This window comes from Budorcas taxicolor, chromosome 15 (genome assembly GCF_023091745.1).
Source record: "Budorcas taxicolor isolate Tak-1 chromosome 15, Takin1.1, whole genome shotgun sequence".
In the NCBI taxonomy this organism is placed as follows: domain Eukaryota; kingdom Metazoa; phylum Chordata; class Mammalia; order Artiodactyla; family Bovidae; genus Budorcas; species Budorcas taxicolor.
In genome coordinates, this window is record NC_068924.1 from 32,974,469 (window position 1) to 33,118,647 (window position 144,179).

Here is a 144,179-nt window from a genome sequence, read left to right on the forward strand (position 1 = left end):
TTCACCAACACCACAGTTCAAAAGCATCAATTCTTTGGTGCTCAGCTTTCTTTATAGTTCAACTCTCACATCCATACATGACTCCTGGAAGAACCACAGCTTTGACTAGACAGACCTTTGCTGGCAAAATAATGTCTCTGCTTTTTAATATGCTGTCTAGGTTGGTCATAACTTTTCTTCTGCAGTCACCATCTGCAGTGATTGGGGAAATATTACAATTAAATTAACTATTTTATTGTTGATGAATATTTCAGTTATTTCCAGTTTGGGTGCACATAAGCATACGCAGGTGGGAGGTAAACACCTAAAAAGTGAAATTGCTGAATCACAGGGTGTACACATCCGAGCTAATGTGAAGCCATTTTCCAAAGTATCTGCATGAACTCACACTCCCATCTGCAGTATATGAGGGATCTTTGCCCTACCATCCTCCCCAACCCTGGGCGCTGTCAAGTATTTTAATGTTTGCCCACATGGTGAGTGTGGCCGGTATGCACAGTGGCTTTACTTCATCCTCTTCTGATTATTAACCTTTTCCATCCACAACACATAGTTATTGGCCACTGGATTTCTTCTGTGAAATTTCTGTTCAAATCATCTGTCCATTTTTAAATTGGATTCTTTGCTCTCTTAATTTGTAGGAGTTCTTTACATAATCCCTTCCCACTCGGTGGCCTGTCTTTCCTTGCTTTTCAACTTTGGAAAAGCCAGTATGGGCTGCGAGCGGCTTCATTGGGAGCTCCCGGGATCCTGGGAGCTGTGCCCTGGACGCGGTCATCACAACCCGTCCCACCCTCTCCACCTGGACTGGCTAGCCGGCACTGTGTAATGGGGGATGCCGGGATGGCACAGGCCCCGCCCTCTCGCTGAGGCCCCGCCCACAGCCGGCGGCCAGAGTCGCGCGGGGCTGGCTCTGTTGGCCGCGGTCTCCAGGGCAGCACTGGGAGACGCAGGGCGGGACCGGGAGGCGCCAGCACTGAGGATGCGGGGCCTCCAGGGTCGCGGCAGCCAGGAACGCCCGGCAAGGTGACAGGCGGTTGCCTCCCAAACAGGGTGTGCGGTGCGCCCGAGCAGGGGTTGGGGGTGGGCGGTGGGACCGTGGATGGGGACAGGAAAAAACCTCTCGAGGAAAGTGATCCAGGTGGGGAGAAAAGGGAGCCCACAAGCGGGAGCCCTTGGGACCCAGATGGGAAGAACAGACGGTGGCCGAGGCAGGGACGGAGCCCAGGGGCCGGTGGTCAGGATCTGGAAAGACTGGCGCCCAGACTCCCAGAACAGCCCTAGTCTGCGTTGATCAGGCCGGTCCGGGGCATCAGACCCACCGGATCACCCATCACTTCCTGGGCCTTAAAGCGCTGCTGTCCATCAGAGAATAGGTGGAGGGAGGAAATAAGTGCCACACCCCTTTGGGCAGCTTAGGACTTGTTCCAAAACAGGGTAACTTTTCCTCTGCACTCGTCTTGGTGGATGAACCCTTAAAGCAGAGCTACATTTCACCTACAGAAGGAAGTGTGTTCCTCCCAGTACTAATGTAATGGGCTGGGCCCAAGGATCTTGATGGCACCCCTTGGGAACGAGGGGTTTCTTGGTGCCACTGGTTTATCCCTGTCTGTCTTGTTTACTTAGGAGATGTGTCAGCCGGTCTTTGTCTGAAATTTCAGTGAAAAACTTTGTCCAGTAGGGAGCCACATTCACTGCATTTAGAAGTCCCACTTTCTAATTTATTTCAGCCATCAGCTTTTCCTTTTTTAATCCCATGCTTTTATAAAATCACACCTCCACAGATGACCCAACTTGGATGGTATCTGGCTTTGCTCTCTTCATCAGCTCCCAAACATCAACAGCAAAAATCGCATCTTTTCCTACGAACATTTTTAACTGATTAACTCCAAGAAACCCTAGTCTATTTAAGAAACGAAGAGAAATTGAAGGGACTGAATTATTTCATGAAGGGGCAGTTCCAAATTGAAATACAATAATTATTTCAAGCTTTTTTAAGATCCCAAGTACAGTGACTTGAACTCTTAAAGATGTATTATTACAAACTGCTTTGGTTAAAATGTGTTAGTATTTGAGGGATTTGCTGCTTTCTAAAAATATCCTAAAAGCAAAGGTTGATCCATTTCTCAAAATTAAAATAATATGGTAAAATGAAATATATATTTTTAAAATAAGGCAATTAATACAAACAGTTTGACAAATAATATGTTAGTCTACCAAGAGGGGGGAACTTTAAGTTAAAAAGAAAACATAGATATTTAAATATCATATGTACTTCAATATGAATGTTACCTTTGGTCTCTTTTGTTTGTTAAGGTGCTTTCCTCAAAGGAGTTGAGGATGTTCCATAGAAACGTTAGCAACAAGTCAACTAGGACTAAAAACAAGGTCATGTCATTTAATTAAAGAAAGGATTTGCCAAAAGAATAGGAGTAAACCATTAAAAGAAATTTTACAGTAATCTCTGATCAGAAAGGTTGTTTCTGTTATCTGACCTACAGGAGAAAAAAATGGCATAAAGGCAGTGAGACAGAAGACAGAGAAAACAGAAATGCCAGCTAGAGATGAAAGGAAACACAATCCAAAAACATCATTTCCTTTCAATCGTATCTGAACTCAAAGCACCCTTTCCGTAAACCATCTCATGGGTCTTTATGACAGCCCTTTGAGACAGGGAGGGCTCACTTGGAATCATACCCTTAAGCGAGTCAGAAGGGACCCCAGCTGTATTCAGGCCAATCTTCCACCCAGCCAACATTCCCCAGGACAGCATCCCTTTCAGGTCCATGTGGATACCCAGCCTCTGCTGTGAATCACTGAATGGCAGAATTCACAAGGCCATCAAATCTTCTGTTGAACAGTTTTGATCATTATCATGGGGTTTTTATTAACACTGAGCGGAAGTTGATCTCCATGTTACATCCACTTAAATTATGTATTCCTACCTGGTAGCAACCTGGATATCAAAAAGTCTTTCAAATGAAAAGTCAGCCAGTATATGTCTAGGAACAAACTAGCTTCCATCATCTTTTCAGTTCCAACTGTGGAAACCATACTGTCTCCCCCTCCTTTATTTTCCAAAAGGCAGACCGTGAACCTGTTTTACTCTGTCCGTAAATACTACTGAACACGGCATATATATATCAGTGCCCTGGGTATTGGAAATAAGGCATTGAAGTACTATCCATAATAACCCATTTGGTTTTGTCCAGTCTTATCTGTAACAGGCTCTTGGAAGCTAGAAAAAGGATTCCAGTCACTTGATTTCCTCAATAAAGCTGCATTTGATTATTCAGACTGTTTATGAGCTCTGCAGCAGAAATGTTCCTGTAAATGGAAAAACACAAGTTTTTCCAATAGACCTTTCTCATACTTACAAAAAGGTGCATACAAAAGCCTGCAGATAATATAATGAGGTTCTCTTACTTATTTAAGTTTTTGATTAATATTAGAATTAGAGATTTTAATTGTCACAGAATAACATAAATATAACTTTTTTAGGCAAATGCTCTTATGAACCACAACTTTAAATATCCCGCCAGCTGCTGCCATCCACCAGAGAGAATCCCTGTTCATTTTTGTATTTTTCTCAAGATGAGTCATAGTAAATTCATTCCCAAGCTGTCTATTCAATCTCCTGTACATCACACCAACTTAAAGGTCCAGTCCACAGAGCCATCTTTTAAGAAAGAAGACTTACATTTGATTTCAAAAGACTCTTTGGAATCTGACTCAGAAAGCCCCACTCAAAAGATCAAGTCCCGGTCTGACCTTGAAGACCAAATTCAGGACAATGACATGGAGCCTGACAGCCTAGAGGAGGAGAGCTTGAGTGAGATGGAAGAGGAAGCAAGCAGAAAAGCAGCTCAGAGGGCCGGCAAGGAAAACCTCCACACCCAAGACGCTGGTGCAATTAACAGGTAAGGAATTGGCTTGTGAAAGAAACAGTGGGTTCTGAGATGCACTGTTACATAATTATTGGTACTGTCCCAAGTGAAAGTAAGGATGGGCTCTTGTTTGGGGATTATTTTTATAGTGGATATAATTGATTTACAATGTTGTATTACTTTCAGGTATGCAAAGTGATTCAGTTATAGGTATACATATGTCTAATTCTTTTTTCATTCTTTTCCCGTTCTTTTCTTTTTTCAGTATTACCAAATATTGAGTAGAACTCCCTGTACTATACAGTAGGTCCCTGTTGATTATCTGTTTTATTTATAGTAGTGTGTACATGTTAATTGCAAACTCTTCGTTTATCCCTCTCCCTCAACAACCTTTCCCCTTTGAGTCTGTTTCTGAACAGGCTCTTGTAACGAGCTCCTTTGTAATGTGTGTGAGACAGATCTCCAAGCAGTTAAGGACAGCTTGGAGCCAAGATTTTTGATGAGAATAGTTATTAATGATAAGGACATTTGTATTTCTTATGCTTCTTTCTTCCTGTCCATATTCCAAGTGTCCATATTCCAAGGTGCTAGGACCTCACCTTGGAGAAATCCCAGAGAGGCTCATCTAGAAAAATGCCATGACTTTGGACTCAGGTGTTCTTGAGTTGGTCAAGGCAATGGTGTTTAGTGTATAATTTGAAATAAGTCCCTTTTAGTCTTTTGCAGCTCATTTTTTCTCTCCTGTGAAATGAGCCAGCCTGCTTCTCTCACTAGACTGCCATCACGTCAGTGAAGTACATTGTTGGGGGGAACTTGAGACCTCTACCTGAGCCAGGAGAGGTCTACCTTCCTGGGCTTATATAATCACAGAGATTTGATTTCTATAACCATCAGTATTTAGGGTGTATTCATTTTATGCTAGAAGCTACCAAAACATCTAAGAAGATATAAATGAGTGCAATATTATTCAGTTTTAATGAAAATATAAATGACACACTAGAGTATTGAAGTTCAAAGCCACTGATTAGGAAGGGATCTTGGGATGGTGGTAAGTTACAAAGCATCTGAAGCAGACCAAGTGGTTTCAAATTCTGCCACTGACTAGTTGTGTGACCTTGGCTAAGGCCATTTAAACTCTCTGTGCCTCAGCTCATCAGTAAAAATGGGATAATAATAGTAGTTATCTCACAGTTTATTGTGAGGCTAAAATCAGTGTGTGTGTGCGTGTGTGTGTATGTTTCATACATATATATGTATGTATGTGTGTGTGTGTATATATATATATATATATTAAGTGCTTTAAACAGTGACTCTTAATAAGTTATGTATGCGTTAGATTAAAAAAAACCACTCTTCTACCATGGTTTTTTTTTTTTTTTTCATAAAACCAAAGCTGAAGGGTTGAGGAGGAGCAATGATATAAAGTCAGAAGTAGGGCTTAATTTTGTTAGCCAAGTAATAAGGGTGCATGGGAATTGTAGAAAATAATGCCTTACCTTATTCTCTTAAGTTTAAGGAAACAATTTTTACAAATGTGCAGTATAAACTGCTTTTATTTTTTTGAATTGGAATATAGCTGCGTTACCATGTTGTATTAGTTTCTGCTGTACAACAAAGTGAATCAGCTATGTATACATATATCCCCTCCCTCCTGGACCTTCTTTGTGTTAGATGATTTTTAACTTAGGGCTAAAATAAATTGAGGAAAGTTTATTGGAAGGCTTAGAACCTGGGCAGGCAGGGTTTTGGAAACTAGGCACGATTTGGGGAAAAAAGAACAGAATTAACATGAGTGTGTGTGGCCCATTGAGCCCCATTTAAATGACAGAGGATGTTTTTTGAAGGTAGGGAAATTAGAGGAGGAGCCTGCTTTCAAGGGCCTTTGTGGACACCACATCCCATGCCACGGATGCGACATTGAACACAGAACCCAGATGATGTTTCCCAAGAGTACACTCCTGGCGCAGTCTTTCATGGGAGCCAGAATGAGAGGCTAGCCCTACTTATTTCCCCCCTTTCTTCGTTCCTTCTTTCACTGAAGATACCAAGTTGAATCAAGCTCGTCTGCATCTTAGGGGCTGTCATAGTAGAGTAAGTCCCCTACATACGAACCTTCTAGTCATGAACTTTCAAAGATATGAACATATTATAAACCCTAACAGTACAATGCTATAAAGGCAATTTTGTTAGTTGGGTACCGAGGGTAGCTTTGTTAGACTTGCAAATAAATCGGACTTAACTAACTGATCTTACATTATCTTAACTGACTTAACCATCTTGGAATGGAACTCATTCGTATATAGGAGACTTACTGACAAGTGATAAATGCTATAATGAGGTGCAGCCACAGAGTTAGGGGGTGAAAGAGGCTTAGGAAGGCTTTAACCAGCTCGCCACCCCTGACTGAATGGGGTTGGGTATACCCAGAGGAGAAAATTCAGGTTCTTGGGGAGGACAATAAGATGAAGCAATATTCAAGGAAGATTATTCTGCAAGCTGGTGCATTATGAATTAGACGGTAAAAACACAGCAGAGACCACCAGATGGTAGTAATTATAATGACAACAGTAATAGTAACGTCATCTCTTTTGAAAGGCCATTGTAACTTCACTCAATTCTTCATTGCAATCCCACAAGAAAGTGCTGCTATTCCCATTTTACAGGTCAGGAAAATGAAGCTGACAGAGATGAAGTCACCTAACATCAGAGTGCTTTGTTACTGATGTTGAGGGTTTCTTTTTTTTTTTTTTTTAATATTCATTTATTTACTTTGGCCATGCCGTGCAGCCTGCAGGATCTTAGTTCCCCAACCAGGGATTGAACCCAGGCCACAGTAGTGAAAGCGCCAAGTCCTAACCACTGGACCACTAGGGAATTCCCTGAGGTTTTAAATTAAGAAAACATTCTAACCCACAGAAAAGTACAGAGAAAAATACCATCTCACCCTTATTGCCATATTTGTTTCAGATATATTTTTTAAAACATAAAATGTTGCAGATAGTTTCCTTGTTCCTCTTCTCACAGCCCCCATCCTCCTCAGAGATAACCAACTCATACTTTTATTCTGGCCTTCCTGCGCAGCCTGTGGGATCTCAGTTTCCCGATCAGGGACAAGACCCTCATGGTGGAAGCGTGGAGTCTTAACCGCTAGACCACCAGGGACGTTCCAACCAATACATACTCTTATATGAGTGTATTTCCCTCATAGCAATTTTTAATTCATTTCCTTCACAGCTAATGAGTGGAGACATATGTATATCAAGAATTGCTAGGACTTGTTTAGAACTGGGGTTGGAAAGAACAAGAGAAGGCAAAGATTACTTTAAGGTTCTGACAACAAAAGCATTGACAGAATACTTGTCCTGAGCCTAATTCCTGTGCCAGACACTTGACATATATCATCTTATTTAATCCTTTTGGCAGCCCCAACAGGTGGACACTATCATGATCCCATCTTAGAGACTGCAAACGAGGCTTACAGAAGCTGGTTATTTATTTCACCAGGGGCGCGGTAGAGCAGCAAACTCCTGCAGTCTGACTCTATGCTTTAAACCATGTTTTTATTGTAGCACTAATCTAAGAGAGTCATAGTCTCCTAGGTAATAAATGGCAGTTTTATTTATAGAAACAGGGCATCGGAAAGGATGGGTATTCTTGTCTGTACTTTTACGAGGAAGAAACCAAGGCAAGGATCCATTATGTGACCTCATTTCCCCGATGTTGAGTTTTTCCTCTTTGAACAGTGCTCAGAGACCTGACTTTAACCTTGCTTTTTACCAAAGGACAATGTAAATACTATTCAATGTATTTTTAAAATTTATTTCTTTATTGAAGGATAATTGCCTTATAGAATTTTGTTTTCTGTCAGACCTCAACATGAATCAGCCACAGGTATACGTATAATCCCCTCCCTTTTGAACCTCCCTCCCGTTTCCCTCCCCATCCCATCCCTCTAGGTGGATACAGAGCCCCTGTTTGAGTTTCCTGAGTCATACAGCAAACTCCCATTGACTATCTATTTTACATATGGTGATGTTACTCTTTCCATACATCTCACCCTCCCCTCCTCTCTCCTCATGTCCATAAACTGCTGCCCTATAAATTCCTCAGTACCATTTTTCTAGATTATGTATATATGCATTAGAATACAACATTTATCTTTCTCTTTCTGACTCACTTCACCCTGTATAATAGGTTCTAGGTTCATCCACCTTATCAGAACTGACTCAAATGCATTCCTTTTTATGGCTGAGTAATATTCCATTGTGTATTTGTACCACAACTTCTTTACCCATTCATCTGTCAATGGACATCTAGGTTGCTTCCAGGTTGCTTCCATGTTATAGCTATAGTAAATGGTGTTGCAGTGAACAATGGGATACATGTGTCTGTTTCAATTTTGGTTTCCTCAGGGTATATGCCTAGGAGTGGGATTGCTGGGTCATATGGTGGCTTTATTCCTAGTTTTTTAAGGAATCTCCATACCATCTTCCATAGTGGCTGTATCAATTTACATTCCCACCAACAGTGCAAGAGCGTTCCCTTTTCTCCACACCCTCTCCAGCATTAATTGTTTGTAGACTTTTTGATGATGGCCATTCAGACTGGTGTGAGGTGGTATCTCACTGTAGTTTTGATTTGCATTTCTCTAATAATGAGCGATGTTGAGCATCTTTTCATGTGTTTGTTAGCCATATGTATGTCTTCTTTGGAGAAATGTCTGTTTAGGTCTTTTCCCCCACTTTTTGATTGGGTTGTTTGTTTTTCTGGCATTGAGTTGTATGAGCTGCTTGTATATTTTGGAAATTAATCCTTTGTCAGTTGTTTCATTTGCTATTATTTTCTCCCATTCTGAGGGTTGTCTTTTTCACCTTGCTTACAGTTCTCTTTGCTGTGCAAAAGCTTTAAGTTTAATCAAATCCCACTTGTTTACTTTTGTTTTTATTTCCATTACTCTAGGAGGTGGGTCATAGAGGATCTTGCTTAGATTTATGTCATCAAATGTTCTGCCTATGTTTTCTTCTAAGAGTTTTATAGTTTCTGGTCTTACATTTAGGTCTTTAATCCATTTTGAGTTTATCTTTGTGTATGGTGTTAGGAAGTGTTCTAATTTCATTCTTTTACATGTAGCTGTCCAGTTTTCCCAGAACCATTTATTGAAGATGCTATCTGTGCCCCATTGTATATTCTTGCCTCCTGTGTCAAAAATAAGGTACCCATAGGTGCATGGGTTTATTTCTGGGCTTTCTATCTTGTTCCATTGGTCTATATTTCTGTTTTTGCACCAGAACCATACTGTCTTGATGACTGTAGCTTTGTAGTATAATCTGAAGTCAGGAAGGTTGAGTCCTCCAGCTCAATGCTTCTTTCTCAAGACTGCTTTGGCTATTTGGGGTCTTTTGTGTTTCCATATGAACCGTGAAATATTTTGTTCTAGTTCTGTGGAAAATGTCATTGGTAATTTGATAGGGATTGCACTGAATCTGTAGATTGGATTTGGTAGTATAGTCATTTTCACAATATTGATTCTTCCTACCCAGAAACATGGAATATGTTTATGTCATCTTTGTTTATGTCCATCTGTTTATGGCATCTTTGCTTTCTTTCATTAGTGTCTTATAATTTTCTGTATACAGTCCTTTTGTCTCCTTAGGTAAGTTTATTCCTAGATATTTAATTCTTTTTGTTGCAATGGTGAATGGGATTGATTCCTTAATTTCTCTATCTGATTTTTCATTGTTAGTAAATAGAAATGCAAGTGATTTCTGTGTATTGATTTTGTATCCTGCAACTTTGCTAAATTCACTGATTAGCTCTAGTAATTTTCTGATAATTATCGTTAGGGTTTTCTATGTATAGTATCATGTCACCTGCAAACAGTGAGAGCTTTACTTCTTTTCTGATCTGGATTCCTTTTATTTCTTTTTCTTCTCTGATTGCTGTAGCTGGGACTTCCAGAACTATGTTGAATAATAGTGGGGAAAGTGGACACCCTTGTCTTGTTCCTGATCTTAGGGGGAATGCTTTCAGTTTTTCCCCATTGAGAATAATGTTTGCTGTAGGCTTATCATATATAGCCTTTACTATATTGAGGTAGATTCCTTATATGCCCATTTTTTGAAGAGTTTTAATCATAAATGGGTGCTGAATTTTGTCAAAGGCTTTTTCTACATCTATTAAGATGATCATATGGTTTTTCTTTCAGTTTGTTAATATGGTGTATCACATTGATTGATTTGCGTATATTGAAGAATCCTTGCATCCCTGGAATAAACCCAACTTGATCATGGTGTATGAGCTTTTTGATGTGTTGCTGAATTCTGTTTGCTAAAATTTTTGTTGAGGATTTTTGCATCTAGTTCATCAGTGATGTTGGCCTGTAGTTTTCATTTTTTATGTTGTCTTTGTCTGCTTTTGTTATCAGGGTGATGGTGGCCTCGTAGAATGAGTTTGGAAGTATTCCTTCCTTAGCAATTTTTTGAAAGAGTTCTAGAAGGATCGGCATTAGCTCTTCTCTAAATGTTTGATAGAATTCTCCTGTGAGGCCATATGGTCCTGGGCTTTTGTTTTTGGGGAGATTTTTGATCACAGCTTCAATTTCAGTGCTTATAACTGGGTTGTTCATAGTTTCTATTTCTTCCTAGTTCAGTCTTGGAAGATTGAACTTTTCTAAGAATCTGTTCATTTCTTCCATGTTATCCATTTTATTGCCATAGAGTTGTTCATAACAGTCTCTTATAATCCTTTGTATTTCTTCATTGTCTATTATAACCTCTCCTTTTTCATTTTTAATCTTGTTGACTTGATTCTTTTCTCTTTTTTCTTGATGAGTCTGGCTAAAGGCTTGTCAATTTTGTTTATCTTCTGAAAGAACCAGCTTTTAGTTTTATTAATCTCTACTATTGCTTCTTTCATTTCTTTTTCATCTATTTCTTCTCAGATCTTTATGATTTCTTTCCTTCTACTAATTTGGGGGGGGGGGGGTTGTCCTTCTTTTTCCAGTTGTTTTCGGTGTAAAGTTAGGTTGTCTATTTGATGTTTTTCTTATTTCTTGAGGTAAGATTGTATTGCTATAAACTTCCTTCTTAGAACTGCTTTTGCTGCATCCCATTGGTTTTGAGTTGTCGGGTTTTCATTGTCATTTATTTCTAGAAATTTTCTGATTTCCCTTTTGAGGTCTTCAGTAACCTGTTGGTTATTTAGGAACATGTTGTTTAATCTCCATGTCTTTGTGCTTCTTAGTTTTTTTCTTGTAATTCATATCTAGTCTCATACCGTTGTGGTTGGAGAAGATGCTTGATATGATTTCAGTTTTCTTAAATTTACTGAGGTTTGATTTGTGACCCAAGATGTGGTCTATCATGGAGAATGTCCCATGTACACTTGAGAAGAAGGTGTATTCTGCATTTGGATGGAATGTCCTGAAGATATTCTTCTCATCTAACGTACCATTTAAGACTTGTGTTTCCTTATTTTCTGTTTTGATGATCTGTCCATTGGTGTGAGCGGGGTGTTAAAGTCTCCTACTATTATTGTGTTACTGTCAATTTCTCCTTTTATGTCTGTTAGTGTTTATCTTATGTATTGAGGTGCTCCTATGTTGGGTGCATAGATATTTATAATTGTTATGTCTTCCTCTTGGATTGATCCCTTGATCATTATGTAGTGTCCTTCCTTATCTCTTATAATATTCTTTATTTTAAGGTCTATTTTGTCTGATATGAGAATTGCTACTCCAGCTTTCTTTTCGTCACTATCTGCATGGAATATATTTTTCCATACTCTCACTTTCAGCCTATATGTGTCTTTAGGTCTGAAGTGGGTTTCTTGTAGACAGCATATATATGGGTCTTGTTTTTGTATCCATTCAGCCAGTCTGTGTCTTTTGGTTGGAGCATTTAGTCCATTTACATTTAAAGTAATTATTGATATATATGTTCCTATTGCCATTTTCTTAATTGTTTGGGGTTGATTTTGTAGATCTTTTTCCTCCTCTGTATTTCTTGACTGTATAAGTCCTTTTAACATTGTTGTAAAGCTGGTTTGGTGGTACTGAATTCTCTTAACTTTTGCATGTCTGAAAACCTTTTTATTTCTCCATCAGTTTTGAATGAGATCCTTGCCGGGTACAGTAATCTTGATTGTAGATTTTTCCCTTTCAGTACTTTAAGTATATCCTGCCATTCCCTTATGGTGAGAAGAGTTTCTGCTGAAAGATCAGCTGTTAAGCGTATGGGGTTTCCCTTGTATGGGGTTCTCCCTTGCTGCTTTTAATATTCTTTCTTTGTGTTTAGTCTTTGTTAGTTTAATTAGTATTTGTCTTGGTGTTTCTCCTTGGGTTTATCCTCTATGGGACTCTTTGTGCCTCTTAGACTTGATTGACTACTTCCTTTTCCATGTTGGGGGAATTTTCAGCTATAATCTCTTCAAAAATCTTTCTCATACTCTTTTTCTCTTTTTTTTTCTGGGACCCCTATAATTTGAATGTTGGTGCATTTGATATTGTCCCAGAGGTCTCTGAGACTGTCCTTGGTTCTTTTCATTCTTTTTACTTTATTCTGCTCTTCAGAAGTTATTTACACCATTTTAGCTTCCAGCTCACTGATTCTTTCTTCTGCTTCAGATATTCTGCTACTGATTCCTTCCGGAGTATTTTTGATTTCAGTAATTGTGTTGTTTGTCTCTGTATGTTTATTCTTTAATTCTTCTAGGTCTTTGTTAATTGATTCTTGCATTTTCTCCATTTTGTTTTCAAGGTTTTTGACTATCTCTACTATCATTATTCTGAATTCTTTTTCAGGTAGTTTGCCTATTCCTTCTTCATTTATTTGGACTTCTGTATTTCCAGTTTGTTTCTTCATTTGTGTAGTATTTCTCTGCCTTTTCATTATTTTTTTTAACTTATTGTGTTTGAGGTCTCCTTTTCCCAGGCTTCAAGGTTGAATTCTTTCTTCCTTTTGATTTCTGCCCTCCTAAGGTTGCTCCAATGGTTTGTGCAAGCTTCATATAGGGTGAGATTTGTGCTGAGTTTTTGTTTGTTTGTTTGTTTGTTTTTCCTCTGATGGGTGAGGATGAGTGAGGTGGTAATCCTGTCTGCTGATGACTGGATTTGTGTTTTTGTTTTGTTTGTTGTTTAGATGAGGCATCCTGCATAGAGTACTACTGGTGGTTGAGTGATGCTGGGTCTTGTATTCAAGCGGTTTCCTTTGTGTGAATTCTCACTATTTGATACTCCCTAGGGTTAGTTCTCTGGTAGTCTAGGGTCTTGGAGTCAGTATTCCCACTGTAAAGGCTCAGAGCTTGATCTCCTGTGTCACAAAGTAATTTAGTGGAAGAGATGAAATGGGCACCCAGCTCTCAATTTTCAATCCAGGGATCGTTTTCACTACACAGGATCCCCTTAGAAGAGCCGTTGGTTCTCTGTCTTTTTCAGAGCACTGGAGGAAGAGACAGTCAACACTCAGGAGTAAGAAGAAAAGTAACAATTTCACAAATCCATAGTAGCCGGAAGAATGTGACACTTTAGACTCCAAGGGAGCCCCCAAAACATCAATGTATTTTTAAATAAAGAATAATACAAAGTCAAAAGCATGGTTAGGGCATTGGTCTTCTGATTCACAGATCCTAAAACGATGGTATTTTCCTTAGACTGATTTGTCTTGGAAACATTAATGAAAGACTATAATCCCCAGGATTAGAGTGGGTTATGGCCCTAGTAATTGTTTGGCTGTGCAATGCTTCATACATTGACTGGAGAACCAGTTCTCCACTATAAAGGAAAACACAATCAAAGCATTTAGTCAAGTAGTGCCTCAAAAATATCATCCAGAGACTTCCCTTATAATCCGGTGGCTAAGATTTTGCACTCCAATGCAGGGGGCCCAGATTCAATCCCTGATCAGGGAGCTAGATCCAGCATGCCACAACTGAAAGATCCTGCAACCAAGGCCCCAGCATAACCAAATAAAAGCAACTTTTAAAGCCTTAAAAAAATGTCATCCAGCTGAGCATTTCCTTACTGGCCCCTTTCTCTGTTCATCTTGGAAACTTTTCCTTGGTGTATCGTTGCTTGGATCTGAGTAGTTTATGAGTCAAGAAACAGACAAATTGATCACAGGCTCTCAATATGAAATTCAAGAGTGCTTTCATTTCTGTCAGGTAGATAGCATTCTGGGAACTGTAGTTCAAAATAATTAGTCAAAGCCTTGCCTTAAAACCAAGCAAAATCTCTTTCTTCTTGCTTTTGTGGGCAACCATGTTAAAAGCTGCCTGCCAAGTCACTTGAGCTCTACTCTTGTGTTTTGATGTTACTAGAACCTCCTCAAAGCAATTACTCCCTTGTACCTCAGCAAAGTCAAGCCTCAGCTCAATGTATATGGATTAGAAAAACCTTTTACTTAATAGAAATTGGAGCAGCATTGACTGCAGTGAATGAATCAAGAGTAGAAAGAGGATCTTCAGGTGATAATCCTTAAACCCCACTCCAGAACTAGCCTTATGACACTCGGCACTCAGGGAAAAGGAGATCAATGTAATTCCTAGAGCATTAGAAATAACCTCTTCAGCCCTGTGGCCCTCTGAAGCCTCATATGTTAAAAAAAAAAAAAAATCAGAAAGCAGCAATACAGTAACTGGTATATGTGTTTGATAAGGTTTTATTTACAAAAATACCTCAATATAATTAGCTACTATTTGGAGGACCATTTGCTTGATATATACTATCTCATTTATCACAACAAGAGGTTCTTAGACAAATTTTGCAGATGGGGAACCAAGGCTCTGAAAGTTTTGTTAGGTGTATGTAGCTACTAAGTGGCCGAGCCAGAAATTGAACTGAATGAACTGTCTTCTGACTCCAAAGTCTGTGTCTCGAGTTGTATGTATCTGGATAGGTGATCAAGGACTGATCTAGTCAAGAACTCAGTTTTGCTCTCTATCAGAAATTAAAGCTATAACAGCTTCAATATGGACCGAACTGAGGCCAGATGAAATATGCATGTAAAATGATAAATTTTAGTTAAGTAATACAAATCTGTAATGGATCCTGTGTCCTCAGAACACAATAAACATTGATGGTGTTTTACTTTTGTTGGAGGATCATTTGTTGTTGTTTAGTCACTCAGTCATGTCCAACTCTTTGTGACCCCACGGACTGCAGCACACCAGGCTTCCCTGTCCTTCACCACCTCCCAGAGCTTGCGCAGATTCACATTCATCAGAATCACAGTAGCCTGTATTCCCCAGCAACTCTCCTGGAAAACAGAATGTTTTCCTTCAGTGAAGGCTCTCTCATCACCTAGGAAGCAGAGCCCTCACCAGATATCTCCCATTCTGTCTAACAGACCACCTTGTGCCAGAAATTACTGGGTGGAAGACAGGTGCAGGAAGGTATTCTTAGTTAACTTGAATATTCAGAATTGACTGAAAGTAAGAAAAGGACTCAGAAAACGAAGATCATGGCATCCGGTCCCATCACTTCATGGGAAATAGATGGGGAAACAGTGGAAACAGTGTCAGAGTTTTTTGGGGGGGGGCTCCAAAATCACTGTAGATGGTGACTGCAGCCATGAAACTAAAAGACGCTTACTCCTTAGAAGAAAAGTTATGACCAACCTAGATAGCATATTCAAAAGCAGAGACATTACTTTGCCGACTAAGGTCCATCTAGTCAAGGCTATGGTTTTTCCTGTGGTCATGTATGGATACGAGAGTTGGACTGTGAAGAAGGCTGAGCACCGAAGAATTGATGCTTCTGAACTGTGGTGTTGGAGAAGACTCTTGAGAGTCCCTTGGACTGCAAGGAGATCCAACCAGCCCATTCTGAAGGAGATCAGCCCTGGGATTTCTTTGGAAGGAATGATGCTAAAGCTGAAACTCCAGTACTTTGGCCATCTCATGTGAAGAGTTGACTCATTGGAAAAGACTCTGATGCTGGGAGGGATTGGGGGCAGGAGGAGAAGGGGACGACAGAGGATGAGATGGCAGGATGGCATCACTGATTCGATGGACGTGAGTCTGAGTGAACTCCAGGAGTTGGTGATGGACAGGGAGGCCTGGCGTGCTGCGATTCATGGGGTAGCGAAGAGTCGGACATGACTGAGCGACTGAACTGAACTGAAGAAAAGGACTCAGGAATAATCATCTGCATTTTTGTGGTAGTATATAATTTTTCCTCTCAAAAGCTTTCACATATATATATGAAATATGTAGTATTTATACATAAATATGTTGTGTGTGTGTATATATATATATATATAGTTGACCCTTGAACAAAATGAATTTGAACTGAATGGGTTCACTCACATGAAGATTTTTTGTTAATAAATAGTACTACAGTAGTACAAAACCCACAGTTGGTTGAATTACTGGATGTGGTACCGTGGATACAGAGGGTGGGTCGTGCCACTTGAGCATCCACAGAATTTGGTATTCTCGGCATGTCCTGGAACCAATCCCTCACACATACCAGGGATGACTGGATGTTGTCTCCGATTAACAATACAAGAATCAAGTGAAGTACTGAATGGTGATTTCTAGGACTTAAATATTAGTATGGGATAAGCAAAACCAAAAGTAGGTAGAGAGACTTAGTAAAAACCCAAACTCAGAATTTTAACTTTCCCCTCCAATTTCGCACATAAGATATATTTGAGCTGATGAGAGATTACTTCCTCTCATAAGTGTCATAGAGAGATTAATTTTTCTCCCTCTGGTTGGGAGAGTAAAGAAACTTGAGGCTAGGTGTAATATTCTAGTTTTATCAAGAACATTCTGAGAGCTTCCAGGCATCAACTTTCATTCCTGTTGGTTTCTAGCAACATTCATCCATGTTAATTTATGTTGTCTTGATGAGATTTTCCATTTAAGGTCATTGGCTGGCCAGCCTCTTCAAATGCATTCTACTCTATACCCAAGGGCTTCCCAGGTGGCTCAGTGGTAAAGAACCTGCCTGCCCGTGCAGGAGATGCAAGAGACACAGGTTTGATCGCTGAGTGGGGAAGATCCTCCTGGAAAAGGAATTGGCAACCCACTCCAGTATTGTTGCCTGGGAAATCCCATGCACAGAGGAGCCTGGCAGGCTACAGTCCATAATGTTGCAGAGAGTCATGAGCATGCGTGCACATGTACCCAATCCTATGGGGTTCACACAGTATTTGGCGATAGCTTCTAGCATGTTGGTTATTTATTTCTGATCACATGGGTATCATCATATCAAAGAAGAGACCTGCTGTCATAGGTACTGGCCACTGCTGTCTTATGTTCACTTGCTCACTAACTAGGCAGCTGTGAAACCCTGACACGCTCCTCAGAGCAGGCATTGTGCCATCATGACAGACGAGCAGTCAGAGGAGGAAGTGAAGTGTGTGCGTGGGCATGAATTATGTCTATTAGAGGCACAGGCGCCGCCAGAAATGCTAATGCTACCGTGACTCCTGGGGTTTTATTGCCCTCGGAGACGACCATGAGTTCCTTTCCAGCTTATTTCCAAATGGGGATGCATTAGTGTGTTAAAATAAGTAAATAAACAGTGAGGTCGAAACCTCACAATGTGTTATTGAAATTTATATCACTACAGTCCTGCCAGTTTATCAAGAGGAAGACTGTAACCAAGTAACTAAGGAGATAAGTTTAATTGACAACCTTCACTGTATTCATGTTTCTACTCCCTGACAAATTTGGAAATGTGGAAATCTTTGGTTACTATAATTTTTTAATGGATGGAATTTAAAGTTTTTCCCCAACCCCTATATATATTGGTGAGTTTCCCATGATAGGCCCAATTCAGTTTTTAAAATGGTGGATTCTTAGAGCTGTTTGGTCTTTCAAAGGTCAGCCTATCACTTACTGTATTAATAAAAGGTGGAACCTGAGGCCTAGAGTGGATAAGAAACTTACCCAAGTTCACATAACTGCTCAGTGGCAAAATCTGGACTAGGGCTCAGGTGTCAAGGCCTCTCCAGTGCTCTTCCCATGACATCACAGCTACCTTGCAATTCCAATGCCATTAGTATCTGGCAGTTAAAATATAAGAGAGGACTTCCCTGGTTGTCCAGTGGTTAATATCTTGCCTTCCAATGCAAGGGATGCAGGTTCCATCTCTGGTCAGGGAGCTAAGATCCTACATGCCTCTTGGCAAAAAAAAAAAAAAATATATATATATATATATATATATATAACAGAAAAAATATTGTAACAAATTCAATCTAGACTTTAAAAATGGTATGTGTGTGCTCAGTTGTATGACTCTCTACAATCCCATGGACTGTACCACACCAGGCTCCTCTGTCCATGGAATTTTCCAGGCAAGAATACTGGAGTGGATTTTCTTAAAAATGGTCCACATCAAAAAAAAAATATCTTAAAAAAGTACAAGAAACTAGCACCTGGAAGTGCTGTCAATCTAGGTCTCTGCCTTTTAGCCGCTGTTTCTGGAGAATGAAAAGAACTCCCGAGCTTTCCACAGAAAATGTCTGGCAGGAGCATTGTAAACTGTCACTGAAGGAGGGGAATTCTGTTTCTAAATATGTTCTGTGTCATACAGCATTTCCCTTGTGAGGATGCAGCCTTTGTTTCACGTTAAGATAATCTTAATGGAAACGAGGTACTGGAATTTCACATTGCAATTACTAGCATGCCCTCTTAAGATAATTTAACTCAGAGATTGTCCATGAATCAACACTGGTACTATAAGAACCTGGTGCAAATATTTGGTTATTTTGCAGCCAAAAGCTGTTGTCAAAAAAGGGAGACTTTGATTGGAATTATCCAAACTGTATGGCTGCAGTCAACAAAATTCACCAGATAACATAACAATCCAACCCCTTTACTTGTGGATAGTCTTTGGCCTTTGGTTCATTAAACTACTTTTCTTCTATTAAAATGTTTAATTTTTTTAGCAGAATAAATACCTGCATTAGATGAAATTTTCTGGGTTGTAAATAGCCTTCCCAAAGGATTTCAATATACTTGTGGAACCTTTTTGTTTCATACTTGCAAAAGTGATTTTTTTGATCCTTTGGATTTATTTCATTTTATTTACTTAAAAGCTGTTGATAAAAAGATTAAGACGAGCACAAAATTCAGAAATCCTTGGAAGCAATTGTCAGATTTATTGCTCCTTAAAGAAGCATTAAAAACTGTACACTTAAACAGAAATTGAATTTGCTGTTCATATCCATAAAAGATTTAATGGCATATAAATTGGGAATAATTGTTCTGTTTAAAAGGATTAAATTAAACCTAAATCAATAATAACATGTGCAGTTTCGATTTAACTGCCTACTTAAAATAAAGTGGCAAAGAAATAACTGCTAAATGATTAATAGCAATGCTTTTATTCACCTCCTTGACAGGCAAAATGGCCAGTTATTGAATATTTTATTATGAGTGCAAAGGATGTTAATTGTACGAGAAACATGCTCTAATTTTAGTAATTTTTTGATTGAATACTAAACTGAACATGAAGCTCTTCGTCAAATGGAGATTTGATTTTATTTGGACTGAAGTTGTCACAGTCAGTGCTCAAATGTGGTCCATTAGAGACAGCAAATAGGATGGCATATGCCTAGGAGACCACCCTCCCCTTCCTCTCTGCATCCATCTCTAACCTGGGCATCGGAAGGGCAGACCTAGCATCTGTTGTCTGAATGGCAACAAAAGCATTGTGTACTCATTGTCTAACCTCCCTATCCAATGGGGAGAAAACAAGGTGTGTGTTTTGTGTGCACATGATTATCGATGAAGGAGCACTTCACACTCATTTTGTTCCAGTGTGTTGACCTGGACCACACAACACAATGGAGCATCTCAGCACACAAGCTCAGAACAATGGACTTCTTTAGTATCATGTTCTATTTCAACCATTAGATTTGCTTCCGTGAAGTATTACAGCTTTTCACGCTCCTGAGTTTGCAAAACATAACCTCCCATTTGTCCCTACATATGGTTTCCATCAAAAGGAAGAGAAGGGGGCATGTTTTAAGATAGTCATTGTAGCTGTACACGGTACAGTGTAATTAAAGCTCTTAGAAGAGCCACATTTTCTGATTCTAATCTTGTAAATACACATTATTAGAGTGTCTCTTCAAACGACTGGTTCAAAAATATCTTTCACAGCCCAAGCAACTCAGTATGTCTGATTTGTTTCAAAGCCTTCTGAATTTTCCAGGTTTCACTCAAAACACCCGTCTTTTCCAGGGTGTGTGATGCTGCTTGGCAGTGTCTGATGGCAGTTTGTTGAGGCTAGAAATTATATCTCCTTCTGAAAGTCTAAAATAATTGAATTCTCCCAGTTTTATCTTCCTCATCATCTCTCAGCAGTGCCTAAAATTTCTCATCGTGTGGAAACACAGACATTTCTTAATCCCATTTTCCTAAATCACAGTTCATGATGCCTAGTTCTTTGGAAAAAATTTTAATCTTTTTTTTTTAAGAGAGTGTATTCATTCTTTCAGGCTACTAAGGTGCCACTTAGTGCATCACAAGACAACACTGTGTCCTGGAAATAACTTAGGCCTTAGGGAGAAAAAAATCCCTTGAGATCCAATCAGCAGGAAGCACAAGACACATCAGTGTCGTGTCACGTGACAGAACGCAACATACAGCAACAGACTCCAGTGACGGAGCCTGTTGGCACGTGCTTTCATAGCAGACCCTTCCTGGGGCCTTCCTTACTCTGTGCCAAGAACATAGTTCTAGGGACTCCCCCAGTGGTCCAGTGATTAAGAATCTGCCTTGCAATGCAGGGATGCAGGTTTGATCCCTAGTCAAGGAACTAAGATCCCACATGCACGGGGCAACTAAGCCCTCAAGCCACAGCTAGAGAGAAGCCTGCGAGCCACAATGAAGATCCCGTGTGCCGCAAGTATGACCCAACACAACCAAATAAATATTTTTTAAAAAGCAAACACAGATAATAAGAAAATTATATCTTAAAAAAGAACATAGTTCTCAGCATATATATGTATACAAATGTGCTTAATACTCTTAATGACTATGAAGTAGGTACTATTATCTTTTTTTAGGTAGGTACTATTTGCATCCTCATTTTATTGATGAAGAAACTGAAGCACAGAGAACTACAATAACTTGCCCACACTCCCACGCTAACTGGCAGCACAAGAAATTCAGTGCAGGCAATCTGATCCTCACTCTCCAAACCTCAGTTTCTTCATCTATTAAATGGGCATAATAGTAACACCTCCCCATAGGGTTGCTCTGAGGTTAAAAAAGGAGATTCATTATAAGCATTCGCTAGATCAGCACAGCATAATATGTTCTATCTTCCCAAAGCCAGCACTCTACAACCCAGCCTAGGAAAGCGGTGGGCCAGTGGGCCCCAATAAGATGCGTCACTTTAAAAGAATTTGTCTTTTAATTTATTTTTGAGTCTTCATTGCTGCGCGGGCTTCTCTCTGGTTGTGGATAGCAGGGACTACGCTCTAGCTGCGGTGCTTATGCTTCTCTTTGCATTGGCTTCTCTGGTTGTGAAACACAAGCTCTAGGCTCACGTGCCTCAGTGGTTGCAGCCCATGGGCTCAGTAGTTGCTGCTCCCAGGCTCTAGAGCACAGGCTCAATAGTTGCGGTGCACAGGCTTAGTTGCTCCACAGCACGTGGGATCTTCCTGGGCTAGAGACTGAACCCTTATCTCCTGCACTGACAGGCTGATTCTTTAGCACTGAGCCACCAGGGAGGCCCAGATGTATCACTTTTAAGGTTGCCAAGCCCTGCTTTAAACAGCGCAAAGAAGAAGGCTACTTGTTCTAAAACTTTCCCCCCAAAACTGTATATAAGCCGTAGATAACCGTAGATAGGCCCTTTGAACACCACATCACTGTGCCTATCCAAATATATCTGTCTTACTTTATTCTTTAATTGAGTGATTTTGCTAAATTAAATCCAAACTTTCAAGTTAATGGAGTTAAGCCATACCCTTCACGGAATTTACAAAGCCCTACAAAATTTCACCTCGGCTTAACCCTGAGCTTCACTCCTCAACCGTCCCCACTCCTAGCCTCCACTTTATCCTGCAAAATTTGTCCTTTGAAAGCCCCATGTTCTCTCGCTCCTCTGTCCCTTTTTACAAGTTGCTTCCTCAGCCTGGCTTAGACTCTCTGCCCTTCTCAGCCTTCGGTATCAGCTGAGCCATCAGTGCCTTCAGAAAGCTTCCCTTTCTCCCAGGCTGGGACTCGGTATCCCTCCGTTCTCCTGCTCGCTGCACTCATGACTCCAGCTATAAATCGCTCATTTCCTGGTCTGTATCCCCAGCTGAGCTCACCACCGTCTCCCCCTAACTTGTGTGGGGATGTGCAGTCGTGTCTGATTCTTTGTAAACCCATGGACTGTAGACCACCAGGCTCCTCTGTCCGTGGAATTTTCCAGGCAAGAATACTAGAGTGACTTGCCATTTCCTATCCCAGGGGATCTTCCCGACCCAGGGATCGAACATCTCCTGCGTTGACAGGCGTGTTCTTGACCACTAGCACCACCTCCCCCTAACTTAGTACGTGCTCAATAAACATCTGTAGAATCACTGAACAAGCAAATGCATGAGGAAAGTTAAATTCTGTCAAATCAAGTGAATGAATGAATGAGGAGAGTTAAACTCACACTTTCCTTTGAATATATCATAGATATGGGAAAATGGCACATTTCTTCATTTAAAAAAAAATACTTTCTATCTTTATTTACTTGACTCTTTTCATCTTTTCTTCCATTGCTGAAACTTTTACTTGATGCAGCGCAAAATAAGCCCTAAAGTCATTCACCGGTTTGGTCCAAAGAAAACAGCTTTTCTGCCTGTTTAAATACTAATTTACTACTGTTGGGTTTTTAAAAAAATATAAATATCTAATGCTCAGTTATTGATTCAAGCATCACATTTTACCTCTTCTGTCCATAGCACAGGGCAGAGGTTAGGGAAAGGAAGGCCAGCCCTCAGTCCCTGCTGCCCAGGACCTGACCTAGGTGAGGAGATACAGTTGCCATGGTGAACAGTGAACTAAGCACAAATACAGCACATGAATTTAGCTACATTGTCTCATCTGGCTTTTATGCAATCTTGAGAAATAAACAGAACAAATATAACTGATCCCTAACTTAAGGATGAGAGAAACCGGCTCAGAGATGACATGGTCTACCAACCAAGGCACAGATAGGTAGTGATGGACCCAGGACTTGAGCCCAGGTCTGTCTACTCCCAAATCCAGACTATGCCCTGCTGGACCAACCCCTGCTCCTGGGACAGTAGGGGCCATTGCACAGAGAGACCTCCTCAAAGCCCCAGAGGCAGGTTGCCCTGTGGAGTTTCAGCAGTGACGAGTCACACGGTTTGATGTCAGTTTCCTGACAATCATGGACCATCCATCCAGGCGCTTTGCTGGAGGAGGATATCATTTTTCTTCCCTCAGTGGAAAAGGAAGAGCAGTCCATCCCAACAAGTTTTCCATCTTAACATGTGAACTACGGATTCACAGTGACAAGGGGAACTCCCCGGCAGTCCAGTGGGTTAGGACTCGGGACTTACACCATTGTGACCCAGGTTCAGTCCTGGATCGGGGAACTGACATCCCATCCAGCAAGCCTTGCATCATGGTTAAAAAAAAGGACACTAAAAATTCAAAGTGACAATTTAGCAAGATATGGAAGTTGGGGCTTTCTGCTCTAGTTTCTGCTTTACATCAAATCAAAGAAATCTAGGTTCACATTAAGAAGACTAAATTAGCATTAGGGCACCATTAGTTTGTTTACCCAGCATAAAATTATGTCCTCTGTAAACGGGAATATCAAATAGCATAAAAAGCCCAGATGATTTACATTTTCTTTTTGATTAGAGGATTGCATCTACTGTACTCAAGGAAAATCTCTCCCATTTAGCTTTTGAAGATCAAAGAGGCCATTAAATATGCCCATATTACCAGCATTTTTTTTTCCTTTTTTGATTAAGACTAGGAGGTGCTTTACAAATTGAGATCGTCATAGGGAAAAAGGGAGGACTTGATTTGGGGTCATATGTACTGATTATGGACCCATTCATATGGACCAGGCAGGACCCTATGCTTAACCTTTTATTCATATAGGGCTTTTCTACACCTTAAAACACATGCTGACCTGTCTACTGAGTTTTGTGTACACAGACCTGACCCAGAGAATACGAGCTGAGAGCTTTCAGAGGCATTGTCTGATCCCAAATGTGAGGGATCTTCCCGTAGCATATTTGAAAAAAAAGACAAAATGAAGTGATGAATAAAAATCACTGATACAGGAGGATGAACCTGTGTAGGTGTTCAGTTGGCATAAATCCTGCTTTTCTCCCACAAAAGATGCAGACTGAGTCGTTGTCCAGGCAACAGTCGAATTTCCCTTCCTTGATAAACAGCTAAATGTGTATATCACCAGCTAAGTGTGAAATCCATTTTATCCTCAGCAGCTTATTACTTATGCAACTTATGGTGTGTCTAAGTAATAGCATTCCTCGCACCAAGATGATTCCACTGGTTTAACGTTACAGACATTGGTTTTCCAGCATTTAGAAATGAACCATCCCCCTTTTTTATTCCATATTTCAGTGAACTTAGATAATGACGACTTTCTGCCCTTATGTGTAGTGTGTAGGCCTAGTCTGAGCCTGAGATGTGTCTTTCCCATGTTATATAGTAAAAAGGAAAATTGTAAGAGAAAGATGGAGATTGATGTCGAGTAAGATGGTCAGCTGAAGAGAATGAGTAATCTGTTTGGATGAAGGCCTTGACATTTCTTTTCTGCTCTGGGCAGCCAACAACCCACAGAAGACAAATACTCACACCTCCGATACGATCCAAACTGGAAGAGTAAGAAAGAGGAGGGGAAGTTGTTGCCTGTGGAAGCGTTGCCAGAGTCCGTGGACAGCTCTACAGAAAATCTGACTCTGGACCCACTCTACCCTTCCAAGGAGCCTTCGATGGACCTCTCAGGGAGCAAAGGTGAACAGACGCGCCCACGGAGCACAGCCTCCTTACTCGGGAGTGAATTCGTAAGCCCGAACTACGAGCTCAGCACCCACCGCTCTGAGCCGTTTTCCGTGCTGAGTGACAGTGATCCTGAGGAGAAGTCCAGCAACCTCTCTCAGTACTTGAAGAGTTCAAGTTCACGCAGAGGGCCATTCCTGCCAGGATCACGCGGCCCTCGGCGAAGGAAGTCCAAACAGTATTTTGTGGAAAAGAACAAGCTGACTTTGGGATTACCCACTCCAAGAATGGACTCTTATCTTCAACTTCACAATAAAAAAAGGGGGGAAGGTCGCCTAGAACAGGTATGTAGCAACTTCTTAAAAATCTCTTCCGGGCACTAGACTGGAATCTGCCTCTGTTTGAAATAGCTGGGTATCACTTCCTTTGGGGTGGTGATGTCATTGTAAGCACCCGGCTGAGTAAAACAAACACCCTGTACCTTGCCCCTCTTTGAGAACTGGGGGGATTATTCCACAAATTCTTAAAAGCAAAATAGAAGTCATTAATGGCTTACAGTGCTGTAATTCAATTATTAGACCCAAAATGTTTCCATCCAAGGAACCATAGGTTGTTTTTTTTTTTTTAACTATAAACTCCATTAGATAAATTACAGAGCTGAGGGTTTGATCCTCTGTGTTGGCTGCCTTTTTTCCCACAAAAGCACTGGACTTCAATCCTATTAAATCCCTCTAGTACATTGGAGGTGACATGACACACTCATATCAGTAACAGCAACTGACAGAAGTGATTCTCAGCTCAGATTCTGTGTGTGTGTGTGTGTGTGTGTGTGTATGTATGTATGTATGTGTGGAGAAGGAAATGGCAACCCACTCCAGTATTCTTGCCTAGAAAATCCTGTGGACAGAGGAGCCTGGTGGGTTGCTGTCCATAGGGTCGCACAGAGTCAGACACAACTGAAGCAACTTCACATGCGTGCATTGGAGAAGGAAATGGCATCCCACTCCAGTGTTCTTGCCTGGAGAATCCCAGGGATGGAGGAGCCTGGTGGTCTGCCGTCTATGGGGTCACACAGAGTCAGCCACAACTGAAGCGACTTCAGTTCAGTCGCTCAGTCGTGTCGACTCTTTGCGATCCCATGAACCACAGCACTCCAGGCCTCCCTGTCCATCACCAACTCCTGCAGTCCACCCAAACCCATGACCATTGAGTCGGTGATGCCATCCAGCCATCTCATCCTCTGTCGCCCCCTTCTCCTCCTGCCATCAATCATTCCCAGCATCAGGGTCTTTTCAAATGGGTCAGCTCTTCGCATGAGGTGGCCAAAGTATTGGAGAAGAGTACTGGAGTGGTCCGCCATTGCCTTCTCCAGAGGATCTTCCCAACCTAGGGATAGAACCTGGGTCTCCCGCATTGCAGGCAGACGCTTTACTGTCTGAGCCACCAGGGAAGCTTTTATATATATGTGTGTATATATATATAGGGTGGTAGCACAAGGACGGCAGGGTACAACATGGGGATTTTTTTTATTATTATTATCCAGGTGATTCTATTATCTTTCCAGCTCCCATTGATAATCACTGTACTGTCTTTTAACCTGTGCAAATGATGTGATATGATTATAAACTTTAGTCTCTCTGTCTATAAAATTGGAATAATAGTATGTCCCCTCCCTTTCTCGTCTGATCATTTTGAGGGTTTATTCTACCCCAGATGATGGATTCAAGACCTGCTGGAGCCAGTAAACTTAGCTCTATTTCATGGACACACATAAAGCTCACATCAACCCACCTCCTAGGGGACATGTTTGTGGACATGGAGAATAGAATGGCTGGATCAGTGCATCCACCACCCTTATTGGAGAAACAGATTGAAATTCATCACCCAACAATGTGGGATCATTTTCAAACATGAAGGAGAGGTTGTTAATATTAACTAGGGATGCCCTTGGGGCTTTCTAGGTGGTGCTAGTGGTAAAGAATCTGCCTGCAAATGCAGGAGACTCGGGTTCGATCCCTGGGTGAGGAAATTCCCATGGAATAGTAAATGACAACCCACTCCAGTATTCTTGCCTGGAAAATTCCATAGACAGAGGAGCCTGGAGGTCCACTGGGCCAAGGGGAGTCAGACATGACTCAGCCACTAAGCGTGTGCACACACACAGGGATGCTTTTAGACCTATTCAAATTCAAACTGGTATTATTTAGGGTACTTTGACCTGTTCTAACCTGTGAGTATTTTCTGAAGAAACAAGAGAAAGTGAACATTTGTGATTTTTTTCTTAACTCAGGAAACTCTATGGTCTTAAAAGATTATGTCACATCCTTGCCTTCATAACTGAAAATAAAACAAAGGAGTGGATATGTATTTTTAGTTGATTATCAAAACAAATACTTAGCTGACCTCAAACAGAATTTTCAACATTTTTTACTCAGTTCCAGTTGTGAATGTACTTTTCCATGAAACTTATGTGACATTTAAAATTTTGCTTGGTCACTCATTTTAAAATACAAATAAATTCTGTGAAAGCTGTTTATGGTCAATAATTTCTCCTAGACTAAGGCAATATTTTTCCTTTATTTTTAAATGTATTCTCAAAAGAGAAGAGGCAAATAGTGAAGCAAAAAATAGTTATATCTCCAATAATAAAACTGAAAAAAGGTTTATTATAAGCTCCTTAATTGACTTAATTGCTAATTTTTCTTAATAGTTATAGCTTAATTTACAAACAATAGCAGGGTGTGTTGATTGTCACTGATTCCATAGCATAATTTTGTTTCATTATGCCCAGGAGGAAACTTTAAAGCAGTTCAGGTTTGTCCAGTCTTTAAGCTCTTGACTTATTCTGTGAAATGGCCATGGATCTTTTCCTCCACTTTCTCCAGATTCAAATGTCTAAAGGCTGATTGCTAATTGTATTCAAAATTGTTTCTTCATCATTTTCTAACATACATTTCCTTCATTTTACTCCAATTCCTTAAAAAAAAAAAGATGCAAACTAGTTTGGCCTAATAGTGATATACAATAATAGGTGTAACTTGTTTTTGAATTATAGTCAGTAGCATAGAATGATGTGTTCACAAGTCATTATTTATGTATGAAGTATGTGCAAGTCTTTCTGCCAGTACAGATTATATATTCCCTGATGGGCAGGAACTATGCTTTGTACTTTTTAAGATTTTTTTTTCTTTTTTTGGATGTAGATCGTTTTTTAAGTCTTCACTGAATTTGTTATAGTACCGTTTTTGTTTTATGCTTTGGTTTTTTGCCCACAAAGCATGTGGTTCTTAGCTCACCAACCAGGGTTCAAACCTGCACCTGCAGCATTGGAAGGTAAAGTCTTCACCCCTGGACCAACAGGGAAGTCCCTGTACTTCTTTAAATCTTCTAGCCTAACATACTATCAGGGCTCAGTACATATATGGGAAACAAAATATGTCCATCTTCTGTCACCTCCAAACTTTATTCTCTTTACTGTGATTTGAAGTTTATGTGTGAGAAATGGTATTTCTAGAACAGTGGTTTGAAATCCTGGCTGGATTCAATTGGGGGGGCGGGGCGGTGAAGAGAATGTGATCCTCACTACCCAGACCAGTTTACATCTCTGGATGAGATCCTGAGCATCAATATTTTTTAAAAAGACCCTCAGTGGTTCTAATATGAAGCCAGGTTTGAGCAGCATTGTTCCACACTAGAGCAGTGGTTCTCATCCTTGGCTTCACATTGCAATCACCTGGAAAATGACAAGTGTCTTGGTTTCTGAGCCTGCAGCAACTGAAATTCTAATTTCACTTTTCTAATTTCACAGTTCTAGTTCTAAATTCTAATGCTTCACTTTGGAAGCACTGTGGAGCTTCCAACGCTTGCCAGGTGACCCTAGTATCTCACCAAGACTGAGTCGATGATCTAGAGCAGGGATTCACAAATGTTAGGTGTATCACAATCATCCAGTTGTTGTTGTTCAGTTGCTCAACTGTGTCCAGCTCTTTGTGACCCCAGGGACTGCAGCATGCCAGGCTTCCCTGTCCTTCACTATTTCCCAGAGTTTGCTCAAACTCATGTCCACTGAGTTGGTGACGCCACCCAAACATCTCATCCTCTGTCGTCCCCTTGTCCTCTTCTTGTCCTTCCTTTCCTCCTCTAGAATCCTCTAGAGAGCTTGTTAAAGCAGCTTGCGGGACCTAACCCAGGGATTTCTGACCCATTAGGGGTAGGGTGGGGCCCAAGGGTTTGGATTTTTCTACATAGTTGCCAAGTCCACCATTCTGCTACCAAGCCCACACTTTAAGAACCACTGATCTTCTTTCCTTCAAACCTCAAGGTATTTATGAACCCCCGTAGGGCATGTTTAAATATAGATTTTGATCCAGTAGGTCTAGGGTGAGATTCAAGAGTCTGCATTCCCATCAAACTCCCAGGTGATGCCAAGGGTGCTGGTCCCTGGATGACACAGAAAGAACATAAAGGGTTTTCCAGAAATCTACAGTAACAATTGTGTAAGCCCCTACTCATTGGCCCTTGATGTTTGCAGTGGCGGAGGATGTGAGGTAAGAAGTTGGGGTGGCAGGTTTGGAGGCTGTTTTAAATTAAGCAGCATCTGTTTGGAAGGTTTTCTTTTTGGAAATCTGTTTTTCCCTATTCATTTCTTTGAAAGAGATGATAAACATCTTACAACTAGAGATATTGAAAGGATAAATGAACTCTGTTGTTTAGTGAATGAATAAATGTCAATTACCACTACACAGTCAAGAAAACCCATCATTTTGTTGCAAATCTCTATGCCCAGTAAATCAGACAGGATCTTAAGCAGTGCATTGTTCTTTGGGAAGATTTAAAATTAAGTCTAAGAAGTTCACAACACAACATCTCAGTAAAAATGTCAACCCATTAAAAAAAAAAAAAGGTTGAAAAGGTAATTATTAAGTTCACATAAGAAACAGGCAAGAATAATAATAACACAAGCTCTGGAAATTAAGAGTCATGAAAGATACGGCAGAAGCCATCACAATATTGTAAAGTAATTATACAATTAAAATAAACAAATTTTTTAAAAAAGAGTCATGAAAGAATGTAGCCCCACTAGATAACAGAGTATACTTAAACTCTCAATAATTAAACAATAAAGTTTTGTTTAATGCATTTACAGACACATAGAACAGAGAGTCTAGAATTAGGACCAAATTAGTGTGGCAATATATGATCTGACATAATTATTTGATAAAGGCAAGACCTCAAATCTGTGACGAAATGATGAGTTCTCCAAGAAGACAACTGGATAGACATTTGGGAAAAAATTAAGTTGTATACATACCCCATATCATATAACAAGATAAATCCCAAGTGGGTCAAATATTTAATTTTTAGAAATTAAACCACTGTATACATATGGCTGATTTATACTGTAGTACAGCAGAAACTAACACAGCATTGTAAAGAAAGTATACTCTAAAAAAAAAATTAAACCATAAAATACTAGAGGGAAAACAAGAAAATTCTCATGTAACTTTGAAATTATTCAAAATCCAGAATCTGCAAAACATAGATTAATTTGACTACACTTCCCCCTTGAGCAACATGGGTTTGATCGCACAGGTCCACTTACTTGTGGTTTTTTAAAAATAAATAAATACTACAGTACTACACAATGTTTAGTTGGTTGAATTCAGAGCTACAGAACTGAAGATATGGAGGGCTGACTGTAAAGTTATACATGGATTTTCAACTGTATGGAGGGTCAGTGCCCCTAACCCTCACTTTGTACAAGAGTAAACTGTATATAAATATCAAAAGCTTCTGCAAGAAAGAAAAGCATAAGAAAATCAAGATACAAAGAACTAGAAAAATATGTCTAATTCATATGACAAAGTAATAGCTCTAATATGTAAAAAGCTCCTAGAAGTCAATAAGAAAGAGACCAATAGACAGTATCTTTTGTGAATATAAAAATTCACAAAATATAGGAATATATAGTTCACAGAAAAATTAATACATGTGGCTATTAAACATATGAAAACATATCCAACTTTGGTCATTTAGGAGAAATGCAAATTAATACTATATTGGGATTCCATTTTTCATCTATAATTAAACCAATAAAATTCCCAACTTTTTATTAACCTCTGGGCAAAAAAAAAGTACAATCAAGCTGGTGAGAGAATAAATTGAACTAACGAGTATGGAGGACAAGTCGCTAATATCCGCTTAAAATACAAATACTACACACACTCCTGAGAAAGCAAAGCATAATGGCCAAGAATATAGGCTTTCAAGCCACGTTGGGTAACACTGCCACCTGCTAGCTGTCTGACCTTGGGCAGGCTGTGCAGCCTCTCTATGCCTTAGTTTTCCTCATCGTTACAATGGAGATGATAATAGTACCTTCTTTCCTCAAAGGATTATTAAAAAGATTAAGTGAATTAATATATGGAGAGTGCTTAACCTGATGCCTGGCTTATAGTGAATGCTATATAAGTGTTAGTAATTATTATTTTTTAAATTTGACCCAACATCTTCCTCTCCCAGGACTGTATCCTTGTTATATGTGTGAAGTTTTGAAATAACCTTGTTCAAAATCATTCATTTCATCCTTATTTCTAATAGCAAAAGATTAGAAGGTACCCAGATGTCTATCATTTGGGAAATCTGTAATAAATTATGGTACGTCCATATACCAGAGCATCCTATAGCTTAAAAAAAAAAAAAATGTTCCCCATGAACCATTATGGACAACCTCTCAGGATTTATTGTTACTAAGACAGAAGTTAAAGTTGTAGAAAAGTGTATATAGTGCAAAAAAAGTGGGAGGAATAAAAAGATATATATTTTCTTGATATGCTTTTAAAATAGTGAGAAAGAATACATAGGTGGTTAATTGTAGAGGATGGGGCAGAAAGAGTGGGAGCACAATTCTACACTTCATGCCTTTACATATGTCTTACTTTTGAACCATGCTTACGTGTTTGCAATATCTAGTGTTTTGTGGGAACCCTGGTAACTTTATACTCCCTGATTTCTCAGGGTCACCTAAATTGCACTTCTGCTTGAAAATAATGGCTCAGAGTAGAACCACTGATTTTTTAAAGTTGATTTCTCCATGATCTTTTCACCATTTTTCATAGATCTGTTTATCTTACATTAAAATGCACTGGAAAAATCACCTTTAGAATGCATTATGAGATCTCAGACACATGATGTGCAAGGCAAGGAATTGATATAAAAACCAACACACACTAGAGGGCACCTAAGTATCACAGTCAGCCAATACTTAGCTAGTGACTATTCAGTGCTTGCTTTTATTCAAGACTTGTTTAGTAGCCAGAGGTATTTGTCTGAAACTCACTAGAATTAAGTCAATTTATGATCTACCGTTAAAGGAAATTGTCTCTTGAAAACTGAGCTACCTTTCTATCTTGATTCTAAAGTGTGACTTTGAAGACTGATGAAGGTGAAATTTATTATGGGCTCAGAAAACAGCAGGAAGTGCTTTATACATGTTATTCTGTCTTTCCCTTGTAATTTCTTCAAGAAATTACAGATACTTTGCAGCGCGCATATAGAAAGGTTATTCCATTACCTATGGCCTTCAAAACAATATAAGGTCCTTACATAGAGTCCACTACCCGTTCTGAGCATCAGCACATCTTTGAGGCTGTTGCTGAGGCAGCAGGTCACTCATCGAAACGTATCTTTATGGAGCACCAGCTGTATGCTAAGTAAGTGCTAGTGATATCACAGGAAATAAGAGATGTAGAGGCCAGTCTTCAGGAAACTTACATCCAATCACCTGATGAGAAACATCTAACAAAATAATTTTGGATAGGGATCAATACCTCAAAGGATATTGAGTCAACTTTCTTTAATAAAGGTATAACTGGGATGTTTAACGAGGTGCTTAGGGAAGCTTTCACTTTCTGAGAAGATATGATTTGAGACGTGAATGGGTAAGAAAGAGAAGACTATGTAAGCCCTGGGCAAAGAGCTTTGGTTGGTCCCAGCTTTGGAAGGGGCTACACAATATAGTGGGAGAAGAGATGAAACCAAAGCAGAACACTGGTTTGGGAGTCAGACTGTCACAGGTTAGATGCTGGCTCTTCAGCGTACTAGGTCGTATCATTAACTAGATATTTGAGCAAGTCACTCTTTAAACCTTAGCTTCTTCATCTGTTATAGGGGGTTCATTTCTGCCTTGGAGGGCTATTGGAAGAATTTATACAAAGCTCCTGACACGTGGCAGACACTGGGAAGCTGTTATTAAACGGGTCGTTCCTTAAGTCATGAGAAAGGAATCCACCCTGAAAACAGGTCCCCCCAAACGGCTGTTTTTTTTCAGGCTACAGTGTCTGAAAATGAAAAGCATATGACTTCAGGTAGAGTAAGAACAAAATGTTACCAAAAGAATAACATCTGTAGACCCTAGCTTCCCAAGTGGCGCTAGTGGTAAAAAGAACCCACCTGCCAATGCAGAGACCAGTGAGGGTTCTATCCCTGGGTCGGGAAGATCTCCTGGAGAAGGAAAAGGCAATCTACTCCAGTACTCTTGCCTGGAGAATCAGGTCAGAGGAGCCTGGCAAGCAACAGTCCACAGAATCACAGAGAGTCAGACACGACTGAATGGATTTAGCACACACACTAGACTCTAGCAGCTCATTCTATGATGTGACTCCCAAAAGACTGTCCACTGAGCAAGTTGTCTCCTGAAGGTCCCCTCATCAATCAAACACTGCCCCGGGGATTACAGGACCCTATAGTCTTGTACTCATTGGCAATATTTCTTTGAGAAGTTGCATTTGGCCTCAGTTAATGTTTCAAACATTTATACTTGGTGACAAGGAACTTAGTGAATATTTGACACTTTGGTCTCGAAGTGCAATTTCGTATCACAGCTTTTGCAAATCTAACTTCTCCACTGCAGTCACAAGTGTTCTTCTTGGATACAAATCTGATCATATCAACCAGCTGCGTAATGAGGGTCCCTGTTAATTTCAAGAGAAGAGTCGAACCCTCAGAGTGGTACTCGAGGCCCCCTGTGAGCTGGCCCCTTCTGCCAGTTTAGCCTCGTCCTTTGTCACTCCTGCAGGCTATGCTCCAGCCGTACTCTGGGAACTCACGGCTCCCTGAACCCAGCATTTCCCCTGGCCCTCTGTCCGGGCTGATGAATTACCCTTCCCTGTCCTGTTTCCTTGGGAAAAATCTCACCCTCCATTTTGAGATGCAGCCCAAACCCTCTGCCTTTAAGACACTCTGAGTTCCTCACGCATCCTTGAACACCCACCATAAAACCCATGACACCACGCTGCACTATTTAATGTTTGTGTCTGTATGTCTTTTCATGACTCTGAGCTCCTGAAGGCAAGGAATGGCTCATCTCTGAATTCCTAGAGCATGGCATACAGTAAGCATTTTCGACATCTTTTATGAAGGAATGTAATTTTTAACTACTTGAGGGGAGGTGGTTCAAGTTTTTATCACTCTCAAGTGAAAAAAATTTTCAGAACTGAGGAGTTCATGCTCCTGAGTTAAATAATAGAATTTGGCATTGAAAGACCAGATTTGAGCCCCATTATTATTAGAGCCAGTTATTACCTTTGGTAAATTAAGTCTTGAATGTTTACCTTCTTCTGCAGATCCAGTTATTTAGATGGCCAAAAAATATGTTATATGTGAATGCTCTGCATAATCATATAGCCTTGTATAAACGTTACATTTATTACTGAATGTTTGATCTGAATTTAGTCTCTTATTGGATATGATTAATATCTAAGTGATATAATGCTCTCCTTTTCTGTGGTTTTGAATATCATGGTTTAAGAAACCTTTGGTTGTCTATAAAATTAAACTTCTTTTATTTAAATTATGATCATCTTTTTCTAATTATATTTGGTCAGAATCACAGAATGCTTTTTTATAGAATTCTTCCAGTTTGGTGGTATTTTTGAGTCCCACGTCTCATAGTGACAAAAAAATATTCTTCTATAGAGTAGGTACTTTGTGTATGTTCATTGATAGATTTTTTTTTAATTTTGCCCTATGCAACCACAACAAGAGCACTTACTTATAACAGCATAATTTAAATTGAACTTTATGGTTTTTCAATACAAGACATTTCTTAAGGCATCTTTCTTGTATGCGCTAGTCAGCACTTATTTGTCTGATCTATAGAGCGACACTTCATTAATTCAGCATTACTGAGGAGGGACCCGTGAAGAGACAACTTTCCTCATAACTGAAGCATGCCCTTTCAAAAACCAGAACTTTAACAGAATAAATCATGTCTAAGGATAACTTTGAAAAAACATGTCTGGACTATTTGCAGGAACAGAGATGCAGACACAGAAAACAGGCATGTGCACACAGAAGGGGCAGGAGGGGGGCGGGAAGAGCTGAGAAAGCAGCGCTGACATATATATACTACCATGTGTAACACGGCCAGCGCGTGGGGAGCTGCTGCATAGCACAGGGGGCTCATCGAAGTACTCTGATGACCCAGAGGAGGGGAACGGGGTGGTGGGTTCAAGAGAGAGGAGGTATGTGCACACATATAGCTGACTCGCTTTGCTGTACAACAGAAATTGAAACAATAGTGTGAAGCAGTTGTCCTCCAATTAAAAAAACATAATGATAATGTGCCTGGAGAATGTGATAATTCTGTGCTCTCTTACCCAGGCCACAGTGCCCTGTTCTGCAGTAAAGTCAAGAGCCATGGTGATGGGCACAATCCTTTGCCTCTTTACCAGATGCCACGTTTCTGTGGTCATTTTTGTCGCTGTCAGAGTACATGCTCTTTAGGAGCTTCTGGCCAAGCAGGAAACAGACATGTAAACAGGACCAAGTGGTAACTGCTGTCCTAGAGACACATGCGGCCCCAAAAGAACCCAGAAAAAAAAATGCCCAGGTCTGTCTGGGGAAGTCAGAGGGGGCTTCATGGAAGAGGCAGTCATTGAACTGAGTCTTTAGGGAGAAGTAGAAGGTAACACGGAGAAGGCAATGGCACCCCACTCCAGTGCTCTTGCCTGGAAAGTCCCATGGACGGAGGAGCCTGGGAGGCTGCAATCCATGGGGTCGCTAAGAGTCAGACACGATTGAGTGGCTTCACTTTCACTTTTCACTTTCATGCATTGGAGAAGGAAATGGCAACCCACTTCAGTGTTCTTGCCTGGAGAATCCCAGGGACGGGGGAGCCTGGTGGGCTGCCATCTATGGGGTTGCACAGAGTCGGACACGACTGATGCTACTTAGCAGCAGCAGAAGGTAACAGGTGGAGGCAGGCAGCAAAGAGACCTCAGGCAAAGGGAGCACATGGGGTGCTAAGAGGGTGCGAGAGAACACTGCTAAGTGGAGACCTGCGAGTCTAGGAGGAACCACTATGGTCCTGGTCAGGAACTGGCAGCCAGTCAATCAAGTCAAGTGGTTAAAGCAGTATGACAAACGACGTTAAATATCTTACTTTCACTCTAAGTATATAAATATACGTTAATTCACGAATTTTTTTTTTCCACTAAGGGGACTGGCCTTCCTGTCAGTGAATATTCTGTGGACTGGAGTTTTGCGACATCTTTCTCACATCAGTTTGTAAGATCTATGGTTTCCACTTCCGATTTCTTGAAAGCAAAGTATTAATAAAAACTTAGCAAGTGCTGGGAAACAATCTAAGAACATAACCTTTCTAGATTTTTGTGAGTGTCCCCTAGTCTCTTACACACACAGACACAGACCTCACCCAGTTGTGATATTGCCATTTGCTTGACTGGGTCATTCTAAATTATTCAACTCAGTTTTTGTGAAAACAACTCTCTGTTCACACTCAGATTTCTCCAAATTATCTGATCTTTAAATAAAATTCATAATTTGAACCATATATACAATAGGAATAAACAAGTAAAAGATTCTTGGTAAACATGTAACTCAACTAGTAGAAACAGACATATCAAGGCATAATATGAGTGTCTGCCTATGGGCTTAAGTTAGGCTATCTTAAGAAAGGACTGGAGAGTGTTACTTAGTCAAGTGAGTTAGTGAAGGAGGAGGCCTAGATCGTATTGTGGATGACTGGACTGTGAGAGAAATGGGCATGGGCCTTTCACATGGGCCCTTACGTGTCATTTTAAAGGAAGAACTCTCAGAATATGGTCCCTGACCAGCAGCATCAGGACCATTAGAACTGCAAACTGGGAACTCATTAGAAATGCAAACTCTCGGGCCCCAGCCCAGATCTCCCAAACTGGAAACACCAGGGTGAGGCCTTTACATCAGTGTCTTTGTTTTGGTTTAGGGGCTGTTTTGGCTGTGCTGTGAGATCCATGGGATCTTAGTTCCCTGATCAGGGATCGAACCTGTACCCTGGCCGTGAAGGTACTGGGTTGTAACCACTGGACCACCAGGGAATTCCCTACATCTGTGTGTTTTTTTTTTTTAAAAAGGTTTATTTATTTGGCTGCATCAGGTCTTTGTTGTGGCAGGCTGGCTTAGATGCTCTGTATCATGTGGGGTCGTAGTTCCCTGACAAGGGATCAAACCCAAGTCCTCCGCTTTGCAAGGAAGATTCCTAACCACTGCACCACTAGGGAAGTCCCTACATCTGTGTTTTAACAAGCCCTCCAAGTGATTCTGACACGTGCTCAAGTTTTAGAACTACTGTGCTGAAGAGTTAGGCCTCTCCTTTATGTGACATGGAATCACCGAAGGGTTTTAGTCATGGAGGAGTTTGAATCCTCTGACCGTCCAGAGGTCACACTTACATATCCTTAGCTGCGTTATAGGGAGTTCAGGTTGCTCATCAACCCTCGCTTACGTTTCATGCCACATTCCTAAAAATCTCTTTCACCTTCTTGAAAATGGTTGTTGGCTTCATTCATTTGCATACAATTATTAAGAGCTTCATATGTGCCAGGCTTTGTCCCAAGTGCTTGGAATATATCAGTGAACAAAACTGACAAAAATAAGGGCCAGCTTCCTATTAGGAGGAGGCAGACAATAGACAAAATAGACCATCAGCGTATTAGCAGGTGATGCAAGTGGTGAGGAGAGAAAGGAAGCAGAGCAGGGACAGGGAATCCTGGGGGTGGGGTTACCACTGTAGACAGGTCACAAAGGTAGGAGAGAAGAGCTTTCTTGGGAGAGGAAACAGCAAATGCAAAGGGCTGAAGAGAGGAAGAGCTAATGGGCCTGGAGCCAAGCCAGCAAGGGAAAGAACAGACATGGAATCCTAGCTTCTACCTTGTATCGCTGACAGTCCGCCACCTGGCTTTAATCGAAAACCACAAATCTAGGCAGAGAAACAATAGATTAGATGTGTTCTGATGTCAATGGAGCAACCAGTGAGCAATGTAGATCAATCTTCTCACTTAGTAATGTTTACTGAGCACGTATGTGCCAGGCACGTCGAGAGTCACCACCCAGCTCATGGGAGTAGTGCCCCTGCAGCCCTACAGCCCGGCACAGAGTCCCTCCTTTTCTTGCCCTAGTGGGGCTTAACATCTAGAGGCAAGACAAACATAACGACCAGGGTGAAACTCGTCACACACAGAAAAGGACAGAACACTAAGGTGGTGAGCTCAGGTACATCTGTTATAACCTCCTAGGGGTATCAGGGAAGGCTTCCTGGAGGAAGTTATATTTTGGCCAAGAGTAGACCAGTGAATGGGACTGATCAGAGTAGGTAAGGTGAAAAGTTACCATGCAAAGAATGGCATGTGCATGGACCCAGAGCATGTGGCCCAACAACAGACCTGAAAACATACAGTCTAATGAGAGCAGGAGGAAGAGGCAGAAAACAAAGAGGAAGTAAAGAGCCTCTGATGAGGGTGAAAGAGGAGAATGAAAACGCTAGCTTAAAACTCAACATTCAAAAAACGAAGATCATGGTTCCATCACTTCATGGCAAATAGAAGGGAGAAAAGTGGAAGCAGTGACAAATTTTTATTTTCTTGGGCTCCAAAATCACTGCAGATGGTGACTGCAGCCATGAAATTAAAAGATGATTGCTCCTTGGAAAGAAAGCTATGACAAACATAGACAGCATGTTAATAAGCAGGGATATCACTTTGCTGACAAAAGTCTGTATAGTTAAAGCTATGGTTTTTCCAGTAGTCATGTATGGATGTGAGAGTTGGACCATAAAGAAGGCTGAGCACTGAAGAATTGATGCTTTTGAACTGTGGTGTTGGAGAAAACTCCTGAGTGTCCCTTGGACAGCAAGGAGATCAAACCAGTCAATCCTAAAGGAAATCAATCCTTAATATTCATTGGAAGGACTGATCCTGAAACTGAAGCTCCAATACTCTGGCCACCTGATGCAAAGACCTGACTCATTGGAAAAGATCCTGATGCTGGGAAAGATTGAGGGCAGGAGGAGAAGAGGACGACCGAGGATGAGATGGTTGGATGGCATTACCGACTCGATAGACATGAGTTTGAGCAACCTCTGGGAGATAGTGAAGGACAGGGAAGCCTGGTATGCTGCAGTCTATTGGGTCACAGAGTCGGACACAACTTAGTGACTAAACAACAACAGTGAGAGCAAGGAGGAGAGGCTGAGTGTAGAGGATATGGGACCTTGTAAACCTTTTAAAGGTTAAGGGCAAAGGAAGTGCACTGAAGGGTCTTTAAGTAGGTGACTGGCATAACTCATATAGGGTTGTAAAAAGCTCAAGAGTCTTATACAGAAATTGAATGTGAAAATAATATGTTCAGAGATCTCAGTGTCATCGGTTTCTGAGTAGATGCATGCTAAAAACATTATGAAGTGATCTATAGCAGCAGTCCCCAACCTTTTTGGCACGAGGGATTGGTTTCGTGGAAGACAATTTTTCCAGAGACCGAGGGTGGTAGATGATTTCAGGATGATGCAAGCATTACATTTATTGTGCACTTTATGTCTATTAATGTTACATCAGCTCTACCACAGATCCCGGAGGCTGGGGACTCCCTGTCCTATAGGATAGAGAAAGTAGCCAGCGGCAGAGCCAAAACATTTCAGGTGTTTTGTCTCTAAACAGCTGAATAATTATTACAATTGCCCAGATAATTCAAACTTGAAACAACTGTACTAAATACCCTTGTCGGAGCCCTGCCAGCCACAGAAGAAGATATGTAATACAGGCAGCAGCAGTGCTGACCTTAGCAGGTCCAAACCGACACAGAGCAATATGGATTAGAAACAGGACAAGTTAACACTGCACATCACTCATCAGCCAAGTTTACAAAGAGACGCACACTGAGTCCACTGATTATGCTCCTAAGCGAGGATTCAATAACAGATGTGCTGGAATGATGATAAGCAAACAGCAACTTCGGAAAAATAGGACCCTCTGGCCGATTTTAGTCTGGATATATGCTTGTCACATATCATAAATACCATCAAGGAATGAGAATAACAGGGAACCTAATAAATTCACACGAGACTCTCCCACAACAATTAAACAGGAGGTTATTAATAGAATATAACGGAAAGGGGGAAAAAGGACCCAAACCTTCAGCGACTGCAGGATCTCACAGTGATACTGTATTTAAACATGTTTCAATGTGTATGTCTATGGGTACACGCGGATCCACATAGGGCTCTTGGTAAAGCATCAACTTGTTTTGTGGTGCCGATTCCCTAAGAACCTGATGAGTTTCTTTGAGACAGAAGTAGCCAGCCCAATCTAGCTCAGCTGTACTCAATCTGAGTTGCTCTCCTACATACAAACCCTCACTTCAAAGCCAGGAACATAATGTACAATTTTTTAATGGCTCTAGACCCAGGCACTCAGGCGCTCTGCTCTGCGCCTTACCTCAGTGTAAACACCTAATCAAGATTGCCTGAGCTTCAACAATAGCAGCCAAATGCAATTCGAGAACCACAGGCCTTTGAAGTCCTCCCAGCAAAGGCCGGTTTTCTAGTCTGGGATAATGACATGGCATGATTGCTGTCTTTGTTGTATCTTTTCAGTAGAGAAGCAATTATAGGTCCCAATTTAACAGAATAGACATTACACAGCTTATGATGCTCAAAATGCAATTTCATTTGATCATTTTCTCGATTTGATTGGTATTAATAGAATGGCTCACCAAGGGGAAAAAAAAAGAAATAGCTAGCAGAGGTTGTGTCCCATTCCACTTTCAAAGAGATAATGTAGAAGTATGCTTTATCCACCCGGAGACTCACTGGGGGGCTTCACACACCGAGTTCTACCAAAACAGCCTGTGGATGGAAATACTGTACATCTTACATTATCTGGGGAAGGCAGTGTAGGGCAATGCCTTTATATTTTTTCATCTATAAACTTTTTATCAGAGCTCCATTAAGGGACCCCATGGTTGTTTATCAAATAATATCACCAGTGAAAAACCAAATTAATGAAGTCCCCTTTACAAAAGCTAGGGCATCAAATCTCCTCGTGGCAGATCTAGGAATAAACCCAGCTTCTCCCAGGCTCCAGCTTGTCCAAGACATTGCGTGTTTGAGATTGAAAACAGGATTATTTCCTCGCCTGCTTAGGCAGCCTATTTAGATTGCTTTTTTTCTTTTTCCCTGTCCTGACTGTCATTTCTCCTCCAGGACAGAGGTGATCTCTCTTTCAAATGAGTTATGTTTCTGTTTCACATCACGGCAGTAAGGGATTGAAGCCTTTCAGAAAACAATGACGAAAGTTGCAAAATCTTAACACTTTTATTGTCATCCCAGGTTTCTGCAAACAGTGAAGGGCTAAGAGATGCAAACACGAGAAAGCGGCTCCTGACCTTGAGCTCTATTATAGTATTATAACTCCAAACTTCCCATCTCAGTGCAAGTTCAACTGTTGCATGGTATCATGAAGTTTTCCACTTGCAGAGTAGGTAATTACTCAAAACCTATTGATTACTTCCATTTGTAATAAAAAAAAAACAAAAACTCCATGATCCAACAGTACATTGTGTTCCTGTAGTAGCAGTGAGAATTCAAACATGAAAAAAGTTTTGCTTTCATTTTTTTCCCTTTTTACAGATCAACCTTTTAAACATTGAAACTTTCACACTATTTGAGTTGGGCAGTTGTGATCAGGAGGCATTCAGATAGAGGGCTGCACCCCAAACAAACGAACAAAAAACAAATTGTTTTTCTTGTGCCAGAGAAGCTACCTTGAATAAGGAGTGAGGTTATCATCACTGTCAAATGCTTTGTCGTTCAGTAGCTCAGTCATGTCTGACTCTGCGACCCCATGGACTGCAGCACACCAGGCTCTCCTGTCCTTCACCATCTCCCAGTGTTTGCTCAAACTCATGTCCATTGAGTCAATGATGCCTGCTTACTAGTTAGTATTTAACAAGTATTTTTGCCTTTCTGCACCGACTAGTCTGCATGCGTAAGTATGAAGTAAAAATCAGCCACACGGGGAGAACTTAAATGCAACCATGCAGATCCTAAACCCCAATGCATGTTCTGAAAGACGGATTGACTTATTCTGTGTTGTTTCAAAGGGCAGAGGGATAGAAATTACAAACATATCACTGCTCTTATAAGGAACAGCCTAGTAGAATTTGGGCTTCCCTGGTGGCTCAGACAGTAAAGAATCTGCCGGCAATTTGGGAGACCCAGGTTCAACCCCTGGATTGAGATGATCCCCTGGAGAAGGAAATGGCTTCCCACTCCAGTATCCTTACCTAGGGAATTCCATGGACAGGGGAGCCTGCCGGCCTACAGTCCATGGGGTGGCAAAGGGCCAGACAGGACTGAGCGACTAACACTCATTCATAGCAGTTAGGTTTCTCGAAGATGGAAAAGAATCTTCATCATTAATGAAACAGAGATTCAGAGATCTAACACTTTATTACTCCAGCGGGTGATTGGAAGGACTGGATCTCCCACAGCGAGGAACTATTCACAAGCCACCTTGCTCTGCCTTCCTCTATCCATCTATACAAATACTGACAAGCAGATTCTCCTGCCTGGAGAAGGGGCATGTGATTAGGCAGTGAGGGGAGGAAGGTCGACCAGGGATGCACGGAAACACCAGAGGGTATGCTGGATTATCTTCAGAATCTCTGCCACCTTTAAGATTGTGGAACTTTAAGTCTGTTCTCTGAAATGCTACCTGGTGGCTAGAATTCCATATAGCGTAAAGACAACCTAATCTCTCAACTTAAAACAGGTAGGTAGGGGCTGTCCCTGGTGGCTCAGTGGTAAGGAATCTGCCTGCAATTCAAGAGCCACAGGAGACCTGGGTTCAATCCCTGGGTCGGGAAGATCCCCTGGAAGAGGGCATGGCAACCCACTCCAGTGTTGTTTTTGTTTTTCTTTTTATGGTTTTCCTTTTTATTTAATCAAAGACAGTGGATAAATACAAATATAGCTCAATTACTTCAGATCATTCTTCATATTGTATACACACAGGCCGATGAACATAATCTTCAAAGAAACCTGCAGTCAGCAATGAAATGCGTATAGCTTTTCTTTCCCTCGCTCAAAAAAATTAAAAAACACACAAACTTAGAATTGCATCCCTGGTGGCTCAGATGGTAAAGCGTCTGCCTGCAATGCAGGAGACCTGAGTTAAATCCCTGGGTTGGGAAGATCCCCTGGAGAAGGAAATGCCAACCCACTCCAGTATTCCTGCCTGGAAAATTCCATGGATGGAGGAGCCTGGTAGGCTACAGTCCATGGGATCTCAAAGAGTCAGACACAACTGAGCAACTTCACTAAAATTGTATCAACACACGCTCTCCTGTGACAAATGATCCAGACATAAATAGTAGGTGCAAAGAAACTATATGCTAACATATGTATAACCTTTGTCAGTGAAAATCAGAAGCAGCCATAATGATTAATATATATTCAGTTACTGATAACTAGCTGTGCCCTAAAGGGCATTATCAAGACAGAAATTGTGCTGCAGAGAAAAGCTATACACAATGAGAAAATAAACTGCAAGATTAAAGCATGCATGTTTAATACTGGGAAAAATCACAGCCCTCCAAAATTTCTCCACGTTTCTTATAAAAGCCCTCTGCACTCAACTAAAATTAAAATGATCTTAAAAGGATAATACTTGCAGAGTTTACTTAAGTCTTTTCAGCCACAGAAACTGCATTGGAAATAAATGTTCAGAGTAATTTTCAAAACAAAAACAAAAATCTATTCTTTGATGACATTCATGATTAAAGGTCTATGCAAGATACATTGCTTTACGTTCCCAAGGACTAGGGGTAAAAAACCTCATCAGTTTTTAGTTTGCAGATAACCAAAGGATTTTGTATTCCAGCAGATCAAATCTTCTGGATCTTTTCACCAACAACTACTGGATTTTCTTTTCTGATTTTCTCAGCAGCCATCAGTCTTGTAATTTTAAGAGCAGTTGTGTACATCTGAGTAACGGTGTACACTGCAGTAAACATTTCCACGCTGGCATTCAAACCCAGTAAGTCCCACTTTCTTCCTGCACATGAAAGAGATTCTCTTTCTGTTTTGGCTTTTCAAGAGACTTGGTTTTGCTCTTCAGACGGCTGCTATGCCATTTCTGATACTGAAGTTTGCAGGTCTTCTCTTTCCAGTATTGCTTTGTCCATAGATGTACTGTCCACTTGGGGAAGACACTACAGATTCTGATAAAAGTGACTGATGTGATACAGGGCTCGGTTACATAGACAAAGATGTAGAGTCTAGCAGTGACTGAGCTTCTGGGACACTGCCATCTGTGCTCTGGGCTGGTAAAGACTCAGACAGACTAGTGACAGAAGGTACAGGGGGGCTTATTCTACCTTCACTATTCTGAACTACTATTTGAAAATGTTCTTTATTGCACACTGAACACATGCCATTCGTACCAGGGTTTCCATAAAACCTGCAGCCAGCAGAACAAAGCGCAGGCACTTGGCTGTGATTAGTTTCTTAAGCCACGTTCCCCTGTTGTGCACCTGGTGACGGCTCGGTCTGCCTGACACGCTGCCCACTGCCACCAATAGCCACCGATGAATGGAGACAGGTGAGGCCGCCGAACCCTGCTCGCTCCAGGCCCACTGCCACTGGCCCTCCCCACTCCAGTGCTCTTGCCTGGAGAATTCCATGGACAGAGGAGCCTAGTGGGCTCCAGTCCATAGGGTGGCAGAAGAGTAGGACATGACTTGGCGGCTAAACAACAACAACAAAATTTGACTTCAAAACACCAATTCTCACATCATCCCTGCAAGAGAAACCATTGTTTATTCCTACTTTCCTTGGGAATAATCCGGGTACCCAAGGTACCTGAGCTGAATGGTTGAAATGAACCATAGGTACAACGTAACTCTGCAGGACCTCTTTCTAGAGTACAGACTAAAATGAATCCAGTTAACATGCTGTCTATGTTTTACCCCCGTAGATCTCCTACCCCGGCAGAGTAACTGACAAGACGTCTATTCAGAATGCCAGAGAGACTGGAAATGTCGCTATAGACCCTGAAGACAAATGGCATCAAAGAGTCCAACAGCTAAAGGTCACTGGCTAGATTGAATTTTAAGTGTGTTTCAAGAGTTACTGCTGGATCTAAGTGATGGTCTGTGGCTGACATCTTATCACTTAAGGGTTTATTCTTATGCCTGAGAATAGTTACCCACTTTCTGATGGGTAAGAAGACTTCTGCCCAGATGGGCCATTACTTGCTCAGCCAGCCAGCCCTCCCCACTTTCCCGAAGTTCTCTTTCCTAGAGGAAAATCATTACATCACTCTGCAGATATTCAGAGGAATGGCCTGGAAACAATACAGGCAGGTCCAAAACACTGTCCAATCCCATACTGTTCCCAAGTCTGTTTCCTGGGGACTTCCCTGGCAGTCTAGTGATTAAGACTCCATGCTTCCATTGCAGGGGCCTGGGTTTGATCCCTGATCAGGAAATAAGGTCCCACATGCCACACAGCATGGCAAGATTAAAAAAAAAAAAATCTATTTCCTTTTGGAGTTATCAGTCACATAGTATCCCTATGTGATGGTGGGGGGCACAGTCCTTAAAAATGGATGGGAAACCCCAGAGCCTCAATAAACCCTCACTGGCATAACATGAAAGCCTATTACCTAGTAATTTAGCATGATGACATCCCTTTGGGGGCCATGGGTTTACTACTTTGAAATCACAACGTTGTTTCAGGGAAGATTTTCACGAAACTGTCCTCACTGACTGTTTTTCTAGAAGAATCCAGAAAAGGTCTAGCAGCTGATTTCTTCTTGAACCAGTATATATCGTTATGTGTAGTAGTGATTCTTGACTTCCCTGGTAGCTCAGACAGTAAAGAAGCCACCTACAATGCAGGAGAGCCCAGTTCGACCCCTGGGTTGGGAAGAGCCCCTGGAGAAGGGAATGGCAACCCACTCTAGTATTCTTGCCTGGGAAACCTGATGGACAGAGGAGCCTGGCAGGTTACAGTCCACAGGGTTGCAAAGAGTCAGACACGACTAAGCAACAAACACTTTCAGAAGGAGAAGCCCTTTGAAATCACCCAACCTACAGAGCCTGTTGACATCATTAGTTAGAACTATGTTCAATGGAAAAGCAATAATAAGAATAAAGCTCATTCCAGGGACTTCCTTGGTGATACAGTGGTTAAGACTCTGTGCTTTCAATGCAGGGGACATGGGTTTAATCCCTGGTCAGGGAACTATGATCCCATGTGTTAGGTAATGCAGGGGTGGCGGGGCAGGGGGTGGGGGGTGGAGAACAAGAAAAAAGCTCATTCCAGTTTCAGAAACATTAGAGAAGAGGGACAGCTCAAATCATCTTTTTTTTTTTTTTTTTTCCCCACCAGTGGCCTCCAGGCTACTTTCAGAGTTGCAGAAAAAGAAATGAACTACAAGGGCCATCCCAGCTGCAAATGCTATGAATCTAAGATTCTTTATCTCTAGTTAACTTAAATTACTATGGGAAACACACTTGAAGCATGTAAGTCTCACAACCTCTAGTTTTCACACTTGTCAGTATGAGAAATCGTAGGCATCTCAGCCAATGATAAAAGAATCAGGTAAAACTGGGATGCTTGATGCATGGCATGGCCCTAGGCAGAGGCAAGGAAAAACTTTGTAAAGAAAAGAATCAGAAGAAGGCTGTTTCATCTGAGTGTCCTGGACTCACTTGGTTCTAACCCACTCCTGAGTGAAGATGGTAAGAAGCAAAACAGCTAAAGACTGTTGGACCTAGAAAGATGGCTACACAGAGCAGCCCAAGGAATGTTTCCCTTTATTCAGAAAGGATTTCCTAGCTGCCCGCTGCACCCAGCACACTGACTGGATACTCAATGTGCAAACCTCCAGGCTGCCTTCCTTATTTTTTACCCTTTGGCCCCACATTGTGTGGGATCTTAGTACCTCGACCAGGGACTGGACCCATGCCCCATGAATTGAAACTGCAGTGTCCTAACCACTGGACTGCCAGGAAGGTCCCCGGGATGCCTTTGTTTCTTCTCCTCAATTACCCAGCTCCATTGCCTTTGCTCTGGTTCCCCTCCTCCTCCTGCCTCTCCCACCGCATCCTGTCTTGCGTGTGGTCAGGACCACTCCTCCAGGGCTCACCCTGTTTGACCTTTGTCCCATTAGCTGCTGTGTTTCTTTTGTACCAGCTACTCTCTAAGTTCCTTGATAATTCCCATAATTTTGTATGAATTTTTCTCTCCACTCCTAAGACACTGCTTTGCCCAAAGCTGATGCTCAGTATTTAATGGTGTACTCAATCACGCAGTCGTGTATCACTCTTCGCCAGCCTGTGGACTGTAGCCCACCAGGCTCCCCTGTCCATGGCATTTTCCAGGCAAGAATACCGGAGTGGGTTGCCATTTCCTTCTCCAGGGAATCTTCCTGACTCAGTAATCAAACCCACGTTGCTTGTGTCTCCTGCATTGGCAGGTGGATTTCTTACCACTGCGCCACTCAGGAAGCCCAGTGATGGATTAGAAAACCATTTATAGGTCATTTAGTGAATCTTAAGTGAAAATGGGCCTCATTTGAAATCTTGTTCTTAAAAGGTGACTTTCAAAGAATCTACACATCCTTTAGTAAACATACTCTAACCATGAGTAACTCCTACTAACATAGAGATACCTCTATGTGAAATCAAAATAATTCAGACAATAAATAATTATTGAATGCCTACTATGTTCCAACCACCAGCTTTTAGGTGTCTGGCCCCAAAGACATGGACTTTTAAAAACTCTTCAGAAAAAAAATAGAAATAAAACTTAACAAAAGACCCTTTTAAAAATGGTTCCTACCCTTAAGGAGCTCAAAACAGTTATGTAGTCATCAGAATGCAGTGACATGAAAGTCGGCATAAAATGCCATGTAACTAAAAGAGCACCTAATTCTGCCCTAAAAAGATGGGAAAAGCCTCTTGAAAAGGCAGGGCATCTAAGCTGACCCTGGAAGGATGAGTGCCAAAACATGCCAAGCAGACACACATGAGAGCAGAGGGATGAAAGTGGGGGGAGTCTAGTCTGCCCTGAGAGTTTTGCTGGAGTTCAGTGACTAAAGGGGAAAGTATGAGGAGGGGACAGAGGTTGGGCAGGCTAGCTGGGGGCCAGGAAAGGCTCTCTATGTCAATTAAAAGATTTTTGGCAACTAAACACTTGTGCCGCAACTACTGAGCCTGTGCTCCTGAGCCCGGGAGCTGCAGCTACTGAGCCTGTGCTTCTCAGCAAGAGAAGCCACCACAATGAGAAGCCTGCATACCTGTGCTACGAAAAGGGAGGAATGTATCCAACTCATTGATGCAAGTCTCAAATGATTCAGACCAACTAAGTGATGATGGGACCAGCAATAACAGTTTCAATGACAGAATGTATATTTGTGTGTCTGTCTACACATGGACAGTGAGTGATCTACAGAGAGAATGATGAAACGTGGCAAAATGTTACAAAGTGAATCAGTGAGGATATCTGGGAGTTCTCTGTGCTATTCTTGCCTTTTTTTTTTTCTGTAAGTCTGAAATAACAGTGTAAGTGTGAAAAAACAGAAAGTTAAAGAAAGCGGTACCATAGAATTTAGCAACTAAGAGGTGGTTGGTGGCCTGAGCAGAGCAGTTTCACTGGGGTGGTGAGAGTAAGGGCTCACCTGCAGAGTACAGGGGTCAGGATGAGAGCGGGGAAGATGAAGACCAACCTGCATTTTAAGATGCTTGACGATGGATTACGAGATGAGATGTTTGGAGATTTTTTGTTTGCTTTTTAATTTTTACTGGAGTAGTTGCTTTTTTTAATATATAGTATAGACAACTTTGCTGACAAAGGTCTGTATAGTCAAAGCTCTGGCTTTTCTAATAGTCATGTACAGATGTGAGACTTGGAACATAAAGAAGGCCTGGTGCCGAAGAATTGATTCTTTTGAATTGTGGTACTGGAGAAGACTCTTGAGAGTCCCTTGGACTGCAAGATCAAACCAGTCAATCCTAAAAGAATCAACCCTGAATATTCATTGGTAGGACTGATGCTGAAGCTCCAGTACTCTGGCCACCTGTTACGAAGAGCTGACTCATTGGAAAAGACACTGATGCTGGGAAAGACTGAAGGCAAAAGGAGAATAGGGCAGCAGAGAATGAAATATCACCAACTCAATGGACATGAGTCTGAGCAAACTCCGGGAGATAGTGAAGGACAAGGAAGCTTGGCGTGCTACAGTACATGGGGTCACAGAGTCGGGCTTGACTTACGACTGACCAACAACAATAGTTACTATACAATGTTGTGTTAGTTTCTACTGTACAGCAAAGTGAATCAGCTATTGTATACATATATCCCCTTTTGGGGGGATTTCCTTCCCATTTAGGTCACCCTAGAGCATTGAGTGGGAGAAGGCAGTGGCACCCCTCTCCAGTAATCTTGCCTGGAAAATCCCATGGATGGAGGAGCCTGGTGGGCTGCCGTCTATGGAGTCACACAGAGTCGGACACGACTGAAGTGACTTAGCAGCAGCAGCAGCAGAGCATTGAGTAGAGTTCCCTGTGCTATATGGTAGGTTCTCAAAAAGAAACATCTGTTTTCTAGACAGTAGTATATGTGTCAATCCCAATTTATCCCACCACCCCTACTGAAGAGATGAAGTTTAACCAGAGAATGAGGTCAAGTAAAGAATTCTTTTTTTTTTCTTTAATAGAAGAGCTTTAAACATTTACTTTTCCTCTATTTCTTTGCATTGATCACTGAGGAAGGCTTTCTTATCTCTTCTTGCTATTCTCTGGAACTCTGCATTCAGATGCTTATATCTTTCCTTTTCTCCTTTGCTTTTCGCCTCTCTTCTTTTCACAGCTATTTGGAAGGCCTCCCCAGACAGCCATTTTGCTTTTTGGCATTTCTTTTCCATGGGGATGGTGTTGATCCCTATCTCCTGTACAATGTCACGAACCTCATTCCATAGTTCATCAGGCACTCTATCAGATCTAGTCCCTTAAATCTATTTCTCACTTCCACTGTATAATCATAAGGGATTTGATTTAGGTCATACCTGAATGGTCTAGTGGTTTTCCATACTTTCTTCAATTTGAGTCTGAATTTGGTAATAAGGGGTTCATGATCTGAGCCACAGTCAGCTCCTGGTCTTGTTTTTGCTGACTGTATAGAGCTTCTCCATCTTTGGCTGCAAAGAATATAATCAATCTGATTTCGGTGTTGACCATCTGGTGATGTCCATGTGGAGAGTCTTCTCTTGTGTTGTTGGAAGAGGGTGTTTGCTATGACCAGTGTATTTTCTTGGCAAAACTCTATTAGTCTTTGCCCTGCTTCATTCTGCATTCCAAGGCCAAATTTGCCTGTTACTCCAGGTGTTTCTTGACTTCCTACTTTTGCATTGAAAAGGACATCTTTTTTGGGTGTTAGTTCTAAAAGGTCTTGTAGGTCTTCATAAAATCGTTCAACTTCAGCTTCTTCAGCGTTACTCACTGGGGCATAGACTTGGATAACTGTGATATTGAATGGTTTGCCTTGGAAACGAACAGAGATCATTCTGTCATTTTTGAGATTGCATCCAAGTACTGCATTTTGGACTCTTCTGTTGACCATGATGGCTACTCCATTTCTTCTGAGGGATTCCTGCCCGCAGTAGTAGATATAATGCTCATCTGAGTTAAATTCACCCATTCCAGTCCATTTTAGTTCACTGATTCCTAGAATGTCGACGTTCACTCTTGCCATCTCTTGTTTGACCACTTCCAATTTGCCTTGATTCATGGACCTGACATTCCAGGTTCCTATGCAATATTGCTCTTTACAACATCGGACCTTGCTTCTGTCACCAGTCACATCCACAGCTGGGTATTGTTTTTGCTTTGGCTCCATCCCTTCATTCTTTCTGGAGTTATTTCTCCACTGATCTCCAGTAGCATATTGGGCACCTACTGACCTGGGGAGTTCCTCTTTCAGTATCCTATCATGTTGCCTTTTCATACTGTTCATGGGGTTCTCAAGGCAAGAATACTGAAGTGGTTTGCTATTCCCTTCTCCAGTGGACCACATTCTGTCAGACCTCTCCACCATGACCCGCCCATCTTGGGTTTCATGCAAAGATGGGCTCGATAAAGGACAGAAATGGTATGGACCTAACAGAAGCAGAAGATATTATGAAAAGGTGGCAAAAATACACAGAAGAACTGTACACAAAAGATCTTCATGACCCAGATAATCATGATGGTGTGATCACTCATCTAGAGCCAGACAACCTGGAATGTGAAGTCAAGTGGGCCTTAGAAAGCATCACTACAAACAAAGCTAGTGGAGGTGATAGAATTCCTATTGAGCTATTTCAAATCCTGAAAGATGATGCTGTGAAAGTGCTGCACTCAATATGCCAGCAAATTTGGAAAACTCAGCAGTGGCCACAGGACTGGAAAAGGTCAGTTTTCATTCCAATCCCAAAGAAAGGCAATGCCAAAGAATGCTCAAACTACCGCACAATTGCACTCATCTCACATGCTAGTAAAGTCATGCTCAAAATTCTCCAAGCCAGGCTTCAGCAATATGTGAACCGTGAACTTCCAGATGTTCAAGCTGGTTTTAGAAAAGGCAGAGGAACCAGAGATCAAATTGCCAACATCCACTGGATCATGGAAAAAGCAAGAGAGTTCCAGAAAAACATCTATTTCTGCTTTATTAACTATGCCAAAGCCTTTGACTGTGTGGAAACTTTGACTGTGGAAAATTTTGAAAGAGATGGCAATACCAGACCACCTGACCTGCCTCTTGAGAAATCTGTATGCAGGTCAGGAAGCAGCAGTTAGAACTGGACATGGAACAGACTGGTTCCAAATAGGAAAAGGAGTATGTCAAGGCTGTATATTGTCACCCTGCTTATTTAACTTATATGCAGAGTACATCATGAGAAACGCTGGACTGGAAGAAACACAAGCTGGAATCAAGATTGCCGGGAGAAATATCAATAACCTCAGATATGCAGATGACACCACCCTTATGGCAGAAAGTGAAGAGGAACTAAAAAGCCTCTTGATGAAAGTGAAAGAGGAGAGCGAAAAAGTTGGCTTAAAGCTCAACATTCAGAAAACGAAGATCATGGCATCTGGTCCTATCACTTCATGGGAAATAGATGGGGAAACAGTGGAAACAGTGTCAGACTTTATTTTTGGGGGCTCCAAAATCACTGCAGGTGGTGACTGCAGCCATGAAATTCAAAGACGCTTACTCCTTGGAAGAAAAGTTATGACCAACCTAGATAGTATATTCAAAAGCAGGGACATTACTTTGCCGACTAAGGTCCGTCTAGTCAAGGCTATGGTTTTTCCTCCGGTCAGGTATGGATATGAGAGTTGGACTGTGAAGAAGGCAGAGTGCCGAAGAATTGATGCTTTTGAACTGTGGTGTTGGAGAAAACTCTTGAGAGTCCCTTGGACTGCAAGGAGATCCAACCAGTCCATTCTGAAGGAGATCAGCCCTGGGATTTCTTTGGAAGGAATGATGCTGAAGCCGAAACTCCAGTACTCTGGCCACCTCATGCGAAGAGTTGACTCATTGGAAAAGACTCTGATGCTGGGAGGGATTGGGGGCAGGAGGAGAAGGGGATGACCGAGGATGAGATGGCTGGATGGCATCACTGACTCGATGGGCGTGAGTCTGAGTGAACTCCGGGAGTTGGTGATGGACAGGGAGGCCTAGCGTGCTGCGATTCATGGGGTAGCAAAGAGTCGGACACGACTGAGCAACTGAACTGAACGGAAACATTTTCTTGCTTGCTTCCCTGGTGGCTTTACCAGGTCTTTACCAGACAGTAAAGAATACGCCCACAATTCAGGAGACCTGGGTTTGATTCCTGGGTCAGGTAGATCCCCGGAAGAAGGGAATGGCTACCGACTCCAGTATTCTTGCCTGGAGAATTCCATGGACAGAGGAGCGTGGCAGGCTATTGTCCGTGGGGTTCAAAAGAGCGGGACACGACTGAGTGACTAACACTTTCACATGCCAGAAAGGATAAGAACCAAGAGATATAGGACCAGAAAAAGAAAGGTGATATGCTGGGAACAAGGTCCCTAAGGCCATTTAAGATTGTGTATTTTCACTTTAAAAATACCAAGAACTGATGGTCATTTTCATTATTTTCTGTGTAAGGCCTTACCCATGCTTGGCATCTTTATCTCGGTAATCCATCATCCTTTACCTGTCCATGAGGTCCTATCATCATGAATTGTTTTGTGTGCTCCTGTGAATCTTTTCCAGATCCCATTTCTATTGTGTACTCAGAAGTGTACAGAATACTTAGCTTAGAGTCGGAGCCCAGGGGTCCAGTGTAAGAGGGCACACTTTCACCTGCAGAAGATCCTTCCCAGGAGAGAAGCCTGTGGTCAAAAGGAAAAGTCGAACATTCCCCGGTTAAGGAAGGCTTCAAAAGGATCAAATAGGATGTTTTCCTTCTTCTCTCTAAAATAAAATAACTCTTGCCTCTCTAGATAAGAAATGATAGTGTGAAAGATACGTAGCATCTTTGACTTATTAACGTCAAAGTTCTCGTAATCCCATCCTAAGTTATCTTTCCACCTTTCCAAAGAGCTATTCATTGGGTTTTGCCTCCAGTGCTTTCAACAGAACTATGATGCATTTATTCATCCAGACACAAATAATTAGAGCCAGTTAATGTCTTCTCTAAATTTTATTAATATTATTGGATGGAACGTATAACCCAGACTCAAAGAATGTGTGTTCTGTTGTTAAGAAAGAGCACAATCAGAGAACAGATGTAGAGAATAGACCTGTGGCCACAGTGGGGGAAGGAGAGGGTGGAACAAATTGAGAAAGTAGCATTGACATTTACAGACCACCCTGTGTAAAATAGATAGCTAGTGGGAAGCCACTACAGAGCACAGGGAGCCCAGCCTGGTGCTCCGTGATGACCGAGAGGGGCAGGATGAGGGGTGGGTGGGACGGGGGCGACATGCATATGTATAGTTATGATTGATTTGCAATATTGTACAGCAGAAACCAACACGACGTTGTAAAGCAACTATCCTCCAATTAAAAATAAAATAATAAAAAAGACAACACAAACTTCAGAGCTAATCTTGGAGTCCAGGAACAACCCTCAGGACTCTAGAGTTGATCAGGGTGGTTGAGAATAAGAATGGCTTTTGTTTTAAAGCAGATGAACATTTTGCTTTTGCTGAGATCAAAGCGTGCGTTCTCCCCTCTGCTTATGTCATGTAAACAGGAAAGTCATGAAAGAGATAGTCAGCTGCTGCCCTTCTCAGGGTGGGGGGCAAACTTCCCTTGGATGGGACAATACGGAGGAGCATTAAAAACTGAGGACACATCTTACTAAGAAACTACCATCCTAGCATTAGGCATCAGGAGACTCTGGTGCTAATGCCCCAGCCACAGGACTCTGCTCTGTGTGTGCTGGAAAAACCTACTGCCATTAAGCAGTTATTCTGAGTGCATGTAGTCTGGACTGATTGTGAGTGTTGATGACAAAAGAATCCCAGGGAGAGGGGGATGCAATAGAGGATTTCAGTGCTGATGGAGATTAAATAGCCTGAGAATGGCTTTGTATATTAACTTCAGGGAACTCAGGTCTTGCCCTAAAGAGTGACACCTGATGCCTCAATTGTAGGTAATACATCTTTAGTAAACCTCAGATTTCAAGTAGGCTGCTCGGAAGGTGAGACAAATCACATCCAGCCCATAAATGTCTTTCTTTCCGGAGACTGAAATGCCATCCCTGGGCACTCACATTTACCTGAATAGCAGATTTAACACTTGAGACAATTGAAGTTTCTCACGAAATGATGAGTCCTTGGCCTTGTTGATAAAGCACCCTGTGAAGAGCACTATTGTCGTCTGAATTGTCAGCAGAAAAGGTATAATATGATTAAGACCAAGTGGTAAGCCAAGACTTCAGGTCTGGTACTCATTGGTGGAATGACTTTGGGTCATTTCTCATTGGTGGAAATGAGAGAGAAATCTGGACCAAGTACAGTCAGATGGTAGCAGAAAAAGAACTCCTGGTCACTTATTTTTCCAGCAGTTAAAAAGCTGAACAAACATGGATGGACCTAGAGATTAGCATACTAAGTGAAGTCAGTCAGGAAGACAGATACCATCTGATACCACTCACATGTGGAATTTAAAATATGTCACAAATGAACTTATCTATAAAACAGAAACAGACTCACAAACATAGAATAGACTTGTGGTTGCCAAGAGGGAGGGGGAGTGGAGGAGGAATGGCTTGGGAATTTTGGATTAGCAGATGCAAACTATTATATATAGGATGGACTACATATAGGTGTTACACTATATAGTACAGGTAACTGTATTCTTGTGATAAACCAAAATGGAAAAGGATATTTAAAAGAATGTATATATGCATATGAGTCATTTTGCTGTACAGCAGAAATTGACACAACATTAAAAGTCAACAAAAAAGGCTAAACAAATACTGAAAAGAATAACATCAGCATCAGTAAATATCTATGCTGCTGCTGCTGCTGCTGCTAAGTCGCTTCAGTCGTGTCCGACTCTGTGCGACCCCATAGACGGCAGCCCACCAGGATGGGATTCTCCAGGCAAGAACACTGGAGTGGGTTGCCATTTCCTTCTCCAATGCATGAAAGTGAAAAGTGAAAGTGAAGTCACTCAGTCGTGTCCAACTCTTAGCAACCCCATGGACTGCAGCCTACCAGGCTCCTCCGTCCATGGGATTTTCCAGGCAAGAGTGCTGGAGTGGAGTGTCATCGCCTTCTCTGAGTAAATATCTATAGATCATAGCAAAAGTGGATCTTTTTGACCTTCAGAACAGTGACGACAGCCATAAAAAGGCCACTGTGTTTCATGAACACACCTATAAGGTGTGTTCATAATTTTCTTCTGGATGCATTACAAGCAAGGATGTTCTTAGGCTGTGTACTGGCAAAGCCTTCTTGCCCACATTTTGTCCATGCAGCTCAGTATACTGCATGGAAGGAAGGACCCTTTCAATTGAAATACAGAGAAGGAAGTTTTTCTTTTTTGGATACTGCAGGTAAAAACTTTAAGGAGCTAATCAGAACCTGGCCAATCTTCCAGAAAATCCAAAATCTAAGGAGAACTTACTCTAAATTTCAAATTATAAGTCATTCTTACATGAAAATCTGATACAAGTAGTAATATTGTATATTACTATTTTAAATTCAACAATCTCGACCTTTTTATAATGAGATATCATGAGAAATAGAATGGCATGAAATGATATTATACAAGAGTAGTATTATACAGTAGTAGTATATTATACAGGAGTCTTAGCAATTATATCAAAAAAGTGAAATATCCCTAAAGCAAACAATTTGAGCAAAAACTTGATTTATTCATTTCAAGGTTTTTTTTTTTCTCGAATGATCTGTATAACTTGCGCTTTTTCGATTAACCTTGCATAAATACAGGCCACAGAGGCTTTTTATATGTGTGTTCAGAGAGGAAGAAATATGTTGCAGTTACACAGCACATGGAGGCATATGGCCCTCTGACTGTTTTCAGTAAGCATATAATCATTCTTTCCAAAGGCCTCTTAACTCAGCTAGTTTTTCACAAAGTAATGAGTGCTTTATTCCTTGGGAAATATGTCTAAATGGCTTAGTGCAATATAGTTACATAGTGTATCTATTATACCAGGAGTACATTGTGTTGTTACAAGACTTTGGAAAGCATAAAGACTGCTCTGAAATTGAAATATTTCCCCCAGATGTTTGATTGCCTAAGTACAGGCTATATTAAGGAACAGAAGCAAAACAACCCTTGTGGTTTCACAGATGTCCCATCACCATGCAGACTCTTTTATAATCCTCTGAATAAAATCTAATTTGTTTCATCTGGTGAAGAGGTCATTTCTGGCTTCTGACCTATATGACTAAGATCCGATAATGTGAATTGTATTTCATACTAAACTTGTATTTAGTGGGTAAAGCAAATCGTTGATGTTCTTTCTGGTTAAGATTTTTAATATTTATCTTAGTTAAGACAAATGTGTGTATTTTGATGCTGATTTGCACTTCCTCTGCAGCTCTTTAGGGAAAAAGCTGCTCTATGTGGTAATACTTCATTTTACAACATTTTAAGTCAAAGGCTTGCCCTTAATATAATGCCCCTTCTAAGCTATTTTTTTTTTCTAGAAAATTCATAATCAGAAATTGCCAAGAGGAAGCACTCAGCTAATCAGCCTCTCGTTGCCTGAAATGAGGAAAGCCCCCTGTGTTCTTTATCTCCTTTCAATCCCATGATCACCTTCCTAGAAGTCTCAAAACTCCCAGTTTGAGAAACACTAAAATTTTTGTCTTTTAACTTTAAATTCAGTCTTTCAACTTTACATTAACAAAAAAATATCTTTTTAGAATTACCAGGAACACTGGTCTCAATATGAACATGAAAAGTCAAGCAGTGGACCCAGAGATCAATCCTCGGAAACAACCAATGGCCAGCAACCTTCCAAAAGACCAGCCAAGCACAAGATTCGAAAACAGCATAAACACCAGCATGGCCCGAAGTCTTTGGTGACTGAAGGGCTGGTTGTCAGTCAAGGAAACCAGAATAACACTCCCAGACATCAGCAAAACCCAAATAAGCCTATTGATACTGAAGTAACACAGGACACAGTTGTGATTATGAATGCCACGAATGATGATTTACAATACTCAAGTGTACTGAGAAGCCAGGATCCCAAAGTAACCTCCAATCAATTTGCTCCACCACACCAGGTTTCTGACAAAGTATTATATAAAAATCCTGCCGGATATTACCCGGTGATGAACGCTAATAGAGAAAGAGGACACAACGACCAAGAAGAGAGAAGGTTTTCCTACCAGCAGCTACACACCGACACTCAATCTGATATGCACTTGAACTACCTTCATGAACTTACCAAGAAATACGCATCCCGTAGCCAGAAAGGCTCTCAGTCTAACATAAACATGCAAGCATCAACCGAAAAGAAGAAGCAACCCAAATTGGATTATACAGAAACAAAGTATAAGAACTTAGAAATATTATGGTAAGAATTCCCTGTTCTCAGGTGGTTTTCTGGAGAAATGAGAGGCTAGAAGAGGGAGGATGGGATGCTGGACAGAGGGGTGGGTTCATGACAGGGGTCAGGCAAGAGGAGAAATTCACCTAACGGTGTCTGTCTTTCTACCTAAAATAGTCCACTTTTCATGTATTTCTTTTCTTCTTCCGTGTCTCTAGCTTTTCCACTGTAGTTAAACCAGAGACTAGCGGGGAGAAGGACAGAGGGAACCTATCAATGAAGATACAGTTAAAAAAAAAAAGATACAGTATATATTGAGAACTACAAGTAATATTTGGAGGAAACAAATTATCTCCAACCCTGTAATGGTCAATCTTAAGAAAATAATCCAAAATGCAGAAAAAATTGTGTATGTGCAAAAATATCACCATTTACAGAAAGGACAATAATTGAATAAAGAAATGTTTAAGTAAATTATAATATTAGATATGGAATTATTTAAATGGGCTTCCTTGGTAGCTCAGACTGTAAAGATTTCACCTTCATTATCCTCTGGGGAAGGGAATAGCTATCCACTCCAGTACTCTTGCCTGGAGAATCCCATGCACAGAGGAGCCTCTCATGCTACAGTCCATGGGGTTGCAAAAAAAACAACTTAGTGACTGAAAAACAACACACCCTTTAAAATTATGCTTCTACAGGGAGAAAATGTTGTTATTGTTATTTAGCTGCTAAGTCATGTCTGACTCTTGGCGACCCCCATGGACTGTAGCCCGCCAGGCTCCTCTGTTCATGGGATTCCCCAGGCAAGAATACTGGAGTGGGCAGCCATTTCCTCCTCCAGGGTATCTTCCCCACTCAGGGATCAAACCCTTATCTCCTGCATTGCCAGGTGGATTCTTTACCACTGAGTCACCTGGGAAGTCCTTATAGAGAGAAAATAGTGAGGTACAAAATGTTACCTAAAAGAGTATGAGCTTCACCTACGTGTTAAAATGTACACAGAAGATGGAAAATGCACCAAAACATCAGTAATGTTTACCTCTGGCAAAAAAGTTTGGGATTATTTTTAATTTCTTCTTTATATATTCTGAGCTGTCCAAATTCCCTACAATGTATATGCATTACTTCTGTAATTAGAAAAATGAAAAGTTATTTTTAAAATCAAGGGGGATTTCTTGATGTCACTCAATCAAATGTATTTATTACACACCTGATACAACTGAATATAGGACTAAACTGTTATAGAAGATACAAAAGTAGTATGATGCATAGGAACCCTCGAGGAGCTTATTTTCAAAGTAGAGACACAATTTTAACACGTATGAATTAATCAGAAGACATTTCAGTGCTCCACTTGGAGGTGTGGAATGTACATTTAACAAGATTTAGAATTCACTTCCTAGAAGAGATAGTGATAGATAGATAGTAGGCATTTTTGTCTTTTTTTTCCCCTGACTTTAGAGGGAGTGCTTCTAACATTTTGCCATTAAAAATATTTAATTTTTAGTACTTAGGGAGAAATAGAGGAAACGTACTCCTATTTCTATTTTTTTGCAAAGATCTATCATAAATAGATGCTTAATGTTATCAAATACTTTTTCTGCATCAATTGAAAATTTTTCTCCTTTAATTCTTTAATGTGGCTAAATGTATTAACAGATTTTCTAACATTCCACCAACCTTTTACTCCTAGGACAATCCCAACTTGTCATACTATTTTAATAAACTGCTTGATTTGATTTGTTAATGTTATTTATGATTTAACATTCACATGTAGGAAGTGAGACTGGCTTAAAATTCTCCAATCTGTTACTGGCCTTGTCTGGATGTGTTATCAATTATACCAAGATTATACCAGCCTTAGAATAATTCCCTTATTTCACATCCTCTGGGATATACAATTGGAACTGTTACTCGAAAGTTACATAGAACTTTTCAGTAAATCTGTTTAGTTCACATGTGTTTTTTTGTTTGGCCTTTCTTTTGTTGCTGTTTATGGGCAGATTTTAAACTTGAGACTACTTACATTTTTTGTGATACTCAAATCTTGAGTTTATTTCCCCTATCTTAATTTGTCCTAACCACCCTACTTTTTTCTAATATCTTTTAAAAAAATTTATCTATTGAACTGATAGAACTTTGTTACCTTTCCCCTCTACTAATTTGGAAATGCATATTTTCTTTCTATTATCTTTTTTTAAACTTACATACTTAACTAGACTAGGGTTAAATTAATATTTCTGTTATCCTGCAGACACATTCAAAATCACTGGATTGTTCTAATCCAGTCACCCCTTGTGTCATACATATTCTTTTCATTCAGCATCTTATATCTCCTAATTGCTATTTTATTATTGCTAGATAGAGTCCATGCTGTTTTAGATTTAACCGATTGCTTATTAATGTCTTGCTTTCCATCTTTCTTCCATTTCACTCTTCCTTCCTCAAGTAGATCCTTTAGAAGTTCTTTCAGCAAGTACATTTCACTGGTAAACTTACCTGAAATTACTTTATTCTCTTAAATTACTGTTTAACTTGGTAAAGAATTAAACTCTTCGAAAACACTGTTTTTCTATTTCCTGGCTTCTGTGTTGCTTTGAAAAGACTTTTATCAATGTAATTATCATTCTTTTTGTCTTTTATTCTCTTGTTGGTTTTGAGGTCTCTCCTTTGTTTTTTGTGTTTTCAAGCTTCACTATGACGTATTTAGTTTACATTTTATAATCTTGCTTGTGACTTTTCTGGGCTTCCTAAATCTGAAGGTTCGTCTTTTTCATAAATTCTGGAAGATCATCACACATTTTCCCTTTGAATACTATGTCTCCCAAATTTGCTCTATTTTCCCTTCAGGAACACACAATAGATATATATTTGATCCTCTTATTCTAGACTCCATGTCTTTTTAACTGTTTCTTACTTCCTTATCTCATATCTCTCTGTGCTTCTTTCTGAGAAATTTCCTGTTTATGAGTCTCTGACTGTGTCCAATATGGTGTTTAATGTGTCCACTGAGTTGTAAATTTCAGTGATGGTGCTTTTCATGTCTAGAATTTCTGTATGGTTCTGATTAAAACCTTCCTGTTCCTTTTTCAGAATATATTTCTCAGAGTTTTTATTTCTTACTTCATGTCTTTAATTATTATACACACTTCTTTACAAATGCTTTCTAATATTCAGTTATCCTAAATTCTTAGAAATCTACTACTGTTTGGTATGTGAGTGTGCATGTGTGTCTGGACTCTTATTTGGTAGGTTATTTCCTTACATGTTCTAAAATTTTGGATTGTGAACTTATGTGTAGCCACCTTATCTGTAGACACCTAGGCAGGTTTGGGTGGGGATGTATCTTTCCAGAGAACTTTTATTTCATACTCTTTTCCACTGTAATTTATTACAGGATACTGAATATAGTTACCTATGATATACAATGTTGTTTATACATTCTGTATACAATAGTTTGGGCCTTCCCTAGTGGCTTAGGTGGTAAAGAATCTGCCTGGAATACAGGAGACCCGGGTTCAATCCCTGTGTTGGGAAGATCCCCTGGAGAAGGAAATGGCAAGAACGCTGGAGAATGCTATGGACAGAGGAGCCTGGCTGGCTACAGTTCATGGGGTTGCAAAGAGTCAGACATGACTGAGTGCAACTTACACGTATAATAGTTTGCATCTGCTAGTCCCAAACTCCCAATCCAAGCCTCCCCCAACCCCTTGGCAACCACAAGTCTGTTCTCTATGTCTGTGAGTCTGTCCTGTTTCATAGATAAGTGCATTTGTGTCATATTTTAGATTCCACATATTAAGTGATATGGTATTTCTGACCTACTTCATTTAGTGCGATAATCTCCAGGTCCATCCATGTAGCTGCAAATGGCACTATTCCATTCTTTTCTATGGCTGAGTAATACTCCATTGTGTACATGTACCACATCTTCTTTATCCGTTCATCTGTTGATGGACATTTAGGTTGTTTCCATGTCTTGGCTACTGTAAATACTGCTTCTATAAACATAGGGATGCCTAGTATCTTTTCAAATTATACTTTTGTCTGGAGATATGCCCAGGAGTGGGATTGCTGTGTCATATGGCAACTTTATATTGAGTTTTTTGAGCAATCTCTGTATTGTTCTCCATAGTGGCTGTACCAATGTACATTCCCACCAACAATGTAGGAGGCTTCCCTTTTCTCCACACCCTCTCCAGCATTTCTTATTTGTAGGCTTTTTAATGAAGGCCTTTCTGACTGATACAAGGTAGTAGCTCATTGTCATTTTGATTTGCATTTTTCCAGAGAACTGTTGTATCTGCTTCTGCCACCTACAGAGGTATCCTTCCTCCAGTATCATTTTTATGTTAATTTCTTGGTGTTGGAGTTCCATGATTATGTAGGAAATGTAAATTTGAACCCCAAATATTGCCCCAAATTCCCAGGGAATTTTTTTTTTTTCTAGTTCAGAGCCTAGACAAAGATGGTGTCGCTCTGTTGTTTCTCAAGGCTAGTGAATGAGTTTTTTACTAATCTGCCTTTTTATTGAGGCTGTATCTCTTCAGGGCTTCCATGGTGGCTCAGATAGTAAAGAATCTGCCTGCAATGCAGGAGATTCTGGGTTCGATCCCTTGGTCGGAAAGATCCCCTGGAGTATGGGATCTTCAAGGGTGAGAGCCTTAGTGTAGGTATCTCACTTCTGATTCCCTGCCCCACACAAGGCCAAGGTCTGACATATCTAATACCAGTGTTAAATGGTAAAATGCAAGCACTTAGGTTCAAAATTCCCTCAAAAAAAGCTATAGCTTCAGCTCATCCAAAATCTGCTTTAGTTTTAGTTCCTGTTTAGTTGGTTGTCTTTGAAGATTCCCCATCTCTCTTACAAATTCATTTATATAATTAAAAGGATATTTGTTTAATTTAATCCACCATATTCAGGTATTTTGTGGTGGAAAGGCCTTTGATTTTTCAGAATGGCGTTTTTTCTATTCTGAATGCAGTAAATGAAAGTTCTAAGTAAGAGCTAGAATATCCTAAAGAAAAAACTAGGATATTATGAATAATAATATAATTATGAAAAGATTAAAGGACATTAATTTGATTGTCATGCATGTTAAGTCACTTCAGTCAAGTCCAACTCTTTGCAACCCCATGGACTATAGCCCACCAGGCTCCTCTGTCCATGGGGTTCTCCAAGCAAGAATACTGGAGTGGGTTGCTACTTCCTCCTCCAGGGGATCTTCCCAATCCAAGGATGGAACCTGCGTCTCTTATGTCTCCTGCATTGGCGGTGGGTTCTTTGGAAGTAGTAGATACAGTAAATCAATGGTTCATGAAGACTTTTATGCTAAGTCTTATGTATCTACATTTTAACAGATTTGTGCTTTTTTTGTTTTTCCTTTAAGGAAATTTCATTCTTCCTCTGAGGAACAACCTGCTAAGGCTTCCCCAGATTCCCGGCTCTCCCAGATAATGGAGCAGCATCAGCAAGCCCTGCTGCAGCTGACAGAGGTGCAGCCCCACGAAGGGGCCTCACCCGGGCTCACCCTTCCACCCATACTCTCAAGGGTGGAGAGTGAATCCCAACTCAGTTCAGAGAAAAGCCAAAGAAACCAAGTGAAAATCAGCCGCAGCAATTCTGAAAGCTATCTGTTTCAATTGGAAAAGGAGAAAAAGCATAGGAAAAGAAGCAGCATTAAGGTAATAACAGCATCTTACTTAACGTTCCATGTTGATAATATTCATGGTCCTTGATTTTCATTCCCCTTATCATAGGCCTGGAATAGGGATGCTCCTCTTCCTCCTCTTTCTCTTCTTCCTGCCCCCGTCCCCTAAGAACTCTTCCTTGACTCTCATCTCAACCTCAGCTCCTGCAGTAAAACACCCAGGACAGCCAATGACTGCAGTTTTCTTCTGAAATGTTTGCTTTACTGAGTTCTGTGTTTACTATAACTTAATACTATACTATAAGATTCACCATGGGTTGGGGGGTGGGGTGGGAGGGAGGTTCAAGAGAGAGGGGACATATGTATACCTTTGGCTGATTCATGTTGATATATGGCAGAAACCAATAAAACACTGTAAAGCAATTATCCTTCAATGAAAATATTTTTAAAACAACAACAAAAAGATTCACCATCATTAGCACCTTTGTGCACTGAAGTCTTTCCCATCAGGTCTGCTTTGCTAAATAAAGGAAATGGGGGTGGGAGGCAAAAAAGGAAGGTTTCCAGGAAGAAATGAAGGAGTCTTTTTATGTCCTTTGTGTTTCTCCACTGTTCCAAACAATAAAAACTCCTCAGGAGAGACACTCGTTTCCAGTGTCAGATACTAAGGGAAAAGCTGGAAAATGCTTTAAGGGGCAACAGGTAAAGACTTGCTTGGAAGCAATAGGCCTGTAGTGGATGGGCCCTCCCAGGAACAGACTCTGAAATGGAGATTTGTGAGCTGGAGCCCTCCTCCTCCAGAACCACCCCTGGGAGGGAGGGAGCAGGCAGGGCGGGGCGAGGGAAAGGCGGCAGCTTTGAGGCTCAAAGCGAACGCTTCAGCCAAGCCCCCGAGGGTTCTGAAGTTGGTATGGCCCTTTAGAGGCAAGGCACCAGCTGTTCCCTGACACGGATCAGCCACTGGCTGTTTGTTGCCTGTCTGTGGGGAAGGGTAGTAACTTTGGGCACGGCTACTTTGGGCTGCTGCCGCTGCTGCTGCTGCTAAGTCGCTTCAGTCCTGTCCGACTCTGTGCGACCCCATAGACGGCAGCCCACCAGGCTCCCCTGTCCCTGGGATTCTCCAGGCAAGAACACTGGAGTGGGTTGCCGTTTCCTTCTCCAATGCATGAAAGTGAAAAGTGAAAGTGAAGTCGCTCAGTCGTGTCCGACTGTTAGCGACCCCATAGACCGCAACATACCAGACTCCTCTGTCCATGGGATTTTCCAGGCAAGAGTACTGGAGTGGGGTGCCATTGCTACTACTTTGTTAATCTGGTAGTAACTGTGGGCTACTCCATCTGAGTGAGGGCAGTTCTCAGGGAGGGACTCGACTGTGAGCCACGGAAGACGACACTCAGCAGCTGGGGGCACAAGAGTCTGGATCCAGGGGAGCGTCCACTCTCAGGCAGATTTAGGAAGCCATCCTCAGTTCAACTCAACACATATGTGTTGAATTCCTTCCAGGACCCGGTGTCAGGTGCTGGGGGATGTATAGTGAACGAGTGGCAGGAGTGGACAATTACCCGGAACTGGGAAAGGCTCGCAGGCACGTGGCTTCAGTATCATATTGAAATATGAGAGGCAGGGTGGACACAGAGGAGCACAGAGCGGGCACACATCCCCACCTGGGGGTCAAGCAGAGTTTCAGGGGTGATCGTGAGGTGTCTGAGAGGACGTTCACGAATTAACAGAAGACGAAAGACTGAAAGCATTTCAGGCAGAGGGACCAGTGTGAGCAAATGTTCTGAAGTGCGTGAGAACACAAAGCATGCTGGGAACTGAAGCAATTCAAGGCTGCTGTCACTCAAATGGGCTTCCCTGGTGGCTCAGACGGTAAAGAAGTGGGCATGGCAACTCATTCCAGAATTGTTGTCTGGAGAATCCCATGGACAGAGGAGCCTGGCAGGCTACAGTCCATGGGGTTGCAAAGAGTTGGACACAACTGAGCGACTAAGCACAGCACAGTCGCTCAAACTGGGAGGCTTGAGTGTTGAGAGATGACAGTGAAGAAATAGGTCAGGGAGTTGAGGGGGTTGGGTAGGTCTGCCAGTATCTTGCTTGTCATTGGTGGAATGAGGGCTCTAATCTCTAGGCTGGAGGGTAGAGGTGCCGGTCAGCGGAGGCACTGAAGAATCTTAACCACAATTAGCTTAGTCTTTTTATTTTATTTTATGGGATTAACATTGACCTTTATTTTCTGTTCGTAACTGTTCATAGTTTCTGTTTTGTTTTTTTTTTTTTTGAACTGAGCATGCATTACTTTTATAACCAGAAGGTTAATAAAACAACTGAAAAGAAGAGATGAGACAAAAAGGACTAGGGTGAAAAATTGGGGTATAGTCACAAGACATCAAAAGATACTAATGAAAAGTTTCACGTCAAAGACATTCAAATAAGGTGACAGTTTTAATTATAATGGTCAAATCCTTAGCACTTCTTGAGTTCAGAGGGAAGAAATACTTTTCAATGAAAATAAAGGTCTGTAAAAAACGAGGCTTTCATTTATTCTTTCCTATTGTTTATGTTTTTCTGTCCTCCATTTATTATTAACCAGTTATATTTCCTGAGCAACTATTCTATTACTAGTCCTGCTTCAGATACTTTATCAGATTCAGTATCAGGAACAGGGATAATATGCTTTACAGTTAAATATGAAGAATTTCAGTCATGGGTGGTTAATTGAGGGCTTTATTTCTCTTCTGTTTTATTGTGCTTTTGATCATGTTATTGCTCATTAGTCTGTTTTCTGGTGTGTGGATAAGTGAAAAGATACAGACACAAAATTAACTGTCAGTTCAGTCACATACTGATCAAATGAGGGTCTTGCAAAGAAATTACAGTAAGTCCCCTGACACGTTTCCTGCTCATTTTTGGCCAGAATGTGTATGTGTTCATCGGATGATTTATGGATTAACAGATAACTAGTGGTTTAAATGGCTCTTTCCCCTTAGTCAGCAGTTTACATGGAAACACTAAAGCATGTGATGCCAGAACTGACGGTGGTTTTCTGGTTAGCAGTCATCAGATTTAGAACCTTATTCTTAGCCTCTGTAGTAGAGAGCTAGATCCTACTAACATTCCTTTTTATTGCTTTTTTAAAAATTTAATTGGAGGCTAATTACTTTCCAGTATTGTGGTGGTTTTTGCCATATATTCACATGAATCAGCCATGGGTGTACATGTGTTCCCCATCCTGAACCCCACTCCCACCTCCCTCCCCATCCCATCACTCAGGGTCATCCCAGTGCACCAGCCCTGAGCACCCTGCCTCATGAATCGAACCTGGACTGGTGATCTGTTTCACATATGATAATATACATGTTTCAATACTATTCTCTCAAATCATCCCACCCTCGCCTTCTCCCACAGAGTCCAAAGTCTGTTTTTTACATCTGTGTCTCTTTTACTGTCTCACATATAGGATCATCGTTACCATCCTTCTAAATGCCATATATATGCATTAATACTGTATTGGTGTTTTTCTTTCTGACCTACTTCACTCTGTATAATAGGCCCCAGTTTCATCCACCTCATTAGAACTGATTTAAATGCATTCTTTTTAATAGCTGAGTAATATTCCATTGTGTATATGTACCACAGCTTTCTTATCCATTCGTCTGCCAGTGAACATCTAGGTTGCTTCCCTGTCCTGGCTATTATAAACAGTGCTGCGATGAACATTGGGGGTACACATGTCTCTTTCAATTCTGGCTTCCTCGGTGTGTATGCCCAGTAGTGGGATTGTTGGGTCATAAGGCACTTCTATTTCCAGTTTTTTAAGCACTCTCCACACTGTTCTCCATAGTGGCTGTACTAGTTTGCATTCCCACCAACAGTATAAGAGGGTTCCCTTTTCTCCACACCCTCTCCAGCATTTATTGTTTGTAGACTTTTTGATAACAGCCATTCTGACCAATGTGAGATGGTACCTCATTGTGGTTTTGATCTGCATTTCTCTGATAATAAGTGATGTTGAGCATCTTTTCATGTGTTTGTTAGCCATCTGTATGTCTTCTTTGGAGAAATGTCTGTTTAGTTTTTTGGCCAATTTTTTGATTGGGTCATTTATTTTTCTGGACTTGAGCTGCAGGAGTTGCTTGTATATTTTTGAGATTAATTCTTTGTCAGTTGCTTCATATGCTATTATTTTCTCCCATTCTGAAGGCTGTCTTTTCACCTTGCTTAGAGTTTCCTTTGTTGTGCAAAAGCTTTTAAGTTTAATTAGGTCTCATTTGTTTATTTTTGTTTTTATTTCCATTACTCTGGGAGGAGGGTCATAGAGCATCCTGATATGATTTATGTCCAAAAGTGTTTTGCCTATGTTTTCCTCTAGGAGTTTTATAGTTTCTGGTCTTACGTTTAGATCTTTAATCCATTTTGAGTTTATTTTTGTGTATGGTGTTAGAAAGTGTTCTAGTTTCATTCTTTTACAAGTGGTTGACCAGTTTTCCCAGCACCACTTGTTAAAGAGATTGTCTTTTCTCCATGGTATATTCTTGCCTCCTTTGTCAAAGATAAGGGGTCTATAGGTGCGTGGATTTCTCTCTGGGCTTTCTGTTTTGTTCCATTGATCTATGTTTCTATCTTTGTGCCAGTACCATACTGTCTTGATGACTGTAGTTTTGTAGTATAGCCTAAAGTCACACAGGTTGATTCCTCCAGTTCCATTCTTCTTTCTCAAGATTGCTTTGGCTATTCAAGGTTTTCTGTATTTCCATACAAATTGTGAAATTATTTGTTCTAGTTCTCTGAAAAATACTGTTGGTAGCTTGATAGGGATTGCATTGAATCTATAGATTGCTTTAGGTAGTATACTCATTTTCACTATATTGATTCTTCCAATCCATCCATGAACATGGTATATTTCTCCATCTATTTGTGTCCTCTTTGATTTCTTTCATCAGTGTTTTAATAGTTTTCTATATATAGGTCTTTTGTTTCTTTAGGTAGCTTTATTCCTAAGTATTTTATTCTTTTCATTGCAATGGTGAATGAAATTGTTTCCTTAATTTCTCTTTCTGTTTTCTCATTGTTAGTATATAGGAATGCAAGGGATTTCTGTGTGTTAATTTTATATGCTGCAACTTTACTATATTCAGCTTAGCCTTTTTAGAAAGACTGTTCTGGCTATGTCATACAGAGTAGATAGATGCAGAGCACACCAGGAATAGGGGGTTGTGAGCTAAAAGCTCATGTGGGAGGCTCAGAAAAAAAAGGAAAGGGTGGCCTTAAAGAGAACAAGGGAAAGTGGACTAGAATGACAGTTCTAATATTAGAGAGAAGGAAAGGAGGACCAGCTTACTGTGTCCTCCTAAGAGAAGACCTCAGAGGTTGATGGACATGAAACACCTCAGCCCACTGCCACAGCCCCCACCCAAGAGCCCACACAGCCCAGGTCTTCAACTCACTCACAACCTGGGGTCCTTACCACCACCCATTCCCATACCCCCACCCAGGCTCCTTGAGCTCTTTGTCTGACCTTCCCTCACATCCTCTGTCCTAATTCTTGCCCAGGCCATGGAGACCACTATCAGCTGTTTGGAGCTGGGATAATCCCCAGTTTTACAGTATTAAGAAGAAATGTGTTCCTGGGATCATAAGTAACTTATTTTTCCACCAAAACATCATTATATGCTTAGGTTACATTACAGTTAGTTTCTGAGGTACAATTAGTACTGTTTTCAAGTACTTCATAAACAGAATAGTTTGTACACCGGACTAGGAAGCCAGACACCATGTGTATTATTACTTCTATGGGGAAATGTATTCAGAGCTTAGGAACCAGCACATTCTCAAGATGAGGATGTCCCGTCCCTCTAGAACTTATGAGTTATCAGGGCCTAAGAAAGAGTTCAAACACACCACTTTGGATGAGAACCTTCTGGGTTAGGGTTCCTACCAACTGTGGATTATTTTAGCTCAATCTCTAGTGAGCAGGGATCAGTGGAAGTTGCACACTTGGCCATTTCTAAATTTCCATCACCTAATCTCTGCATAACTTGGCAAGTTATTAATTCACCTGAGCCCCTAGTTCCCCATTTGAGCAATTAAGAGTTGTTCTTTTGGTGGATTTCATTTGACAGTTAAATGAAATACCATTTTAAAACCTTAGATTGTTGTTGTTTTAGTCACTAAGTCATGTTCGACTCTTTTCAACCTCATAGACTGTAGCCTGCCAGGCTCCTCTGTCCATGGGATTCTCCAGGCAAGAATACTGGAGTAGGTTGCCATTTCTTCCTCCAAGGGATCCTCCTGACCCAGGGATCAAACCCCTGTCTCCTGCATCTCCTACACTTGCAGATGGATTCTTTACCACTGAGCCACCAAGGAAACCCCAAAACCTTAGCTTAGTACCTAGTGAAGAATAGATGCAACTAGATGTTCATTTCCCTTCCCTTCCTTCTCCTCCTGTAGTCTGAATTTGCATTTTACCTGGGAGGGTAGAGGAGAGGCCCAGGTGATGGTGGGTATCACCAGACATCTAAGATCTGGAAGAGAGGGAAGAGGAAGAAAGAGAACTTCCACTTACTGCTTCCCAAGCCCTCTTTAAACTTGGGAAACCCCTCCCTTCTTGCTCTCTCTCGGGGATGCTACAATCCACTCATACCCATTTTCTCCATCCAAGACGTTCAGCCTACATCCGACAAAGACAAAGAAGCACTCTTTGTCTGGGGAGCCATTCCAAAAGCTACAATCATTGAGAACCAAGCTATTTGTATAGGACAGCAGGTAGCCGGGGCCCCAGACACAGGGACTCATTACCCAGATCAGGCCCATTTCCCAGTCAAAGCAAATCTCTTGGTCGCCAAGGGAATTGACTTGAATCACAGTAAAAATCTGAGGATTTGTCAAGATAATAGGCCTGAGCACCGTCCCTCTTCTCCTGGCAGTTATATTGTGACTGATTTATGAATACTCAGCATTGTCCATGCCACTGAATCCAGACGTCAGGCAGTGAGAGATTAACCCAGTGCAAGGGATGATAAACAGTATAAAAATATCCACTGTGACCTGCACAGAATAACTGCTTAAGGAGTTCTCTGACAGCTGTGCAGAGCTGAGCCACAGTAATTAACTCATGTGTTTGTTGTCACAGACAATCTGGGTATTGCTGCTCGACTGCTTCTAAGAAGAGGTTTATTTGGATTAAGTTTAGTAACTGCAGAGCAAATTTCCTTCTCTTGCTGTTCCCCAGTATTGGAGACATTGTTTTCTATCCCATCACTAAGTAACTCTCTCACCCTTACACATCTGAGGAATGTTCTGGGGGAGAGTCCTGCAGTGTCCCCCCACATCAGGGCATGACCTCTCAGAGTTGACACAAGTCCTCCCGGGGACAGTTGATGTCATGTTCAGTTCAGGCAGCTTTTGCCCCTAGTTTACAGTAAAAGTCCGTCTTCTAGCTTGAGAAGCATGATGGACGGATGGCAGAAACCTTCCACAAGGAAATCCTATGCCGAACTCTGCCAAAGTCATGACCCATGGACACCGGTTCCAAGGGGCAGGTCTGGCCTGGTCAGTCATCAACTAGAGCCAGAGTTGGCTAATGTCAGCCCATGGGCATCTCACACAAAGACTAGCAGTGAACCCCACTGGAGATTTGTTGAAAATGTGCTTTTATTTTCCTCATGTTTGGAGACCTAATGAGACTATTATTGTTGGTGTAATTTTTAAAAATTTGAGGGCATCACGCTGTCGTGACCTTTTGGTCTTGTAACAGCCAACGAGAGGTAAATCAAAGTAAATTCTAGGGATTATTTGCCTATGACAGCCTTTTGAAGAGACAGAAAGTAGATTAGTGGTTGCCTAGGGCTAGAGGGAGAGAGGGGAGGGGCGTGATTGCTGATGGGTATGGGGTCTCTTTTTAGGATAATGAAAATGTTTTAAAATTGGATTGTGGTGACTCTTGCACAGCTTGATAGCTACACTAAAAACTACTGACTTGTACAACTTCAAATGGGTGAATGTGGTGGTGTGTGAATTTTATCTCAATAAAGCTGTTAAAAAGATTTTTGATGGAAAGGGATCAAACAAAATTACATCACTGAGAACCAATCAAGATTACTTGAGGCTAACAAGTGAATCCAGGATTTTTCATTGCCGGTCACCCAGAACAAACTCTGTCAGGAGCCCTGGCACTCCCTTGAGAAACGTCCCTTCTTATTTTCGCTGGCAGCAGCTCACCCTGTCAAGGGGTCAGCAGCGTTTGGAGATGCCCCTTTCGGTCCACACTCTCTCTTTCACGTCAATCTGCAGTACTGGACCCTCGGTTCTGTCTTCCTGTGACCGTCATGACATCCAATCCAGGTGATAGTAAGAACTTGGACGGGGCAGCAATAAGCAATTACTCATGCTTCACAATCTGTCTTTGTGAGTCGGTGGGATGATTAAGGCTAAGCTGCTTCAGACTAAGGCTGTGATTTCTGGGCACTAATCATTTCTTTCTCTCAGTTTTGGACAAACTGGATTTGTGACTTGGACATGAGTAGGTTCCCTCCTTTTTCATCTTTGGTTTACTTTGGCAAATAGATAGTAACTTAGTGATTATGCTGAAAACAATGGCACAGGTGACACAGGCCAGGTGAAGAACAAATTCGCAGTTGCCAAGAATAGGATATCTGAGCTCATTCACCTATTAAAAATCAGCAGAGGTTTTAAAATGTGATAATACTCAGCGTCATCAAGATCTGCACAAAAGGAGCATTCTTCTGCCTCCTTAACAGAAGTGTTCATGAATGGCCCTGAATACGCTCACAATTCTGTTTCAATAATCTCATTTCTCTTCAGAGAAGTGAAGAAATAATTGAGAAGTGAGAAGAGAAGAAATAATTGTGAAGAAATAATGAGTGGCCCACAGACAGTGCTCATCCCTGTGTGCGTATGTTGTGTGTGTGTGTCAGTCACTCAGTTGTGTCCGACTCTGTGACCCCATGGACTGTAGCCCACCAGGCTCCTCTGTCCAAGGGATTCTCCAGGCAAAAGCACTGAAGTGGGTTGTCATTTCCTTCTCCAGGGGATCTTCCCAACCCAGGGATCGAACCCACGTTTCCTGTATTGCAGGTGGACTCTTACTGTCTGAGCCACCAGGGAAGTCCCCTCAGTTTTCAGATATTATAAAAATTCCATTGTTAGGGAGGAAACTGAGGCACACTAACCCCCCACCCCAGGCCTCTATTTGCCAGTCCAAAATCTAGCGTACACCCTCCTACTCTCCACCCCCAGTGGAATGAGCTGCACACAGACAGCCTTTTGCCGGGGAGAGGGTCTCAGGAGCCCATCTGGTGGCCTGTGTTGGGGGAGGCTGGCCAGGGTCAAGGGCTGTGGGTGGTGGGGAGCAGGAGGAGGGGTGTGGTTGGAGGAGCAGCTGCTGTGTGTGTGCATGGGGGGCAGTCAGTGCTGAATAGGGGACCCCAGCTGGGGTTCCATAATGATCTATACAGTCCATGGAATTCTCCAGGCCAGAATACTGGAGTGGGTAGCCTTTCCCTCCTCTAGGGGATCTTCCCAACCCAGGGATCAAACCCAGGTCTCCCACATCGCAGGCAGATTTTTTACCAGCTGAGTCACAAGGGAGGCCTGTGCTCATCCCTAGGACATCTTAAATGTTCAACATTTGGAGAAAGCACTAAATAATTCAACTACAAAGAGACAATAGCATGTTATACACAGAAAATATTCAGCGGCAGGGAAATACAGTGTCATGCTAACCTCAGTGAAAAATAACAAAATAATTTGTAGCATAGGGACAATTTTAGAAAAGTAGGAGCAGACACATCTAAAGGGCAGGAAGCAGCTGTAGTGGTTTTTCTGGGTGATGACTCCATTCTCTTAAAGGAGATTTATGATTTTTAAGTGGCTTCAGTGAACACTATTTCTTCTATATACTTAATGTTATTAATGTTCTAGTCATTTTAGTCCAAAGCCTTCTTTGACCCTGATGCTGGGAAAGATTGAGGTCAGGAGGAGAAGGGGGCAACAGAGGATGAGATGGTTGGATGGCATCATAGATTCAGTAAACATGAGTTTGAGTAAACTCCAGGAGACAGTGAAGGACAGGGAAGCCTGGTGTGCTGCCGTCCATGGGGTCACAAAAAGTTGGACACAACTGAGCAACTGAACAACAAAGCCTTCTTTAAGAAAGGATCTTCTTTGATCTTTTAAGATTAGATGCACTGAAAGAGTTTTGACTATAAATGTCATTATATAATATAATGTTATATTAACATTCTAATAATGCAAATACTATTTACAGAACTTTCATCCTTGCAGTGTAGAACTATTGCCTAAATGGCACATGACTTTGGCCCTTTGAAGCCCCAAGATGTACCATGAAAATTCTGTAGGACCACAGAAATATTGCCTTCAGCTACAAGTCATAGAATTGCTATTTACAACAACTTGAAAAATTCTTGAGTTCATTCTTCTTACATATAGTTACAAGCAGGTAGTTGCACTGGTGCTTCCAGAGCTCAAAACATCAGAACCAGTATTTATGATTCTCTTGTTCTTTTTTCCCTTTCCTGGCCTCAAGACTGCTGTTAGCTCCAGAAATTACATCCACATTCAAGACAAGATCAAGGGAAAGGGGAGGGGCTGTCGCAGTCTGAATAAAAGTTTTCCAAGATGCACCCTCTAGCTCACATCTCAAAGGCCAGAGCTCAGTGCTGGGATCTGGGAAAAAGAGAATTTGGCTCTAAGCCTGGGAAATAGCAATGGAGAAGCTAAGTGATCTGACCTCCAGGTAGTCAGTTAATAGTCCCTGTGAGAAGTAACAGTTGATCCATGTGTATATGTAAATTCACTGTTAAGATTTGAGAATTATATGCAGTAACTATATGATGAAATGTTCCATTTTTAAAGTCTCTTGACTATCTCTGCCAAATTCTCTCTTAGGAAAGAACACATTAGATATAGTGTATATACCCACTCCAGTATTCTTGGGCTTCCCTTGTGGTAAATGTGGGAGACCTCGGTTCAATCCCTGGGTTGGAAAGATCCCCTGGAGAAGGGAAAGGCTACCCACTCCAGTATTCTGGTCTGGAGAATTCCATGGACTGTATAATCCATGGGGTCACAGAGTCAAACTTGACTGAGCTACTTTTACTTTCCCTTTTCAATAATTAACAGGAACTTTCAACATTTAGAAAAATGCCTTGTCATTAGCATATAAATAGGTGGTACCATGTACAGTTCAGAACTGCCACCTCCACGGTATGGCTGTTTATTCTAAGCACCAATTTCAATGTGCCCCAAGATCATTACTGTCACCCAAACCATCTCTTTGGCCTCGTCCTTCCTACCCTTCCCAGGCGGCACTAGTGGTAAAGAACCTGACAGCCAGTGCAGGAGATGTTAGGAGACGGGGGCTCAATCCCTGGCTTAGGACGATCCCCTGGAGGAGGGCACGGCAGCCCACTCCAGTATTCTTGCCTGGAGAGTCCCAAGGACAGAGGAGTCTGAGGGGCTACAGTCCATAGAGTTGCAAAGACTTAGACATGACTGAAGTGACTTAGCATGCATGCACCCTTCCCAAGGAAGACAACCAAAGGAGCTCACAAATTAAAGGACATGGTTACCACAAGGGCATCTGCTGCAAATAACAAGTCAGATTTCCTGTCAAAAGCAGGAATTTGGCAAAAATCTCAATCTGTCCTACAATCAGGAGCACCTTAGTATTTTTCCTGCCTACTACTGTGCTCACGTGTCATAATTTAATAATTAAATGGCCTTGTTTTATATCATCCCTTTAAATATGCAATAGTGATAATAGTTATCATATAAAATTACCTGTGAAGTGAAGTGAGGTGAAAGTTGCTCAGTCGTGTCTGACTCTTTGTGATCCCATGGACTATACAGTCCATGGAATTCTCTACGCCAGAATACTGGAGTGGGTAGTCTTTCCCTGCTCCTGGGATCTTCCCACCCAGGGACTGAACCCAGGTCTCTTGTATTGTAGGCAGATTGTTTAACAGCTGAGACACAAGGGAATCAAAATTACCTGTACCCTTCAACATATCCAGAATCAAACTGAATACAATGAGTTTCTCAGTGGGTCTTCCTTAGACTCTTAAGCTTTACATGTTTCTGTTCTTTTGAATCTTAACATCAGACAGGGCACTCTCCCTTTGAAGCAGTGTGCTTATCTGAGCCATTTATTGATAGATAGCCTCTTCCAGGGAGATCATTTGGTTCAGTGAATGGTGCAAAACTAGACATACCTGTCAGTAGCAGCAGAGTAGGAATGTGTCTGTCGTGTTAAAAATATTAATAACAAATCTACCATATGACCCAGCAACCCCACTACCAATCATGCACCCTGAGGAAACCATAGTTGAAAAAGACACATGTACCCCAGTGTTCAAAGCAGCACTGTTTACAATAGCCAGGACACAGAAGCAACCTAAATGTCCACTGACAGATGAATAAAGATGATGTGGAACACATACCCAATGGAATATTATTCAGCCGTAAGAAAAGAATGAATTTGAGCCAGTTCTAGTGAGGTGGATGAGCCTAGAGCCTATTATACAGAGTCAAGTCAGAAGGAGAAAAACAAATATAGTATATTAACACATCTATGTAGAATCTAGGAAAATTATGTTGATGAACCTATTTTCAGGGAAGGAATGGAGACACAAATGCAGAAATGGATTTGTGGACACAGTGGGGGAAGGAGAGAGTGGCATCAACATACACATACTATCAGGTCTAAGAAGGATAGCTGGTGAGAAGCTGCTGTGTAGCACAGGAAGCCCAGTCTGGTGCTCTGTGATGACCTGGAGGGATGGGATTGGGGGAGAGGAGGAAGGCTAGAGAGGAAAGGAATGTATGTATAATTAGGGTTGATTCGCATTGTATAATTAGGGTTGATTCGCATTGTTGTATGGCAGAAACCAACACAACGTTGTAAAAAAGTTTTTAAATATTTAAACTAAAAAAATAGGAAAAAACGGTTTTTAAAAAAGTTAATAACAAAGCAGCACTTTACTCACTTCAAATTTTTTATTTATAATTTTCAGAATTTCAGTGTTTTTTATTGCAGAAGTGGAAAAGTCCACACATGTCAGCCCACCAGCTACAAATTACCAAGGACACTGTTATCAATGACGACCATTAAAATGGAAGAACTGTCAGGACACACCCACTCCCCTGAGGTCCACACAGGCCACCAGTCTTCGTTTCGCTTCTCCCCTTTCTCACGTGGCTACGACAACTTGGAAGGGGCGGCGGGGGGGGGGGGAACATACAAGTCTCTAAAAAAAACTCTCTCTTTGATTGTATTTTCAAGAGCTCCAAGCTGAAAGGTTATCAGAACAGAGACGTGAAACTTGGAGGCCTCGGACCTGACCTTGAGTCTATCAGAGACAAAGTGAGTGGGAGGTACCTACAGCATTTCCAGGCTCAGATCTGTCCTTTGTCTTCCAGCAGAACTGTATAGAGAGACCCCCGGAAGCAAGTTCTAATTCAAACATCTCCCTCTGAATAGAGACCCCTCTGAAATAGCACTGGTATTAATAATATGCCCCGGGCACTCCTCCTACCATGAAATACAATTACTCAGCCAATGTTGTTTTATGTATCCACCTTTTAAGTCAGTTTTAAAGGCCCAAACAGAAAAGTGGGGCACATGCCCATGAAAAGAGATGTGTGTGTTATGTGGTTGTTGGGCTTTCCCAATAGAGTTATCTTTATAATACTCAAGAGTGGCTACAGAGAAGACACTCAGGATAAGAGTTTCCCAACCCATGAAAAGTGCATCCACTTTACTCTCTTTCCTCTAGTGAAAGGAGATCTTCATTTAATGTGTTTTAACTGCAGTTGCACTCAAGGCATAAAAAGAGAGTAGAGTTCAAAGTTGGACGCAAGAATGAATATAAATTGGGTAAACGCAACAAAGCAGAGGCTGAATGTGATTTAGCCCCTGTTAAAGGAACACTGGGTGTATTAGTCCCCCCTTGAGAGAGAATGATTTCTAGGAGAAACATTAATTTAACCATTTCTCTGCTGTCACACGTGGTAATCCCATTTCCCCTGTGCTAATGATACTGTATGCCCAGCTCACTAAAATTAGTGTCACTTGAAAGAGAGAACAGAGCAATCTAGCAGGACCTGTGAGTCACTCTCCCTGCGCTTCTCTGAACAGATGCAGAAATTAATACAGCAAAAGGAATATGCTAAACAAGTGAAGGAATACAACATGAAGGCACTATCCATCCCCCCAAAGCCACAAACAGCAGTTACTGAAAATAAATCTGCTGTCCCGCGGCAGAAGGTAAGAAACTCTCACCAAGGCAGTTCTCTGTTCAATTAGAATTAAAAGGAAATCTGTGTGACCTCATGACTTAAATTCCCCACATCTTTGGAACACAGAGGATGTTTTAGCTACTAGCATTCCTGCAGCACCCTGTCATTCACAGATATTGATGTAAGAGTGATACACCCACATATGCTGCTGGAAGGTTTTTCCCCTGAGGGTCACTATTATTTTTAATCCTCCATGTGTTCTCCTCCTAGCATTTCAAGTTTGTCACACAAGAATTGAATGCTTAGGTGGTTTTCTTTCTAAAAGAAACTAGTAATCCTGATTAACCATTAATTTCCTTCTCTACCACTAAATAAGTTTTAAGAAATTAGCATCTTCTTGCCATCTCTGGGTGCCAGTGTCAGAGGAAAGTTCTTCATGGTTTCAAGTTCACTCCCTACATTTTTCCTAAGGGATGGTACAATAGATATAGGTTCCTCTACCTAAGAAAATACTTTGGCCACTTGATGCAAAGAGTTGACTCACTGGAAAAGACCTTGATGCTGGGAAAGACTGAGGGCAGGAGAAGGAGGATGAGATGGTTGGATGGCAGCACTGATTCAATGGACATGAGTTTGAGCAAACTCTGGGAGATAGTGAAGGACAGGGAAGCCTGAAGTGCTGCAGCCCATGGGGTCGCAAAGAGTCAGACATGACTGAGCGACTGAACAACAACCCAAGAAAAATGATTTCATAAAATACAGAATGTTCTCCCTCTCAGAAGTCATCCAACTCTAAGTTGTGATATGAATGAAATACGTTCTATGGGGACACCGAGCTTTGCAGTACAAGTCGCTGCCTCAGTCCCAGCAAGGACGTGAGACCCTTTGCATGAGGGACAAGTGACCCTTTGGTGCTTTTAGGTATTTGTACTTCGTGTTCTCTTTCACAGACTCTCATGTTTTCTATCTATTGCCTTTCTTCCTCAGACCTTGAAGACCTCAGTCCTCTTGATTGAGTTTCCATGGTGCCATTTTTTCTTTTTTCTCCAAACCATTATTTTTTCATGAAAAATTCAAGGCAGCAAGTCTATAATTAGAAATTCCAACAGAAGTCACCTACACACACAGAGAAGTCTGGAGTTTTTCTGTTTTGGGAATTTTCTCCCTTCCAGAACTTATATATGTTGTATTTATCCCCATTTCAGCTCTCAGGAAACTCTTACTAAAATGTAAAACTATGGAGGGGAGATAAATTAGGAGTTTGGGATTAACATATACACACTTCTACATATAAAATAGATAAACAACAAGGAGCTACCGTATAGCACAGGGAACTATATTCAGTATCTTGTAATAACCCATCATGGGGAAGAATCTGAAAAAGTGTGTGTATGTGTGTGTGTATATATATATATATACACACACACATACACACACATATATATGTATATAAAACAGAATCACTTTGCTATATACCTGAAACTAACATTGTAAATTAACTATACTTCTATTTTTAATTTTAAAAAAGTATTAAAACATATAAAGGCAGATTTAGAAATCATATTTAGTGATCTCATTTTTATTGTAATGCCTTTCAGAACTGACAGCCCTGAATAAAGACTGCCTTTTTTCAGTATCCAGGTTTCTATAGGTATACCAAAAAAAAAAGAAAAAATAATTTTCAACCTCTAAAGAATATTTGCTAGAGGTCTAAGAGCCAGAAAAAAGAATAGTTGGTATAATAATGGAGGCTCAATTTTATCTCAACTACAGTGATGTCTTTGGTCTCAAGCTATAACAAGTCCTCTTTGGATGGAAAGGTCTGTTAATATCTCCTTAATAGAGGTTTGGTTTTAATAAGACTGCCAGAAGCTAAATAGATCAAACACATAAGAAATCTATTTTCAAGCACTTTAATAAAGCTCAGTTTTATAAAGAAAACATCCAAAGGCACAACTGTATGTATCAGTCTTCAACTATTTTTTTCCACAGCATATCATTACTTGGTTAATTTTATTTAAACTGTGTGTTATATTGCATTATTTGTATTTTCCATTTGGTCTCCATTTCCACCTATGTCTTAGTATATTACCTGTAGCAACAGTCTCCATTTATATTATCAATAAACCTTTTCTAAGACTAGATTTAAGGAATCCAGGGCTCCATTCCCATCTCAAATAAACTTTTATATGCTTTTAGGCTTTGGAATACGCTAAGACCATCCCCAAACCCAAACCTTCAAATCTGAGTGATCAAGCCTCAAAAGAAAAGAAAACTCCAACCCATGCTGGAAAAGAAGACACCTTACCTGAAATCTCACTGCTGGAAGTGCTACAGAACAGACACGAAAGGGAAAAACAGGCTGTGGCTGCTTTTAAAGTCCTTCACATTGTATAGACAGCATGTGTGTTGGAGACCAGAGACACTCGGGGAATGGACATGGAGGAGAGAAACTCCAACTTTAACTGCTCTGCACTAAGTGATGACCTCACGTCATCATCTAACTGCAGCCCATGTTTGCTTTGTATAGGATTTAAAATATGGAGTCCTAATTACAATACGGTGCCATATTTTACTTTCCAGGAAGAAAAACCATTTTAATTATTTATTTTCAAAATCAGTTAAAACTGGGGCTGAATAAGAACTAGGGAATAAAACCTTCTAGTTTTCTATCAGCTCTTCTAATTTCTAAAATGATGGCTACCCTTTCTCAGCATAATGAAACTCTTGAAGTTACCCAGAAATAAATGTATCTACTTGCGTTTATTTCTTGGTTTTCTGATAAGAAAAAAAAAAGAACACTTCGGTTTCTATTGAAAAGAACTCGAATGGGACTAAACACAGGTAAATTTTGAGATGTCATTTCCAAAATATTTCTAACATCTCTCAATATTTTAAAGGATAAAATCTTTTAAATGAAAGTGCTTCAGATGTGCTCACTCAAGCAAAAGCAGTCTCAACGCTGTTCTAACAGAGCATCAAGACATTAATCAGAAATCTACCAAGGCCAGGAACGCTCAAATTAGGCAACTCTGAGACACTCTTTCTCAAAGCTACTTACTCAACATTATAAATGTGCTGACCATCTTGCCATCACAAATATCTTAAAATATCCTCAGGTGTGTGCTTTCACACAAAAACATTGGGTAAGACAAAAACATCCCACTGTGTACTACTGAATGTCAATATTAATAAATATTTTTTTAGTTTTTAAAAAATCTTATGAAACTCAATACACAGTGTAAAATTCCCAGGTCTTAATTTACTGGAGGATTTAATTTTTCTGACTTGCTTGTACTAGGTGGGCATTGCATTCTTAGATGGCTATATCCAGAAATGGACACATTTAACAAAAGTACAGTATGGTGTTAATCACTCAGTCATGTCCATCTCTGCAACCCCATGGGCTGTAGCCAAGGTCCTCTGTCCATGGAATTCTCCAGGCAAATCTGTTTATCTCTACAGGTGGCATAAGGACTAGCTTTGGAAATTCCTATGTTGTATACATCTACATATACCACAACATGGTAGAAAGACTGCCTGTACCAAATTTAATTTCCTACTGGAAACAGAATTGAAGGTATGGAACGATAACAAGTATCTGAAGATAAACAGTAAGTTGAAGCACCCTGGTTCAGCAGTATTGGGGAAATCAGAGCATATATGAGGAGTTAGTTCAGGAAAATCATATCCCAAGCTGCTCCTAAAACATATTTATAAAAGAAGCAGACCCTTCAGGTTACATGTTCAAAGATTTTTCTAAAAACATAAACTGCTACTGCTGCTAAGTCGCTTCAGTCGTGTCCGACTCTGTACAACCCCATAGACGGCAGCCCACCAGGCTCCCCCATCCCTGGGATTCTCCAGGCAAGAACACTGGAGTAGGTTGCCATTTCCTTCTCCAATGCAGGAAAGTGAAACGTGAAAGTGAAGTCGCTCAGTCGTGTTCAACTCTTTACGACCCCATAGACTGCAGCCTACCAGGCTCCTCCGTCCATGGGATTTTCCAGGCAAAAGTACTGGAGTGGGGTGCCACTGCCTTCTCCAAACATAAACTAGAATGCTTTTTTTCCCTAAATGGCCTTAAATTTAAACTTGCTCTGGAAAATAAAGGAAATAATGCATATAAAAATATTTCCATATTTCCATATGTAAAGGGACAGGGTAAGTTATTTAAATGTTCCATTTCTATTAAATTATCTTAAAGGAATTTAGAGCTTGGAAGGGGTTTATCTTGTTCAAGTGTCGATTTTTCAGAAGAGGCAATGATGATCAAGAAAGGGTGTGCCTCTGAAACCCTTCAGTCACAGAGGGAGGGCAGGCAGGTCTAAACTCCAGTCTTTGAACAGCAAGGCCGGCACATTGGATTGATTGATTGTGGGAAGAGAGAGCTCTTGTTTCTCTGTGTGAGCAAAGAGGAATTAGCTATATATTTCAATTTGGGATGTGAACTTCCACCATTAAGTTCCATTTTTAGAAATATGCATTATTACCTATCTTGCCTTTTTAACATGCACAATCTGGCAACTTCATTACTACACTGATAAAGTTGTAAGAGACATCTACAATGCAACTCAAATGTTGACCAATAAATGAGATGCTATTACAGGTTTGTTTTTTTTTTTTCCCAGAACATTTAAAAACCTCCCCTAAGCATTTCTCTCAGTCTAAGCATTAAATCCTTCAGGCACGTTCACACATATCAATGCCATTTAGAACCCACACTCCACTGAAGCAGGTTCAATGAATCAGTTGATATCAACATTTCCCAGAGACTGTACATCCAAGGCAAGGCTTTACCATCCAGTAAGTATGACCCTAGTACAATTAAAATTCTTTGTACACAGGGGCTTCCCTGGTGGCTCAGTGGTAAAGAATCCGCCTGCCAATGCAGGAGAAACGATTTCAGGAAGATCTCACATACCCCAGAGTAATTAAGCCTATGCAAATAAGCAACAACTATTGAGCCTGTGCTCTAGAGCCTGTGTGCCCCAACTACTGAAGCCTGCGTGTCTAAAGCCCATGCTCCCCAAGAAGAGAAGCCACTGCAATGAGAAGCTCACACACCACAACTAGAGAGTAGCCCCCACTCTCTGCAACTAGACAAAAGCCTGCACAGCCACAAATAACTTTTTTAAAATGGGACACTTGCTTTTTAAAAAAGTTCTTTGTACCCAAATACTGAAAGTAGCATCTAAAATGACTTTAGCTAAAAAAAAAAAAAAAAAAAAAGAACATATTTGCTGAAAGTTTGGGGGTTGAAATCAAAGAATAGCTCAAAGTAGGCTTCATCTGACCCCAAGTCATCCCACAACCATAAGATCCAGCAGAATGTCACGACACGAGGACAGGACAGAGATTCTGCAAGAACAGTGAATGACAAACACTTGTTGACTCCTCCTTTTGAGAAAATTGTACTAATAACACTGATCTTCTATAGACCCAAGTGATCAGTAATCAATTTTTATAGTGCTTCTGTTTCAGATATTTAGGAAATAAAAAGAACCTGCCTATCAGAGGGCACAAAACTATAAACCTGAGTGATAAAATGATGGAGAGCCTGGATTTGCCCAGATGTTAAATAAGCCATTGAAAGACATAGGGCCTAATCTCTATGCTGCTGCTGCGAGCTGGTATAAATAAAGGACCTTTAAATCATGTATGTTCTCCTATTATAGCTCCTTTTGTGACGTTTTTCCATCTTGATTTTCCAACAAGAGCATCCTCCTAGAGTGAGCTTTTGGACAAGTAGCTGAATTTAATGACAGCTGTCTTCATGATATTGTTCTGTATGGTAAGGAGTCTCCTGTGAGTTATCTAGAAACCAACTCAAGAAAAGACAATATTGAGGAATAAAATAAAAGGTAAGCATAGCAAAAGTACCAAAGTCTAATGGTTCCAAATCGGGGCCTTATTATTGGTTAATGAATCATTGTCAAAACATCGCAGCAAACATGAGCATGCACAGCCTGCTCTATAGTGAGAAAATGACTCTTCATCCCAACAGTTATTAGCTGGGAGTTGTTTGAAAACACATCCAGTAATTAGAACAACACTGGAGCTAATTGAGAACTTGGAGTTGATAGCAACTAGTCTATAATATCAGACAGGATAAATTCAGGGGGGATTCTTTTTTAATTACTGATTGAAAAATTGCATAAAAAATGAATTGAATTTGGGTGACAGTCTGCACATATCAGGACAAGTTTAACTAATTCTCTCCAAGATGTGCTTCCAAACATATATTACCATTAGATTAGAAGTTGCACTTGAAAACATAAAGTTCTTAGGGAAAAATTAAGATTGCTTTCCTAAACATGCCTTTTTAAAGATTATCTTTTCCTATCAAGAATAAACCTTGAATGTGAGAGACAGTGAAGGACAGGGAGCCTGGCGTGCTGCAGTCCATGGGGTCACAAAGAGTCGGGCACCAACTTAATGACTGAGCAACAATAATACACATTTCATCTAACTCTCAAGTATTCTACGAGACGACTATAGGACTTCTCCCTAGTGCTAACTACATTTTCATAACTTCTATTCCTAATGGGTAAAAACAGAAAGACAAAAAGATACATGAGTGCTCCATTTGCTTAGCTGTTTTCCTAGCGAAACAGGATTTAAAACAATAGCACGAAGTGATGCTTTTTCATTGCAGATTTTGTTTATCCAGTGTCTCACTCCCATTCTATATCCTGGATTATAAGAATTTTTTTACATTGTCAGACAAAATTTCTGTACTATAAAGGCAAGAAAAGGAGAAATATGTATTCTAACAAAATTTTTACTTAGATATTCCTTTCACTTTTTAAAGCATATGGAAGTAGGATCTCAGAGTAGCTAAAAATCTGATTTTCAGAACTGTCTCCTCAACCCACAGCCTCCAGACTAAGTACAATATTTGTTTCTACTCCCCCCTCACTTCATTAAGCAAAACCACACATCTTTCTCACAAAGGTACTGAGAAAACACAAAATGTCTCCATTTCCTAGGCAAACATCCATTCAATGGAAAGCAAAAGGGTTTGGATAGATTTTTCTTTCATTCATCAATTTATTCATTTTTTCGTTTGTTCATTTTATTTGCCCGTCTGTCTTAAAGATTCCCATTCTTCGTGTTTTGTTACTTGATTTTGATTTAGTGGGAATAGCTAGAAACTTGAGGCTTTCCCAAAAGGTTATGAAAATATCACAGTGTGAGATGCAGTAAGATGCAAAGTGCACAGATTTTTGAGCTCTCTCCACCACGCAATATAGAGCCTCTTTGGGTAAAATGAAGAGAAGAAAAAAGAATTTGGCGGCAAGGTTTATCTCCCCTGCTGCCTCTCCACTGCCTTTTCATTGTACCCTTGCAAACCCGAGCCATGTCAGTAATTAATTTTCAATAAGCTGAATAAATGGTCTTCCACTATTAAACAACTCTAACAGGTCGAGAGGATTACAATGATGTGAATATCTCAGGCAAATATATTTAGTGACGCCCTGGAAATATCTGATAAGCTGTCAGAAATTTTCTTTAATGAGCTCAGAGAGACCCGACCGGATATGGAGGCTGCCAGACTGGCTTTTCAGAGCACCTCTTGTCGCTGGAGTCCCAAACGTTTGCAAGAGATGCTTAAACAGTTGGTATCCTAAGGGCACAAATTTGACAGTGGGAGAAATAACCTTCAGAAATTTAAAATCCACCAAGTATACCAGTTATCCTTTGAGAAGCTGTTTATACAGGAGAAGGAAGAAGAAAACGAATGTCCAGTGAGTAAAATCCCTGTAGATATCTACACGAAATAATTTGGGCTCCAAATGGACTCTTTTCTCTGTGGCAAATTTGCCTTCTAAATTAATCCTTACACTTTCTTTTTTGCCATCCAGACAATGATCGAGACCACTCTCATGAAACCTGATTGGCCTTACCCCGGATCCCCAACCCGTCACCTGGCGGCAATGTCTTTTCCCATTTCCCGGGCTTCCACACAATGGTGACACTTTGAAGCAGTACCAAGGATGCTGTCTCTACTTAAAATTGATAATCTAGCATACAAACCTCAAGCACCCATTTTTAATGAAACCTTTAGATGAATATCAAAGAACTATTTGCCATGTCTAATGTTTTAATTAGATTATATTCTCAATTTAACCCATTAAACCTCCTTTGATCCCCATATTTAGTGTTTAGCCTCAGATGCACAAGGTAATGAATACTGGACCTTTTGATTTAATGAGAATTTCGGCTCTTCCAGCCTGCGCCTCTTTGTATACCTTTTATTTTGCCAGCTATAGAATTCAGTTAATTGAAGGGGCCTCTTACCATCACACATTAAGGAGTATAAATTAGCATGTCCATTCTGATTGGAAAATGCAAGCAGACAGTTTTGCTTTGATCTGAGGACTGAGCTGAAGAAGGCAGCAGCCCTCTGAAAACGAGCTGATGGCCTTGTTATCAGGGCAAAATGTAGATGTGTCCGTGTGTCACAAAACACTTAATGTCTTAATTGATCACCTTCCAATTCTCCCTGTCCTGTTTGCATCATTCTCTTTATGAGCCTGCGCGTGCATGTGTGTGCGCATGTATTTATGTGTCTCTGGCTCTGTTTTGCTGTCTCTATTTATCTTTTCTGTTTCTCTGTTCAAAGATCAGGGACCCAGGTTTCAAATTAATCTGAGACCAAGAAAAATGAAATAACAAATCCTTTCACCTTGAAATGTCTAAGAATATCCTGTAAAACTATTCAGGACCTTTCACAAAGATTCTTAAGGACTAACAAACTTCCAGTACTTTCAGATGGGTAGATCCCAAGCCACTGGTACTACATTACTGAATATGAGGTGAGAGGGGCTATTCTGTGCTTTGGCAATGAAGTCAACCTTTTAGTCTGTTGTAATGATAATGCAACTCCTGAATTTAACAAATTCAGTTACATAAAAGAAACATCAAGATAAAAGATCAGTGCCTCCACTGTAAAAGCCAGAATAAACAAACATTAAATTCAAATTATGAGAAATCTGGATAAATACAGTAGATTGAACACACACACACGTGCCCATGTGCATATCTGTTTCACTCCTTTGGCAAGCTCCCACTAAAATCACAGTAACAGCTTTTTGGTTTTTAATGGCATAAACATATAAGAACAGGGAGAACAGGAAGAGGGACACCAGTAGCAACTTTTCTAAAACTAAAAAGGGGATGACTAGATTGTAAAATAATAATAGTAATTAAAAGCCTCAAAAAATAAGAAATCGTAACTAAGCAACGGGGAAATCCAAGAATCAATCTGATTTACACTACAGAATGCCCCCAAATGCTCAGGAACTGATGGGGTCAATTACCACTGGAATTAGGGGGGAAAAGGGGTGGGGTGAAATGAAGGGCGACTGACCCTCCACCACCCCAGTAAAAGGCTGCTGGACCCTCTGCAGAGGGTAGGACAGTGTCTCAGGAGTGAGAAATGACTGGCTGTTAGGAGGCACCATCCCAACAGGGTCAACAGTGAGCACAGGTGTTCTAAATACACAGACCTCTGCTCCTCCTCTGCCACTAGGCTCCCAGAAAGTTAGGCCTTCATCCTACAAGAAGAGATTTGGAAATTCTTCTCTGGAAATCTGACCAGCCCAGAAGAAAAGAGCTAAAGATTCTGACCTCAGAGGTTCTCCAAGTGAAGGAGTCAACCGTATTATCCTACAGCAGAACTCACAGCCAGCAGGTCCCACTGGGTATTCAGAGCTTCCTATCAGCTTTCTGTTTCTCCTACTTAAATATGAGCAGACAATCAAGGTTTTCCAAATATATGAGAATATTATATGGCATACCACTAAACAGGAGAGGAAAATTAAAGAGATCTTGAGAGTTAGAAAAATGATAGCTGAAATTAAAAATTCAAAGGTTATAAAGTAAAACTGAAGAATTTTTTTCAGAAAGCAGAGCAAAAAAGGCAAAAATATAAAAAAGTAGGAGAGAAAGGAATAAGTTTAGAGGATAAATCTGGAAGGTTGAAAAAATCAAAATAATAGGAGTTTCATAAATAACAAATATAGAAAAAAGGAAGAGAAATCATCAAAAAATTAATTCAAGAAATTTTCCCATAATTGAAAAAAAAAATGAGTTTTCATATTGAAAGGGCCTATTGAGCCTCTGAAAAATTGTGTGAAAACAGACATCCAACACAGGCATATCACTGTAAAATTTCAGCACACTGGCTCCAAAGACAGGACCCTACAAATTCCCCAAGAGGAAAACAAATGAATAAATGAAACAGGATATATTGGGAATCAAAATGGCATTAGACTTCACAGCAGCAACTGGAAGCTAAAACACGACTGAATGATGCTTTCAAAACTATTCAAACGTATTCAAAATGATTTCCGATTGAGAATTCTATACCTACCCAAAATACTAAGAAACTAGAATCAAGATGTTTTTACACAAGAATGATCTCAAAATATTGACCTTTCACATACCAACCAGGAAGCTAGAGGAGCCTGTGCTCCACCAAAATAAGAGAGTAAACCAAGAATGAGGAAGAAAGAGGGAACAAGAGTGAAATGAAAGGCAACCACGGGATGGAGGGGAAGAAAGACGCATTGACACAGAATCCAGAGTGGACAGGCTAGAGGCTGTGGGAGAGACTGGTTCAGGAAAATGAAACATTAAGAATGCATGCACAGGGACCTCCCCGCTGGTCCAGTGTTTGGGACTCTACGCTTCCACTGCAGGGGTGCAGGCTTGATCCCTGTACTGAAATCACAGGCAATTCTTTCTCTCGTAAGAGGGTTCCCGAGAATTTGAATTCTAACTTCCCTCCTTATATAGCATCATGTCTGTCACTAAGGAAGATAACAGAAACCTGGGACTGAAGGGGGCTGGGCTAGGTAAAGGGGAGGAAAAGGAGCATTCTGGATAAGGCATCCCCAGTGACACTTTCTATTTCATCCAGGCTGTCTGATCCTCTCAGTCCACAATGAAGTCAATGATAGAAATTAAGATGAAGTTATAAAAAAAAAATTCCTTGGAAAGAGACATAATATCCCCTTTTTAATGATGGTGATGGCACACAAAACTAATACTGACCTTTTGGTCAGTATTGCTACAGCCGATGTCCTCTGAAGTTTAGTATCAAAGACCAAACTGATAGCTTCAGTGTATGTTATAGCTCAGTCGGTCGCCAAGTGGTGTCCAACTCTTCAAGACCCCATAGACTACAGCATGCCAGGCCTCCCTGTCTTCAGATGTATGTTGTAATTCATCATCTTTCTCTAGCACGTTTCTTCCAAGATACCACAGTATGTATTTTTATATCTGTTATCTCACATCCCCTCCCATTCTCAACTGATTTACAGGGTACTCTCCCCATTTTTCAGATACCTAGTAAGAAAAATTTTTAGCAAAGTAATAACTTACAGATGCCAAGTAATCATTAGCAAAAGAATGATTAGAATTGAAGTCTCTAAGCCATCTAGCTAGTGTCCAAATCAGATATGGTTCCACAATAATACAAAGAGTAATAAGAGAAGACTGGAACCGCTGAGAAAGGTTGAAGGCAAAAGTAGAAGGGAGTGGCAGAGGATGAGATGGTTAGACAGCATCGCTGACTCAATGGGCATAAATCTGAGCAAACCCTGGGAGACAGCGGAGGGCAGAGGAGCCTGAAGTGCTGCAGTCCATGGAGCCACAGAGAGTCGGACACAACTTGGCAACTGAGCAACAACAAAAATGAAATCACGGAGGGGAGGTTATCCAGTGTACACACTGGGAATTCTGAGAGAAGGAGAAATCTGTCTTTGGGAGGCAGGATTAAAACTAGAAAATACAACAGAGAGAATCTGAAGAGAAAACATGAAAGTCATTTCAAATTTTTATCTCCTAAGTATTTACTGGGATGCTCTCTGACCTCTGCATGTATTAATTCTATAATTTACCAAATTAATAGCCTGTATGACATGAGGCAAGTCAGCCTCTCTCAGTTGCTTTGTCTGTAATTAAAGGAAATTTAGGCCAAAATTTTTAGAAAACTATGGGGATTTGAAGCAGCTTAGTGTTCTTGCCTGGAGAATCCCAGGGATGGGAAGCCTAGTGGGCTGCTGTCTATGGGGTCGCACAGAGTGGGACATGACTGAAGCTACTTAGCAGCAGCAGCAGCAGGACATATCTAGCTCATCCTACTGGACACACAAACATCTTCTAAAACATCCCACCCAGCAAATTGTTATTCAACTGTGGCCTGGATAAAAAACAGGGCTGAGGGACTCAGTACCTCCTAGGAACGTCAATTTAAGTTTCAGATTGCTCTTAATTAGGTTTACCATAAATTGATCTAAGAATCTGCTAGATAATTTCCAGCCATTTTTTAAAAATTTTACATCTAAAATTACTATGCAAAATCCTTTCCTCCACATAACAGAATGATAATAATCCCACTGCCACTTTTATCACAATATAGAGTGAGGTTCTGGGACTTCTTTAATAAATAAAGGAATATCCTTTTTTTTCTTCTTTTTCTTGTTTTTGTTAACTCTTCTACTTATTTAGAGTGTATGAACTAAAATCTTATTCTTAGTAAGATGACAATTTTAAATGTTTTGCCTGCTAGCTTCTGATTACACTTTTCTAGTGAAATGTATTTAGTGTTTTGTGGATTTAGCCTGTTCTACCGATGGACAACACAATACCTGTCTTATACAAGTTACTCAAATATTGTTCCAAGATCTACTTCCCTGGAATCACCCATTGGCTCTGGTTCTGCCCTCTCCAGCAGAGCAGACTAGACATGCCCTCGTGATACGTAATGCCTCTGTAGCCACTGAAACACAACTAACACAGCCTCTCCCAACCCTCCCCAAAGCTTTGCTTTTCCAAGCTAAAAAGTTCACACTTATTTGTTTCCTATATCTTTTACTATCCAGGTTCCTGTATTCATTCCTGGATGAATTTTAGTTTGTCAATATCCTCTTTAAAATGTGATGCCAAGAACATAACATAAACATAATATATTTCATTATTTTTGCACACACACTGAGCCCAATTCAAGACCAGGAAGTTATTGATTCAATTAAATATGTTTATTGCATATTTCTCTTAGCACCGGAAAGCATTCTGCTTGCTCTGTGCCTTCATACCTCTTTATCTCTAGTTATCAAATCCATCGATAAAAGCCAGTCCTCCATCTTTTGAAGTGGTGTCATGGATTTCAATTAATCACTTCTTAGTGCCACTATCAGCTAATACTAGGCTAAGTGACGTATTGTCAATTTCTTGCCTTCTTATGTCATGTGAGTAGAAATATTAGTGAGTCCCTCTCTGAGAAGCTATGAAATGCTGTCCATCAGAAACAACATTGAGAACAAATACCCAACAAATTATTTACTACATTTAGGATTACAAGTAGGGTGACTTGTCCACCAGGGCTATTTTAAGATGGTTTTGACCCTTCAGAACCAGATCTGTATATATCTCTCTTTAATACATCGTAATGAGCGTGGTTTTGTCAGATCTTCACCACCAAGTGAAACTGAGTTGAGGCAAAAGCCTGGGTAATTCAGACAAGATATCTTTTCAGCCTATGGAGGCTTTGATCAGTATTGAAGGCCAAAAACAAAAAGTGCTATCATGTTACATTAAATTGAGACTAAATTGTATCTATCCTCTACCATCATCACTAACTCACTGTGTATAAAAAAGGGGAAAAAAAGAAAGAAAAAGGAAAGAAAATCTAGGAGAACTTTGCTATTGAATTGTTTGCACCAATTTCAGGGAATACTGTCTGATGTGGAAATGGTGACACAGGTTCTGCTGGTGCTGCAGGTCTGAGCTCTTCCCTTCCCAACTAACCCACCCATTGAGGGAAAGCCACAGAGGGAGACCAGGATGACGCCGAGTGAGCATCTTGTGTTGACGCTCATGAATAAAAGACACAGCTACTTCATTCTGCCTCGAGTCAAGCAATGTTGTGCCTATGCTAATAATGTTTCCTATTTATCTGTCTTTTCAAGGCAAAAAAGTCTTTAAAATGTAGCTAATCTGTTACTCTTAGAGCCAAAATAAGCCCTGCCATCTTCTTGTGAAGACAAGAGAAAAAAGAAAGACATGCTTGGTGCTTTGAGGTTTGTGTTAACCATCTAATTTTTTTAATTTCCCCCTAAACACCGTATTTCTACTCACTTCAGAGATTCTCCCCCAAAATCCCTCTTAGCAGTTGCTCTTCCTGGGATTAGAAGAATTTGAGATTTATTTCCCCTTGTGTAATAGTATCTACTTTCTTTTCCCGATTACCAAAAACATTCTTATTCACAAATTGCATTCTTTCTATAACCAAGTCTTCCTTAAAGCATTTGTCAAAAACTTGCTTAAAATTGTACCGTTATCTGAACAGGGAGAGAGAGAGGAGGAATCTGAACCTAGACTTGCATTTGTAGCACATCTACAAGATCTAAATAAATGAGAGGGGTGTCCTTACAAAGTGTTAAAAGCAAAATGCCAACCAATGCATTATCATCAGAAGAAAAAGTGTTTGGGGCAGAAGAAGTGATCAAGGATTCAGAAGACATTTTCTGTCCTGCTTTGGCTCCTAGCTAGTCCTGATTTCATGGGTAAATCCTTCAACCTTGCCAAGCCTCAATTTCCTTATTTATGAATGGAAAATCAATCCCTTCTTGCCAAGACTCACTGATTGTTAACTGACAAAGAGCATTTGGAAAATCCAGATAGTATATACAATGCTTGTGTTTTTAAAGCAATAGCTTTGCTCCTAAATAATATACTGGATAAAGGTCTCACTCTGACACTTATCTGTGCTTAAGTTAATATTTCCCCAAACAAGCTTACTTTAAAAAAAAAAAAAGTCTGCTGCTACATTCATAGAATCATAGAACTTAGACCCAGAAGGATCTGTAGGGTTCATCCTCTTATTAGAGAAATAAGGAGCCAAAAATTGTAATTAAATGGAACCCAAGATCATACAGCTGTAATTCATGTAATTAACGGTAGTCATTAGCACCCAAGAGTCAGGACTCGACATAGTCTCTTTTCCAGGTTTCCTGGGCTCTTTTACCTAAATATACAACCAGAACGAAAGGAAAGGTCGGAAACTGAGGTCGTCTCTGGCACGGGTGCTATATCTGATAAGTGTACTGGGTACGTAGTGTCGTCACACAATTCGTTTAGCACAATTTCAAACTCCTAATACCAAGAGACCGCCGTCCTTTCAGCATTTGAGAGTCAAAAATACCATCTGCAGATACCTTTTTCATGTAGGCGGAACCCGAGACTATTAAACGATTCAAAACAGAAAAATCGGCGTCGGGGAGATGGGAATCTGTTAAGTAAAAGTTATTAGCCCTGCTCAGTCCTGCCGAGGACAGGAAATTACCCAGGGCTGAGCGGAGGGGGCTTGCGCGCAGGAGGTCGCGGTAACAAACGATTCCCGGAAACTCGTGTTCGTTCCAGTTTTGCCCGGCGAGCCCTTTATTATCTAGAGTGCAAACCCGGGAAAAGAATAGGAGACCTCCCAGGGGAAGGAAAGGGGGGCGACGGGCAGGGCCAACCCGATTCCTGCCCCCACCGCAAAAGTCCCCAAACAAGAGAGAGGCACGCCTGGTAGGGGAGGCGCATTCTCCTTTAGGCTTCATCTTGCTAAGAGTCCCTAAAATGCAATGAGAACGAGCATTTCCATATAGAACCCGAGAGACACTCAGTTTTAAAATATCAATAGCCGGCGGGGTGTGGAAGAGTTGCGGGGCAGGCGCGCAACAAGAGCGGGAGCGGGAATCGCTCGATGGGTTTTCTCCGCCCGTTTCTCGCCTCCCAGTACTGGGGCCGGGGTCACCAGAGTGAAGACCGCGGGGGCCTGGGGGACCACAAGCTCAAAAAGGGTTCTGGGTGCAGAACCAAGAGATTTTGAGAACCTTGGAGAGAGAGGAGGGAAGCGCCGCCCTGAAAAGAGGAGGGAGTCGGGGGAGAGTGGGAGCGTGGCGGCGAGCAGCGCGCGAGTCTGTCCGGGAGTGGATGTGAGCGGAACACCCGGTCCCTTACCTGCAACCCATCGGTCTGCCCAAGGAAGGGCAAAGGGTCCGGTGGAGAGGCCGCAGCGCCTGGACAACGAGCGGGGAAAGGTGGCTGAGGGCGAGGGCCGGGGCGGGGGTCTGCAGTCGCGGCAGGGAAGAGGTTCCCGCACCAAATTAGGGCGCCGAGAGCCCAGGCTCCCGTGGGCGCTGCCGAAGGCGCGGGACGCGCGGAAGAGCGAAGCAGGCGCACTCTCGCCCCGGCGGCGCGGGCTTGGCGGGCGGGTGGGCGGGGTAGGGGGCGGGAGGCCGGGCTCACCGGCCCGCACCGGTTGGAGGGTTAACAGGTGTGCAGCGTTTGGGTTTCCGAAGCCGATCTCCCAGGCCCGCCCCGCCGCGTCCTCCCCGCCTCTCCAGCCCCGCGGCTCAGAGCACGTGCGGCCCTGAGCCCAGCTCCCCCTCGTCCCCAATGTCCACCTCGTCCTCCGGCTCCGTCAGCACGAAGGAGCTGGCAGGCAGGCCCAGCCGAGCCTCGGCGGGTGCGGCCTCGGGGCCGCGGGGGCTGCCCTCGGGGCTCTCGGGCCCATCAGGCGCTTTGGGTTCGTCTTGACTTTTCCTCAGCTGCTTTTTATGCTTCATCCGGCGGTTCTGGAACCACGTTTTCACCTGATTCCGGGGAGAAAGAAAGAAAAGCATGTCATTCCTTCAGACTCAGCGAAGATAAAAGCGATTGCTGGGGTTTAAGAAAATAGACCTCAACCCACTGACGAATTATCCAGAAGCTGTTGACTGTCTCGCCCTTGGGTTAGGTCACACCTGCACGGCTCACAAGTTGTCGTCTTAGCTTGAATGGGAACCAGATATCCTAGGGCTCTCAGAAGTAATAGCCCCAAAATAACAACGAGGCTCAATATGGTGTGCTTAGTACATACTAATACTGCTATTAATTAGAACCTCTAACAGTAAGTGCTGCATGGGTGAGCTTCCTTTCCTTTCCACTTACTTTCTCTGACTGTGACATCTAAATACCTGTTCCAGCAAGACTCCTGGACAGGAAGAGCAGAGAAGCAGACTCACTGCTTCTCATCAGAGAGAAAGTCACTGGGGCCTGGCAGGCCTGCGCCTTCACAGCAAGTTGGGTTTCAGAAAATAGAGAGGGAGTGGAGCCAGGCGTTTTGGGGTTGCAGGTGAAAAGCGTCTGGACGAAAATGAAAACAATTCTCCCACTCAGGACAGGGAAATAGGAAGAAGGCTCATATTTGTGCATGTGTGTGAGAGTGTGTTAGGGAGAGGGTGGGTATGAAGACTTGCGGCTGTGAGAAACATTAAGGGGGGGAAAAAACCCTTATGTGGACTTATCTCGGGTCAAGAATCCTCTTTATTTCTTACTGATTTGCCTCTGACCCGGGCTACTGCCCTGATGGCAAAGGAGTGGGGGAAAGCGCAGAAATGGTAGTCCTCAAACAGGACGTGATCATCGGAATCATTCGAGGGGGTTTTCCTCCGCGTCCGGAACCCGCTCGAGAGATTTTGCTTCAGTGACTCAGACAAGCGATTGGAAGTGTCGGTAGTCTTCCTACGGGTCTTTGGAGAAGTCTAGAATCAAGGGGGAACTCTGCGGCCCGTCCAGAGGCGTTAGGGAGAGGAGCGAGCGGAGAAGGGGCCTCCCCCTCCTCCAGCCCACCTGCGTCTCCGACAGGCTGAGGGCCGTGGCCAGCTCCACCCGCTCCGGCGTGGACAGGTAGCGCTGGATCTCGAATCTCTTCTCCAGGCCCGAGAGCTGCGAGTCCGAGAAAACTGTGCGAGCTTTGCGGCGGCGGCAGTGCTTCCCCGGCAGCTCCGGGTGCTGGGGGTGCGGGAACAGCGCGGGGACCGGCACCCCTGCGGAGAGAAGAGCGGTCAAGTGGGCAGAGAGCGCCCCTCGCCCGACTCCCACCGTAGTTCCCCGGCAGCCCCTCCGCCTCGCGCCCCCACTGGTCCCGCCCCTTTCCCCCAAAGCTTCTCCTAGGAATCGCAGGGCAGAGGGGAACAAATTGCAAGAATAGCGCTTGGAGATCTTTATCAGAAAGGCCATTTATAAATACAAACAGTAAACAGTAAGTAAAACGGAAAAGAAAATTATCAAATAGATCCGGAGGCCTTTGAAAATGTCCTCTTGGAGAAAAACTTCTGGCGGCGCCTACCAAAATATTCTTGCAAACGTCGAGTGGTCCAGCAGCTATTCCTCCCCACCCGCCCCCACCCGATACTTCCAGTCTTCTCTGGACACTCAGTGACAATCAGTGATGTCCTGGGACTGATGGAAGCAGTGAATGTGATCCTGCTTCACAACCTTACTTAAAAAGCACCTTTCTCTTCACTGAGCCGCCCCGGTTCTCCCCGCCTGCAACCAAAGGGAATAGACCAACAGTCAGATGCAAGTGAAGCTCCTGAGCGAAAACGGAGGGGTAATTTCCGTCTCGCTCGTTTCCTGTCAGTTTCGGGGAAGCGCTGGGGACCCCGCTCACTGATCTGGTTCTCATTCTTTTTCTTGTTCTTTCCCTCCAACCCCACGCAGAAGGATTGAAGCGCCTTGCCTCGGGAGACTTCTCGAGTCTTTCCTGACCCTCGCAGGCTTTACCTTTTCTGAGACGCGCCAAGCTTACCAGCCGCCACAGACATCAATATCGACTGACTCCACAGAGAAAAGCAGAAACAGAAAACAGGTAATTCCTGTATCTCGGGCTTTGTCCACTATTTGCTGTTTGCGGGGAACATGGGTGCAGCGCTAAAGAGCTGTCTCTGGCCCGTGGTGAAGCCAAAACCAAAAGGCGAGCTCGGACACAAGTTTTATAATTGCCCCTCCAACCCAGTGCCCCTGTCTGGGTTTTACCGCTTCACAAACGCTTTAACTTTTGTCGTGGATTCCAGCGCCCACATTTCACAGACTGTCTCCTGTCTTTCCAGACCCCACCCCGACCGGGACTGTTTTTCCCGCTACGCCCTGCATCTGGACTCAACGAATCACTCTATTCCGGCTGTAATGAAGAGGCCGGAAAAGAAAGTGTGAGTGTGGCCTTTCAGAGAGAGGCAGAAAAAAAACTGGGTATTTCCCCCACATATCCCTGTCCCAGCCAGACTTTGCTGGCCTCTGATCTTTGCCATGCCTCGGAAATCGAATTACTTTGGCTGGGGCTCCAGAGACGCCAGCAACTGGGGCTGGGGAGGGCAGCTCAGCCCAAGACTGTGAATTAAATGATGGATGTTGGAAGTGAAGAGGGTTAACGAACAGCCTCCTCTCTTTTTTATTACCTTTTCTCCCTTATTCAGGCCAGTCCAAACCTTCAGTCCTTACAATATCCCAAACCCTCCTTTACTTCTAAACCCCTGAAGTATCTGCGAATGCTCAGCACCTGGAAGGAGAGAGCTGGCCCCACTGAAGCTTTTTGAGCTTCTGGGCTGAAAAGTTGAGTTCCCTTCCATGGGGTGGGATAGTCAGGGGTCCCCCTCAGAGTGAAAGAGATAGCGATGGGGACAGAGATGCACCAAAGTGACCAAAACCAAGAAAAAGGAAACTGAACATTGCGCATCAAGAGTATCACCTAAACCTACAGCCACTTCTTGGCGAGGCATGTGTCCTTCGTTATAAAAAGTGCAGAGTTACCACCCTGCCTTGGCATGCCTCAAGGGAGCTCCCTGTGTTCTCAGCTATATCCCCAACATTCTTCCCCTGTCACTTAGAGAAGGAGGCCGCCAAGCCAGGCCCAGGCAGCTCTGGCCTTTCCTCCGCTCCACCACAGGCTCAGAGTCTGCTGGAAGACCTGTTCTTGCTCCCCATTCCTTGAGACCCCTGTTACTTACCCGAGGTGGTGAGGAAATAAGGGTGGTGGTGGTCTCCCTTATGTAGTGGGTGATGGGGATGAGGAGCCAGGAGAGTGGGTGTGGGCATGAGTGGGTAGCCATAGTCTAGCAGAGGCACCCGGGAGGCCAGAGTGCTGGTGAAATGGTCAGGGGCCACCTCCCTCAGCGGCTTGGGCTTGTGTAGCAGGATATCCTCGATGAAGAAGGACGTGGGCCTCTGAGATGACGCCGGGTGTAGAGGGGAGGTGAAGTTGAGATTCATCTTGAACCGAGCGCCTGCCACAGGGCGAGGGCCGGGGACGAAGTGTAGGAAGCAGGCGGCGTCTCACCTCGCCTGGTCGAGAGCCAACCACCCTGATGCTCTCTTCTCGGCCTTGGGCTACCCCGGGAGCTGGAGAGGCGAGAAGATAAGCTCCTGGGTAGATTGGGTCTACGTGTAGGAGAATTGGCAGCTTGGAGAGGGGAGCCGGGAGAGCCAATGGCAAGGCTGCCAGAGGCAGAGGGGAGGTGCGGTGGGCGCGGGGCGGAGCGGGGCGGAGCGGGGAGCTGTCCGCGGTGCTGAATGCGACCGGCCAGGCCCGGGAAGAGTGGAGCAGAGAAAACTGGATTCTTGCTCTTACCAGGTTTCTGGACCTCAGTTTCTGTCTGGCCAGTGCAGGAGCTGCCTAGCTCCCAGTTGTCTTTTAAAGAAAGCGAAAGAGAAAAGGTCTCTACCGTCGGACAAACTCCTCTTTAGAGAGCAGAGGGCATTTAAAGGGACCTGAAGCAACAGAATAAAAGCACATACTTCAGCATTGGGGTCTGGGCTTTAAAACTTTAGAGCAATGATAGCAGAAGGGGAAGAGAAGAAGTGAGGAGAGAGCCTATATCTGCTGACCCAACTTAAATTGATGGGTAAGGGATGACTAATTTGTGGAGGTAAATAAATGATCATAACATTATTTACCTCAGTTTTAGAGGGTGTTGTGAGGAAAGTTATATCAACATTAGTCAGGTAATCTGATCGGTATAAATATGTCCAGAACTACCTCTCAATGCCAGCCTCCTCCTCCTCTCAAATTCCCACTCTCCTCATTCCACTCACATGACTTGCTACTTCTATTATACCGTCACTTGTCAGCCAACCCTAGCCTGCCAAACAATTGTACTGTGTTTTTGTCTCCCATTCCCTTTTGCAACCTTTCTTTTCACTTTCCTCCCAATCTTTTGGGTTTTTTTTTTTTCTTCTTCTGTTTGTCTTTTTCTAAACTGTCACATTTATTTCCCTGGAGTCAATTTGCTAAAATTAAGGTGATCATCTACAACACAGCAGGGGTAATTTCAGCTCACATCTCTGAAAATTGCTCTAATTATTGATGTTAAACTCAGGGAAATTAAAAGAAGCCACTTCTCTTCCATCTCTCCATTTTTAAGCTCTAATTTGTTGAAATCTAGTCATCATCACAATTCCAATCACTACTGCTAATAGTAAAAGTGTTTTAATAGAGACTGAGTCCACACAACCCATGCTATTAGATAATTAGAGGAGGTGTTAGAAAGCCAAGTGCTAATCCTTGGGCGCACGGGTAGGATTTCCATCTGATCTAGCAGGTAGAACAAATTAATTACCAGAATCAATTAGGCCCCAAACTACAGCTCTCCAAGAAGTGGGAGCGTCGTATTCCATACGGATAAACTGGTAAATGGTAAATAGATGAGGAGAGTGAGAGAAAGGAGAACGAAGGGGGAAATAACTTTAAAATAAGATCTTGGAAAGGAAGCCTCTAAATGAAGTCAGAACTCATGTCCTGGAGCCTGAAATATGATCTTTTTAAAGTTTATAATGGTAAGAACTGAAGACCCCAAAGCAGGTGGTCTCAGAGAGGGAATATAGCAGGCTTCTGGGAGTCAATGCTTGGTCTTAGCTCTGGTCCAGGGGAAGACAAGTTCGTGAAGAGGTGGTGGGGGTGACAGTCCACACTTGACCCACATCTACCAGCTCCCAGTGAGAGCTGAGGCATCTTGTCTCCTGAGACTCTAGAGGCAGAGTGGCCATTGAGGGAATGGTGCATATACAAACAGCAGTAGCCCCTGTAAATAGCCTTTGGGTCAGCACACCTACACTGCATCCCTACACAGAGCAGACTCACATCCACCCTTGAGGGTGGGATTTCAGCTTCACTTGGGGGTGGGGACTAACTTCAGCCTCAGAAACGACAAGATTTCTGAAAGTCCCTTTGGGAGTAGGGGCAGTAAAACACTCTGTTGAATAGCAGTTACCTTGGAGCCATGGTACTGCAAACCCTGTCTCAGAATTCAACCTTACACCTCTCCTTGGATGTTTGCAGGATCCAAGGAGGGAAGGGAGAGGGTGAGGTAAGCAGCCTGCTCAGTCCTTGAAAGAAAGTGAAAGTGAAGTCACTCAGTCGTGTCTGACTCTTTGCGACCCCATGGACTGTAGCCTACCAGGCTCCTCTGTCCATGGGATTTTCCAGGCAATAGTACTGGAGTGGATTGCCATTTCCTTCTCCAGGGGATCTTCCCAACCCAGGCATTGAACCCGGGTCTCCTGCATTGTAGACAGACGCTTTACCATCTGAGCCACCAGGGAAGTCCTTACTGCCTCTTTACTTCATATACTTTTATTTCATACTCCCTGTTCTCCCTCCAAGCTAAAGCTATCTCCCCAGGCCCTGCCTACACTCCCCTCTCTCTACTGCTCACACTGGACCCACCTGCCCAAGAGCCCAGCCCCACGGAGAAGCGCTTGAAGGCCTTTTCCCCAGGAGTCCAGCCCTCCCTCCTCTGCCTCCACGGAACCTGGGAAGTGACAGACGGAGGGAGGAAACTGGACAGCTGTGAGAAAGGGCAGGACTTCCAAGACTGCCGGAGTTTTCCTTGCCTTTCCCCTTTAGGCAGTGCTGGGAAGCAAAGCTTTGTGGCTGAGAGAGTGGACCCACTGCCCACACTAACGCAGGCCCCTGGAGGCTCAGAGGTGGAAATTGGGGATTGGAAGTGGAGGCCAAGAGAGAGATTCCTCCATCGCCACCCCTTTCCATAAAGGATACACCTTTCTCCCAGGGTGCTCAGGTAATCTCAGCTGGGACCCCACTAGGGGCTATGGGGCCTGAGTCCAGTATGAGCACAGGCTGTCCTGGCAGGGCTTGTCCCACAAAATTTCCTTTTTCCTCTTAGATAGAGTTATTACAACCCAGACTCTTGGGAAATCAGGAGATGAAGAAAGCTGTCAAGTTTCTCTGTGATGCTGGGGCTCTGGTCTGGCCCATCCTACTTCCCAGGTTGGGTGAAGGAGGCCCCCAAGGTGCCTAGCCCCTTCTTGAGATTCAATTTTGGGGTAAGGCTCAGGGTGGGCTTCCCAGATGACTCAATAGTAAAGAATCCACCTGCCAATGCAAGAGACACAGATTCAACCCCTAGGTGGGGAAGATCCCCTGGAGAAGGGAATGGCCACCCACTCCAGCATTCTTACCTGGAGAATTCCATGGACAAAGGAGCCTGACAGGCTACAGTCCATGGGGTTGCGAAAGAATCGGATAGGGCTGAGTGACTGAGGCTGCCTGCATGATGAAGTCTCAGGTCAGAGGGAAGAGGCATTCCAGAGTCAACAGGCTTCCCTCTCCCCTCTTCTCCCACCAGTCTACCTAAGGAGAATAATCATATAGTTACATAGCTAGCAAGTTCGCCCTTAAAAGCAGAGATATTTCATTGCCTACATTATCTCCAAAGTCCAGACAAGCATCATCTAATTAAAGTATAATGCAAACCACATAAGTAATTTAAAATTTTCTATCAGTCACATTTGAAAAGTAGAAAGAGACAGGTAAAATAGTAATGTATTTCACTTAACCCCAATATATAAAAAATATTATTCAACATGTAATCAATATGGGTATCATTGAGTTTTTTTACATTCCTTTCATTATACTAAATCTTCAAAATCCAGTGTATATTTTATACTTAGTGCACATCTCTGTTCACAGTTCAGACTAGCCACATTTCAAGTGCTCACTAAACAACATATGGCTAGTGGTTAGCTACTGAACAGTGCACACTTAGTTAATTGCCATAATTCCTTTTGCCCTTTTCCAAAGTAGGTATTCACAAACAGAAAATGGAAAGAAGTTGTTGAAGCCAGACTCCAACATTCTCAATGCTTCCCCTTCATCCATCTATGATATTCTATTATTGTGAGCATTTATTGAGCATCTTCTGTCTGAGAGGGTACTCACTACCCATCTTTGCAAGCTTTCCCCAAGCCTTAGGAGATTAAAGAAATGCACTCACATTACATTTATTTTTTTATTCTCATTTGACCAAAATTGATCTACCCAGAGTCAGCAGACTGTAACTGTATGCCAGGCTGACACATACATTCAGATCCTATTTACTATCTGAGCAAAAAAATAAAGATCAAAAAATCCCCACCCCACCCCCTCAACCCACAAGACCTGATCAAGCTCCTGTTTATGGCTTCAGCTGAAGAATTATTAATCTAAAGAGAGAGAATGCATATTTCTCAGGGAGCTAATAATTAAAAAAAGTCCTTCTCTCTTTCATGTCAGCCTCATCTAAAACTGTCATCTGAACCGAGACTTGGTTTCCTGAAAAGATAACCCTGCTGATGATCAAAGGAAGAGACTGGTTCCATTAGTCAAGATGCCTATCCCGTGGCCTTCAAAATAGAGAGAAACATATTTTAGAAGGATCTGAGTAACACACTTTACTCATAACATTTTGTATTATATTGCTTGTTGTCTGTTTCAACTTACCTTCTGAGTACTTTATTTTAAGCACTACCAAAGTGGATGACATGCCGAGAAAAAGAACAAGAGTCACCAAATGCTTCCTGCAAATGTATCTTCAAATAATGCTTTTACACTGAAAATTAGGATGTGAACTCTTATGAGAACACACTCAAGGATAGGGTATTTAAATCATAGTATTTCTAACCTAAGGAGAAATAACTCTATCCAGTTTGCTCATTGAGGATAAGATCTGAAGAGTTAAAAACTTCCATTTCTCTCTTGAAGTTTTCTGTGCTGACTTTGGCCTCTCAATTCAAAACAAGCTTCACAAAGTGACAGGAAAAAAGAAAGACCTGACGTTAAAGGTTTGAAATGTAAGAAATTACACATCATTTCTTAATCCTCTAAGAAGTATATAGTAGAATAAGAATGAGGTTTGAATAGTGTCTTATTAGTATTCCACCATTTCCTCATCAAAACCCCAAAAGACATCAAGACCCCAAAACTAAGTATATTACCAGAGGGGGAAAAAACCTAATAAGCTTACAAAATGCCTTTTAAGTATTCTTTTCTTCCATTCTAAACCATTTAAATTCTATGTCAGATTTAAAACTTAGTACCTACTAGCACAATGTACTTTAAACAACAATACAAAATTAGTATGCGTAGTTTCAAAAATAATGAGTTGCTACCATAATACTTACTATGTGATTTTCTAATATCAGATTATAAGATCCTTTCAAACTCTATGATTGGGTACAGAAATTTGTAAACATTTTTGAAAAGGACTATGTTCATAGAACTAAATATTGGGTATGTTTTGTTAAAATGCTAGATTGTTTATATTTTTTTTGAGAATATTGTTCATGAAGCAAGCTGATTTTTATTCTTTAAACTCTCATTAACGATGTAATCAAATTAGGTGAACCAAAAACACGGGAGGTACAAATGTTGTCACTGTAAGAGAATAATATTGGGTTTGTCTTCCAATAACCAACACAGAACATAATCTTAAAAGAAAACAGAAGGAAAAGTATTGGGGAAGTTTTTTAAAACTTAAAATAGGAAAAATCATTCTGTGTATAACATAAAAACTTGGAAGTCATAGAATAAAACTGATAAAAATTAATTTTTAAAAATTCTGCATGACAAAAATTATCATAAGCAAAGGAAAAAGACAAGAAACTGGGAGAAAGTGTTTGCAATTTGTATCCCAGACACAAGGATAATTTCTTATATATAAAAAGCTCCTACAAATCAATTTTTAAAAATCAAGAGTACAATTTAATGGCTTTCCCCGGTGGCCCAGTGGTAAGAACTCCACCTTCCCAAAGCTGGAGGCCCCGGTTTTGATCCCTGGTCAGGGAACTGGATCCTCTATACTAGAATGAGGAGTTCAAATGCTCCAACCAAAGACCAGGCGTGCTACAACTAAGACCCAGCGCAACCAATTTATTATTTATAAATAAATAAATAAAAATAAATATTGTTTTTAAAAAAGAGTACAGCTTAAAAACGGTCATAGGATAGAAAGAGTTCACCTAAAAGAAAATATAAATAAATGGCTGTCAATCAGTTTCAAAGAGGCTAATAATGATAACTACTAAAAATAAGACTAATGAAAGAGAACAGTGAGACATTAATCTGTTGAATAAAAAAATTTAAAAATCTAATTACTCATTCTGTTGGCAAGGCTGTGCAGGAAAGAATCACTCTCATATATTGATTCAAAGAATGCAAATTCGTACAATCTCTATGGAGAACAATTTGGCAATATATGTCAAAATTACAAATGCACATTGAAATTTATCCAACAGGTATGATTTGTGCAGCGTGGCTAAATTATACAAACCCAGAACAAAAGGAACTCCAGAAGGTATTAGCGTTAGTTGCCTTTAGGAACTGAGGTGCCAGGGACTTCATGGGAAGTAGGTTTCTTCCTAAATGCCCTTTTGTATTTTTTCTGTAAGAATCATATAAATGTAATATTTATTCAAAAATAATTTTCAGATTAAAATATAAAAGAAAAAAGTTATTATACTTCAACCCCAGAATGTTCCAATCAAAATTCACTCTATTATTTTTATTATGATTTTAGCTTTTTTCTGTAAGTTACTGGACCCAGATTAGTACACTGTTGTGTTTAATTGATATTTGCCTATAAGGGACATTAAACTTTAATTCCTTAAAGTTCTTCAAGTCTTTATTGTCATATAAAATATGTGATTTCTAAAAGTTGATCACACACGTCACTTTCATCCAGAAATTAAGAATAATATGGATATAGTCACTTCAAGTCTTTGAAGAATGCTTTTTAACTATTTCAATGATGACATTATGGATAATGAGGTCAATTGCTTGCATTTATATTATTTATCATGCATTTGGCTCTGCCTTCTCATTTGAGTATCACAACTCTTCCTTTTTACATACTAAGAAATGAAAGATCACTTAGGTAGAGCTGCTCAGCTTTGTACACCAGGACTTGAACTCAGGTTTATCTGACCCCAGTGTCCATACTCTGTTCATTCCAACCACATTACTATAGACAAGCAAAACAATAATAGATGCTGCCTGTTTCTCACCTGGAATGGAACTTGAAACTGCTCCCCTTGATTTAAGAGGACAATCTCCCCAATTCTTCTCATTGGAGGATTATAAATCCTCCAATTTATAACTTCATAAAATTTATAAAATTCATATCATGGCCTGTAATAACCAGAATTTAAAATAACAGAAAGGTTGTTTTAAAGTTTTAACTTTGCAATATGAATACACACACACACACATGCTTCAAGATGATGAGAGCGGTATACACTGCCAGTTGAAAATAGAACAGGGTTAGAGTCAAGCAGACTAAGATTAGAGATCTGGCTCCATCACCTTTATGTACTAGCTGCATGATAATGGAAATTTTGTTTAATTCCTCTAAGCCCCATTGTTCTCAGTTGTAAAATGGAGACTGTTTAAGGTAATATATATATATGTCAATTATATCTCAAATTTTGGGGGGGTTGGGGTTATACCACTCAGTTTGCAGGATCTTAGTTTCCTGACCAGGGATCCAACCAGAGCCCTAAAAGTAAAAGCACCAAGTCCTAACCACTGGACTGCCAGGGAATTTCTTATATCTAAACTTTTAAAAGATAATATATGCAATGCATTTTGCTCAGTGCTTGGTAAGCATTAACACAGTTAATGCTTAGTAAGCAGCCCTGCTGGTGGTGCTACTGCTGGCGATAGAGATAGAAGTGATGGTGGTGGTAGTGGTGTTGGTGGCCCAACTAACTGATGAAAGCAAGCCCAAATAATCAATATCGCAGACATGAGTGATTAATGAATCTGACACCATGTTGCTACACAAAAGCAGGCTTATATAATTGCAGAAAGAGTTTTTTGTCAAGAAAAAAAAAAAAAAAGAATGTATTGAGAAGGTGGAGTCATCTCTTGGATCCAAGTAGGGAATAGCTATTTAGCTCTAGAAGATACTTTGAAGATGATTTTAAGAAAGATGACAACTTCTTATTGGATGGCTGCATTATTCATGATCCTACTTTCTCCCAGACAGAGTTCAAAAACATTAATTTAGAAAATAATATCAAGGACTTCCCTGAAGGTCCAGTGTTAACATCTGCCTTACAAAGCAGGGGGCATTGGTTTGATCTGCTTCCACTTTTTCCCCATCTATTTGCCATGAAGTGATGGGACTGGATGCCATGATCTTAGTTTTTTGAATGTTGAGTTTTAAGCCAGCTTTTTCACTCTCCTCTTTTGCACTCTGAGGTCTTAGCCTCACAAAACTTGACTATTAAAACTTGCTTCCATCTGTCTCTTTCAGGAAGGTTCATCCATATCACCTCCCATCTACATAGAAAATTTCCATCCAAATCTAGATCCAGTTCATACCCCTGTCCCTGAGAAAACTATCCCTGTCCACAGCACTTCGTCACCATAGTATTAGCAGATGTTCCACTCACTGGGCTTTTAGAAGAGGCTAATTACAACATTGATATGTTTTTATCTCTTTTCATGGCCATGTTCTGTTTCTCCAAGTAGACTACGTGTTATTTTTTCTATAGGAAAAATATTCAAATCATTCCAGGTGAAAAACCATAAAGTTATGAAGTGAAAAATTTTCCCATCCCACTCTTCCAACTTTAAGAGGCTTAGTTACTCTATCTGCAAAGTGGGGATAATGTCACTTACCTCAGAGACCCATTGTAGGACTATTTTATGAGGAAAATATGCAAAAGATCTTTCAAAGCTCTCCAGCAGCATGAAAATGTTAATTGTTATTAAGGATAATAGCTTAGAGCACTTACTCTCTGACGGCATTGTATTGTTGTTGTTGTTTAGATGCTAAGTTCCCCCCAGACTGTAGCCCGCCAGGCTCCTCTGTCCATGGGATTTCCCAGGCAAGAATACTGGAGTGGATGGCCATTTCCTCCTCCAGGGGATCTTCCCCACCCAGGGATCGAACCCCAGTCTCCTGCATTGCAGACAATCTCCTGCATCACAGGCAAGTTCTTTACTACTGAGCCACAACAGAAGCCCAACAATGTTTATTAGTCACTTTCTGTGGATGTCGGCCATGATAGTAGTAGCTTGTGAAGTGAAAGTTGCTCAATCGCATCTGACTCTTTGCTCTCCAGGCAAGAATACGGGAGTTGGTAGACTATCCCTTCTTCAGAGGATCTTCTCGACCCAGGAATTGAACCGCAGTCTCCTGCATAGCAGGAGGATTCTTTACCAACTAAGCTATCAGGGAAGCCCAGCAGTAGCTTGCTGCTGCTCCTAAGTCTCTTCAGTCGTGTCCGACTCTGTGCAACCCCATAGACGGCAGCCCACCAGGCTCCCCCATCCCTGGGATTCTCCAGGCAAGAACACTGGAGTGGGTTGCCATTTCCTTCTCCAATGCATGAAATTGAAAAGTGAAAGTGAAGACGCTCAGTCGTGTCTGACTCTTAGCGACCCCATGGACTGCAGCCTACCAGACTCCTCCGTCCATGGCATATTCCAGGCAAGAGTACTGGAGTGGGGTGCCATTGCCCTCTCCGAGCAGTAGCTTAGAAAATGTAAATACAACATCATCTGCTTTTAAGACATTCAAACCTCATGATATTGGCATGATCTTAAATGCTAATAGTCTCTGTGTCCCTCTTCTGTCACTCCTTCCAATCCTTTCTTCACTAGCCAATGTGATGATTCAAAAGTACAAATCTGATTGTTAGTCCACGCTTAAAATCCTTTGGCAGTAGGTTAAGTTACCCTCTCTGCCAGAAACATTTATTGCTCTTGCCACCTCTTATGCCGGCGCTGGCTTCCAGTTTTCAGCTAAAACAAATCACTTCCTCCCGGAAGCCTTTCCCTGATGCCCCCAGTTGGATTAGGTGCCCTGCCCTTGTGCTACCATACTTCTGACATCGTGATAGTTTTCTCACTACATTGCAACTGCCTCTTTAATCATTTGTCTCCCTCTCTAGGGGCTTCCCTTGTGGCTCAGTCAGTAAAGAATCTGCCTGCAACGCAGGAGATCGCCTGCAATGCAGGAGACCCTGGTTCAATTCCTGGGTTGGGAAGATCCCCTGGAGGAGGAAATTACAACCTGCTCCAGTATTCTTGCCTGGAAAATCCCATGGACCCCAGGGAAGCCTGGTGGGCTACAGTCCCTGGGGTTGCAAAGAGTCAGACACCACTTGGCGACTAAACCATCATCACTCCCTCTCTACACTGTAAACTCTACAGAAAGAAGGACCAATGCTCTTTCAGGCATCGAGTTCAATGTCTGGCACATAGTAAGGTCTCAACTGTTGAGTAAGTGAATAAATAAGAGCATAGGTGAAAGAGCCATTCAGATGATCTAGCCTGGAAGATTTTTCTTGGCTTGGGAAAGAAGCAAGTGTTTTCCACTCTATAAAGTGGCATGAAAGTCAATCAATGCCTGGTCACCTTTCCAATTCACTATCAAATGGGGCAGAGAGCCGACCTGGCAATCAGATAATAAGCTATGGGGAGGGCGGTGGTTGCTATGACAACCTGTAAGCTTATTAAATACCACAAACCTATGGTGCAAGAAGGGGCTGGTGGTTTGCAGATTCAAGGAGGTTCAAGATCTGCAGGCTCTAACCATCTGGTCCAAATAGTCATCATATTTTTTAGAATTCTAAGGTTGGTAGAAACTTAGAGATTTCTTTTTATTTCTGGTTATGTCCTGCAGCACGTGGGAATCTTAGTTTCTAAACCATCACCCCCTGTACTGGAAGCACAGAGTCTTAACAACTAGACTGCCAAGAAGTCCCAGATTTCTTCTTTTTGTATTCCTGGTTTTACACATCAGTTCCAGAGAAGGTAAGTGATTTGCCCAAAGTCACACAGCAAACTGTTGGCCGAGCTGAGGCTAGGAAACCTGAGTCTCTCCACATCCAGTGAAGTGTTAGTGTTTCATGACTCCCAAAGTTGTTGAGCCCTTTAACCAATGTATCACAGGAGGGTATACAGAATTTCTCATAAAGTTTTTTATTTTATTCTCTCAAAACCAATCACCTTTTGAATTGTTACCATATCGGTTACACAACCAGGTGTGGCAGGAAACTTTCTAATGCAAGGTTCTTGGCCCTCATTTGCTGCGAAATGGGGAAACTGATTTTTTTTTGATGGCACCAAAGTACCACCCCACAGATTACTTGCTGTCTACAGACAAGGAACTATAACTCTATATTGGTGCAATCAGGCGGTCAACTCTTCAACTCAGCGATCAATTTTAACATCCCTAATGGTGAGACAACTAGACATTACCTGTGTCCTTGCTATGATGTTACGTGAAGCACCTGTCATCACCTATAAAGTATTCCTGCCAAATGCTTAACCTGAATCCAATCAGGTTTAGATCTGACTTTAAATTTCAGAAAATACAAAGGACCCAAAGGTAAGCTATACCATACTGCATAGAAGTAGTGAGATAAATCCAAGCAATTCAGCATTCCACGGGACAATTCCCCATTTGCTTCAACAAAACAATGCCATGAGGAAAATAAAAATAAAATGAGGACTGGAAACTTAAGACGCAAACACGATGTGTGGTCCTTGATTAGATCCTGCTTTGAACATACCAAGCATAAAAAATTCTTTCAGAATAATGGAGAAAGGTAATTGAGTCTTGGAGACCAGGGCAGGGAAGAGGAAATAAATACGACAAAAGGCTAATAACCAGTAAAATTTAGTGAGCAATACATGGAAATTCCTTATAGTTTTCTTTGTTCTAGTTGTTGAAAATTTCCATAATAAAAAGAAAGAAGAGCAAAAATACCATTCAACCATAAAAAGAAAGTTAGACAACAGTAAAAGTTGTGTATGTTCAGTATTCAGTGTCCAGAAAGCATCACAGAAACAGAGACCAAAAGCTATCTAGGAGTCCTCTCGACGCCAAGTGGGGGAAAAATCAATCTCTTGGCCTGAGGTAGTCAAGGAATACTTCCTGGAGGAGGGACTTTGGATGACTGAAACTGAAACAGACAAGAAGGTCAGTAATCCTAGCATAACCAAGACAATGGCGAGTTTAAAGACACATTCACCGCCACTCTCCTCCCACTGTGGGCTACAGGCGGGGTGCTGGCAAGTCTAATCCTCAGAGGTGCCAAGCCCTATTGCCTAATTTGATATTAAAAGTCCATACACTGTTGGTCCACAGAGTGAGCCAGAGCCAGACCTTCTGCTGTGCACTGCCATGGGCCCCTAGCCGAATAATCAAAGCTAATTACAAACACAAAGGGATGCTCATTTGCAAAGAAATGACCTCCAGCTACTTGTTGCACCAGCCAGAGGTCAGCTCGGCCCAACCCATTTAGTGCTTTCCCCAGAGATTCCCAGGATGTCCTCACCCATCCCACCAGCAGGTTCCGCTGAAGCCCCAGAGAAACCACCCAGAAGCCTTTGAAAGCCAGAGCGGCATATTTTCTCTGAAGCTCAATGCCAACTGATTTTACCAACCCTTATCCCTTAAGAACAATCTCAGTGAAGCCGCATCAAACAAAACAACAGGCGACTGGATGATGCTGCCATTTAAATGCTCTGACTAATGCAGTTTCTGATTTCCCTTCCAAATTAAATGCATTTCACTCAGTATGTTTTCAACAGACGTTACTCATCTGCCCGATTAATGAGTTGCTGTGAAAGCTACTTTGCGAGCAATTTAAAACAAAAGCACCTCAACGTGACTGCGGCTCCGCTTCCCCTTCTCTCTCCATCTTAGCCTCCCTTTCTCCCTCTCCCTCCCCAGGGCAAATGCATCACCGCCTGAAGACGGGGAAGCTGGAGTCGGTGAGGGTTCTCTTCTGTGTCACTACGCTACATTAGGAATAAAACCTTCCACTTAAACACTTAAATGAAAACATCGAGAAACTAATTTACTATTTGCAATCACATGATTTAAGCCGAAGCTGCCTTAATTTCCTTCCCATTTTCCTTCATATTCAATGTGAGCGCACACTAGATTGGTCTATGAAAAGGCTGTCTTCAAATCACAACACTTAAGACCTCTTTCATTTTCTTTTTGATTAAATAATTGAAATTCCTGTCAGGGCCTGCACTTTACCGATGCACAGATTTGGTGTGTGAGGATAAAGACCACTTTTTCTTTGCTGCCTGGCTCTTAAAAGCCAGTGGGCTTTACTTCATTAAGGGGCTGATAAAATGGACCCACGCTATTCACCCATTTCGCAGAAATTTCCTGTGCCCATTAAGTGATTGTTTGAGACAAACTGTGAAAAGCACCTCCTCTCATTTAACCATCCTCATTCATCGGGAGGCTTCCCTTCTGCTGCAGAGAGCTCAGCTTCTGCCATGCCAACTTCATCCATTAGGAAAATAAAAACAAAAGCCCATGTGTATAGGTACATATGGACACAAAACACACAAAAACCAAAGTGAAGTAAGGCACAGAAATTTTAATTTGCTTCAACTAAAGAAATGTGAGGTTATTTCCATTCTGTGACGGGGCCATGGCAGGGAAACCCGACTAACAGCATGGCCCAGCCTGGCCAGCCTGGCCATGAGCTCCTTGAGGTAGAAGTAAACGGATCCTGATGGAAGAAGGGAGCCCGTCACTCAGAAGAGAAGCTACCCCACCGCGTCTTCAGTCCCATCATGCAGTGAGACAGTGACTGACCTGGACAGCAGTAGCTATTTACGTGGTCTCCATGATAAATGCCCTGTCTTAGAATGTGTGTCTGTCTTTAAACACAAATCACACATCCTCTTTCATAAAGCTGATCATCAGACACACCTGGACGTTCAACCTAGCTCTCCTTTCTTGTGTGCCCTTGGGTATGTTATCTGGGACCTCTCAGAGCCTCTGTCTCATCTGTAAAATGGGGACATAAATAAATGGTCCCATCTCTTCACAGGATGGTTGGGAGATTTAAATGAGACAGAGCATGGAAAGTGGTTGGTGGGTCCAGCACGTGGTAAGTGCCTAATAAAAATTAGACAATACTGTTATGTACTTCTGTATCTTCATATGCATATCAATGTAAGGCCATGTTCACATTCACTCAAATAATGTACTTTTAGAGAAAAGATGATCTTAGTCACATTTACCCATAATAAAAGACAAGCAAAAACCTATGTCTGGCTACAGCAGAAGAACCATACGCTATACACACACACACACGTGTGTGTGCCAAGTCGCTTCCGTTGTGTCTCACTCTATGTGACCCTATGGACTGTAGCCCGTCAGATTCCTCTGTCCAAGGGATTCTCCAGGCAAGAACAGTGGAGTTAGTTGCCATGCCCTCCTCCAGAGGATCTTCCCGACTCAGGGATCCAACCCAAGTCTCCTGCATCTCCTGCATTAGCAGACAGGCTCTTTACCACAGTGCCACCTGGGAAGCCCATGTATGTACATATATGTAGTATAATTTTATAGCAGGAAAGGGCCTTAGCAGACGTTTGTCCAAACTCTACCCAGAGTAGGCCTCCTACCTAAAAGATGTGAGACAACTCCCTCTTATGAAGTCTCAATTTACTTCTGTGTAACCTGTACAACTGATTCCTGTTCTGACCATAGAATCACATAGAGGAAAACTGCCACAGAAGAGCTTTTCCAATATTAAACCAAAGTAAATAAATAAATAAAAGCTCTACTCTTTTCTCTGAGTATTCTCCTTCCCAGAATAAATATCTCAGAACCAGCGCTGCTCCTTGTAACATCATTTTTTAGCCATTTCATGGCTGTGGAGCTCTGAACTTTAAAACAGAACCTGCCTTGAATTAAACATAATATTCCAAATGTGGTATGAATAATGCTGCGTAGAAATACACATTGTATTCACTTATTGGTAAACTAATTAATCTAACACTTACTGACAAAAAGTCAATCCAAATCTTACTGACTAGCAGAGACTAAACTAGTCACATATTTGGACATACTGGGTTGGCCAAAAACTTCATTTGGATTTTTCCATAACCTCTTAGAAAACCCCAACAAACTTTCTGGCCAACCCAATAAATATTAAATAGCATAATAAATGCTATATATAAAAGATCACCTCTTAGCATGTTGTCTATAGTTAATAATATTGTTTTGCGTATTTGAAAATTGCTAAGAGAGTAGTACTCTTGCCTGGAAAATCCCATGGACAGAGGAGCCTGGTGGGCTGCAGTCCATGGAGTCGCTACAAGTCAGACAAGACTGAGCGACTTCACTTTCACTTTTCACTTTCATGAGTTGGAGGAGGAAATGGCAACCCACTCCAGTATTCTTGCCTGGAGAATCCCAGGGACGGGGGAGCCTGGTGGGCTTCCGTCTATGGGGTCGCAGAGTCGGACACGACTGAAGTGACGCAGCAGCAGCAGCAGCAGCAGCAGCAGCGAGTAGATCTTAAAAGTTCTCATCACAAGAAAAAAAACTGTCACTATGTGTGGCAATGGATGTTAACTGGACCTATTGTGATCACTTTGCAATATATACAAATATGGAATCATTTCATTGTACACCTGAAGCTAATGTTATATGTCTATTCTATTTCAATGAAAATATAATGAAATATTCTACAAAAAAAAAGGTTGCCTCTTGGTCATGAATGTTGAGATCTTCCATGGCCAAGAACTCATTGTTAGAATGTTGCTCTCAGGGTTTCCTCACTTTGCAGTTGCTATGGGCTCAGGAACCACAGACTCATTTTTAGTCTCTGCCCAAAGAATGAAACAGGAAGTGATGCATGTCTCCCAAGAAGTTCCTCCACACTTCTCAGTGCCATTCAGAAAGACCTCGGTGCCAGGCACTGCTGTGTACTGTTGCCCAGTCACCCTTCGTGGCAACAGCACCAGCGACTGAGAACGGATTCCAGAGTTAAAGAAGAAAGTGGAGCGAGCATGAACAAGTGAGACCTGTGCAGGCCCACACTCTCACCAGCCAAGGAAGCCTCTGTGGCAAGTGACTGGGAAGGGGAGGCGTTCGGATGGAGGGCAGAGGGCTTGCACAGCCTGGCAGGAGGGAGAGGCAGCTACCAGGGGTGGTACCAATGTAGGCCTGCCTGGAGGCCACAGGAGAGATCAGATGCTACTTAAAGATCCAGCAGGAATTTCCTTTCTCTAAAGCAAAACTAGGGGCTTCCCTGGCAGCTCAGTTGGTAAAGAATCTGCCTGCAATGTAGGAGATGCAGGTTCAGTCCCTGGGTCAGGAAGATCCCCTGAAGAAGGAAATGGCAACCCACCCCAGTATTCTTGCCTGGAAAATCCCATGGACAGAGGACCCTGAAGGGTGACAGTCCATGGGGTCTCAAATGAGTCAGACAGGACTTGACTAAACAAGGACAACAAAAGCAAAACTAAACCAAGCTCAAGCGGAATAAGGGAAGCTCACTGTTTATTTTCCAGCTGTCAAGTTCAGGCAAGCACCCTGGCCTTCTCACTTCCACCTTGAAGTATGGGCAGCCTGGGGAACACCCTGAACAGCCTTTCAGCCTCAGACCTTCAGGCCTGCTTCTCCCGCTGTGCTCTTCCTCTTTACTGTGCCCTCTCTCAAGGACACTTCTCAGTGTGTAAGTCATTTTATTGCCATTTCTGAGCCTGCTGGACAGCTCAGCAAGTAAGAGATAAAAGCCATGCAAACCCATTGCCGTGAATTCTGAGGTCACTGCTTCAGGCAACAGAGAGGACTCTAGTTTGTCCCGTGAATAGATCCATGGATGAAAAGCAGAAGAGCCAGGATTGTTCCTAAAGCCACCTCTGCCTTGCCAGGTGACCTCTTCCTGAGGCTCAGTTTCCCTGTGGGGGAAATGAACCTAACCACCCAGTGCTATAAATGAGCTGCAATTAATTGGGAGATGGAAAGGTGCTTGGAATGCTTTGAAAGGTCTCCAGGCATACCAGTGAGGGTACAGAAAAAGCAGGCAAAGTAAGATGACGTGGACATTGCCACTTAACCAGTGGAACCCAAGCACCGGAAGTTGCACTCAGAGAAAACTGGCTCCTGCCACCCCAGTGTACAAGGCCATACCTGATTTCCCTGTGAGCACTGTGAGAATCCAGACACTATCTAAAATTTGATCTGATTTCCTTCCATCTGAGATAACTTCAGGGCTCTGCCCTGGAAACAGATAAATGCATTAGATATAGAGTTCCCAAATGCTGGTCTGTGAACCAGACCCACCACACAAGGATTTCATTAATTAAGATGAAAAGATAACAATAGCTACCCTGGAATGAATCTTTGATAGAGTTTAATTTCTTTTATGTACAGAGTTGAGTTATATTATTGGAACATCAGCTCCAAGAGGACAAGGACTTTGATGTTCTCATTTTCTGTTTTTTCACCAACACCTAGAATACAAGTATGAAATGGGCACTTGATAAACTACTCACTGAATGAAGGAAGGAAGGAATTACTTCCTTTCTATTCTCCTAGCATCAAAATATCCTTTCTTGGGCTTCCCTGGTGGCTCAGTGGTAAAGAATCCACCTGCCAATGCAAGAGACACGGGTTCAATCCCTGATCTGGGAGATCCCACATGCCAAGAAGCAACTAAGCCCATATGCCACAACTGTTGAGCCTATGCTCTGAGCCCACAAGCCAGTATGCATAGAGTCCATGCTCTGGAACAAGAGAAACCACCACGATGAGAAGCCTGTGCATTGCAATGAGGAGTAGCCCCTACTCGCTGCAACTAGAGAAAAGCTTGCATGGCCACAAAGACCCAGCACAGCCAAAAATAAATAATAAAGATAAATAAATAAAAATACTTTCTTCAGTGAAATGGTATGAGTGGTGTCAGAGTATTTTTTAACTTTTTTCCTTGGAAAAAATCAAAGTATATAATTATCTTTAAAAGGTTCATGGGACATCCCTAGTGGTCCAGTGGTTAAGCATCTGCCTGCCAATGCAGAACACATGGGTTCAATCCCTGGGCCAGGAAGATCCCACATGCCATACAGCAACTAAGCCTGCGCCATAGCCACTGGAGCCCTAGTGCCCTAGAGCCCAAGAGCCACAAGAGGAGCCACCACAAACAGAAGCCTGGGCATGGCAATGGAGAGTAGCCCCCACTTGCTGCAACTAGAGAGAGCCCACACACAGAATGCAGACCCAGAGCAGCCAAATTGAATCGCCAGTCTATGTCTGACGCAGGATACAGCATGCTTGGGGCTGGTGCATGGGGATGACCCACAGAGATGTTATGGGGAGGGAGGTGGGAGGGAGGTTCATGCTTGGGAACACATGTAAGAATTAAAGATTTTAAAATTAAAAAAATAAAAAACTATATAAAATTAAAAAAAAATGAGATAAAACTTTTTAAAAATTTTTCTTTAAAGGTTCATGGATCTATTATAAGATTTGGAATCTCTGGTCCAGATGAGCCACCAAAGAATATTCAATCCTATGCTCTGTCAGATGCTGAATGGATACATACCCACCATCCTTAGGTCACATCCCAACAGAGGTTTCCTTTCTGAGATCTTAGAGGTGGGGAGATCTGGGTTCAGGTATGGAAAACTCAAACTAGCCTTATGACAATGGACAAGCTGCTGAAGCCTGTCTTCTCCTTTGTAGAATGGGAGTCATGCTACTTGGTTTTTGTTTCATTGAGAGAGTTTGTGGGTTTTCAGCCCTGTGAAGGAAGGGCTTCTCTTCCTGTGTTGGCCTCTCTTGTTGCGGAGCACAGGCTCTAGGGTGCTCAGCCTTCAGCAGTTGCAGCTCCCGGGCTCTAGAGCACGGGCTCAGTAGTCGTCACATGCAGGCTTCAGTGGTTGCAGCTCCTGGGCTCTAGAGCACGGGCTCAGTAGTCGTGGTGGTCAGGCTTCAGCGGTTGCAGCTCCTGGGCTCTAGAGCACGGGCTCAGTAGTCGTCACACTCAGCCTTCAGTGGCTGCAGCTCCCGGGCTCTAGAGCACGGGCTCAGTAGTCATGGTGGTCAGGCTTCAGCGGCTTCAGCTCCCGGGCTCTAGAGCACGGGCTCAGTAGTTGTGGTGCACGGGCTTAGTTGTTCCTGGGCATGTGGGATCTTCCCGGATCAGGGATCGAATCTGTGTCTCCTGAATTGGAAGGCAAATTCTTTATCCCTGAGCCACTAGGGAAGCCCTCAGATCATTTCTTAATCAAATCCAGGCAGCCAGACCCTGTATAAGTTTCTTAAAATTTGACGAGGCAAAATTCTGGGCCTGTTCTGAACCATGTAGGCCACTGGGCTACAAGTTGTTCACTCATGAAAGTGCCTCAGCAGTATTTCTAACCAATCCACGATATCTTGAACATCACTCATTTCTCCAGTAAAAAAGTCATTTCTGACACCAACTGCGCATATTAACAAAACTCTGATGTTAATAGGAGTTAAAGATCATTAAAGTGCATGTAGCAACCACTTCAGGGGTGTGGACTTGTGATTAGAGATTTTTCAAACACTAACTAACCAACTAAAGAGTGTGAGATATACCATATTCTTCATTCTGAAGTAATTTTCAATAAAGACAATGTAATAGCTCAACACAACATCTACTTAGATATCCCAAACCTTTCATTATTATTATTATTGAAGATGTTATTGATCCATGAAATCCAAAAGGCTGAAAACCACTCCCATCACAATGCTCTTTGTGCAAGGCTATATAGGTGGACACAAGTCCCTCCAAAGGGAAACAGGTCTCTGGCACTCAGACTGTTCCTGCATGTGATTTGTAGCCAAATTTTAATGAAAACTAAAGTTTCCAACCACTTTTCCCAACTGACAGAGGATGGGTTGGAACAGAAGTCAGCCTAGAGTTCAGCCTAGAATCCAGCCTAGGGGCTAGCTGCATGATTGCCAACCAGAGTTTGTTCTTCGGCGAGTTTGTGTGTATAAGAATGCACAAGTTGCAATTAATTCCCAGAGAAGTCACTCCTCAAGTTAATTAGAAATGCAAAGTGTGAGTCTAAATGTTATGAGATTATAGAATGGCTTAATAATGGGAACAATGAGATTGAAGCATATGCATTCTGGCCATGTAAATATTTCATAACAGTGTCAATCTGATTTCATTTGCCTAATCATGCCATTGATATGCAGCCACCAGCCTGCAAATAGAAAGGCTGAATTGCAGCAGATCACCCCTCTAATGTCATAATTATTAATATTGGAGGGAAATGGAGCCGCTACCCTCCAATGGAAACTGCTGGGCCTTTGGAATTGAGATGGGGACGGCCCTGCTGGGGAAGAGGAGGAAGGTGATGGATACACCAGCCCCAGCATCTCCTTCCTGCTTCTTGACCAGAAGTATGTAGGTAATTAGGCAGCTCAACAAATTAAAGTGATAAGGATGCTGGGGAAAAGGGTTGCAGGGCATAAATCTTCCAGCCCTCAATCAAAATCATAATGAAACATGCAGGCAACTCGAGGAAAGGAAAAGGAAGAGACATTTTGTGGCCACAAAAGATTCTGCATGCTGAGGTTCAGCTGGGTGCCAGATGATGGGGTTGAGGCTTGAGCAGGGCAGCAACCTCTCTTTCCTCCTCCCTTTTGGTCTCCTCTGTTGGGTCAGCATGTTCTGTGTACTTTGGCCACACATCTCTCTTCTATGCATAGGACCTGACTTCCTCCTGACACAAGTTGACTCCTGTGTCTGCACTGAACTTTAGCATGTCACTCAACCCCTCCTAGTTTCAGTTGCCTCACTTATAGAATGAGGATCTCACAACTGTTGCAGAGGTTTCTTCAAGAAAAGAATGTGGGACTTCCCTGGAAGTCCAGTGGCTAAGACTCTGTGCTCCCAAGCCTGGGTTCTATCTCTGGTAGGAGAACTATATCACACATGCCACAACTAAGACCTGGTACAAGCAAATAAATAAACACTAAAGAGAGAGAGAGGATTTCCTGGTGGTCCAGTGGTTAAAAATCCACCTGCCAGGAGACACAGCTTGGCTCCCCAATCTGGGAAGATCCCACATGCCTTGGGGGAACTAACCTGGTGCACCACAACTGCTGAGCCAGCTCTCTGGAGGCTGTGCTCTACAACAAGAGAAGCCACTCCAGTGAGAAGCCCGCGCAGCACAACTAGAGAGTGGCTTCCCCCCGCTGCAACTAGAGAAAGCCGACATGCAGCTGGGAAGACTCAGCACAGTCACAAAGAACGAAAACCAACCAAACAAAAAATAATGTGACATCCCTATTTAGTTACATAATGCCTTGTTTCAAAAACAATCGAGAGCAACCAGAAGGCACTCAATAAAATGCCAAATGCTGTGCACATTTTCCCAATTTCACTTCTGCAGTTGAAATTGTACATCTTCAGCCTTGAGTTTCTCTGCTTCCTTTTACTCCAAGCTATCTCCTCCTAGCCTAACAGGTCATTACCTGGAAACAGCACAAGAAGAATTCCTTTTAAAGAATAATTCTGGGAATTCCCTGGTGATCCAGTAGCTAGGGCCAAGTTCAGTCCTTGGTCAGGGAACTTTCAGAGACGCAGCATGGCAAAAAAAAAAGAAAAAAGCTCTTACCTCCAGAATTTCTTGTCCATAAGTTTTACAGACACTGACATAGTTCAGTTCAGTCCAGTCATTCAGTCGTATCCAACTATTCATGATCCCAGGGACTGCAGCACGCCAGGTCTCCCTGTCCATCACCAACTCCCGGAGCCTACTCAAACTCATGTCCATCGGGTCAGTGATGCCATCCAACCGTCTCATCCTCTGTTGCCCCCTTCTCCTCCTGCCTTCAGTCTTTCCCAGTATCAGGGTCTTTTCCAAAGAGTCAGTTATTCACATCAGGTGGCCAAAGTATTGGAGCTTCAGCTTCAGCATCAGTCCTAGCAATGAATATTCAGGACTGATTTCCTTTAGGATGGATTGGTTTGATCTCCTTGCTGTCCAAGGGACTCTCAAAAGTCTTCTCCAACACCACAGTTCTAGGTATCAATTCTTTGGCTCTCAGCCTTCTTTATGGTCCAACTCTCACATCCATACATGACTACTGGAAAAATCATAGCTTTGACTAGATGGACCTTTGTCAGAAAAATAATGTCTCTGCTTTTTAATATGCTGGCTAGGTTGGTCATAGCTTTTTTTCCAAGGAGCAAGCATCTTTTAATTTCATGGCTGCAGTCACCATCTGCAGTGATTTTGGAGCCCAAGAAAATAAAGTCTGTCATTGTTTCCACTCTTTGCCCATCTATTTGCCATGAAGTGATGGGACCAGATGCCATGATCCTAGTTTTCTGAATGTTGAGCTTTAAGCCAGCTTTTTTACTCTCCTCTTTCACTTTCATCAAGAGGCTTTTTAGTTCCTCTTCACGTTCTGCCATAAGGGTGGTGTCATCTGCATATCTGAGGTTATTGATATTTCTCCCGGCAATCTTGATTCCAGCTTGTGTTTCTTCCAGTCCAGCGTTCCTCATGATGTACTCTGCATATAAGTTAAATAAGCAGGGTGACAATACACAGCCTTGACGTACTCCTTTCCCAATTTGGAACCGGTCCGTTGTTCCATGTCTGGTTCTAACTGTTATTTCTTGACCTGCATACCGATTTCTCAGGAGGCAGCCCAGGTGGTCTGGTATTGCCATCTCTTGAAGAATTTTCCACAGTTTGTTGTGATCCACATAGTTAAAGACTTTAACATAGTCCATGAAGCAGAAGTAGATGTTTTTCTGGAACTCTCTTGTTTTTTCTATGATCCGGCAGATGTTGGCAATTTGATTTCTGGTTCCTCTGCCTTTTCTAAATCCAGCTTGAATATCTGGAAGCTCTTGGTTCAGGAACTGTTGAAGCCTGGCTTGGAGAATTTTGAGTATTACTTTGCGTGAGATGAGTGCAATTGTGGGGTAATTTGAAGACTCTTTGGCATTGCCTTTCTTTGGGATTAGAATGAAAACTGACCTTTTCCAGTCTTGTGATAAAAGATATTGACATAGGATTATATTAAATTGAGGCAGCTTTATAAAAATTAACTAAGTAATTTAGTTAACTTTTGTAAACCTCAGGAACCTCATCTGTAAAATGAAGATATAATAATAGTCCTTGTCATGTACAACTTATGTGAAAACTAAAATGATACATAGAAAACAACTAGTGTGGCATCCAACTAATAGAAAATTCTCTATATGTAGGCTTCCCAGGTGGTGCTAGTGATAAAGAATCCACCTGCCAATTCAGGAGATGCAAGAGATGGGGGTTCCATCCCTGGGTTGGGAAGATCCCCTGAAGAAGGAAATGGAAATTACTCCAGTATTCTTGCCTGGAGAATCCCATGGACAGAGGAACCCTGTTACTTTTAGTTAATTTTATTATTATTAAAACATTGTATTATATAATAAATAATACCATTACTAATTATTTATTATTAATAATTACAAAATAATGAGTGATATAATGGTGAACTCCAGGGGACCTGGTAAATTAGAGATATTGTGACATATATGGGGTTTCCCAAGTATGGTGAAAGAGAGGGAAGCCTGGTGTGCTGCAGTCCATGGGGTCACAAAGAGTTGGACCCAACTAAGTGACTGGACAACAACAGCAGGCGGCACTAATGGTAAAGAACCTGCTCGCCAGTGTAGGAGACATAAGAGACACAGGTTCAATCCCTGGGTAGGGTAGACCCCTGGAGGAAGGCTTGGCAACTCACTCCAGCATTCTTGCCTGGAAGAATCCTATGGACAGAGGAGCCTGACAGACTATAGTCCATGGGATCACAAAGAGTCAGACACAACTGAAGTGACTTAGCATGCATGCGCATATGACATATATACCTTCTTGCTGTCAGGCTGCACACAGAACTGTAGGTTGTCATTGTATGTCCACAGCATCCAGAACTTGTGAGATGTGCACTATAGAAATAATAATTGCTAACACTTACATGGCACCAAATAGGGGCCAGACACTGTTCCAAGCAGTTTACATGTAACTTATTTAATTCTTACAACAGCTCTCATTAAGTGGGTCCTACCATTTTCCCCATCTTACAGATGAAGACATGGAGGCCAAGGGAGGCATATGAGTTTGTCCCAGGTCACACAGGTAATAAATAGTAGAGCTGGGGTCAAAATCACTTAATCTGGCTTTGGAGTCCATGCATGCCTTTACAGTGTGGAGGAATCACACCACGCTGCTTCCTTACTATTAGGAATTCACAGGAAAGGAGAAATTCTAGGTTCACTCTCATCCCTCCTCCTCCTGGGGAGCCAAGAGCCCTGGACTGCTCAGCAGTGTTTTTTATGTTTTTATCCTGAAAGCTTTTAGGCAAAATGTGTGCTTTTAAGGTTAAGGCAGGAGGCACCACTCACTCACTACTGAGTTATACCTCCTTTATTTCCCAAGGATATTTGAACATGTAACTCTGTGCTCTGAGAAACAGAAGGATCGGAGCCTGGCATGTGGATTGGAACCCAAGCAATTCTTCTGTAGTCAGGGGGATGCTGGGCTTGGCCAGTAGGGTGGCAATGAGAAGTTGCAACAGGAGAAAGGGATTTCCTCTTCTCAGTCTTCATCCAAAACAAGTACCTGAGGCTAGGAGTGAGGTGAAGGGCCTGTGGTGCTTTGCTAAAGAGTTTGGGCTTTGTGTTTCAGACCATGACCCCAGTGGCAAGTGTTAATTTGCCTTTGCTTGTCTCATCCTGTTGCATACCCTGTTTCCTTGATAGCCCTAATGGATGTTCCCACTCAGTCATGTCCAGCTCTTTGCAACACCATGGACTGTAGCCTGCCAGACTCCTCTGTCCATGGGATTTCCCAGGTAAGACTACTGGAAGAGAAAGAAATGGCAACCCACTCCACTATTCTTGCCTGGAGAATCCCATGGACAGAGGAGCCTGGTGGACTACAGTCCGTGGGGTCGAAAAAAGTTGGACACAACTTAGTGACTAAACAACAACAGTAGTTACTCAACTTAGGGAATTTATTAAAAGCCATTGAATTGTATGTTTTAAATGAGTATATTTTATGGTATGTTAATCATAATAAAACTTTTAAAATTCCAATTATATGAATAAAAAACTCATTAGTCCAAACAAAAAAAAATACTGGAGTGGGTTGCCATTTTCTCCTCCAGTGAATCTTCCCCACCCAGGGATTGAACCCATGTCTCCTGTGTCTCCTGAATTGGCACATGGATTCTTTACCACTGAACCACTTGGGAAGTCCACCTAGTGTCCCCAGATACTGCCTCTTTCCTCTGTAGCCAGGTCAGAGCTCTACATCCAGGAGGCACCTCCATCTGTTGCTCATCCAGGCTCTCTTGGCAGATAACTGGGAGATCACGGAGACCTAGGCTTGATGATTCTCAGCAGCAGCACCTGCAGTCGAGTCTTTGCTCTGATGCTGCTGCTGGCTCAGCTCTGAGAGCAGCCAAGGAGCGACCTCGGGGAGAAGCCAAGCAGCACAGTGGTTAGAGCACAGAGGCAGCAGCAAGAACACTGAAGCCCAATCTTGGCTTCTCTTCAATTTAGTTGTGGCCTTGGGCAAATACTTAACTTTTTAGTGCTCCCATTTTCCCCACTTTTTAAATGAGAACAACTACACCTAACTTGGAGAGTGCATACGTGCATGCTAAGTTGCTTCAGTCATGTCTGATTCTGGGACCCTATGAACTGTAGCCCACCAGGCTCCTCTGTCCACTAGAGTCTCCACGCAAGAATACTGGGGTGGGTTGCCATGATCTCCTCCAGGGAATCTTCCCCACCCAGGGATCCAACCCGCATCTCTTACGTCTCCTGCAGTGCAGGCAGGTTCTTTACCACTTGGGGCTTCCCTGATGGCTCAGATGGTAAAGAATCTGCCTGCAATGCAAGAGACCCAGGTTCAATCCCTGGGTCAGGAAGATGCACTGCACAAGGAAATGGTAACCCACTGCAGTATTCTTGCCTGGAGAATTCCATGGATAGAGGAGCCTGGTGGGCCACAGGCCATGGGTTGCAAAAAGTCGGACACAACTGAGCAGCTAACACTTTTTCTTTACCACTACCACCACCTGGGAAGCAACTTGGAGAGTTGTTGTGATTAAATCTGTTAATGCATAAATAGCACTTAGAATGGTGCTTGGTCAGAGTTCCCTGGCAGTCCAGTGGTTAGGACTCAGCACTTTCACTGCTGGGGGCCTGGCCTCAATCCCTGGTTGGGGAGCTAAGATCCTGCAAGTCCCAGGGCATATCTTAAAAAAAAAAAATTTCCTGGTGCATAATTAATGAGTGCTCAAAAAAGGATTTGTTTTTATTCTTTTTTATTGCATGTAAATCAGTCACTAATGTGTCTAGGTAGTTCCTCCATCTTTGACCTCTGACCCTCTGGCCAACCACCCTCTGTCTTGATTGCCTTTTTCTAGGCTGGAGACAAAGGAAGAACCGAGTCCCTTCTCTCCCTCCCTTCCTACCTCCCTCCCTCTTCTCTCTTGGGGATACAATTAACACATGATAACGGCACAGGTTGGACTCAATTACGACCAGATCCCAAAGCAGATGCTCCTTCTGTGCAGAGAAAGGAGTAAAAAAATTGGCTCCAGAAGGCTTGGGACCTGCTCGTAGAAGATACTAATTGGTTTTTTGCTGGTAATTTTTCACCCCTAAGTGAACAAGAAAAAGGGCATCTCAGAGGCTCATCTGCTTTGCAGGTGATCAGGCAAAAGAATATCTGTGTCCAAGGAGAGGTGAAGATTGTCTTCTTTTTTTTTCTCTCCAGAGGGAACATAATCTCATTTGTCCCAGGACTTAATTCCTGCAGATCTGCTGAGCTTGATAGGGATAAAGGTCACCTCCAGAATTATATGGGCATCTCTGACTCCCACACACTCGTGGAAAGTCTAGCATTCTGGATGCTGGGGAAGAGCGGATAGTCATTTTATCACTGAGGATTTTGAGAGCTATAAAGAGAACTTAACTGTCAGGGGCAACGATCCGGTTGAACAATACAGAAGTAATCACAAGAATCACTCACCTTTAATCAATGAAATATTATTACAATAGTGCTATTTGAAGCACTATTTACTTTGCTATTTGAAGCACCGAAGCACTATTTACAATAGCCAAGACATGCAAGAAACCTAAATGTTCATCAACAAAGGAAAGATAAAGAAGAGATGGTATGTGTATATATACATACACGCGCGCACACACACGCACACACACACATATAATGGAATACTGCTTAGCTGCTGCTGCTAAGTCGCGTCAGTCGTGTCCGACTCTGTGCGACCCCATAGACGGCAGCCCACCAGGCTCGCCCATCCCTGGGATTCTCTAGGCAAGAGTACTGGAGTGGGTTGCCATTTCCTTCTCCAATGCATGAAAGTGAAAAGTGAAAGTGAAGTCGCTCAGTCGTGTCCGACCCTCAGCGACCCCATGGACTGCAGCCTACCAGGCTCCTTTGTCCATGGGATTTTCCAGGCAAGAGTACTAGAGTGGGGTGCCATTGCCTTCTCCTACTCAACCATAAAAAAGAATGGAATAATGCCATTTGCAACAACATGGATGGTCCTAGAGTTTATCATACTAAGTGAAGTAGCAGAGAAAGACAAATACCATATGATATCACTTTTTTTGTGGAATCTAAAATGAAAGATACAAATGAACTTATATACAAAACAGAAATAGACCCACAGACATTAAATACAAGGTTACCAAAGGGGAGAGATAAATTAGGAGTTTGAGATTAACATATATATACAACTATATATAAAATAGGTAACCAACAAGGACCCACTGTATACCACAGGTCACTGTACTCAATATTTTATAAAAACCTATAAGGGGAAAAAACTATAGATATGGATTAAAAAATAGATCTATATGTATAACTGAATCACTTTGTTGTATACCTGAAACTAACATGACAGTGTAAATCAACTATACTCTAATTTTAAAAGTTTCTTTAAAAACCGCTCCCAGGACTTTGGGACTCTGCGCTTCAAATTGAGGGGTGCAGGTTCAGCCCCTGGTGGGGGAACTAAGATCCTACATACTGCATGGCAGCCAAAAAGTAAATTAATAAATAAATAATTTTTTCAAAAATCACTCCCTTTTAGAACTCTTTCTGACCCTTGTGTCTATACCTGTTACTGCAGTGTCTTGCTAGACTGGATGAATACAGTTATATGATGCTGTCCTTGAGGGGAGGGGCTTTGTCTTACACATCACATTAGCAAACACCAATCACTTACTACTACTACTACAATCACTGGCATTTCTCCTATAATTAGGCACTGTTCTATTTGCTTAACCTATATTAGCTCATTGAATCCTCACAGCACAGTAAAACAGATGGGATTATTTTTCTCATTTTACAGCTGAAGAAACTGAAAGGAGGAGTTACATACAGATTGAATGGGGAAGCCTAATCGAGTCCCACATGTCTGCTCTCATTGTATCTCCAAACCCTAGGACAGTACAGCCTTAATGCATGTTATTGACCTAAGCCCAAAGTGCAAAAGCAGTACTAATGCTGAGGCTGTGAACAGATCATTCTAAGTGCTCCATAAATATTTGCAAGGGAAATGGCCGGTCATAGGCTCCGCCCAGATGACTGGTGAAAGCTGTGGTCCTACAGAGGCTGCTGCCCACCTGGACATAGGAGGGGGGAGGAGGCCATTCATACCAGCCACCTCACCCACCTGTCAATGCAAATCCGTATCTGAGCTTTATCTTGGTCCCTCACTGGGACATCGGAGTCTACTCTGCCACCATCCATCCTTACTGTCACCACCTCCATTCAATTACTGATTACCTCTCCCTCAACTGATGAATTAGTGACCCTGGTCATCTCTCATCTGCATAAATCCTAACCTCCCTGTTCACTACTTCTAATCTTTCTAAAACATAATTCCAACCAAGTCAAAAATTTGTGTTACCCAATGCCTTCTGGAGGAAGCACAAACTGGAATCAAGATTGCCGGGAGAAATATCAATAACCTCAGATATGCACATGACACCACCCTTATGGCAGAAAGTAAAGAGCCTCTTGATGAAAGTGAAAGAGGAGAGTGAAAAAGCTGGCTTAAAGCTCAACATTCAGAAACTAAGATCATGGCATCCGGTCCCATCACTTCCTGGCAAATAGATGGAGAAACAGTGGAAACAGTGGCTGACTTTATTTTTTTGGCCTCCAAAATCACTGCAGATGGTGACTGCAGTCATGAAATTAAAAGACGCTTACTCCTTGGAAGGAAAGTTATGACCAACCTAGATAGCATATTCAAAAGCAGAGACATTACTTTGCCAACAAAGGTCCATCTAGTCAAGGCTCCAGTCGTCATGTATGATTGTGAGAGTTGGACTATAAAGAAAGCTGAGCACCGAAGAATTGATGCTTTTGAACTGTGGTGTTGGAGAAGACTCTTGAGAGTCCCTTGGACTGCAAGGAGATCCAACCAGTCCATCCTAAAGGAGATCAGTCCTGGGTGTTCATTGGAAGGACTGATGTTGAAGCTGAAACTCCAATAGTCTGGCTACCTGATGTGAACAGCTGACTCATTTGAAAAGACCCTGATGCTGGGGAAGATTGAGGGCAGGAGGAGAAGGGGACGACAGAGGATGAGATGGTTGGATGGCATCACCGACTCGATGGACATAGGTTTGGGTGGACTCTAGGAGTTGGTGATGGACAGGCAGGCCTTGAGTGCTGCGGTTCATGGGGTCTCAAAGAGTCGGACACAACTGAGCGACTGAACTGAACTGAACTGAACTGAATGCCTTCCCAGGGCTTCCCCAGGGGCTCAAGGGTAAAGGCTCTGCCTGCAACGCAGGAGTTACAGGAGACTCGGGTTTATTCCAGGGCCGGGAAGATCCTCTGGAGGAGGGCATGGCAACCCACTCCAGTATTCTTGCCTGGAGAATCCCATGGACAGAGGAGCCTGGTGGGCTATGGTCCATGGGGTCCCAAAGAGTCAGACACGACTGAAGTGACTCGGCACCACACGCACAAGTGCTTTCCCAATCCAGTCAAGGTCTTCTGCCCAGTGTATCGGCCTTCCACACTAACACACGATGCAGCCTCATTCCCCACTCCATTTCTGACCCTGAACCCTGGCCACTCCTGGCCACTCCTGCTTCAACCCTCTCTTACACGTCTCATTTCAGGGCTTTCCAACATAGTGTGCCTGTCTTCAGGCCTCTCTGGCAGAAGAGCAGAATGACAGGAGCACTTTTATTTTTACTTTTAAATTAAAAAAAAAATTATTTATTAGAGGGCTTCCTTGTGATCCAGTGGTTAAGAATCTGCCTTGCAATGCAGGGGACATGGGTTTGATCCCAGATTCGGGAACTAAGAGTCCACATTCTACAGGGCAGCTAAGACTGTGCGCCTTAACTAGAGAAGCCATGTGCTGCAACTAAGACTCGACATGGCCAAATAAATAAATAAATACTTTAAAATTGTTATTTATTATTTATTCAGCTTCACTGTGTCTTATTGCAGCCTGCAGGATCTTTTTAGTTGTGGCACCTGACCAGGGATCAAACCCAGGCCCCCTTAATTGGGAGGGTCGCATCTTAGCCACTGGACCACAAGGGAAGTCCTGAGAGGAGCACTTTTAGAGTCAGACAGATCTGAGATCAAACCCTTGCCCTGTCTCCGAGAGTTGCACGGACTTGAGCAGCTTATTCAGTCTCTGAGTAGATTGCTCAGCAGTGAAAGAAAATGAAGCACAACTACCTTGTAGGTTGTTAGAGACTTGAATTAATTCACAAGCTCAGTCCAACTAGTATTTGTTGAACACTTACTCGGTATCACTGTGGGTACTGGAGACACAGCAATGATCAAAACATGAAGCTTGTATTCGAGTGTGGGTGGAAGGGAGACATGAATGAATAAAACCACATCTATAGAAAGTGCCCAGTGTGTGCCTGGCACAGAGCTAGCTGTCTCTCAGTAAACGGTAGTTGTTTTCCTTTTCAAATATTTCAAAAGGCCTAATAACAGATATACCCAAGATAGCATGGGACAGAACTGTCCAGTTAGAAAACTCAGAAAGTTCTTTGAAGAAGCACAGTGACTTATCCATCAATGTATTTCAAGTACCAGACACAGCACTATATACATAGAAGGTGCTGAAAACCTGTTTGTTGAGTATATACTGGCTAGTAAGTGATGATCATTTTATTGCTTTGATTATAAGTAGAAAAATATACTACTTAATAAATCTGTTTTGATAGCACAGTCTTACAGATGTAGGGCCATTGCAAAAAGGAAAGTTTAGGTATCACAACTATCAGTTCAGTTCACTTCAGTCACTCAGTCGTATCTGACTCTTTGTGACCCCATGGACTGCAGCATGCCAGGCTTCCCTGTCCATCAGCAACTCCTGGAGCTTACTCAAACTCATGTCCATCAGGTCGGTGATGCCATCCAACCATCTCATCCTCTGTCATCCCCTTCTCCTCCTGCCTTCAATCTTTCTCAGCATCAGGGTCTTTTCCAATGAGTCAGTTCTTCGTATCAGGTGGCCAAAGTATTGGAATTTCAGCATCAGTCCTAGTGAATATTCAGGACTGATTTCCTTTAGGATGGACTGGTTGGATCTCCTTGCAGTCCAAGAGACTCTCAAGAGTCTTCTCCAACACCACAGTTCAAAAGCATCAATTCTTTAGCTCTCAGCTTTGTTTATAGTCCAACTCTCACATCCATACATGACCACTGGAAAAACCATAGCCTTGACTAGATGGACCTTTGTTGGCAAAGTAATATCTCTGCTTTTGAATATGCTATCTAGGTTGGTCATAGCTTTTCTCCCAAAGAGCAGGCTTCTTTTAATTTCATGGCTGCAGTCACCATCTGCAGTTATTTTGGAGCCCCCCAAAATAAAGTCTGACACTGTTTCCACAGTTTCCCCATCTATTTGCCATGAAGTGATGGGATCAGATGCCATGATCTTAGTTTTCTGAATGTTGAGTTTTTAGCCAGCTTTTTCACTCTCCTCTTTCACTTTCATCAAGAGGCTCTTTAGTTCTTTACTTTCTGCCATAAAGGTGGTGTCATCCGCATATCTGAGGTATTGATATTTCTTCTGGCAATCTTGATTCCAGCTTGTGCTTCATCCAGCTTGGCATTTCACATAATGTACTCTGCATATAAGTTAAATAGTCAGGGTGACAATATACATCCTTGACGTACTCCTTTCCTGATTTGGAACCAGTCTGTTGTTCCATGTCCAGTTCTAACTGTTGCTTCTTGACCTGCATACAGATTTCTCAAGAAGCAGGTCAGGTGGTATGGTATTGCCATCTCTTGAAGAATTTTCCACAATTTGTTGTGATTCACACAATCAAAAGGTTTGGCATAGTTAATGAAGCAGGAGTAGTTGTTTGTCTGGAACTCTCTTGCTTTTTCTATGATCCAATGGATGTTGGCAATTTGATCTCTGGTTCCTCTGCTTTTTCTAAAACCAGCTTGAACATCTGGAAGTTTATGGTTCACGTATTGTTGAAGCCTGGCTTGGAGGATTTTGAGCATTACTTTGCTAGTGTGTGAGTGCAATTGTGCAGTAGTTTGAGCATTCTTTGGCATTGCCTTTCTTTGGGATTGGAATGAAAACTGACCTTTTCCAGTCCTGTGGCCACTGCTGAGTTTTCCAAATTGCTGGTGTATTGACTGCAGGACTTTGACAACATCATCTTTTAGGATTTGAAATAGCTCAGCTGGAATTCCATCACCTCCACTAGCTTTGTTCATAGCTATGCTTCCTGAGGCCCACTTGACTTTGCATTCCAGAATGTCTGGCTCTAGGTAAGTGATCACATCATCATGGTTATCTGGGCCATGAAGATCTTTTTTTTATAGTTCTTCACAACTGTAGGACCTGGAAATCCTATCCCCAGCTCTCTTCATTCACTGGTATCCTCTCTTCCCTTCAAGACCCAGGTCAAGGGGGACTTCCTTGGCAGTCCAGTGGTTAAGATTCCACACTTCCACTGCTGGGGGCATGGATTTGATCCGTGGTTGGAGAAATAAGATCATGAAGGCTGTAAAACCAAGAGAAAAAAAGACCCAGGTCAAATTCCTCCTTATCCTTTCTGATTCCATTACCATATGCACATCTCTCTATGATGAACCGCCAAAGCACTTCTCTTCAACATGTAAGCCTTATAGCCTAATCATTTGAGTATTAGTTCTGTGCCACGTCTAGGCCACAAACACTTTGGAGGCCTATATCATCTTTTCACCCCAGAGAGACTAAGATATCTTGCTTTTAGAAGACATGCTGTCACCACCTTTCTCCTTCCCTGCTCCTCCTTCTTCCCACACACCACGACCTGCTCAGTCCCTTCTCTGCATCCATGGTGTGCATCCATCAGACTTTTCTCTTCTTAGAACAAGACTGGCTTAACCACAAAGAATCGTTCTTACAGCTTCAACAACAGAGGTGGCTGCTTTTGCAAAGTAATTGCAAAATATCATGAGGTTCAGGATATAGGCTCTGAGTCAGACTAACAAAGTTCCAACTTTAACTCTACAGGCACACCTCAGAAATATTGCAAGTTTGACTCCAGACCTATAATAAAGAGACTATCTCAATAAAGTCACATGAGCTTTTTGCTTCCCAACACATATAAAAATTTTTTATTAACCAAGGAGGTGAAAGTCCTTTATGCTGAAAACTGTAAAACATTGATAAAGGAAACTGAAGATGATTCAAAGACATGGAAAGATATCCCATGCTCTTTGACTGCAAGAATTAATCTTGTTAAAATGGTTACATGACCCAAAGCAATATATAGATTTAATGCAATCCCTATCAAAATATCCATGACCCTTTTTGCAGAACTAGAACAAATAATTCTAAAATTCATATGGAACCACAAAAGACTCAGAATTGTTAAAGCAATCCTCAAGACAAATAATAAAGCTAGAGGCATAACCCTTCCAGACATCACACTATATTACAAAGCCACAGTAATCAAAACAGCATGGTACTGGCACAAAAACAGATATATTGATCAAAGGAACAGAATAGGAAACTCAGAAATAAACCCATGTGCCTACTGTTTATCAGTCTATGACAAAGGAGGCAAGAATATACAATGGAGATAAGACAGTCTTTTCAAGTGGTGTTGGGGAAACTGGACAGCTACATGTAAATCAATGAAACTAGAACAGTCCCTCACACCATATACAAAAATAAACTCAAAATGGTTTAAAGACCTAAAAATAAGATGTGATACCATAAAACTCCTTGATGAGAATATAGGCAAAACATTCTCAGAAATAAATCATAGCAATATTTTCTTAATCAGTCACTCAAGGCAAAAGAAATAAGTGAGTAAGTGAAGCCGCTCAGTCGTGTCCGACCCTTTGCGACCCCATGTACTGTAGCCTACCAGGCTTCTCCATCCATGGGATTCTCCAGGCAAGAATACTGGAGTGGGTTACCATTTCCTTCTTCAGGGCATCTTCCCGACCCAGGGATCGAACCTGGGTCTCCCGCGTTGGAGGCAGACTCTTTAACCTCTGAGCCACCAGGGAAGATAAATCAAGAGTTTTTGCACTGCAAAGGGAACCGTCAACAAAACAAAAAGACAACGTACAGAATGGGAGAACATATTTGAACATATTTGAAAACGAAGTGACCAACGAGAAGTTAATATCCAAAATATACAAATAGCTCATAAAACAATGTCCAGAAAAAAATACAACTCAATTAGAAAATTGGCAGAGGGAACTTCCCTGGTGGTGCAGTGGTTAAGAATCTACCTTCCAGTGCAGGAAACACGGGTTTGATCCTTGGTAGGGGAACTAAGATCTCACATGCTGCCAGGCAACTACTGAGCCCATGTACCTCAGCTAGAGAGAAGCCCATGTACTACAACCAAGACCCAATGCAGCCAAAAAAATAATTTTTTAAAAAATGATAGCCCGTGTTTAAAAAAAAAGTTGGCAGAGGACATAAACAGACATTTCTCCAAAGAAAACATAGATGGCCAACAGACCCATGAAAAGATGTTCAAAATCACTAATTATTCGAGAAATGCAAAGCAAAACTACAATGCAGGCTTCCCTGGTGGCTCAGTGGTAGAAAAAACCTGCCTGCCAATGCAGGAAACACAGGATTGATCCTTGATTTGGGAAGATCCCACATGCCACAGAGCAACTAAGCCCGTGTGCCGCAACTACCGAGCTTATGCTCTAGAGCCTGGAAATTCCAGCTACTGAAGCCCCCCTGCCCAAGAGCCTATGATCCACAGACAAGCCATTGCAATGAGAAGCCCATGCACCCCAAGTCGAGAGTAGCCCCTTCTCTCCATGACTAGAACAAACAACTGTGCAGCAACGAAGACCCAGAACTGCCAAAAATTATATAAACTTTAGAAACTTATATAAAATTAAAGAAAATTATAATGAGGTATCACCTCACACTGGTCAGAATGGCCCTCATCAAAAATTCTACAAATAATTTCCCCAGTGTTCCAGTGGTTAAGACTCTGCACTACCAATGTATGAAACACATCCCACATGCTGTATGGCCAAAAATTAAAGATGAAGTAATGAAAGGTTTTTTTTTTTTTTTTTTTTTTAATTCTACAAATAGTAAATGCCAGGGAGGGTTTGGAGAAAAGGGAATCCTCCTACACTGTTGGTGGGAATGTAGATTAGTGCAGCCACTATGGAGAACAGTATGAAGATTCCAGAAAGAGCTACAAATAGAGCTACCATATGATCCTGCAATCCCACTCCTGGATATATATCCAGAAAAAATAAAAACTTTTTTAATTCAAAAAGATACATGTACACCAGTGTTTACAGCAGCACTAATTACAATAGCCAAGATACAGAAACAACCCAAGTGCCCATCAATAGACAACTGGATTAAGAAGATGTGGTACAGATACACAGTGGAATATTATTCAGCCATAAAAAGGAATGAAATATTGCCATTTGCAGCAACATGGCTAACCTAGAGTATATTGTATTTAGTGAAGTCAAAGACAAATACTATATCACTTTTATGTGGACTCTAAAAATAATATAAATGAATCTATGTAGAAAATAGAAACAGACATAGAAAATAAAGCTATGATTACAAAGGGGATGAAGGGAGGGACAAATTGGGAGTATGGGATTAACAGATACAAACTAAAGCTCAACATTCAGAAAACTAAGATCATGGCATCCACTCCCATCACTTCATGGCAAATAGATGGGGAAACAGTGGAAACAGTGTCAGACCCTATTTTGGGGGGGCTCCAAAATCACTGCAGATGGTGATTGTAGCCATGAAATTAAAAGACGCTTACTCCTTGGAAGGAAAGTTATGACCAACCTAGATAGTATATTGAAAAGAGATCTTACTTTGCCAACAAAGGTCCGTCTAGTCAAGGCTATGGTTTTTCTAGTGGTCATGTATGGATGTGAGAATTGGACTGTGAAGAAAGCTGAGCGCCGAAGAATTGATGCTTTTGAACTGTGGTGTTGGAAAAGACTCTTGAGAGTCCCTTGGACTGCAAGGAGATCCAACCAGTCCATTCTAGAGGTGATCAGTCCTGGGTGTTCATTGGAAGGAATGATGCTGAAGCTGAAACTACAATAGTTTGGCCACCTCATGCGAAGAGTTGACTCATTGGAAAAGACCCTGATGCTGGGAGGGATTGCGGGCAGGAGGAGAAGGGGACAACAGAGGATGAGATGGCTGGATGACACCACCGACTCAACGGACATGGGTTTGAGTGAACTCCAGGAGTTGGTGATGGACAGGGAGGCCTGGCGTGCTGTGATCCATGGGGTCGCAAAGAGTCGGACACGACTGAGCGACTAAACTGAACTGAACTGATACATAAAATAGATAAGCAACAAGGATTTACTGTATAACGCAAGGAATAATACTCACTATCTTGTAATATCCTATAATAAAAACTATCAGAAAAAAATAACTGAATCACTACACTGTACTCCTAAGACTAACAAATATTGTAAGTCAAAAATACAATTTTTTAAAAAGTTATGTTTATACCATACTGTACTCTATTAAGTGGGCAACAACATTATGCCTAAAAACACTCTATATGCCTTAATTTTAAAATACTTTATTGCTATTAAATGCTAACCATCATCTGTCGTCAGCATGTGATTATCTTTTTGCAATAGTAATATGATCACCTATCACAGATCTTGAAAATAAATAATAAAATATGAAATAATGATGAAAAAGTTTGAAATAATGCAAGAATTACTAACATGTGATATGGAAACACAAGTAAGCAAACATTTTTGGAAAAAATGTAAGAAAACATTTTTGGCACTGATAGACTTGCTCAATGCAGGGTTACCACAAACCTTCAATTTGTAAACAAACAAAACCCAACATCTGCAAAGTGCAATGAAATCAGGTACACCTGTACCTTCATCTCTTACTGTGATCTTGGGTAATTCATTTCACCTCTCTGGGCCTCAGTTTCTTCATCTATAAAATCACGAAAATAAAGATAGCACTTGTAGGATTTTTGGGAGGATTAAAGGAGATAACATGGAAAAGTCCTAACATAGGACCCAGTGTATTATAAGCACTCAAGGGATGTTGCCTATAACAATAACTCAAGGGCTTCAAAAAGGCCACAAACCCCAAATGTAATTCACCATCTGTGAGGTGGTACCTAAACTCTATATAAAGAGTATGGGCTGAGGAGCCAGACTGCCTTGGTTCAAGACCTGTTCCTCTAATTACCATCAGTGTAGCTTTGGATAAGTTCTTTTATCTGATGCTTTATTTCCTTTACAATGCAGATGATGCTGACAATGTGGTCCCTCCTAAGGGACGTTGTGAAGATCAAATAAATGAATGCATGTTAACCTAAGATGATGCCTGCTACACAGGAAGTGCTCAGTAAGGATTTATGTACAGCCACCACAGCTCCTTCCCCCTGTAAAATGTTCTGTCCATTTGTTCACACCAGGGTAAAGATGACATGTTTGTTTTGGCCTGTCACTGAACCCACAGTGATAATGACTCTTCGATTCCATCCTATCAGTCACTCATAGCTGGAGTCTGAACTCAAAGATGACTCAGACATGACTCTTGTCCTTCAGGGATGTCCAATCTGGTCCAGTGGATCTGGTCTATAATGGCCAATAATTATGTGGCAATTTGCAGTTTATAGAGCACTTTCTCATTTACCATTCTGTGTTTGTTCACAATTCTGGAAAATAGACGTTACTGGCCCATTTTGTAATGGAGGAAACAGATTCATTTAGTGTAAGTGGCTCACAAAGGTCACACAGGTACAGAGGGACTGAGTCAGGATTAGAACATGAACCCTCTCCATGAGGCATTCTTGCAGCCCAGAAAATGGATTTAGATGAGTGGAAGGGGACCAAGGCCCTAGGATTCTTGAGGGAGCCCTGAGGCAGCTCAGAGAGCAGGAAGGAGAGAGCACATGTGAGTCACAAGTTCCTCTTCCTGGGACTTTCTTGGTGGTCCAGTGGTTAAGAATCCACCTGCCAATGCAAGGGATGTGGGTTTGATCCCAGGTATAGTCAAAGCTATGGGTTTTCCAGTAGTCATGTAGGGATGTGAGAGCTGGACCATAAAGAAGGCTGAGTGCCAAAGAATTGATGCTTTTGAACTGTGGTGTTGGAGAAGACTCTTGAGAGTCCCTTGGACTGCAAGGAGATTCAACCAGTCTATCCTAAAGGACATCAACCCTGAATATTCATTGGAAGGACTATTGCTGAAGCTCCAATACTTTGGCCACCTCATTGGAAAGACCCTGATGCTGGGAAAGATTGAGGGCAGGAGGAGAAGGGAGCAACAGAGGATGAAATGGTTAGATGGCATCATTGGCTCATGGACATGAATTTGAGAAAACTCCGGGAGATACTGAAGGACAGGGAAGCCTGTGATGCTGCAGTCCATGGGGCCGCAAAGAGTCAGACATAACTCAGCGACTGAACAGCAACAAGGAACTAAGATCCCACGTGCCATGGGGCAACTAAGCCTGTGCGCTGCAACTACTGAGCCCATGCACTCTGGAGCCCTCAAGTCACAACTAAGACCTGATACAGCCAAAAATAAATACCTAAACCAGTTCCTCTCTTCATCTACCAGCAAGGGAAGCCAAGTGGAAGGGCCTCCAGGCTGACGCAGGAGAAAAGTAGAGGAGGCCTTTTCTGCAGGACTCCCCTTCTCTGATTATGGGCCTCCCTCTCCTTCCTGTCTACCCCATCCCAGTTTTCTCAAAGGGCAATTAAGCCCCTCTCTCCTAACTGTCAGGGAGGCTGCAATTGTCTTTCAGGTCTTTGAATTTCAGGTCTGCCTTCTCCTCCGTTGTTTGGCAGCTAATGAGTCCTTGTCTAATTGGAGTTTTACAGTCACCTATAATTAGGCCCCTTCAGTGCTTTTGAATAGGACCTATTTTGCCTTGTAATAGCAGGCCTCCATCCAGGTGTACACACATGGAAGCGGGCATAGGTGAGGGTAGAGAGTAAGGGGGCTGGTCAAAGGCACACAGGCCTATATACACATATATGCACATGCATAAATGTACATAAAAGCACACATATTCATACAAGGGACTCTTGTTGGGTACATGCATGGGTGACTGGGGGTATGACAGACGCATGGCTGCCTTGTGTGCATATGCAGAGTTGGGTTCTGTGGTACAAAGGAGAAGACTTGCTCTCATTTAACTGTTCAGATGCACCTGCGGAAGGACGGGGTGTGTGTGCAGAGAGTTCTAGCTGTGAGTACGTTAAGCAAGGGGCGTAGGAAATAGTATATTGTTGGCGAGCTACTGGAATTTATTTTTAATAGGTAATACATGTACATGGACTTAAAAAGTGCAAAAGATACACAGTAAAAAGAGAGCTCCCTCCCACTGCTGCCCCCAGCCATCCAGTTTTCTTCCCAAAGGTAATCTTTATTACTAGAGATATTCTATGCAGCGCAGTATATATTTACAACAGTGATACCTCAGAGGACACACTGTTCTGAACCTTGCTCTTTTCCTTTGAAAATAGATCTGCTGCCTGTTACCATTAACAATCTTGGTCAGTGTTCCACATCTATCTAGAGAGCTTTTTTCCTATCTTCTTAGGGACTACAGTGTTTTGTTTTCATACTATCATCACTAAATTAACAATACATTTGTGTAAGGATACAAATGAACTTATTTACAAAACAGAAATAGGCTCACAGACATAGAAAACAAACTTATGACTGTCAAAAGGGAAGTGGGGAGAAGAATAAATTAGGAGTTGGGGGTTAATAGACCCACTCTTCTGTATGTAATACAGGTAACCAACAAGAACCTACTACATAGCACAGGGTACTCTAATCTTCTGTAATAACCAATAATGGAAGAGAAAATAAAAAAGAATACATATATTTATATATATTAGTATATATGTATAACTACTGTACACTTGAGAAATTAACATTATAAATCAATATATTTCAATAAAAATAAAATACCTTAAATTGGGCAAAAAGCATGGCCCATATTTTAAAGAAACAGTCAACAAATATGCTTGTGAAGTAAATATGTTTCTTCCCACTCAAAAAAAACAAACAAAACCATTTTCTTTCATCTTCCTCCTAAGGCAGCTTCGTTTGCCTTCTTTTCCTTAAGTTGCATTTATTTATTTGGGGCTGCACTGGCTCTTTGGTGCTGAGTGTGGGCTTTTCTCTAGTTGCTGTGAGCAGAGGCTGCTCTCTAGCTGTGGAGCACGGGCTTCTAATGGTGGGGGCTTCTCTTGTTGAGACGCACAGACTCCGGAGCAGGGATCGAACCTGTGTCCTCCGCATTGGCAGGCAGATTCTCAACCACTGGACCACCAGGGAAGTCCACCTAGTTTGCTCTTAAGCTCACTCACCAGAGCGACTCGGGCAACTCTAGATTCTAAGAATCCAAGGCAGGAATTCTGAGGCGGGGCTGTGTGAGGGCATCTCCACACTCAGTGACTTTCAAGCATGATAATTTCTTGTGATTTCTGTGAGTCAGGAATCAGGGAGCCACGGCTTGGGTAGTTCTGCTCAGGATCTCTTGCGAGGGTGCCGTCAAGATGCTGGGGTTGCACCAGAATGCTCACCCCCATGCAGCAAGCTGATGCTGAGTTACACCTGGAACCTTAGCTTCGCTCCATGCACGTCTCTCCACAGGGCTGGCTGAGTGTCTACACTAGGTTTTTATTGCTTCGTAGCACATCACCTGACATTTGAATTAAAATAGCGCCCACTTATTCTCTCACGGTTCTATAGTCAAAAATCTAGGCAAGTTGGACTGGGTCCTCTGCTTAAAGTCTTATAAGGCCAAGATCAAGGTTTCTGCATATCTGGGCTCCTATCTGGAGGCTCTGGGAAAGAAGTGATGGGACTGATGGGAAAGCCCCTGAAGCTGGGCAAGATTGAGGGCTGGAGGAGACAGGGGTAACAGAGGATGAGATGGTTGGATAGCATCACCTATTCAATCGACATGAACTTGGGCGAACTCTGGGAGATAGTGGGGGACAGGGAGGCCTGGCATGCTGCAGTCCATGGGGTCACAGAGAGCTGGACACGACTGAGCCACTGAACGACAACAGCGTAGATTCATGTTATCCCCACCGACACCCCCAGCCCCTGAGGGATTTGTGTTTGAGGCCACAGGATTTGGTAACCCCTTGATCTTACACATAAGAAAACCGAAGTCCAGGACAGCTCAGTGAGTCCTCAAGGAGGTGCAGATAGTGGTGGAGGTCCTACATGAACTCCAGCCTCTTGAAGTCCTGGCTAAGCTTTTTCTGCAGAGGCTAACAGACCAAAGCCCACAGTCACACTTACTGCAAAGTCCCACCACTCCCTGCAGGTAAACCATTACGGCTGCTAACAAACAAGAAAAGTTTGTTTTTCCTTTTGGAGGAAGTTTTAACAAAAGGAAAAGGGAAGGAGCCCATGGTTTCTAGGCACAAACTGGACAGAGACTTCTTTGCTTTGCCGAGAGCTGAGCTGAAGACCTAAATGGCAAGAAAATTTTTAACTAAATTAAAAATACAGTGAGAATGTCTCTTCCTCTTCTCAGGAAGGCCATCGCTTCCTAAGGACAAACTCACCACTCCAGAAGCACTCTTAAAACGGGACTGCTGTGGACTCTGAGGCGCCACCTGGTGGCTCCTCAACTCGAAAGGAAAGGGAGTTGAATTAAGATGTTCAATCCAAGCAGGGCTGATGCTGCGTGTGGAAAACTCCCCACAGGTGAAGACGGTATTACAGGTATCAAAAGGTTTTACTAGGGCTGAGGCCAAAGCCACAGGGAGCTCAGAAGAGGTAGGCTGGACTGAAATTCAGGACTTGAAAGTACCTCCCAGAGCATTAAAGAAACAGACAACACAGGAGCAGAGCCAGGTATGGGTGAAAGACAGAGGACAGGAAGTGATCAGGGTTTGAATTTCCCTACAGAAGAACCTCCAGGCATCTTCCTAGGAGTACCCAGCCTCAGCATATTTCTCCAGGCTTTCCGGGTTATAAGAGAGAAACAACCCGTATACATCTTGCTTTTTCAAAATATTTTTACAAATATTGTTCACTTAAAAAAAAAAAGTGTTGATTTTATTACAAGTTAATAACATAACCACAAATGAAGAGTGTGAAGAAAAAAAAGTCACCCTAAGTAACCTTAGACAGTAATTTAAACTATGTACTCTAAGGCTAAAGTGTATATAGCATGGTACTCGAAGTTTGTTTTTCAAATAGGTTGTAGGTTAGGAATTCTAAAATTGCTTTTTGTATAATTTAGGGTTGAGTAAATAAGTAAATATATTGTTATTCATAAGCACCAGGTTTTTGTACTGTCAGAGAAAGTAACCACAAATAGAAAGGGAAAAGGTATGCAATGAATGGTAAGTGTTGGAATGAAATGGGAGGTATCAGTAAAAAGTCATGTTTTTAATAGACAGATGTGAAAATAAGTCTAGGTGTGTGTATATCGCATGTATATATATTTCCTAGCTATGCCCACTGAGTGAAGAAACGACACGGTAGTAGCAATAAGCCCCTAGTGTCCAGAACTTTGTTTCTAAGTATTATTCTTCAATAAAAAGGGATCAGGCCCACTTCAAGAGATGGCTGATGGTATGACTGGAGCAGGGGAAGTAGAGCATGAACAAGGGACATCAGCAAGTGAGGAAGGGCTCAAAATGCCACGGGGACATATTGAGATGACACGAGCTAACCTGACGGAGTTTCAGAATCTTGGGTAATGTGGGCAACAAGGTAAGAAACGATAACAAGCAGTTATAATCTACAGCATAAAACGCTATTCAAGAGTCCAGATCAATATGAATAGATGGCTGAATAAATAAATACATAAATGGAGGAAATGGGCCTCCCGTTAATAAACACAGAAGAAAGGATGGAAATCGAGCATCACCAACTGCAAGCACCACAGCAGTAATTGTTTCAAGGAAGCATCATCGATGGATGCTAAAATTTGCAGGTCAAAATATGACTGGGAGCAGGATATTTACATAGTCTCAAAGTATCTCTCCATGAGATGGCTTATTATTACAATTACAGTCAGTCAGCCGGCTTTTGCGGGGATCTAAATAGGAGAGGGTGGCAGGCTGGACAGAGAGAAGTTGACAGATTTGAAAGATACTTAGTAGCCTGAATCAATTTACTTCTCCCTAAGATATGAACGCTATACATCTTTACTCAGATATAATTCACGTACACACAATTCACCCATTTAAAGTGTATAATTCGGGACTTCCCTGGTGGTCCAGTGGCTGAGAGTCCACCTTGTAATGCAGGGGACATGGGTTTGATCCCTGGCCAGGGAACAAGATCCCACATGCTGTAGGGCAACTAAGACCACGTACCGCAACTACTGAGCCCAAGAGCCAGAACTGTTTCCACACTGGGCCACAATGGAAGAGCCCACGTGATGATGCAGTGAAAATTCCACATGTCATGACTAAGACATGATGTGGCCAAGTAAAAAATAAATAAAATAAAAATAAAGTGTACAGTTCAATGACTTATAGAGATGTGCATCTAACACCACCATCAATTTTAGAACATTTTTATCATCCCATATCCTATAGCAATCACTCCACATTTCTCCCCAGACCTCTTCCCTTAAACCCCTATCTCAGTCCTAAGCGACCACCAATCTTCTTTCTGTCTCTACAGATTTGCATAGTCTAGATATTTCATATAAATAGAATTAATGTAGTCTTTTGTGACTGGCTTCTTTCACCTAGCACAATGCGCTCAAGGTTCATTTGTGTTCTGGCACATCATTCCTTTTTATGGCTGAATAATAGCCCATTGTGTGGACAGACCACATTTTATCTACCCTCCATCAGTTGATGGGTGTTTGAGTTGTTGACAGTTTCTGGCCATTATCAATAATACTGCTATGAACATTTGTGTACAGATGTTTGTGTAGACATATGTTTTCATATCTCTTGGGTATATAAGTAGGAGTGAAATTCCAGAGTCACATGGTAACTCTATGTTTACCTTTTTGAAGTACTGCTAGACTGCTTCCCAGTGCAGCTGTACCATTTTATGGGAATTTCCTGGTGGTCCAGTGGTTAGGACTCAGTTCTTTCACTGCTTCAGGCCCAGGTTCAATCCCTGGTCAGGGAACAAAGATCTTGCAAGCCTCAAGGCGTGGCCAAAAAAGAAACAAACAAACTAAAACAAAGTGGCTGCACTATTTCACCTTCACACCAGTGCATAAGGGTTCCAATTTTTCAATATCCTGCTGCTGCTGCTAAGTCACTTCAGTCGAGTCCGACTCTGTGCGACCCCACAGACAGCAGCCCACCAGGTTCCCCCATCCATGGGATTTTCCAGGCAAGAGTACTGGAGTGGGGTGCCATTGCCTTCTCCGTTTCAATATCCTAGTCAATATGAAATGGTAACTTGTGGATTAGAGTGCATTTTTCTGATGGGTAATGGTGTTGAGCATCTATCCATGAGCTTCTTGGGCATCTGTATATCTTCTCTGAAGACATGTCTATTTGTATCTTTTCCACATATTTAAATTGGGCTATTTTTCTTTTTGTCACTGAATTGTTAAGAGTTCTTTACAAATTCTTGATACAAATCCCTCATCATACGTATGATTTATAAAGTCTCTTTCCTATTCTTTTCGTTGTTGGTTGTCTTTCATTTTCTCGATAATGTCTTTTAACATGCAATAGCTCTTAATTTTGATGGTGTCCTGTTTGTCTATATTTCTCTTGCTGCTTTTGTTTTTGGTGTTACAGCTGAGAAACCACTGAGCAAATCCAAGTTCACAAACATTTACACTATGTTTTCTTCTAAGAATTTTACAGTTTTAGCAATTATATTTAGGACTCTGATCAATTTTGAGTTAATTTTTGTACATGGCATGAAATAGGGGTCTAAATTCATTATTTTGTGTGGGTATCCAATTATCTAGGCTCTCCAGGCGGCGCTAGTAGTAAAGAACCCGCCTGCCAGTGCAGGAGACATAAGACATGTAGGTTCGATTCCTGGGTCGGGAAGATGCCCTGGAGAAGGTCATGGTAACCCACTCCAGCATTCTTGCCTGGAGAACCCCATGGACAGAGGAGTCTGGCAGGCTGTAGTCCATAAAGTGGCAAAGAGTTGGACACAACTGAAGCGCCTTAACCATGCACACATTCAGATGTCCACCTTGATGCAAGTTGAATAGGAATTGTTTAGGAGTCACTGTGAAGAAGAGTGGGAAATGGAATCTAGCAAAGTACTTTGGGTAACACTGGTTAAGGATCAGTGTAGAAATGGTGGCATGCCAAAGAGTTTGAAAAATGGGAAGACAGAATAGAAGAGACCCGGCAAAGTGTGATGTCAGAGAGTCCAAGGGAAGAAAAGTTTTGGAGAGAAGAGAGACACTAACAATGTCAAAATTCTCAAAGAGTTCAAGCGAAACAAGAACAGAGACTATTCATAGCTTTTAGTGACCAGGTGGTCATTGGAAATAACCAGAGAGCAGTGTTGGTGGACAGCAGGGTTCACACCAGAGTCAGGAATGAAGGCGAGGAGGAAGCAGAGATGGCAAAAGTAGACAAGTTTTCGAAA

The 144,179-nt window shown here is 41.9% G+C and overlaps 2 protein-coding genes across 2 annotated transcripts; one reads left to right on the top strand and one right to left on the bottom strand.

Moving 5' to 3' along the window:
* Positions 1 to 3,594: 3,594 nt before the first annotated feature.
* Positions 3,595 to 80,559, top strand: JHY (junctional cadherin complex regulator). The gene is made up of 8 exons (XM_052653161.1): positions 3,595 to 3,920; positions 24,661 to 25,177; positions 45,146 to 45,259; positions 57,597 to 58,252; positions 63,619 to 63,913; positions 77,207 to 77,287; positions 78,062 to 78,190; positions 80,362 to 80,559. Exons 1-8 carry the CDS (start codon positions 3,595 to 3,597, stop codon positions 80,557 to 80,559), a joined length of 2,316 nt encoding a protein of 771 aa, XP_052509121.1.
* A 14,018-nt stretch (positions 80,560 to 94,577) lies between these two features.
* BSX (brain specific homeobox) lies at positions 94,578 to 98,253 on the bottom strand. The gene is made up of 3 exons (XM_052653376.1): positions 97,992 to 98,253; positions 95,836 to 96,032; positions 94,578 to 94,817 (listed from the first exon to the last, which is right to left on the bottom strand). The coding sequence occupies exons 1-3, from the start codon at positions 98,251 to 98,253 to the stop codon at positions 94,578 to 94,580; spliced, it is 699 nt and encodes a 232-aa protein (XP_052509336.1).
* Between the last annotated feature and the right edge of the window lie 45,926 nt (positions 98,254 to 144,179).

Bases quoted from the DNA above. Each gene is read 5' to 3' on its own strand.
- JHY (XM_052653161.1), top strand. From the start codon at position 3,595: ATGAGTCATAGTAAATTCATTCCCAAGCTGTCTATTCAATCTCCTGTA. The intron at 58,253-63,618 runs GTAAGAATTCCC...TTTTCCTTTAAG, and splicing joins AAGAACTTAGAAATATTATG to GAAATTTCATTCTTCCTCTG. The intron at 63,914-77,206 runs GTAATAACAGCA...TGTATTTTCAAG, and splicing joins GGAAAAGAAGCAGCATTAAG to AGCTCCAAGCTGAAAGGTTA.
- BSX (XM_052653376.1), bottom strand. From the start codon at position 98,253: ATGAATCTCAACTTCACCTCCCCTCTACACCCGGCGTCATCTCAGAGG. The intron at 96,033-97,991 runs GTAAGTAACAGG...TTCTCTCCGCAG, and splicing joins TTATTTCCTCACCACCTCGG to GGGTGCCGGTCCCCGCGCTG. The intron at 94,818-95,835 runs GTGGGCTGGAGG...CCCCGGAATCAG, and splicing joins TCAGCCTGTCGGAGACGCAG to GTGAAAACGTGGTTCCAGAA.